This window comes from Scyliorhinus torazame, chromosome 5 (assembly GCF_047496885.1).
Source record: "Scyliorhinus torazame isolate Kashiwa2021f chromosome 5, sScyTor2.1, whole genome shotgun sequence".
Lineage (NCBI taxonomy): Eukaryota > Metazoa > Chordata > Chondrichthyes > Carcharhiniformes > Scyliorhinidae > Scyliorhinus > Scyliorhinus torazame.
In genome coordinates, this window is record NC_092711.1 from 259,720,657 (window position 1) to 259,864,835 (window position 144,179).

General features: G+C 46.9%; 2 protein-coding genes and 1 non-coding gene across 6 annotated transcripts; 1 reads left to right on the plus strand and 2 right to left on the minus strand.

Annotated features, from left to right (window-relative positions):
* Positions 1–346: 346 nt before the first annotated feature.
* Positions 347–62,918, minus strand: rbm41 (RNA binding motif protein 41). Of its 3 annotated transcripts, none has more exons than XM_072505433.1 (7): positions 62,887–62,918; positions 14,413–14,532; positions 11,778–11,970; positions 10,405–10,609; positions 7,804–8,225; positions 7,025–7,172; positions 347–2,438 (listed from the first exon to the last, which is right to left on the minus strand). In XM_072505433.1, exons 1-7 carry the CDS (start codon positions 62,901–62,903, stop codon positions 2,338–2,340), a joined length of 1,206 nt encoding a protein of 401 aa, XP_072361534.1. In that variant the 5' UTR covers positions 62,904–62,918; the 3' UTR covers positions 347–2,337. The 3 variants fall into 3 exon arrangements, with proteins under 3 accessions (XP_072361534.1, XP_072361535.1, XP_072361533.1); XM_072505434.1 differs by lacking the exon at positions 62,887–62,918 and adding an exon at positions 32,920–33,066; XM_072505432.1 differs by lacking the exon at positions 62,887–62,918 and adding an exon at positions 26,257–26,821.
* On the plus strand, positions 33,070–60,940 carry cox11 (cytochrome c oxidase assembly homolog 11 (yeast)). 2 transcript variants are annotated; one of them, XM_072505435.1, is made up of 5 exons: positions 33,070–33,193; positions 36,075–36,474; positions 38,444–38,599; positions 42,916–43,041; positions 59,879–60,940. In XM_072505435.1, exons 2-5 carry the CDS (start codon positions 36,160–36,162, stop codon positions 60,059–60,061), a joined length of 780 nt encoding a protein of 259 aa, XP_072361536.1. In that variant the 5' UTR covers positions 33,070–33,193; positions 36,075–36,159; the 3' UTR covers positions 60,062–60,940. The 2 variants fall into 2 exon arrangements, with proteins under 2 accessions (XP_072361536.1, XP_072361538.1); XM_072505437.1 differs by lacking the exon at positions 33,070–33,193 and adding an exon at positions 33,319–33,445.
* A 6,567-nt stretch (positions 62,919–69,485) lies between the features above and the next one.
* LOC140422849 (U2 spliceosomal RNA) lies at positions 69,486–69,672 on the minus strand. The gene has a single exon (XR_011947629.1). It is a non-coding gene; the product is annotated as a U2 spliceosomal RNA (small nuclear RNA).
* Between the last annotated feature and the right edge of the window lie 74,507 nt (positions 69,673–144,179).

Here is a 144,179-nt window from a genome sequence, read left to right on the forward strand (position 1 = left end):
CTGAAGGCTGGTATTCCGTGTTATTTGTACTTGAGCATTTGTCAATTGTTCGCCGAACAGCAAGAAGGGATTTAGAAAACTCTATGCAGTCTTTCCTCCAATACCACCAAATTGCAAATCATCTAGTCCTCCCTCGAGAGGATCCTTCCAAACCCTAAGGGAAAAACAACTTTATACAAAGCGCACGACTCATTTTAACAAATTCAAAATATCATAAAATATTTTGACTTGCAAATAGAACCAGTCAGTTAGCATTTTAAAATGGTTGTACACAATTTGTCTAACGAGCAGCATAAAAAAAGAAAATCACCAGGAACTATCAATATTAAAAATAAAACAAACAAAATTGGTGTCCATCATTGTTTTATTTGTCTACATAAAATAAACGACAGGTAACAATGAAAGGACAATATTCCTGGAAACTTTTCATGGGATTAAATTTGATGTGATTCTATTCAAACACCCAGTATACAAGCTCCATCCAAGTACTTTATCATCCATTTTCTTCTAACAATCACATAATAGTTTAATCATGACAGATAACAGCATGTGAAATAGCTGCAGCAAATTTAAATTTGGAAAAACATTTTAATCCCAATTAACATAAGGGCATGAATACTCAACATCTACAATGTCTACTTAGGTTTAAAGATGAAGACTGGTTAATCTAAGAGCTATATAAATACAACTTGCAGGAATGAAAGAATTTTAAAACTTTACTTCTTGAAAAACATTTTATTTTGACATTCCTTAGTTACTTGCAACCAAAGTCCTCTCCCTAGCTGAATGTGTGGGAAATCAGTTATCTCTGGATCACTGCCTAGACTGACAAACAGCATTGAAAAAAAAATCAGTCAGCTGAGTTTTGATCTCATGGCAGGACACTATGCTGCCCCTTCAAACAATTATATCTCAATGCCTAACGACCTCAGCCACAGGGTTGGTTTAGCACACTGGGCTAAATCGCTGGCTTTTAAAACAGATCAAGGCAGGTCAGCAGCACGGTTCAATTCCCGTACCAGCCTCCCCGAATAGGCGCTGGAATGTGGCGACTAGGGGCTTTTCACAGTAACTTCATTTGAAGCCTACTTGTGACAATAAGCGATTTTCATTTCATTTTTTTCACAGCAAACTCAAAATCACCACCATAACGCATCAGAATTGTGTTCACGATTACTACTGCTATATTGAATTCATCAAGAAAGCTTACCTTGTTTGGATGTGAATTCTATTTTCTAAATCTCAATAATAAACACAAATATAATCCACAATTATGCCCAAATTTACATATTTGATGCGGAATGGATGTGTTTTTCCACATTTTTGTCCTTGGTAAACAGTAAATTCCTTTGGATGATAGGGACATAACAAGTGATGAAGTTAGATTTGTTAAGTAATTTAATACTGCAAGGAGCTTTGGCCGAGCCACTTTCCAGGTTTGGCAAGACTGAAAAACTTCAAGAAGCACAGTTCTATTTCTTCACTCTGGGTCTGCTCTTCTTTAAGCTCTTTACAATTAACTAGCGACTCCTTCATATGTAGCCAAATCTTTAGTTAAATGAACTTCATCGGAGGAAATAAATTCTAATATGGACATAAGTCAACTCTGAACTTTTTTTTAAAAAAAGCACTTAAAACATCTCTTGGCGCGAGTGTGAATGTGGTTATGAAGCAGTGTGGGAATAAATGAGCTGTTTGTGTAGTTTAATTATTAAGAGGTAAATTTTGCTAAAATAATGCAACACCCTTTTTTAAAAAATGCCATGGTTTTCTTCCACTCCTGCCTTGAAACGGTGACTGTTATCAGAGTTTTGTTAAGTCAGCAGCTGCTGGAACCTTGCATCAAAACCATTCATCATTTATGAGCCTAGAAAGTCAATGTTGTCAAATCTTCCAGAAATGGGGAGCCTTAACTGAAACCACTTCATCCAAGAGGCACTACATAGTGGACCCAGAGTCTGAAACTTGAAATAATCCATTTCTCATCCCTAGCAAAGGGACAGTGCAATCAGTTGCTGCACTCAAGATGCAACCTTCACTGAAAAAGGCTGAGCACTAAGGACTAAACCTGGAACTTTCCTCATATTCAATAAGGTTCAGTACATCATGTGGTGCATTTACCATTGGGAAGCCCAAAGGTGTTTTTTTTCTAAAAGAAACACAAAGTGAGGGTATGGGTTATGTACAGATGAGGATCATTTCCATACACTGTAGTAATTAATCTTCACTGCAGATAACTGAACACTCTCTACTACTCCATTGTGCCAGTGGTCCCAGTGACTAGCAATCTCACCGCACTGAAACTTCTTTCATTGGCCACATTCTGCAAGCACAACGTCAGTGGTCCAATCGATTCTGTCCATACTCTATGATTATTGGTTTGCCCATCAGATTGTAGCCATTCACCATGTTCAGTGCTTCCATTGCCATCTCCACACCTAAAAAGAATGTGGTAACTAAAGATTAAGCTGAAAAAACACACTCAGGATATTTGGGAATTGTAGATTCCACATCCAACAGAAATAAAAATGTCACCATAGTCCTACCATTCAGTGGACGCACAATATTGGGAAAGCAGAGGGGTTCCTTTTCATGGGACACTGGCATCAGTTTTGGGACAGGGGGGACCTATACCGTTGGGATGGTCTCCACCTGAACCGAGCTGGGACCAGTGTTCTGGTGAAAAGAGTAAATAGGGTGGTCAATAGGACTTTAAACTAAAGATTGGGGGGGGAAGGGAACGTCAGGGAACCAAGAGGTGAAGTAATCAGCGGGGAGCGTAGCTGCTTAGGAATACAAAAAAACACGAACAGACAAAACTCAAGAGTGGTTACGATTGTCCCCATCCCACAAAATATGACATTGTATGGAAAGGCTCAGTAAACCAAGGTCCACCACACTAAGAAAACAAAAAGGGACGGTCAATAGAGAATTAAAGGTGCTATATTTAAATGCGTGCAGTGTACGGAACAAGGTAGATGAGCTTGTGGCCCAGATTGTGACTGGCAGGTATGATGTGGTAGGCATTACAGAGACATGGTTGCAGGGGGTTCAGGACTGGCATTTAAACATCCAGGGATTCACAACCTATCGAAAAGACAGGGAGGTGGGCAGAGGGGGCGGGGTTGCCTTGTTAATTAGGAATGAAATTAAATCAATAGCACTAAACGACATAGGGTCAGATGATGTGGAGTCTGTGTGGGTAGAGTTGAGGAACCACAAAGGCAAAAAAACCATAATGGGAGTTATGTACAGGCCTCCAAACAGTGGTCAGGACCAGGGGCACAAAATGCACCACGAAATAGAAAGTGCATGTCAGAAAGGCAAGGTCACAGTGATCATGGGGGACTTTAATATGCAGGTGGACTGGGTAAATAATACTGCCCGTGGACCCAAGGAAAGGAAATTAATTGAATGTTTACAGGAGGGCTTTTTGGAACAGCTTGTGATGGAGCCCACGAGGGAACAGGCCATTCTGGACTTAGTGTTATGTAATGAGCCAGACTTGATTAAAGATCTTAAAGTAAGGGAGCACTTAGGAGGCAGTGATCATAATATGGTAGAATTCAATCTCCAATTTGAAAGAAAGAAGGTAGAATCAGATGTAAAGGTGTTACAGTTAAATAAAGGTAACTACAGGGGCATGAGGGAGGAACTGACGAAAATCGACTGGGAGCAGAGCCTAGTGGGAAAGACAGTAGAACAGCAATGGCAGGAGTTTCTTGGAGTAATTGAGGACACAGTACAGAGGTTCATCCCAAAGAAAAGAAAGGTTATCAGAGGGGGGATTAGGCAGCCATGGCTGACAAAGGAAGTTAGGGAATGCATCAAAGCAAAAGAGAAAGCCTATAATGTGGCAAAGAGTAGTGGGAAGTCAGAAGATTGGGAAGGCTACAAAAACAAACAGAGGATAACAAAGAGAGAGATAAGGAAAGAGAGGATCAAATTTGAAGGTAGGCTAACCAGTAGCATTAGGAATGATAGTAAAAGTTTCTTTAAATACATTAAAAACAAACGGGAGGCAAAAGTTGACATTGGGCCGCTCCAAAATGACGCTGGTAATTTTGTGATGGGAGACAAGGAAATAGCTGAGGAACTAAATAAGTACTTTGCGTCAGTCTTCACAGTAGAAGACATGAGTAATAGCCCAACAATTCCGGAGAGTCAGGGGGCAGAGTTGAATATGGTAGCCATCACAAAGGAGAAAGTGCTAGAGAAACTAAGAGGTCTAAAAATTTATAAATCTCCGGGCCCAGATGGGCTACATCCTAGAGTTCTAAAGGAGATAGCTGAAGAAATAGTGGAGGTGTTAGTTATGATCTTTCAAAAGTCACTGGAGTCAGGGAAAGTCCCAGAGGATTGGAAAATCGCTGTTGTAACTCAAGAAGGGAACAAGGAAAAAGATGGAAAATTATAGGCCAATTAGCCTAACCTCGGTTGTTGGCAAGATTCTAGAATCCATTGTTAAGGATGAGATTTCTAAATTCTTGGAAGTGCAGGGTCGGATTAGGACAAGTCAGCATGGATTTAGTAAGGGGAGGTCGTGCCTGACAAACCTGTTAGAGTTCTTTGAAGAGATAACAAATAGGTTAGACCAAGGAGAGCCAATGAATGTTATCTATCTTGACTTCCAAAAGGCCTTTGATAAGGTGCCTCACGGGAGACTGCTGAGTAAAATAAGGGCCCATGGTATTCGAGGCAAGGTACTAACATGGATTGACGATTGGCTGTCAGGCAGAAGGCAGAGAGTTGGGATAAAAGGTTCTTTTTCGGAATGGCAACCGGTGACGAGTGGTGTCCCGCAGGATTCAGTGTTGGGGCCACAGCTGTTCTCTTTATATATTAACGATCTAGATGACGGGACTGAGGGCATTCTGGCTAAGTTTGCCAATGATACAAAGATAGGTGGAGGGGCAGGTAGTATGGAGGAGGTGGGGAGGCTGCAGAAAGATTTAGACAGTTTAGGAGAGTGGTCCAAGAAATGGCTGATGAAATTCAACGTGGGCAAGTGCGAGGTCTTGCACCTTGGAAAAAAGAATAGAGGCGTGGGCTATTTTCTAAACGGTGACAAAATTCATAATGCTGAAGTGCAAAGGGACTTGGGAGTCCTAGTCCAGGATTCTCTAAAGGTAAACTTGCAGGTTGAGTCCGTAATTAAGAAAGCAAATGCAATGTTGTCATTCATCTCAAGAGGCTTGGAATATAAAAGCAGGGATGTACTTCTGAAGCTTTATAAAGCATTAGTTAGGCCCCATTTAGAATACTGTGAGCAATTTTGGGCCCCACACCTCAGGAAGGACATACTGGCACTGGAGCGGGTCCAGCGGAGATTCACACGGATGATCCCAGGAATGGTAGGCCTAACATACGATGAACGTCTGAGGATCCTGGGATTATATTCATTGGAGTTTAGGAGGTTGAGGGGAGATCTAATAGAAACTTACAAGATAATGAATGGCTTTAGATAGGGTGGATGTAGGGAAGTTGTTTCCATTAGCAGGGGAGACTAGGACCTGGGGGCACAGCCTTAGAATAAAAGGGAGTCACTTTAGAACAGAGATGAGGAGAAATTTCTTCAGCCAGAGAGTGGTGGGTCTGTGGAATTCATTGCCACAGAGGGCGGTGGAGGCCGGGACGTTGAGTGTCTTTAAGACAGAAGTTGATAAATTCTTGATTTCTCGAGGAATTAAGGGCTATGGAGAGAGAGAGTGGGTAAATGGAGTTGAAATCAGCCATGATTGAATGGTGGAGTGGACTCGATGGGCCGAATGGCCTTACTTCCGCTCCTATGTCTTATGGTCTTATATCCACGTATAAAGACTGCAATATTATCGGTTTGTTTGGAACCTAAGATCCAATGCCTAAAAGCAATATGCAAAACCAAATATTACACTTATGTATGCACAACTGTTATGGATTTTTAAAAATATAAATTTAGAATAGCCAATTATTTTTCTTTTCAATTAAGGGGCAATTTAGTGTGGCCAACCCAGCTAACCAGCACATCTTTGGGTTGTGGGGCTGAAACCCACACAGACATGGGGAGAATGTGCAAACTCCACACAACAGACAGTGATCCAGGGCTGGGATGCGAACCTGTGTCCTCAGCGCCGCAATCCCAGTGCTAACCACTGCGCCGCATGCCGCCAGCTCAGTTAGGGAAACTAATGCAGGTGTTCATGTTGTTCAAGCTGGGTGCAAGATATTCTTATATGTAGCTAACCTTGCTTCACCAAACCCCACTGCAGCCTTGCAATGTTTTCTCTCCCTTTCCTGAAGAAACTGACTGTCATTTAGGTACAGTCCCACAGGTATATTCATGTATGAGCTGAGACAGTGAGTGTTGGCAGGCTACTTGACCCTGTAGAAAATCACAGCCAAGCCTCATCCAGGACTTCATGTCAACACATACAGAATCTCTAGTAAGAGTGACTGGATCACAGGAGTAAGAACTTCTATCTTAATTTCCTGCTCTCAGTCTAGGTGGTAGCCAGATATTGGTCTCAGCACAAACCAAAAATTGAGACTATGACTTAACACTACATAGGACAGTCCCTCTAAGTATTTGACTGGGGAGGGGGAGGAGTCTTTACACTGAAGGTATGGTTGATTAACATACTTTCTATTATATATGCAATTTAGAAAATACATTGTCCTCCTCTAGCATTTGAAACTCAATACAAAAAACTGCCTGAACTATCAATGGCACTTCAAAATTTACAATTATAAATGCAGTTTTTCATTAAGTGCAACCAATAACGGCCATGCAGTTCTGCTGTTAGCTGTATTTGTAAATATAAACAAGCTGATCCTTCATTCAAACAACAGAGGAAAATGGTTTACAATAGGCAATCAATCCAATATCACCTGTTTTATACCCCTGATTAAGAATGAAAGTTCCAGCCAATCTGCTTTCATCCCCTGGATTACTGATGGTTGAAACTGATTTTCTGAAACATATTTTCTCTCTTTCAGTCAAATAAACTCTTGGGAACCAGCTACCTAATCATGTGGCAATACATACTTGGGAAGGTGATGAATGCTTGTCCCTTCATTCGGCCTGTCAATAACCGGAAAAGGAGCTGAGGGCCATCTTTTTGTTGGAAAGAAACAAATAAGGAAAATAGATCCTCCAGCGTAGCTTTTGGATTTAGATTTTTCAAGTACAGAACCTGAGAGGAGGTGGTGAAAGGGAAGAAAAAGAGCACTGAAGTATATGCAACTGCAAATTTGAATCACACAGCAGCACGGTATCACATCACTTTACTACTGTCACATTTGCAAGTGATCGGAGTGAATTTTGTTACAATCCTCACAATCAGCAGTCACAATACAACTCCACTTTCCCATTAACAATAGTTTTCTCCAACTGAATTGAGATTGATCCCTGGCAGATACCAACTCAGCAAATATTAGGCATGTCAGCAGCAGGACTCTTTTGAATTAACTGGCCACAGTCCTGTGTGTGCCCATGCCATATTTGACACAGGAAAGTTAAATCTTATACTTGGTCCCCAAAATAAAAATAACCATTGCCCAGCAATCAGCAACATAATTTATATTGATGACAATTATTTTAAAAAGGATAAATACTGCTGGTTTATTTCAATTTTTTTGGTCACTGGACATTGGAGTTGGTTGTAGTACGTTTTGAACCATACTACAGGACATCAATGTGACCTCCCTTAAGGTTTCACTTCATCATGGATGTTAAATTCCTGAAAATAAGAACATTTTAATTCCTCATGGAAGTGACATTCATTAATAATACTTTTCTAGCTAATAAATAATATTTAATCATACCCTGCTTGGTTGTCCTGGTTTATAGTTTGAAAACCTGGGAATCATTCGGATTTCCTCCTGTGAAAGCTTGTTCTTCCAAATCTCTTCTTTGGGAACAGCTTCCACTTGCTGGGTAATTTTCTGAGGACCATGAGTGCCAGTGCTGGGTAGGGTTCGGATAGGAACATTTACGGAAAGCCCCTTGATGCTCTGATTTTCATATAGATTTGCAGCACAGATTTGCTGACTTTGTGGTTGAATAAAGAGACCAGTCATTTCCTTAAAGGTACTTTCTTCACTTGTTGCTGTGGAAGGTATTTCCAGAGAAGGTCCCGTTATGGGTTTTGGAGTGTCTCCCATTCCGACTGAATCATTTTTGAATTTTAGTAACATCATTTCTAATTGATTGATAGGGTCATTCTGGTCCTTTACAGACTTTTCATCTAAAGTGGAAACAAAACGAGTTATATTTACATACGGCAAAACCAGAGAAAAGCAGAACTAAATGATGTCAAAGAAGGTACTTGGATCAGGACGTTTTACCATTCCTTTGCCACCACCTCCCTATCCCCTTGGGGCTGAGATGTTTCGATCTATTCCTAGACACTCGAATATCCAAGAGTTCTAAAAGGGAAAAAAGCATATGGCCCGAGCCCAAGGATGATTCTCCCTCCCCTCAATACAGCTGAAACCCAAAGGAAACCTGAGAATCCAACTACTGTGGTGCCACATATAGGCAAAGCTTTCAACAAGAAATGGAATTTAATAAAACACCAGTAAAAGTAGATAGTTTCAATTCTTTGTACCACAGCTCATTTAGCACGTTGGTTGAGTGACTAAATAGCTTCTAATTACTTTGCTGCATTCAGGTGAAATTGACAGTGGCAAAGGAATATGTTCATAAAGATAAGTAAAAGTTTTTAATTTCTGCATGTATGTTAACACATTGAAGTTAATAAAAATACGTTATACTGCACTGGCAAACATGCATAATTCATAAATATATTTCTCCACTTTTGAAAATATGAATAGAGCCAAAATAACAACAATTGGATAAATCTAAAAGAATAAAATTCAAAACATTTTAAAAATCAGATGCTCAAAAGGGTGATAAATGTTCCAAATTTAAGTATGTTTGTGTTGTCAAAAACACTAGGGGAGTTCAAAATCTAGTCGGATGCTGGGTAAAGTCGAGTCAGACCACAAGAATGGTGGGTGAAATTCCCTTAACTTTTCTTATGGTTGAGTCAGGACCCACACAACTCAGCCAATGGAGTTTTTGCTTTAATATCAATTGCACACAATTGGACAGGGAATCTACAAGGAGCAGTATTCAATAGGACAGCAAAACAATAATGAGCTAGAAGATGGTGGTGAGGAGAGATGGTTGAAGGTGAGGAAGTCATCAGAAGCTAACACTATCTGGCCTGTTTGAGGAACAGCCAACCAGGCAATTCTTCCCACACCATTTTGCAAGCTATTTTGGCCATTAGTTTCAGTCCTTTACACCACTCCCCAATCAGGAGTTTGGCCAGTCAACCTGTTCCAAGGTCTCCGCCCAAGCCATTCTAAAACCAGCGGCTGAGAGTTACACCTGTGACTGACGCTCCAATTTGCTTTTCCTCCTGCTGGAGTCACGCCTCACCTCTGTTCACATCCTAACTGAGATAGGAGCATGCCATGAGGATATTGAAAACAAGCAACCAAATGATTTAGCGTCGCAGTGTACTGTGCTATAAAATGTGGGACACAGGTTCATGCCCTAAATTCCCAAGATGGTGGATTTCAAATCTGAATGCTGCTGTCGTGAAAGTAGAAACTAGAGAAGGAAGAAGAAATCAGAAGTCAGTTCTGCACACATCCAGTTATGGATTGAGTTTGGCAGAGCACTTGGATCAGATCTCCAGGCCGTGCTTTTAGCTGGGGCAGGTGCGCGATGTTGAGGAAATTTCAGGGAGCAAAAATTGGGAAAAAACAAGAAAACTTACAAACAAAAAATATAATTAACCGACAGCATTCAGACGATGACTGCCACAGGTCATACAGTACCATGTTCTGTGTCCACTACTCTGGAATTTGCCAGTTATTTGCCACAAATATTCTGCAAGGGTACAGAACAATAATATTACAAAGCAGAATCACAGAAACATACAAATTCATAGAACAGGTCTTTGTTAGTATTTTTTTTTTAAAGCATGGACAAGAAATCATTAATTTGACCACAAAACTGACTAGAGTCAAAGAACAACATTGACTGACTCAGCTTTCTGATCTCCAAACTGAAGCAAGGTATTCAAATTATCTGTGTAACTAAAGATGATACTGTTGGGTCTTTGTCTCGAGTGCCCCAAATCCCTGCTCTAGTGTATTCAGACACGAGTTAGCACACAAGATCTCCCACATGGCAAATTCCACACCTCACCCATATCATTAAGAAGCCAACCATTTCCTTCACTTCAAGGAAAATCAAATTACAAGGAAGTAATACTAGGCTATTCTTACTTATCTCCCTGAGCAGAAGCTTGGGAACAGGTTGCATCTTTCCTTTCTTGTCTAGGGAATGATTCAATGAAAGCAAGAGAGGGAGAAAAACTAAACATAGTTAACAACAGAAAGCTATACCTTGGTAATAAAGAGCTTTCAAAAAGGTATAACGGTCAGTTCCCTGGAACATGGCATTTTCAATCTCCATCTCCCTCCTGTTCAGCTGTTTACTTCCTGCAAACCTCTGCGGCAGTGACAGAAGTCGCTGTCGTTCTTCAATTTTCTCTTCAATGGCACGGAGTCTTTGTTGCACTGCTGCTGGATCTGCTCCCAGCCCTGAGAACTTTAAACACAAACTGAATTGGCTTTTGAAGTGTGGAGCCGGTCTCCAATCCTCTACTGTCAGTTTTCAATTTTTGTGCAACAGGGAGGCACAAAAAAGAAAGCAGGCCACAACAAGGATAAACCAAAAAGTTGTACTTATGTACTTTCTCATGATATGTTTGATAGCAGATTAACACTGTTGTGCACACTCTCAGTCAAGAATTGCACACAGAAAATTAAGAAACAAGAATGAAAAAGTAATCGATTAAATATTTAAAACTGAGCGATTACAACATACCAATGTTATTGTGCCTGTAGGTGGCTGTGACGCTAATACGTGGCCCTATGTTACTGCAACAGCACCACTATGATCACCCCCAACTTATCCCCTCCCCCACTGATTCAATCTAGAAGTAATTTTTAGTATTCCCTGTTTAAAAAATACTTATACTGATTATCTGTGTTGTTCCTTAACCTTTTTGAATTTATAACATCCCAAAAGCTAATGCACTCTCCAAATTACTGAGAAAATCTTTGTCATATGGATTATGCCCCAATATTACTAGCACAAATTGTTAAGGATCCAGTACTGGAGAGTGACACATTTTCAAAGTCCAAGATCACATTAATGTGAATCCCTCGGATAAGTACTGAAATGCTGTTATGCAGATAGTTTACTTTTAATGGTCTGTAGATGCTTCATATTTGGATGTGATTCCCAGTGTCCACCTTCCTTTTCAAATTGACATCATAAATTTTTATGATGTGTAGTTTTCTTGCATAGGCTTCCAAACATGACCATGACTATTCTCTTTGTTATCCACCAGCATTTGTAGCAAATCAAAGGCCACATCATCTCCCTAATCAGCTGTTTAACATTCCAACTTCCACACAATAAACCTGCAAAGTGGTTTGTATCTTCCAGATTTACAGTACTGAAGAAATGTTGAACAAATCACAAATTTGTCCATGGTTTCAGAGATACGGAAAATCTGTACTCCATAACATTAAGAATAAATATACAATAGGGTGATCTTAAATTCCTGAGACTGCTACGTACAAAATAGAACTAACCCTTTTAAATGGGCTAATACCATATATGGACATGCTACGTGCTTGGTTGCCAATATTGCATGCTGTTACTTAGCCCAGTATGAGTTTGCATAAATATTCCAATCTTACTTTACCTTGACCAGAGATTCCCTATCTCGCCAGAGTTGGATTTCCCTGTCAGTAAGTCCCAGTTCTCGCAGAGCAGCAATCTCCCCTTCTCCATCCTGCAGAGTTTGAAACTGTGACAGGCTCAGCACTCCTGCTGCCTGCTCCCCAAATGGCTTGTATAAAGCACTCGGGGCAAAGCATTTCTTCTTAGCAATGCATCTGTCAAAAGAGAAACTTCAGTTAAGGAAAAACAACAATAAGTCAACACATAGAGCAACTGAGAACTCAAGGAATCGCAGTTATAGGACCTTACCCTCCTCCCCAGTATCACAGCTTCCAATTTTAAGCCAACTCTATTCACTCCATGTGATAGCAAAAAACAGCCGAAGGCACTTAATACTTAAAAGGCTATGGCCCAACAATATTCCTGCAACAGTACTGAAGATTTGTGCTCCAGAACATGCCATGCCATGCCCCTAGCCAGGTATAGCTACAACACTGGCATCTACCCATAAATGTGGAAAATTGCCCAGGTGTGTCATATAAACAAAGAGCTGGATAAATTCTACCCAGCCATTTACCATCCCATCAGCCAATTCTCGATCAGTAAAGCAATGGGAGAGATCATCAACAGTGCATCGAAGCAGCACTTGCTTAGCAATAACTTGCTCACTGACGTTCAGTTTGGGTTCCACCAGGTTCACTCAGTTCCTGACCTGATTACAGCCTTGGTTCAAAAGAGCTGAACTCGAGGTGAGCCCTAACAAAACGAGTCAATGGGAATCATGGGGAAAATTCTCTGCTGGTTGGAGTCATACCTGGCACAAAGCAAGATGGTTGTGGTTGTTGAAGGTCAGTCATCTTAGTTCCAGGACATCACTGCAGGAGTTCCTTAGAGTAATGTCCGAGGCCCAACCATTTTCAGTTGCTTCAACAATGACCTTCCTTCCATCACAAGGTCAGAAGTGGGGATGTGGCTGATGATTGTACAATGTTCAACACCATTTGCGACTTCGCAGGTTCTGAAGTAGTCCATGTCGATATACAGCAAAACCAGGACAATATGCTGGCTTGGGCTGACAAGTGGCAAGGAGTATTCACACCACACAAGGCCCTGACCATATCCAACAAGGCAGGATCTATCCATCGCCAATTGACACTCAATGGCATTACCATTGCCTCATCCCCACTATTAACATCCTGGGGGTTACCATTGACCAGAAACTGAACTGGACCAGTCATATAAATACTGTGGCTAGAAGAGAGTCAGAGGCTAGGAATCCTGTGTCAAGTAACTCTCCTCCTGATATCCTTAAAACCTGTCTGCAATTCACAAGGCACAAGTCAGGAGTGTGATGGAATGCCTAGATGAGTGTCCCTCCAACAACACTCAAGAAGCTTAACACCATCCAGGATAAAGAGGCTTGATTGACTGGCACCCTATCCACAAACATTCACTCCCTGCACCACCAAAGCATAGTGGCAGCAGTATGTACCATCTACAAGATGCATTATAGTAACTCACCAAGGCTCCTTAGACCTTCCAAAACCATGACTACTACCATCTAGGACAAGGACAGCAGGCACATGGGAACACCACCACCTGCACATACCCCCTCCAAGCCACTCACCATCCTGACTTTGAAATATATCATTCTTTCATTGGATCAAAATCCTTCAACTCCTTCCCTAACAGCACTATGGGTGTACCGACACCATATGGACTGCAGTGGTTCAAGAAGGCAACTCACCACCACCTTATCAAAGGCAATTAGGAATGGGCAATAAATGCTGGCCTCGCCAGCGAAGCTGACATCCCTTTAATGAATTTTCTCATCTCAGGCCCAGTTCTTTTTCTTCTGAAGTAAATGTTGGTGCTCATCAAATAATGTTGAGCCTCATAACAATTGACCCGAATTCATACCTGTTCCTGAGCTTGAAGCTGCTTCGATCAACTCAAACTAATGTCAATGGAATGGAAAGTGTTGGTGAGATGCTCTGTTCACCGAATGTCAACATTTTTACCGGAGGTGGGTGTTTGATATGCTCACACTTCGTGAGCCAATACTCATTCAGCTTCATCAAAACAAGTGTGAAGTAATCTTATGATCATTCTCTTTCACTGATTACTTTTCAGCAACCTCAGGGTTTCTGTGCGAAACTGAACAGCAACATCCAAATCTGAAACAACTGAGCTCATGTGTCATAAATGCTCACTTTTTCAGTATGCATCTCCAGCAATATTGAGCAGCAAAAAACTGGACATACAATAAAATGAGGGACAAAGACCTCAGGGAGATATCAATGATAATGAATGAATAAATGGTTCAAGCATCACAGGCACTACCATTCAGAATTATTTGATGCAGATTTTTGGGCAAGACTTAAAAAATAGAGATAAAAACTAAAATAAAAACAAGCATCATTGGGAATCCAAAATTAAACAAAAAAATGCTAGAAATCACAAGCAATTCCATCAGTACGGTTTCCTCAAGAAACATTAACATATCTTCTCTCCAGATGCTGACGGACCTGGATATTTCCAGCATTTTCCTACTTTTATTTCAGAATTTTATTACAAAAATGTACACAATCATTAATAATTTCTTACTTCATGCCATTCATGCAGAAGTTATTCCACTAAAATCTTAGTATACTCACTCTTCAAGTGTTACTGTTGTGTCCAGCTGGTGCTTCAAGAGGTTTTGTAACTGCCTCTCTCCTTCAGTTTCCAGCTCCTCTGGTTCAACATCGTCATCGCCACAAATACGACTGTTAACCCTAAACGATGATGAACAAAGAAAGGGGTACTGCTCACATTACACCAGAATAAAATACCACAAAGTCACATCTAATATTTTGTAATTCGACACAGGCTTATAACCATGACAACCTAAACAGCAAGTTCCTCATGTCTGCTATGATATTAGGAAGGTAAAGTTAAAAACCACATTACATACTTCTGCTGATGAAAATTAACAAAAAGGTTTAATTAATTTTTTCCATTTATAGCAGAACAATATTTTCTGTTTAAAAATAGACTTGTATGTCACGAACAAGAGATGCTAAATCTACTCCCACTTCAATTTGTGAGACTGACATTAATTAACTTGTGATTTTTCCATTCTTAACATGAATAGTCTAATCATCTCAGTGTCTAAAATAGATCATTTGAATTTTGAGTTTAGGTTCAAATATAAGTTTGGTTCGGAGTTAATACTACTATAACAGCAGCACGGTAGCACAGTGGTTAGTTTCACAGTTGCTTCACAGCTCCAGGGTCCCAGGTTCGATTCCCAGCTTGGTCTGCGTGGAGTCTGCACGTTCTCCCCATGTCTGAGTGGGTTTCCTCCGGGTGCGCCGGTTTCTTCCCACAGTCCAAAGATGTGCAGGGTAGGTGGATTGGCCATGATAAAATTGCCCTTGGTTTCCAAAAAAGATTAGGTTGGGTTACGTGGATGGGGTGGAGGCGTGGGCTTGACTGGGGTGCTCTTTCCAAGGGCTGGTGCAGACTCAATGGGCCAAGTGACCTCCTTCTGCACGGTAAATTCTATGAACAGAGTATCGTTGCACAGTTTGCTTCAGTATTGCTTATTTAAAAAGGCAGGCATTTGGAAGAAATCAGTTTAATGGGCACCACCTCTGCATTAAATTATTTGATTTGTGAGTTTTGCAAACACAAAATTACACATATTTAGCACATCATTTTCTGCATGATTATAACCATGGTGTAAATAATACTGTGTGCATCAACGCCCAGCAGAAACAGCATTGAAAGGAAAATCACGCATGGCAGTTTTTCCTCTCTCCCGCTGAATAAGCTACCTGGCCCTTGAGGCAGGCAAGTGAATGCTAAACTCTCAAATAGTGATACCAGAATAGGTCCACAAGATGAGCAATATTTACTTTGGATATTCAATCATAAAAATGAAAACAAAACAAGTATCAATAATTAACTTGGTCATAGGTTTCTTTGCTTTTACTCTCAATAATTCGGTCTCTGCAGTATTCCTGCGAACCATTAAGCATTAAAACTGTGGTAGTCTACGAATCAATATCAACAGTATTGTAGATATTATCTTCCTCTTTTCCAAGAGCAAACCTATTACCAGAAGAGCAGCACCATTAACAGAACTAAAAAAACAGGTTTTACTAGAGTGATCCTTCCCTATCAATCGAGCAAAGGTTTTTTTCCAACCACATTAGTAATTTGTCCCAATCTGCTTTTTCTTCTATGGTCATTGATTCATACAGGGGTATAGCACGACAGGCAACTAGTCTTCAGCTATTCATAATCTTCTCCTTCCAAAAGCAGACTGCACAAAAGTACTCACATTCTAAACTTCTTAAACTATATACGCAAGTTACTAAACATAGAGCACATGAGAGCGAAGTCAATCCCGTCCTCACCAAGTATCCATACAATAAACACATGCCCAGCAGGGATCACTGTAGAAATCAGGAGTCAGAGCCCTGGTTGATATTTGTCTCCCTCGTCCAGAGGTACAGAGGCTTACTGTAGCATTCTTAACAGCCCAAGTCCCTGGGACTTTTATTCCCTATAAAATGTAATGGGTGGCATTTTCCACTCCTACCAGTGGCAGGAATCGTGGTGGGTGGCGGCACGAATTTGGCATTAAGGAAGAAGTCAGTTTCCCGCTGGTGGGAAATTAGTTTGGAATTTTGTTCTCCCAACGTAGATAGCAAATTAAAGGTCGGTGAAGTTTCCCACTGATCCATGTCAGAAACCTCATTTGTATCTCGTGATTGCTCATTAAAAGGCCAACTTACCGGAATTACGTTCCCCCTCTAAATTAAGCATCCTACCAGTAGATTATTAGAACATGCTGTTTTCCGACTGTATATTAGGTGGTTTGCACTTGGCGAGCTTTTCATCAAGGACTTTGAGATACATAGATACTATTTTCACCTTTAAGAGCATTGCTGCAGGATTCTGGCTGCTTGTTTCACAAGCTGTTGCAAGGCTGGGTACAGGAGGCAATACCAGACGAGAAGGGGAAGACAGAAACAGGACTGAAGGGGGATGGTGGTCAGAGTGGAGCACTGGAAAAAGGCCTGGTCATGAGTTATAAGACTGGCCAAGGAGGAATCGGAGACTGTCCTGGCGCTGAGGCCACGCTGTCAGGGTCGTATTGAACAGACTGTCCTGGGGCTGTGGGGGCCAAATTAGAGTTCTGCGTGGCACGCAGGTCTTAGTCCCAGTCTTGGGTTGGGGGAAGGTCTCTCTGGACAGTGATGGTTATGCACAGCATGATGTGCAAGGCATGGTTAGTCACCGAAGGAATTTGGTCCAGATGGTTAGAGACATGGTACTGATCCAGATAGCACAGTCATGGTCAGGGGAGGCATCTACATCGTGTATGTGGGTAGCTGAAAATTTATGGGTGTTTTGGGATGGTCTCATGGTGGGGGGGGTTCCCAGAAGGCCAGGGTTCCATGAGGCCTTGAGAAGGTGAGGGGCCAGATCTACGAAGAGTATTACCATTCAGGAAGGTGGACAGGAGCATCAACATGAACAATAATGGGGTCAAGGGTAACAGGGCAGTTGGATATTGACAGGAGGAATGGGAATTAAGATGAGGTGGCTATAGAAGAGGATGGGAGGAACTTGGTGGATGATAGGGGGTTGGAAGCTGGTTGCAGTCAGGAACATAATCAAAGGGTAGCATGGTGGCGCAATGGTTAGCATTGCTGTCTCACGGCGCCGAGATCCCGGCTTTGGGTCACTGTCCGTGTAGAGTTTGCACATTCTCCCAGTGTTTGCATGATTTTCGTCCACACAATCCAAAGATGTGCAGGGTAGGTGGATTGGCCACACTAAATTGCCCCTTAATTGGGAAAAAATGAATTGGATACTCTTAAAAAAAAAAAAAAAATTATTTTTTAAAAGGAACGTAATCAGCACCATGTCCGCCTTCAGTGATCAGTGACACACTTGAAAAAGTGAGCTTGAAAAAAAAACGATGAGAGTGGTCTCAAGGCGTGTCAGATGAGTTGTGTACAACTATTTTGGCCTGATTCAAGGGGCACCCTATAACTGTCATGCTCACACCATGGAGAATATGGCTCCGTTGAGTTCTGGACTCAAGGGTCTCATGCACAATGACTGAGCTTGGCTCATTTTCTAGAGACCATAAGATAATGGCCCATTGAGTCTGCTCTGCCATTCGATCATGGTGCGTATTCAGTTTACAATCCATTAAGTTTAGGTGCTGTGCTGCATTTTGGCATCTGAACCTTACAAAGGCATGGCAGAATGGACGCAGGATCAATGAATCAAGGGTGATGTCTGCTGACAGAGGCAGGACAGGCCCTACAAGCCTCCAGTGCACAGGTCATGGCATTTAAGTCATCATGCTTGCAGTCAGGACAATAGTGCAACGACTGAGTATCCATAGTAGTTGTAAAGGCCACTGAAGGACAACCAACACAAAGCTGACTGTGGATCCCAGGACTTGGCTCTTTCGACTCGAAAGAACGCTCTAATTTAAAATGCGCATTCACATCGGAGGAGAAAGATCAGCCACCAGCATACCATCCTGCAAAGGATTGCCTTGATATGCCATGTGCGGACAAAGGGAAAGTCAAGCACTGGAGAATGCATAGCTGCCTTGTATATGGAGGAAGACAAATCAACAAGAACTAATATTGATTGCTCAATTGTATAACTGTATCAATTCACAAAAAACAGGCTCCCAGGCTGCCTTCTTGATAGCTTTGATGTGAATGAGAAGAAGGGTAATTTGGCACAGCTAGGGAACACCATGGCTCTGGGGAAGAAGACCCAGATGCTGACGAGAAGGGATCAAATCCAAAGACACTTTACACACCAAGGGGCTACAGTAGATGCAGCTCATACATGGTGACGCCTTTGCTGGTCTACAAATGTGGTAAGTCATATTTGCCACACTCTTATGAGGATCACTTGCCGCAACGACTGGCAGGGCATCCATTGCTGGCTTTTCTTAAGGTTACCATCACACTCAAACTTTTTTCCCTCCAGATCGTTCCAGGATGCCACTGTGGTCCTTTGCGAAATCTCAAGATGCGTAAGGGTGGTGTCTAATGCCCTTTTCATTAAAGCTGGTCATTACGTACAGTTCTGCATGGACGAAGCAAGCTGTGGGATTCATGGCGATCTAGGGGTGCCCGCAATTGCACAGTGCCATCGAACAGGACACATATGGCCTTGAGAGCTCCCTGGCAGCAGCCTCTGAGATTCATTAATGGAAGTATTGCCACTCTCCAGTTTATCTGTGATCATAGAGAAATCATGCATGTCTATGCTATATCCCCACAGAACTCTCATACCTCTCACAGATGCTACAGATCTTTGAGGGCCCTTAGTGCACACAGATTTGGCTTCTTGGTGATAAGGGAATCCCCGAAGGATGTGGTTAATGACACACGTTCAACATCCACTGGTTGCATCGGAGGAGAGATACAATGCTGCATGTTCAGCCACAAGGTCCTAAACAGAGCAACTATTGGCCTTAGTAGATGTGTTTCAATGTTTTGACTGATGAAGTGGGAGTCTCCAATACTCACCATAGAGGATGTCCCACATCATTGTTTGCTACACCCTGCACAACCTAGCATTGCAAAAGGTTGAATGTTTTGCCAAAGAAAGACATGGAGGAGCTACACATCTCGGACGAGGAGGAAGAAGTTAAAGGTAAAATTAAGAGGGCAAGGATTCAGACGAGCCACATGAGGACGCCATTGTATGGGCATGACACAGAAGACATGTTTGTGACAAACTCACAGCTACAAGATTCCAGGAAGAAAAAGGTGAAGATAAGCTGATAGGAGTGCAGTTCCCCTCATACTTCAATGCAGCATAAACTGTCATCTTCAACATTGCACAGAAGGTCAATCTCAAAATAATAAGCTTAACAATTAAGACATCCTTGGAGAGCATAGTAGCCAAGGGAGCTTGTGGTTGCTGTATAATGAGACAACCACTCCATTAGCACTTATCCTTAAGCAACTGCCACATAATGCAGCCCTTTCAACCAGGGCGTGAAAACGTCAGTGGTCATGGTAGCCTTCAAAAGGCATAAACACCATTGCACATATCGATACGCTCATGTCAGTGTAACAGCAGCATAGTAAGGTGGCTCATCCGTCAATGGTTATCACTTGACCATCAATGGTTATCACTTGGCCATCTGAAGACAGAGCTACACCTGGACAGCACCATATCTCCAACAACAGCTCTCGTGTATGATTAATGCAGAGGCCACATCTTGATACTGGGCCCCAGGCGGCCATCAGACATCGAGACGCTATGATAATAATAATCTTTATTATTGTCACAAGTAAGCTAACATTTACACTGCAATGAAGTTACTGTGAAAATCCCCTGTCAGGGGATCTGTCAAACGACAGCATGGACAGAAATCTAATGTGGTGAATGTATTCACCTATTGCATGCATGATACTGTAACCTATGACCTGGAGGTGGTAATATGAACTGCTTCCAGGTACTGTAACCCCGGTGGCCGGGGCCATATATAGACCGGCCGCCTGTGGGGGGCATTCATCTGTACAACCGACTCTGGCTAGGCAAGTTCATGACTAATAAAGCCTAATGTTCACTCGCTCTCTCTGCCTCTCGGTGAATTGAAGGTATATCAATTTATCAGTCATAGACAGCACTATGGACGCCGCTCTAAAGCCAGACAGGCTCGAACTCGACGCCCGCGCGTCGGAAGCCAAGGAGATATTCGAACATTGGCTTCGATGCTTCAAGGCCTACCTCGACTCCTCCACAACGCCTCCCACAGAGACCCTCAAGCTGCGACTCCTCCATGCTCGGGTGAGCCATCGAATCTCAGTAAAGATTGAGAAAGCGGCCACGTACGAGGTGGCGGTCGCAACCCTCAAGGCACACTTTGTGAAGCCCGTAAATGAGGTGTTCGCCACACACCTCCTCCTACTCGCCGTCAACGTGCCGGAGAATCGCTGGACAAGTATCTGGAAACCCTGACTCTACTCGCAAGGAACTGCAGCTATCGAGATATGACGGCGGAGGAACACATGAACTCACAGATCCGGGACACCAACGTGGCGGAGGTCCGCTTGAACTACATCAGGCAGCACCTATTGGAAAACGGGACCTCCGACCTGTGGGACACAGTAAAGCTAGCTACCTCGCTAAAGTTGGCCTACCAGAACCCAAGTGCGTTCCCCGCGGGCCTAGCGAACCCCTTGTGGACACCCTCGTCGCGGCCCCCGTTGCACCAGACTACGTCACAGGCCTGCGCCGCGCGGCTGCCAGCCCAGCCCAGGGACTGCAGTGCTACTTCTGCGTCCAGGGCCAACACCCCCGGCAGCGTTGCCCAGCCCGCACAGCAACGTGCAGGCACTGTGGGAAAAAGGGGCACTTCGTTAAGAGTCTGTCTGGGCCGACCCAAGGCTCAGAATTCGAAAAAGCACCAGGCCCGAACCATGGACTCGCAGCCCCACAGACCCCACAATGTGGCTGCGTGCCTGCCCGGAATGCCCCTGTCAGATGCGTCATCAGCATCATGCGACTCGTGGGGGCCGCCATCTTGGTCGCCGGCCCCAACACCGACCAACACGTGCGACCGATGGGGGCGGCCATCTTAGTCGCCATCTTCGCCCCAGCCCGACACGTGCGACTCATGAGGGCCGCCATCTTGTGATTCCACCGACCACACAGGCTACCCACAGCTGGGCGCAGTCACTCTCGACCAGTCGCAGCCGAAACAGCTGAAGAACTCCATGGTGGTCGTCCGGGTCAACGGGCACGAGATCCCCTGTCTTTTCGATTCCGGGAGCACGGAGAGCTTTGTCCACCCCGACACGGTAAAGCGCTGCTCTCTCCACACCTACCCAGCATCCCAAACAATCTCCCTAGTCTCCGGGTCCCATTCGGTTCAGATCCGGGGATACTGTATCGCCAATCTCGTGATGCAGGGTGCAGAGTACACTCGTTTTAAGCTCTACGTCCTCCCCCACCTCTGCACCCCCTACTGCTCAGATTGGACTTTCAATGTAATCACCGAAGCCTGACCTTACAGTTCGGCGGACTCTTGCCCCCCTCACGGTGTGCAGCCTCGCGACCCTCAAGGTTTGCCCCCCCCTTCACTCTTTGCGGACCTCACTCCTGACTGTAAGCCCATCACCACCAGGAGCAGGCGGTACAGTTCGCTAGACATGACGTTTATCAAGTCGGAGGTCCAGCGACTGTTGAGTGAAGGGATCATCGATGCCAGCAACAGCCCCTGGAGTGCGCAAGTGGTGGTCGTCCAGACAGGGGGAAAGAATCAGATGGTTGTGGACTACAGCCAATTAACCGGTTCACGCAACTGGATGCGTACCCCCTACCCCGTATAGCGGAGATGATCAACCAGATCGCGCAGTACCGTGTGTTCTAACGGTCGATCTGAAGTCGGCCTACCACCAGCTCCCGATCCGCCCGGAAGAGCGCCACGACACTGCCTTTGAAGCAGCTGGCCGACTCTTCCACTTCCTCAGAGTCCCCTTCAGCGTCACTAAAAGGGTCTCGGTCTTTCAGAGAACGATGGACCGAATGGTGGATCAGTACAGTTTGCGGGCTACATACCCGTACTTGGACAATGTGACCATCTGCGGCCATGATCAGCAGGACCATGGCGCCAACCTTCAGAGGTTCCTCCAGGCCGCCCAATCCCTCAAACATACATACAACAAAGAAAAGTGCGTCTTCCGCACTACCCGACTGGCCATCCTCGGCTACGTCGTGGAGAACGGAGTCCTAGGGCCCGACCCCGACCGTATGCGCCCCCTCACAGAACTCCCCCCTCTCCACAGCTTCATGGCCCTAAAACGATGCCTGGGATTGTTCTCATACTACGCCCAGTGGGTCCCCAACTATGTGGACAAAGCCCGCCCACTTATTCAAACCACCAGTTTTCCCCTGACGGATGAGGCCCGCTCGGCCTTCAGCAGCATCAAGGCCGACATCACCAAGGCCGCAATGCACGTGGTGGGCGTGTCCATCCCCTTTCAGGTAGAGAGTGATGCGTCAGAAGTCGCACTGGCCGCCACACTCAACCTTCTTCTCTAGGACCCTCCACTCTTCCGAAATTCGACACCCCTCGGTCGAGAAGGAAGCACAAGCCATAGTGGAAGCCATGCGGCACTGGAGGCACTACCTAGCCAGTAGGAGGTTCACCCTCGTCACCGACCAGCGGTCGGTCGCCTTCATGTTTGACAACGCACAACGGGGCAAAATAAAAAATGGCAAAATCTTGAGATGGAGGATCGAACTCTCCACCTACAATTACGATATCAAATATCATCCTGGGAAGCACAACGAGCCCCCAGATGCCCTGTCCCGCGGCACATGCGCCAGATGACCGACTTTGGGCTATCCACAATGACCTCTGTCACCCAGGGGTCACCCGGCTTACCGACTTCATTAAGGCCCGCAATCTGCCCTTCTCCACCGAGGAGGTCAAGGCAATGACCAGGGACTGCCAAGTCTGCGCGGAGTGCAAACCGCACTTCTACCGGCCAGACAAGGCCCGCCTGGTAAAGGCCTCCCGGCCCTTTGAGCACCTAAGCATTGACTTCAAAGGGCCCGTCCCCTCCACCAATCGTAATATATACTTCCTCACCGTCATCGATGAGTACTTCTCTACTATGGCTTGTGCTTCCTTCTCGACCGAGGGGTGTCGGATTTCGGAAGCGTCGAGGGTCCTAGAGAAGAATGCTTCCCCTTCGCTGTCTCCTGCCCCTACATGACCTCAGCCACTGTAGTAAAGGCACTGCACAGCATCTTCACACTGTTCGGTTTCCCTGCCTACGTCCACAGTGACCGGGACACATCGTTCATGAGCGATGAGCTTCGTCAGTACCTGCTCAGCAAAGGCATCGCCTCGAGCAGGACTGCGAGCTATAACCCGCAGGTGGAGAGGTAGAACGCGACAGTATGGAAGGCCGTTCTTCTGGCCCCAGGTCTAGAAGTCTCCCGATCCCTCGCTGGCAGGTCCTCCCTGATGTCCTCCACTCCATCTGATCACTCCTCTGCACAGCCACGTACGAGACCCCTCACGATCGTTTGTTTATCTTCCCCAGGAAGCCCATCTCCGGGGTCTCACTTCCATCTTGGCTGACAACTCCGGGACCAGTCCTTCTTCGGAGGCACATGAGGAGCCATAAGACCGACCCCCTGGTCGAAAGGATCCAGCTGCTCCACGCCAACCCCCAGTACACCTACATCGCACACCAGGACGGACGGCAAGATAGTCTCCCTACGGGACCTGGCACCAGCTGGTTCCACTACCAACGCGCCCCCCTCCCCGCTGCCACCCCCAGCGCCCTGTACGCTCCCCTGGGTCTCCTGTATTGTCCCGCACCGACACTGCCGCCTCCCATAACCCCCCTGCCTACCCCCACATCCCAACCGTCTCCGAAACGCCGGACTGAGGCTCAAGCTCCAGACACAACTCCCCTGGAGTCACCACCTGCAACAACCGTGCCCGCCGCACCGCCAGAGCTGAGGAAGTCGAAGAGAACGATCTGGCCTCCAGATAGACTGAATATGTAATGACCCCAAGTCACCCCCGCTGGACTTGATTTTTTAACAGGGGATGAATGTGGTGAATATATTCACCTATTGCATGCATGATACTGTAACCTATGACCTGGAAGTGGTAATACGAGCTGCTTCCAGGTACTGTACTGTAACTCCGGTGGGCTCTGCCTCTGGCTCCGCCCTCACCGGGGCCATATATAGACCGGCCGCCTGTGGGCGGCATTCATCTGTCCAACCGCTTTGGCTAGGCAAGTTCATAACTAATAAAGCCTAATGTTCACTCGCTCTCTCTGCCTCTAGGTGAATTGAAGGTATATCATCTATACATTAAGATCCCAATGTCCTCACAGAGTGGTTCAGCAGAACCATTGTGTGACTATTAACAAGCAGTCAGTACCTTGCATTCGGCTGAAGCCTGCCAATGTTATGCCCTTCATTGCCTTGGCAAGACATACATGGGAGAGACATGGCCCTGTCAAATGTTGGCACAGCAGTCAGTGATAACCTATTCTCTTCATAGATACTGATGAGCAGATGTGCAGCAGCATCAATTTCATAGCATTATAGTCCGCAACATTTTCCATCTGATAAAGGTCAATCCTTTCTATGAACCCTAAGGTACTGATTGTACAGTCATATAGTGAAATCCATATTGATTGGTGTTCTTTGACCCCACAAAGGGGTTCCAAGAAAAGCTAGGAGGCCGTTCATGAGTAAAGTAAGATCCTCACAGTAACTGAATGGTTTCATCAGCATAAGCACATACCTCTGACGTCACACATTCATACCCACAGTAAACTTTTAAAATGTTACTGGGAGGAACCAATCTCCATTGCTCAGCATCATCCATGGGGAGAGTGGGACCAAATAAAAGAGTAACGTTCAGTCTTAAAGGTGGGACAAAATAACGCTCCAGGGAGACATAAAAGGCTATGGTGCTCAACGATGAATAATACTTTAACCAAAACCTCAATCATAAAATAAAGGCCATTGCAAAGTGCACTAGGGTGAATTAAATACTTATAACATCCACAAGGAAAAGGCTTCAGTGTGACTAATCACTAATCTTCCATGAACAATTCTCAAGAGGTTTTACACGCGTCCATTGTCCAGCCATCATTTTTCTATAGGAAGTTCCTTTGCCATGTCACTCACGTGGAGCCAAAGGCGACCGACTATGATGACATTAAGTGAGATTTCAGAGTGAAGACTAGATATGAGATCGTTGGGACAGGTCAGTGGGGGCATTTGATAACATTGAATGACTGCGGGATAGTGCATCACATCAATGTGCCATCGAATACCTGAGACCTGGGCGGCATAGTGGTTAGCACTGCTGCCTCACCTTGCCAGGGACCCGGCTTCAATTCCAACCTTGGGTGACTGTGTGGGGCTTGCACAGGTTCTCTCCGGGTGCTCCAGTTTTCCTCCCACAGTCCAAAGATGTGCAGTTCAGGTGGATTGGCCATGCCTGTTTTTGTCCAAAGAGGTGTAAGTTGGGTTCCAGGGATAGGTTGGGGGAGTGGGCTTAGGTAGACCAGTGCAGACCCAATGGGCCAAATTGCCTCCTTCTGCTCTGTAGGGATTCTATGGATTTACTTGGAGAGGATAAAAGCAAAATATATTTACAAAAGTGAAAAGTATATGCAGTGATTGAAAACCTGTGCTACCATCGTGTATTCACAACTTTTTAATTTGGTTACTCTACCGCTATGCGTAGGTGCGACCCCAACAACTGCAGCAGAGGTGGAAGCGTACTGACTGCTACACCCTCTTGTCTGAGGTTACTTTGGCAGATGTCCTCTGGAGGCCCAAGGCGTGGACCGTCCAGAACTGCTAAGGTTCTCCTGCTCAAGGTCAGGTGAACTTCTCTTGGTCTGACCTGCTGGAGTTGAGGGGGGTGAAGGCAGAGGGGATTTTGAGTGGCACGGCACCTTTGAAGACTTCTGGCGGATGCCTCAGGATGACTGGCTGGCATTCCTCCTCCCTTTGGGTGCCCGAGGGTCACTTCCCGACTCCTCGAGGAAGATCTGCACTCCATTTCACAGGTCTGAGTGCAAATCTGTCAGAAACTGTGCATTCTTCTGGACCTGGGATTGCAAGGTGTCTGTCACCCTTCCCATAAAGACTTTGATGTGATTAACCACGCAATCAGACAAAATGTGAATGGACTCTTCCTCCTCTGACAATCCTGCTTGTCTTTGCATCTCCAATGATTCACTAAGGCCAGATGCATTGGCTCGTCATCTGACTCTGCAAGGCCCTGATCTCCAGCAGTCCTCTGAACGTTAAAGACCTTGGCTGCCACCGCTTCCACCTGTGTCTGAGGGGATCATCAGGTTGTGAACCCATGCCTACTCTGGAATTAGTTCCCAGAGGTATGAGTATTAAACACGAGGATGGTCCTTCATCAAATGGGATGTCTACTTCTTCATGTGAGGCGGCCTGGGAGCTGGGATGAATCGTCCGGAGGAGGACATACTTCGCTTTTTCTTGCTGGAATAGACAAAAGAAATTATCAGTGATTGATTAGACAGGCCCCTGTATATGTTACTCAGTCATTGTCCACATGTATACTGGATGCACCCGCACTGGTGATCTCGCCTTCCGCGCAGCAACGATCTCTAACCAGCCTGCTCTGCAGCTTGCTCCTCGTACGGGGAAATGTCCTCAACTCTGGAGTACATCCTCTGGTCTTAGCTCTTTCCCTTTAGTTACGGGAAATCTTGGCATACATATGGAGGTGGATTGCTTGTGAGCACTTTGGATGAAAGAGCAATTCAGAAGCATACATGCTTGCTGTGTATGCTGAGCCTGCCCCAGTAAATGGGGAAGATACCTTTTGTATAGGATCTTACATGAGATAGTGATATTAAAATGCCTGGCAATCAGTGCTGGTGGCCCATCTGCTGGGAGTGCAATATCCCTGTGGAATCTAACCCTTAGATTGTCAGATGCCCTTATGTGTGCAAGAGTTTGGAGTGAGGAGAAGATTCACTTACCCTGGATCAGATGATTCATCTTTCTCCTCCACTGAAGGGCAGTCACTTTTTGTTCCCCACGGGCGTTGACCTAGCTGGCAACCTCCTCCCAGGTTGACGTGGTCAGGTTGGGGGGCCTCCTGCTCCCATCCCAAGAAACAAAGAGCTCCTGTCTTACCTGGAGAAGATTCTCCATGGAGGCCTCACTGAACTGTGGAGGACTTTGGGCTTCTTTGAGAGCCATGTCACTAAACGTTCAGCCCACACCTGGCACTTCAGTGCATGTGCTTGTGGGTTCTGTTTAAATATTGTGCCAGGATTTCGACTCCTTGTGGTAACGGCATGGTGGATGCATCACTGCCAGTCCCACCACAGGTTTCCATGCGATCCTCGCTAATGCATAATTAATGAGGTGAAAAGTGCAAGATGTCACAAAAATCTACCCCGCCACCCAGTGGAATCACACGGATTTTCCAACCCACCACCACACTTGGTTTCTAGAATGGAAAATTTTGCACAATATATGGTGTATAGTACTGACTTTATCCTTACTTTTAAAGACAATAATAACATTCTTTATTCATTCATGTGTGCTCTGTCCATAGCAGGACCGTGGCTCTTTGTCAGCTGATGCTTCGTCAGTTTTCACAATTTGCTTGGCTCTTTTTGTTCGTAAGAGTTTGCCATTGCCTTCCTCTCTCTGGGCAAGGCGAGGAGACAGGGCTCCAACTCAGCCAGAACGGGAAGCGAACCCACCTTGTTGGTGTTATTCTGAACTAAATGGTACCCAACTAGCCACCTTCTTTACCAGGCCTAAAATATTGGAACTGCATCAAAGAACATAGCCCTTCGGCCCACAATGTTGTGCCGACCATTTATCCTAATCTAAGATCAACGTAACCTACACCCCTTCAATTTACTGCTGTCCATGTGCCTGTCTAAAAGTCACTTAAATGTCCCTAATGACTCTGACTCCACCACCTCTCCTGGCAGTGCATTCCACGCACCCACCACTCTGTGTAAAGAACCAACCTCTGACATCTCCCCTATACCTTCCTCCAATCACCTTAAAATTATGTCCCCTCGTGATAGCCATTTCCACCCTGGGGAAAAGTCTCTGGCTATCCATGCCTCTCATCACCTCTATCAAGTCATCTCTCTTCCTTCTTCGCTCCAGTGAGAAAAGCCCGAGCTCCCTCAACCTTTCTTCATTAGACATGCCCTCCAGTCCAGGCAGCATCCTGGTAAATCTCCTCTGTACCGACTCCAAAGCATCCACATCCTTCCTATAATGAGGCGACGAGAACTGGACACAATATTCCAAGTGTGATCTAACTAGGGTTTTATAAAGCTGCAGCAAAACCTCGTGGCTCTTAAACTCAATCCCCCTGTTAATGAAAGCCAACACACCATACGCCTTCTTAACAACCCTATCAACCTGGGTGGCAACTTTGAGGGATCTGTTCCTCCACACTTCCAAGAATCCTGCCTTTAACCCTGTATTCAGCATTCAAATTCGATCTTCCAAAATGAATCTCTTCATTTATCAAGGTTGTACTCCATCTGCCACTTCTCAGCCCAGCTCTGCATCCTATCAATGTCCTGTTGTAACCTACAACAGCCCTCAACACTATCTACTACAACTCCCCCAACTTTTGTGTCTTCGGCAAACTTACTAACCCACCCTTCCACTTCCTCATCCAAGTCATTTATAAAAACCACAAAGAGCAGAGGTCCCAGAACAGATCTCTGCGGCACACCACTGGTCACTGACCTCCAGGCGGAATACTTTCCATCCACTATCCCTCGCTGTCTTCTTTCGGCCAGCCAATTCTGTAACCAGACAGCCAAATTTCCCTGTACCCCATGCCCCCTAACTTTCTGAATGAGCTTACTATGGGGAACCTTATCAAATACCTTACTGAAATCCAGATACACCACATCCACTGCCCGACCTTCATCAATGTATCTCGTCACATCCTCAAAGAATTCAATGAGGCTTGTGAGGCATGACCGGCCCCTCACAAAGCCATGCTGACTATCTTTAATCAAACTATGTTTTTTCTAAATAATCATAAATCCTATCTCTCAGAAACCTTTCCAATATTTTGCTCACCACAGGCGGAAGACTGATGGGTCTGTACTTCCCAGCGATTTTCCAATTCCCTTTCTTGAACAGGGGAATAACATTCACTTCCGTCCAATCATCCGGTACTACTCCAGTGGTGAGTGAGGATGCAAAGATCATCGCCAATGGCGCAGCAATCTCCTCCCTCGCTTCCCGTAGTAACCTTGGGTATATCCCGTCAGGCCCAGGGGACTTATCTATCCTGATGCTTTTCAAAATTTCCAGCACATCCTCCTTCTTAATATTAACCTGTTTGAGTCTATTAACCTGGTTCATACTGTTCTCATGAGCAACAAGGTGAATACTGAAACAAAATATTCATTTAGGGCCTCTCCCATCTCCTCAGACTCTAGGCACAAGTTCCCTCCACTATCCTTGATCGGCCCTACTCTCACTCTGATCATCCTCTTATTTCTCACACAAGTGTAGAACGCCTTGGGGTTTTCCCTAATCCTACCCGCCAAGGCTTTTTCATGCCCCCTCCTATCTCTCCTCAGTCCATTTTTGAGTTCCTTCCTGGCTACCTTGTAACCCTCTAGAGCCAAGTCAGATCCTTGCTTCCTCAACCTTACGTAATGGGCAGCATGGTGGCACAGTGGGTTAGCCCTGCAACCTCACGGCACCGAGGTCCCAGGTTCGATCCCGGCTCTGGGCCACTGTCCGTGTGGAGTTTGCACATTCTCCCCGTGTTTGCGTGGGTTTCGCCCCCACAACCCAAAGATGTGTAGGCTAAGTGGATTGCCCCTATTTGCCATGCCAAATTGCCCCTTAATTGCATCAAATTAATTGGGTACACCTTACGTAAGCTTCCTTCTGCCTCTTGACTAGAAGCTCCACTTCTCTTGTCATCCAAGGCTCCTTCACCTTATCATTCCTTCCTCATCTCAGTGGGACTAAACTATTCCGCACTCACAGCAAGTGCTCCTTAAACAACCCCCACATTACTGTTGTGCATTTCCCCAAGAACAATTGTTCCCACTTTATGCTCCTCAGCTCCTGTGTAATAGTATAATTTCACCTTCCCCAATTAAATACCTTCCCATACTGTTTGTTCTTATCCCTCTCCATGACTATGGTAAAGGTCAAGGAGATGTGGTCATTGTCACCGAAATGCTCTCCCACCGAGACATCTGACACCTGGCCTGATTCATTGCCAAGTACCAAGTCTAATATGGCCTCCCCCCTAGTCGGCCTACCTACATATTGAGTCAGGAATCCTTCCTGTTCACACCTGACAAAATCTGCTCCATCCAAACTATTTGCAGTAAGGAGGTTCCAGTCAATATTAGAGAAGTTGAAGTCACCCATGACAACAACTCGGTTACTTCTGCACGTTTCCAAGATCTGCTGCCCAATCTGTTCCTCTCTCTGCTACTATTGGGAGGGTCTATAGAAAACTCCCAATAAAGTGACTGCTCCTTCCTTGTTTCTGACTTCCACCCATAATGACTCAGTAGACAAACCCTCCTCAACTTCCTCCTTTTCTGCAGTTGTGATGCACTCCCTAATTAACAGAGCCACTCCCCTCCTCTTTTACCTCCCTCCCCATTCATCTGAAAACATCTAAACCCCGGAAAATCTAACAACCATTCCTGCCCCTGTGAAATCCATGTCTCCGTAATGGCCACAACATCATAGTTCCAAGTACTGATCCATGCTCGAAGTTCAACTCCCTTATTTCTGACACTCCTTGCATTGAAACAGACACACTTTAATCCATTCCACTGAGTGCAACTTTGCCCTATCAACTGTCTATCCTTCCTCGCAGACTCACTGCATACTATTTCTGCCTGTTCAACAGCTACCCTATCTTCTGATCCATAGCTACCCTATCCTCTGATCCATAGCTCTGGTTCCCCCCCGCCCCCCCCCCCCTGCCAAACTAGTTTAAACCCTCCCGAAGAGCTCTAGCAGACCTCCCACCCAGGATATTGGTGCCCCTCCAGTTTAAGTGCAATCCATCCTTCATGTACAGGTCCCACCTTCGCCAGAAGATATCCCAATGATCCACATATCTGAAGCCTTTGCTTCTGCACCAGCCCTGTAGCCATGTGTTCAGCTGCACTCGCTCTCTGTTCCTTGCCTCACTACCACCGGTAGCAATCCTGAGATCACTACTCTGCTTGTCCTGCTCTTTAGCTTCCAACCTAACTCCCTATGTGCACCACGACTTCTGGTCGCTCCCCCTCCCCCTTAAGAATCCTGTAGACTTGATCCGAGACATCCCTGGCCCTTGCACACAGGAGGCAACATACATTCCAGAAGTCTCATTCGCGACAACAGAATCTCCTATCCGTTCCCCTAACCATTGAGTCTCCTATCAATATTGCTTTTCTGTTCTCCCCCTTCCCTTCTGAGCCACAGAACCAGGCTCAGTGCCAGAGAACTGGCCACTAGGGCCTACCCCCGGTAGGTCACCCCCCCCAACAGCATCCAAAACGGTATACTTGTTTTGAAGGGGAACAGCCACGAGAGATCCTGGCACTGTCTGCCCATTCATCCGAAGTTCATCCAGCTCCAGTTCCCTAACGCGGTCTCCAAGGAGCTGGATGCACTTCCTGCAGGTGTAGTCAGCGGGGACACCAGTGGTATCCCTCACCACCCACATTCTACAGGAGGAGCATCAACTGCCCTAGCCTCCATCCCCTCTGATCTGAATTCCCAAAGAGATTTAAAGGGGAAAATAAAGATTAAATACCTGTTAGGCCCTTTAAAAATATATATATTCTGTTGCTACTCTCCCAAGTGAACCCTCTAAAATTGATGATTCTGTTAAATGATACAATGATGGCATGCTGCCCCCAAAAAACAAAACAAAGAAAGCTCAAAGCTGCACACTGCTGTACACCTGATAAACATAAACACAACAGATTGCCAATTACATTACTTAATCTTCATTTCCAGGTTGCAAGAGGCTGACAGGAACTATTTTAAGATGCCCAACCTGAAAAGTGATTTCATCCTTTTGAACAGAATGGCCAGGGTCAATTGGAGATAACAAAATGCTTTGATGAGAAAATTGTGACAATCATTGAACAATTTAACACGAATTATGGCTGGGAATAGGCAAGACTCGGTACTTTAATCTGTATATATCGTACACACACATATTTTATATATATACTATAATTACACCAGACATCTTCCGAGGAAACAATGCCTTGGGGCAGGTTTTATTGTATTAAATACGTATGCAGGTTCCATGTAACCAGGTTACATATGAATGATGTGAGTGTGAGCAGCTCTGTGAACAGCAGTGTTTTGTTTTATTGCTGCTCTTTAGCTACCCACAAGCCTCTCTCTCCAGGCAGCCATCTCCCTCTGTATCCTCTGTTCCAGGACAGCTCCCAGTGATGATAAATCTTCCGCGGGCGGGAGCGGAATTAATAACCTGCTTTGACCCTGCGGAGACCCTGCCCCATTACCGATCCGCCTGTGATGGATAAAATCCACTGATACCCTCCACCCGCTCGATCTTCATGCCTTACCTGCGCATCTTCACTCCGCTCCTCCTCAACCAAACAATGGCAGCCGGCTCCGCGCATGTGCCGGACTGCCGTGAGGCGCCCCTGGGAACTGGAGTTTCCCCCGGCCTCCCACGCCGCCTCACGTGACTGCGTGCTGGCTGTGCGCGTGCGCCTGGCACCAACGGCCTGCTGGGTAATGTAGTGCTGCGCGGCTCCAGGGACCGTGTGAGTGATTAGATTATAAAGAGTTCACCTTGGACGGAGTTTACCTGCCGGGGGAGGTTACTTGTTTCCGGTATGTATTTCTACCCCACAGACTTGAAACGGGTTACATGTTCAATTCAGAGAGCCGGGGCCTTGGAGATGCGTGGGCTGCACACTTGCTGCAGGGCCTTGTTTCCAGTGACCTTCGTCTGAGTAACGTGGAGAAGCACTGGTTGTGATACCGAGTGAAAGGACGTGGCAGCTGGGACTCTGTGCTGGATACTGGCACCCCAGCGAAATGGACAGGGGCTGAAATATTCACAATGCGGCCAGCAGAGCTGTAGTAAGTTGGGTTTTTGCAGTCCATTCGCAGCACCCGTTTGGCGCTTTAAGAAGGCAGCTCGCCGGCCACCACCTTCTCCAGGGCAATAATCAGGGGTGGGCAATAAATGCTGGCCTATAGCCGGCGACGCCCACATCCCTTGAATGCATTAGAACAAAATCGGAAATTAAATCTTGAACTTTGGAAGTGGTAGAGAAATAGTGTCTCTTTCTCGTTCCAATGTTGGGTTAGACAGACCCGCGTCCAGATTGGTGTCTTAACAGCAATTTTTTTTTGGATGAGACGTTAAATGGAGGTACCTGCTGCCATTTCAGGTGGATGTAAAAAATCCCAGCGCACTATTTTGAAGAACAGCAAGGTTGTTCAACTACTGGTCTGGTCAATATTTGGGCTGGTTTAGCACAGTTGGGCTAAACAGCTGGCTTGTAATGCAGAATAATTCCCGTACCTGCCTCTCCAAAAAGGTGCCAGAATGTGGCGACTAGGGGCTTTTCACAGTAGCTTCATTGAAGCCTACTTGTGACAATAAGCGATTATTGTAATATTTACCCCACAATCAACATCACAAAAATAGATCCTCAAGTCATTATTGCATTGCTGTGGGAACTTGCTTACATTACACCAGTGACTAGACTTCAAATGCACTTCATTTGAATGAAATTACCACCACATTAGTCTACTCTTGATCATCAGTAAAGTGATGGAATGGAAGGGATCATTATCAATGCTATCGAGCAGCACTTACTCAGCTATAATCTGCTCATTGAGGCTCCGTTTGGTTCCGTCAGGGCCATGCAGCCCCTGACCTCATTACAGTCTTGATTCAACATGGACAAAAGAGTTGAATTCCAGAGCTGGAGGTGAGAGTGGCTGCCCTTGACATCAAGGCAACATTTGACCTAGTGTAGCATTAAGGAGCCTTGGCAAAACGAGTCAAAGGGAATCAGGGGGGGAAAGCTCTGCTGGTTAGAAATATTCCTGGCACAAAGGAAGATGATTTTGGTTGTTGAAGGTCAATCATCTCATTCTCTGTACATCACTGCAGGAGTTCCTGGGGCAAGTGTCCTAGGCCTAACCATCTTCAGCTGCTTCATTAATTAGCTTCCCTCCATCATAAGGTCAGAAGTGGGGATGTTCACTGATGACTGCATAACATTCAGCACCATTTGTGACTCCTCACCAGCTGATGCAGTCCATATCCAAATGCAACAAGACCTGGACAACATTCAGGCTTAGGCTGATAAGTGGCAAGTAATATTTCACTGCATAAGTGCCAAGCAATCACCATCTCCAATAAGAGAGGGTGGCATGGTAGCAGTGGTTAGCACTGTTGCTTCACAGTGCCAGGATCCCAGATTCGGTTCCCGGCTTGGGTCACTGGAATCTGCACGTTCTCCCTGTGTCAACGTGGGTTTCCTCCCACAAGTTCCAAAAGACGTGCTGTTAGGTAATTTTGACATTCTGAATTCTCCCTCCATGTACCCGAACAGGTGCTGGAATGTGGCGACTAGGGGCTTTTCACAGTAACTTCATTGCAGTGTTAATGTAAACCTACTTGTGACAATAAAGATTATTATTATTAGAGAGGATGCAAGCATCTCTTGACATTCAATGGCATTGCTGAATGCCCCACTATCAACATCCTGGGGGGTTACCATTGACCAGAAACGTGCCTTGCCATATAAATACTGTGGCTGCAAGAGCAGGTCAGAGTCTGGGAATTCTGCAGAGTGTAACTCGCCTGCTGACTCAAGTCTGTCTACCATCTACAAGGCATAAGTCAGGAGTGTGAGGGAATACTCTCCACTTGCCAGGCTGAGTGCAACTCCAACACTCAAGATACTCAACACCATCCATGGTAAAGCAACCACTAATTGGCACCCCATCCACCACCATAAACATTCACTCCATTCATCAGTGGCAGCAGTATGTACCGTCTACAAGGTTCATTGCAGCAACTCACCAAAGCACTTCCAACCACCACTATCTAGAAAGACAAAGCAGCAGATGCATGTGAACAACACCACTTGCAAGTTCTCTTCCAAGTCATTCAACATTCTGACTTGGAACTATATCACCATTCCTTCACTGTCATTGGGTCAAATGTTTGGAACTCTCTCCCTAACAGCACTATGGGTATCTGTGCATCATGTGTACTGCAGCAGTTCAAGAAGGTGGCTCACCACAACCTTCTCAATGGAAATTAGGGAAAGGCAATTAAAAATACTGGCCCAGCCAACAAGGCCCATGTTCCATGAAAAAAAAAGAAAATAGCTGTAGAGTGCTTTGGAGTGACCTGGGGCTTTCAAAGGTGCTATATAAATACAGTGCTGTCCAGTATATTAACCACTAGACTCGTGGCTGATTGGAAATCCAATTATGGCAAACTACATTTTTAGCAATAAAAACAAGACACTTGTTGGGCATGTGGTAAGTCAAGTTTCCACTTGTTTCTGCCAGATTTATACCATTCAAAATATTATTTAAATCCATTTAAGAATACTTTGTTAATACTGAATTGCATCTCAATTTGCAAACATTGTAGGATTACTATAAATTATGATTGACTTGTGTAATGCACCCACCAAGACAAGGGGAAAAAATGTAATATTTTGGCATTGATTTTCAGATGTTGCAGGAAGACTACTGTTTGTTATTTACACCGAAGGAAGAAGACATTACTTATTAGCACCGTGGTCTGGCTAACCATCAGCATGCTTTGGGCCTGTTGGGCAAACACCTCAAAACTGTACATGGTGACTTCCTGTAATGCCTGTGCACGAAGACTGCAACAATTTAGTTTACCAAGACTGATTTCAGCATTTAATCGGTTTACTCCTAAGAAACTGAATAATTTGACTTCTCAGCAGCCATTGCGGGGCATGAAACGCCATAATCCATTCACCCGGAACCAGGAGGAAGCATGGAGAAAGAAGAATAAAACTGTGCTCACGTATATAGCGGCAACAGCAATTGGCATGATTGGCATGTCGTATGCTGCTGTACCGCTTTACAGGCTTTATTGCCAGGTCAGGAAAACCTTGGGCGGAATTTCCCCCCCCCCCCCCCATGCCGGGTGGGAGAATCGCCCGGGCACCACGCGAGTCCCGCCCCGATGCCCGCACACGACTTCGCCCCCCTTCCCAAACCGGCGCGGCGAGAATCACGGGCTGGCCGCTGGGAGAATCGCTGCTTGCCGTTGGTAACGGGCGAGCGGCGATTCTCCGGCCCGGATGGGACGAGCGGCCTGCCCAACACGACAGGTTCCCACACCTGGTTGCTGCCGGCGGGAACAGCGCGGGAGCGCTGGGGTGTGCCGCCTGTGGTGGGATTGGGAGGGGGGTTCAAAAGAGGTCTGGCCTGCGATCGGTGCCCACCGATCGGCGGGCCGGCTTCTCTGAAGGAGGACCTCCTTTCCTCCGCCGCCCTGCAAGATCCATCCGACATCTTCTTGCGGGACGGCCGCGGGGAGGACGGCAACCGCGCATGGGTTGGTGCCGGCCAACCCGCGCATGCGCGGGTGATGTCATTTACGCGGCGCCGGTCGTGTCATTTACGCGGCGCCGCTTTCACACGGCAGCAAGGCCTGGCATGCGTAAATGAAGCGGCGCCGCTCCTAGCCCACCGGGGGCAGGAGAATAGGGGGCTGGGAGCGGGTTCCGACGCCGGAGTGAAACACTCCGGTTTTCACTCCAGCGTCGGGACTTAGTCTCCCGATGGGAGAATTGCGCCCCTTGTGTTTGTGCCTGGTTACCAAGTTGACAAATAAGCCAACATTAACAAATGTCAAAAGAAATCTACTTTACGGAGCCAAAAGTAACCATTTGCAAATCACCAGTGCAAATCCTGCCCCGACCCAAATAAGTCAAACAGCACGTGTAATTGCGAAGTCACATATTCCAGGTCTTAGATTCTTGAGAACCAACAGAAACTAATCCACAATTGTACAAATTACCAGTTGCCGAGTTGGGAGGGGGAGAATGTAGCTGCATGTACATTTTCAAAAAAATTGTGAAAACCAATTATGTGCGCCTTCCATGTCCACCTTCATCTAAAGACAAAAAAAGTAAAAGCTAAGTGGTGAAAAATACCAAGGAAAATGAGTATATTTTTGACAAGAAAACAACAAGATCTAAATCTGATTCTAAGGCAGCAATTTGTCTGGAGACCTGGTCAGCATTCTTCCCACAGCCAAGACCAATTGGCATCTCATCGCTAATCATGCGATACAGTGCATTCTATTCTAGTGGTAATGTACTGTCCGAAACACTTTGAGATGTTTTGGTGATGCGAGATGCTGCATAAATGCATGTCTTAAGTACCCAGTTTAAATTTTTTTTCCAATTAAGGGGCAATTTAGCATGACCAATCCACCTAGTCTGCACATCTTTGGGTTGTGGGGGCGAAACCCACGTAAACACGGGCAGAATGTGCAAACTCCACACGGACAGTGACCCAGAGCCGGGATTAAACCCGGGACCTCGGCGCCGTGAGGCAGCAGGGCTAACCCACTGCGCTACCATGCTGCCCTATAAATACATCTCTTCTAACAAAATGTTTTTCTTGGGAATTCTGAAAGTTAAAGTAGTACAAACCATTTATGCCTTGATCTGACCAGAGTTAAGTAGAATTTATAATGCTGGTTAAAGTAAGCTTAAATTTAAGTAAGGTTAAGTAAGTAGGAACCATGGTTTGAGGTAGTAACTCATAATAATAGTGGTCCAGATTATCAGAGACTGGATGTAACCCCCCTAGATGCGCTTCGGGACCCTACAGGAGTCCCAACACAATGATTCCATGGGAATTTCCTGGTAGTTTTAAAGGTTGCAATGGATGTATGTTCATTTTGGTTGCTGAAACAAAAAAATGTTAGCCTTCATGTTTTAGAAAGGATCATGGCAGAGCAACCATGTGGCATAAAACATTAAGTGTCATGTTGTCCAGGACTTATCAAGTACACTTCTAGTCTCACATTCAGTATTGATTGTCTTCTTTCAGGCTACAGGACTCGGAGGGACTGCCGTAGCTGGTCATAATGTAGATCAGGTAGAGACCATGCAGCCTGTGAAGGATCGAATCATTAAAGTAACTTTCAATGCTGACGTCCATGCCAGTCTGCAGTGGAACTTCAGACCTCAGCAAACTGAAATCTATGTAAGTGAAAGCAGGCAATATACTTGTGCGTGGGAAATCAATGCGACAAGCAGCACGACAGAATACATTAAATCATAAATCACTTAAACTTGACTCTTGAAGCATAATTTTAGCCAGAGGATTATTCTACCTGTGCAATGAGTATGCTGTTAAATAGTTTCTATTGCGGCAGCATGGAAGCCCACTGCACTGGAGATTAGTTAATTGAACCTTCAAGTGTTCGGGCATAGTTACTCTGTTAGAGCTCAGGCCAGGCCATTTTTCTATACTGTGGATGTTGGAACCTGAAACAAAAACCAAGGAGGTTGGAAAAACTCAACATGCCTGCCAGGATCTACCAGGAGAGAAACATAACATTTCAAGTCCATAGACTGCATCAGAAATGAAAGAGAGAGAGTGTAGAAACTGCACCAATAAGAAGCAACTTTAAGAACAAAAGACAGATGGCCTGGTGTGAGAGAGAGGGGGGGAGTTTTGCACTGAGACAATATCACCGATTCCCTACAGTGCAGAAGGAGGCCAGCTATTCGGCCCATCGGCCGCATCGAAGCTCCAAAAGAACACCCTACCTTTGCCCACGCCCGCACCCTCTACCCACCTAACCTTTTGAACACATTTAGCATGGTCAATCCACCTAACCTGCACATCTTTGCACTGTCGTAGGAAACACGGAGCACCTCGAGGAAACCCATACAGACACTGGGAGAATGTGCAAACTCCATACAGTCACCCAAGGCTGGAATTGAACCCAGGTCCCTAGGGCTGCGACAGCAGTGCTAACCACTGTGCCACCATGCCACCCTACATGTATGAAACTTTTTTTTTAAAGGAAAGGGGGGTTTAAGATGGAGGAGAAAGGTCAAAATCTAAAATTGCCAAACTAAACATTGAGTCCTGAGGGCTGCAATGTGCCCAAACAGAAGATGAGATACTGCTCTTCCAGCTTGCAGTGGGCTTCACTGGAGCATCGCAGAAGGACACATGGGCATGAGAGCAAGATGCTGAGCAAAAATGCACATTTTATCTATAAGTCAAATCCCTCTCCAACTAATTTTCGGTACCCCTCTAAAATTCCTCTTTTTTTAAGCAACTAACTACTTTTATACAGATTCAAAAGTAGTTTGTAGCAATGAATTCTACATTCTCATTATTCATGTGTGTAAAGAAGTCTTTTTGTGGCATCCTCGTTCTCATTCGTGGACTCTGTAGTTTTCCTGTCCCTTGGCAGTCATATGCCTTGGACTTCAATCTGAAGAATAGGACATAAGCTTGCAACCAAAGGGCTACTAGCTGGAAAACCACTAGGCCAATAGAGAATTTTTGGAGTTGGTGGGGATGCAAAGGAATTGCACACAACATTCTTTTACCCTCCTCTTTCATCTTTGAGCTGATCCCGAACCCATACTGATGTCAACCATCAAGCTCCTGTTATAAACCTTTGCACCAGGTTTCTCTTGTGCCCCAGCACAGAGGCAATCAACATACATCCTGAAAGGAAGCTTAAGTTGGAGGACAACTTTTACCAACTTATTTATATCTTAAAACTTGCCCTGCAACAATTCTGAGTGAAGGTCCTCAGGATATCACATGGCAGCACCATGGTGGTATAGGCTTGGTAGATCAGGATATTACTCTTATTTTCCCTTCATTAAATCTGAAGAATGCCTATTTTCTGAGGTGAAAAGAGGAAAATCCACCCTCCAGTAGATAGCCTGAATTTTTCAAAATGTGGAGTTTCCCATCCTGTTTTCCAAAGGGTTGGTGTGGAATATATTCCCACAGACCCTGAGTGCCCCACAGCCATTTCACATTTGAATGAGTGTCAGTTCGCTGTAGGGGGCACATCTGCCCCTCACTGGGGAGGAAGTCCTGCCTTTGAGAGCTACCAGCCAATCTGGTTGGCCAGCAGCTCTCATCCCTGCAGGAACAAGAGCTACAATGGACAAAAGAGGAATATGTGTTCGCCTAATTCCTGGGACCAGGCGGCAAAGCAAGTTTAAGGGGTCCCTGGGAGGGTGGGGAGAGTGGACCCATCGGATGTGAGGCTGACGGCAGGGGAGGGACTAAGGTCAGTCCAGCGGCTACTGGATCTTAAGTGGGGGGGGGCACTGAAAGTTAGAAGGGGCTTCTGACGGAGGCCCCAGCCGAGGAACAAGCCTATTCATTTTCCTCACACCAGGTAAATCCTCCAGCCAGCCTAAAAATTGAGGGTAGGCAGCCTTTACGTGAGATGGGGAACAGATGGCCGAGATTTGACCACTTAAGGGCCTCCATTTGGACAAGGGTGGGCGGTCCATCTGAGGCCTTGCAACCTCAGTGTAAAATTGCTGCAAGGTTGGGGCAAATGGAAACCCAGGGAGAATCCAGTTCCTTCACTGTCACACATGCACCCCCTCAACCCATCTAAAAACCCGCCAGCAGGGGAGTGTGAATTCAGGCCATAAGATGTCATATCTTTGTTTACAAATAATTAATAAAAATGTTATTCAACATTTCGGAATGTGGGTTTCAAATCTACACTACCCAAATATGTCAATATGTTGGGCAACTTAAAATACTGCTCGAATAGCTCTAGGCTGAATAGAGGACTGTGAAGCTGAATGTGGATTTCAAGTCGTGAAATACGCAAGGGAGCACATAATAATAATCTTTGTTATTGTCACAAGTAGGCTTACATTAACACTGCAATGAAGTTACTGTGAAAATCCCCTAGTCGCCTCATTCCGGTGCCTGTTCGGGTACACAGAGGGAGAATTCCGAATGTCCAATTCACCTAACAAGCACGTCTTTTGGAATTGCGGGAGGAAACCGATGCACCCGGAGGAAACGCAAGCAGACATGGGGAGAACGTGCAGATTCCACACAGACAGTGACCCAAGCGGGAATCGAACCAGTGACCCAAGCGGGAATCGAACCTGGGACCCTGGCGCTGTGAAGCAACAGTGCATGGGAAGGGCACCTCCATAAATAAGGGAACTTTATTATCTGAAAGTATTGCTGAGATTTCCTGGTCCCACCCGCGGTGGAAATGGTTGCTGGTGGGATAGAAAATTTTACATAGTAGCCAGAAGTCCATTGACTTTGGGCTGGAATTTCCAGTCCTGTGGCATGCGATGTCTTTAATGGTTTAATATTAAGTTTATCTGATTACTGGCATGAGCAGAAATACTGAGCTAATTAAGCCAATCCTGTGGTGATGGGATGATTGAAAGGGATTGCGAACGAGAGAGAATTTTTAACTTTTTGTTTAACAACAATTTATTAGTTGTACAGTGTATCTTGGTTTCATTTATCTTGTTTTTACTAAAACTCTATTGACACTGTCTGCTCTAGTTTTTTTTAAAAATCCTATAAAGGGGAAATTTAGAGTGTCCAATCCACCTACCCTACACATCTTTGGATTGTGGGGGTGAGACCCATGCAGACACAGGGAGAATGTGCAAACTCCACACAGACAGTGACCCGGGTCTGGGATCGAATCCGGGCCCTCGGTGCAGTGAGGCAGCAGTGATAACCACTACGCCACCATGCGCAGTGGATTGTGGTTAGGTGGATTGGCCATGATAAATTGCTCTTAATGTACAAAAAGGTTAGGTGGGGTTACGGGGATAGGGTGGTGGCCTGAGCTTAAGTGGGGTGTTCTTTCCAAGGGCCGGTGCAGACTTGATGGGCTGAATGGCCTCCTTTTACACTGTAAATTTCATAAATAAGTTCTATAAATGCTGCCCTGTCTGCTCTATGTTTTACTATGAATTTGTTTAAATGCTATGCATTTTCATTCCACTTAACTTCACTACAATTAATTAAATACACTCACTTGCATGTATCTTTTGCTTCACCATGATTTATTGATAAAATCCATGAGATGTAATAATCAAAGGTAAATGGTTTGAAGTGTGAACAAGTTGCCATTCATGGGCATTCATGCTACAATTGTGAAATACATATATAGAGAACATTGGTGTTTAATGTAACAAGGCAAATTAGATCAAGAAAGCAATCCGATGCTGCTGTCTTACATGACCAGCCCACTTAATCAAACATTACCAAACTGATAAATCCATGAAGGGATCTTAGCGCACTTGGGGATCTTGTGCAAATGTTTTACAATGTGTCATTAGCACTATATGCGGAGCAGAAAAAAATAAATATGTTTTGAATTCCTACTTGAGGTAGCAGCGTTGTATAAAATTGTTCAAGAGCTTTAGTTAGAGTCTGGTAGGTTTCTTACTATTAATGATGGTACATTGACCACGGTCAATGGTACTAATGAGTAAGAAATTAAATCTGTCATCTTTGTTTTAATCTCACTCCAGGTTGTTCCTGGAGAAACGGCTTTGGCATTCTATAAAGCGAAAAATCCTACTGACAAACCAGTCATTGGAATTTCTACTTACAATGTAGTACCATTTGATGCAGGACAGTACTTCAACAAAATTCAGGTATTGACAAAATAATAATAATTGAAAAAGATTTTATGAGGAAAAGATTCTTTTAAATACTTTTATTTCGCCTTATGATTTAGTCTGACATGGTTACATGGTTTTATTTCCTCATGAAGTGCTTTGTAAGCCTTCCAGTGGATTGAGTTTCCACATACTTCAGGAGCCTCTGCAAATACTGGCACACATCCAGGAGCATCCTGTTTGTATTGGAACAGTTTTTATATTGCAGGCACTATAGAAATGCAAAGAGTTCTTGTGATTTGTGGATTTTGTTACATATCTGGTATTCTCAGTTCCAGAATTACAAGTTCAGTCCATTATTTCAACAAGATGTGGCATCTTAAAGGAAAGAGAAAACCTGTGGGAACACATTATATTAAAAGCTTACTTCTCATTTTGAAAGGTATTCTTGCCTCCACTGATTTCAACTGTGGCTATAGCTATGTTTTGGCCTGGGAGCCATTCTGCAGCTGTCAGGCCCTGTAAGTTATATTACTAGCTAGCTATTTTGTAAACCCACCTAGTAGGATGTTTTCCCCAGGGCCAAGTAGTTCTTGACAAGTTCCCAGTCACTGGAGTTCTCCCAGTGAGCCAGAGAAGACACAGCCAGAGTGAGACAGCAAAGAGTGAGTTTGGGAATTTGAATCTAGGTGGGAATTCAAAGTTGGGTGGGGAGGAGGTGCCTTTTGTCCCTGGTAAGTGACTGGTAAGTAGTTTTTCTGTTTTCTTTTTCTTTCCATTGGTATATTTATTTATTTTTTCTTCGTTATTTTTTTGGGGGGAAATTGTAATTGTTGAAGTTAACCGAAGGTTTAAGACATGGCAGGAGATCTCAGACCCGTGTCATGCTCCTCATGTGCGATGTGGGAGCTCAGGGACACGTTCACTGTCCCTGGCTCCTTCACGTGCAAGAAGTGTATCCAGTTGCAGCTCCTGTTAGACCGCTTGACGGCTCTGGAGCTGCGGGTGGACTCACTTTGGAGCATCTGCGATGCTGAGGACGTCGTGGATAGCACGTTTCGCGAGTTGGTGACACCGCAGGTGAAAGGTACTGAGGGAGATAGAAAATGGGCGACCAAAAGACAGAGCAATAGTAGGAAGGCAGAACAGGTGTCCCCTGCGGTCATCTCCCTGCAAAACAGATATACCACTTTGGATACTGTTGAGGGAGATGGCTCACCAGGGGAAGGCAGCAGCAGCCAGGTTCATGGCACCGTGGCTGGCTCTGCTGCGCAGCTGGGCAGGAAGAAGAATGGCAGGGCTATAGTGATAGGGGATTCAATCGTAAGGGGAATAGACAGGCGGTTCTGCGGACGCAATCAAGACTCCAGGATGGTATGTTGCCTCCCTGGTGCAAGGGTTAAGGATGTCTTGGAGCGGCTGCAAGACATTCTGGGGGGGGGGGGGGGGGGAGAGGGTGAACAGCCAGCTGTCGTGGTGCACATAGGCACCAACGATATAGGTACAAAATAGGACGAGGTCCTACAAGCTGAATTCAGGGAGTTAGGAGTTAAACTAAAAAGTAGGACCTCAAAGGTAGTAATCTCAGGATTGCTACCAATGCCACGAGCTAGTCAGAGTAGAAATGGCAGGATAGATAGGATGAATGCGTGGCTCAAGAGATGGTGCAAGAGGGAGGGATTCAAATTCCTGGGGCATTGGAACCGGTTCTGGGGGAGGTGGGACCAGTACAAACCAGACGGTCTGCACCTGGGCAGGACTGGAACCGATGTCCTAGGGGGGAGTGTTTGCTAGAGCTGTTGGGGAGAGTTTAAACTAATGTGGCAGGGGGATGGGAACCGATGCAGGAAGTTGGAAGGTAGTAAAACAGGGACAGAAACAAAAGGCAGTAAGGGGGAAAGTGTAAGGCAGAGAAGCCATAGTCAAAAATCTAAAACGGCGACAGTACAAGGTACAGTGACTGAGGGGAGCTCAGTGAATAGGACCAGGAATACTAAAAGGAATAAAACGGGAAGTAAAAACATTAATGGTAAGCGACGTGGCAGGTTGTTACATGAAGATATGGGTTCAACGACAAGGAAAATTAGTAGAAAAGTTAACAGGAAATATAACTTAGGAGAGGTTACTGATCGAGGTGTTAAGATTCAGAACAGAGGTAAAAAAAGCCAACATAAGTGGACTTTACCTGAATGCTCGTAGTATTCGGAATAAGGTAAATGAGTTGATGGCGCAAATCATCGTGAATGACTATGATTTAGTGGCCATTACTGAAACATGGTTAAAGGATGGTCACGACTGGGAGTTAAATATCCAAGGGTATGACTTCCGGGTGCGGCGATGACCAGCTGAGTCGCACGTTTCGGCAGCTCCCGGTGGAACGGACTTTTGGGCTCTTAATAAGAGCCCCAACGGCAATTTTAACGGCTAAAAGTACTGTGCGGTGAACCAGAAGGGAATCCCCCCTGGATACGGATGAAAAAAGGAGAGGAAGGTGGCCGGATTGCGGTGGATCCTTTAGAGCAGCGGCAAGGAAGGCAAGCAAAAACCAAGATGGCGTCGGAAGGTGGCAGTTTAATATGGGGCCCTGAACAACATGAGTTTTTGAAACGCTGCGTGGAAGAACTCAAAAAGGAATTGAAGAAGGAGCTGTTGGCCCCGATATTACAGGCGATCGAAGGGCTAAAGGAGGAGCAAAAGACCCAGGAGCGGGAGCTTCGGGTCGTGAAGGCAAAGGCAGCCGAGAATGAGGACGACATACAGGGCCTGGTGGTGAAGACGGAGATGCACGAGGCACACCATAAACGATGTGTGGAAAGGCTGGAGGCGCTGGAGAACAACGCGAGGAGGAACAACCTAAGGATTCTTGGTCTTCCTGAAGGTGCGGAGGGAGCGGACGTCGGGGCATATGTGAGCACGATGCTGCACTCGTTAATGGGAGCGGAGGCCCCGGCGGGTCCGCTGGAGGTGGAGGGAGCATACCGAGTGATGGCGCGAGGACCGAGAGCAGGAGAAATTCTTAGAGCCATAGTGGTGAGATTCCTCCGTTTCAAGGACAGAGAGATGGTCCTGAGATGGGCAAAGAAAACTCGGAGCAGTAAGTGGGAGAACGCGGTGATCCGCGTATACCAAGACTGGAGTGCGGAGGTGGCGAGAAGGAGGGCGAGCTTTAATCGGGCCAAGGCGGTGCTTCACAAAAAGAAGATAAAATTCGGAATGCTGCAGCCGGCAAGACTGTGGGTCACATATCAAGGGAGGCACCACTACTTTGAGACGGCGGATGAGGCGTGGACTTTTATCGTGGAAGAAAAATTGGAATGAGCGGGTTATTAAAAAAAAGAACGTTTGAAACAAAGTGGTGGGGCGAGTATGGGGGGCGAAGAGGGGGGGAAAGAGGAGTTTTATGTTATTAATCCTGCGATGTGGTAACTTTTCTCTCTTCCACAGGTGGTGGGGGAGGAAAGGAGGTGGAAGAGATGGGGCGTTGGCCATTGGGGGCGGGGCCAAGGGGGAAGCGTGGGCTCGGCTCCCGCGCTATGATAATCATGGCGGGAATAGGGAAGCAGGAAGGAGGGGGCGTCGCACGGTGCGAGCCGAGGTCACGGGGGGAAGCCGAGGTCGGCCAGAGTTTGCTGACTTCTGGGAGCAACATGGGGGGTGTAACTACGCTAGTGGGGAATCTAGCGGGGGAGTGGGAGGGGGGAATTATTGGGCTGCTGCTGCTGGGGAGGGGGGGGAGCTGGTATGGGGTGGGATGGGTGGGGGGGCACCACCTGGGGGACACACAGCTGCGTGGGAACCGGGTGAGGAGCTGGAAAAAGGGGATGGCTAATCGACAAGGGGGGGGGGTAAAAAGCCCCCCAACCCGGCTGATCACTTGGAACGTGAGAGGGCTGAACGGGCCGATAAAGAGGGCACGGGTACTCGCACACCTTAAGAAACCTAAGGCAGACGTGGTAATGTTACAGGAAACGCACTTGAAACTGATAGACCAGGTGAGACTACGCAAAGGTTGGGTGGGGCAGGTGTTCCATTCGGGGCTAGATGCGAAAAACAGGGGGGTGGCTATATTAGTGGGGAAGCGGGTAATGTTTGAGGCAAAGACTATAGTGGCGGATAGCGGGGGCAGATACGTGATGGTGAGTGGCAAACTACAGGGGGAGACGGTGGTTTTGGTAAACGTATATGCCCCGAACTGGGATGATGCCAATTTTATGAGGCGTATGCTAGGACGCATCCCGGACCTAGAGGTGGGAAAGTTGGTAATGGGGTGAGATTTCAATACGGTGTTGGAACCAGGGCTGGACAGGTCGAGGTCCAGGACTGGAAGGAGGCCGGCAGCAGCCAAGGTGCTTAAAGATTTTATGGAGCAGATGGGAGGAGTAGACCCGTGGAGATTTAGCAGACCTAGGAGTAAGGAGTTTTCGTTTTTCTCCTATGTCCACAAAGTCTATTCGCGAATAGACTTTTTTGTTTTGGGAAGGGCGTTGATCCCGAAGGTGAGGGGAACGGAGTATACGGCTATAGCCATTTCGGATCACGCTCCACATTGGGTGGACTTGGAGATAGGGGAGGAAACAGAAGGGCGCCCACCCTGGAGAATGGACATGGGACTAATGGCAGATGAGGGTGTGTGTCTAAGGGTGAGGGGGTGCATTGAAAAGTACCTGGAACTCAATGATAATGGGGAGGTCCAGGTGGGAGTGGTCTGGGAGGTGCTGAAGGCAGTGGTTAGAGGGGAGCTGATATCAATAAGGGCACATAAAGGAAAGCAGGAGAGTAGGGAACGGGAGCGGTTGCTGCAAGAACTTCTGAGGGTGGACAGGCAATATGCGGAGGCACCGGAGGAGGGACTGTACAGGGAAAGGCAAAGGCTACACGTAGAATTTGACTTGCTGACAACGGGTACTGCAGAGACACAGTGGAGGAAGGCACAGGGTGTACAGTACGAATATGGGGAGAAGGCGAGCAGGTTGTTGGCCCATCAATTGAGGAAGAGGGGAGCAGCGAGGGAAATAGGGGGAGTGAGGGATGAGGAAGGAGAGATGGAGCGGGGAGCGGAGAGAGTGAATGGAGTGTTCAAGACATTTTCTAAAAAATTATACGACGCTCAACCCCCGGATGGGAGGGAGAGAATGATGGGCTTTATGGACCGGCTGGAATTTCCCAAGGTGGAGGAGCAGGAAAGGGTGGGACTGGGAGCACAGATTGAAATAGAGGAAGTAGTGAAAGGAATTAGGAGCATGCAGGCGGGGAAGGCTCCGGGACCGGATGGATTCCCAGTTGAATTTTACAGGAAATATGTGGACTTGCTCGCCCCGCTACTGATGAGGACCTTTAATGAGGCAAAGGAAAGGGGACAGCTGCCCCCGACTATGTCTGAGGCAACAATATCGCTTCTCCTAAAGAAGGAAAAGGACCCGCTGCAATGCGGGTCCAAAAACCTATTTCCCTCCTAAATGTAGACGCTAAGATTCTGGCCAAGGTAATGGCAATGAGGATAGAGGATTGTGTCCCGAGGGTGGTCCATGAGGACCAAACCGGGTTTGTGAAGGGGAGACAGCTGAATACGAATATACGGAGGTTGCTAGGGGTAATGATGATGCCCCCACCAGAGGGGGAAGCGGAGATAGTGGTGGCGATGGATGCCGAGAAGGCATTTGATAGAGTGGAGTGGGATTATTTGTGGGAGGTGCTGAGGAGATTTGGTTTTGGGGATGAGTATGTTGGATGGGTGCAGCTGTTGTATAGGGCCCCAGTGGCGAGTGTGGTCACGAATGGACGGGGATCTGCATACTTTCGGCTCCATAGAGGGACAAGGCACGGATGCCCTCTGTCCCCATTACTGTTTGCACTGGCGATTGAGCCCCTGGCAATAGCATTGAGGGGTTCCAAGAAGTGGAGGGGAATACTTAGAGGAGGAGAAGAACACCGGGTATCTCTGTATTCGGATGATTTGTTGTTATATGTAGCGGACCCGGTGGAGGGGATGCCAGAGATAATGCGGACACTTCGGGAGTTTGGAGAATTCTCAGGATATAAACTGAACATGGGGAAAAGTGAGTTGTTTGTGGTGCATCCAGGGGAGCAGAGCAGAGAAATAGAGGACTTTCCGCTGAGGAAGGTAACAAGGGACTTTCGTTACTTGGGGATCCAGATAGCTAAGAATTGGGGTACATTGCATAGGTTAAATTTAACGCGATTGGTGGAACAAATGGAGGAGGACTTCAAGAGATGGGACATGGTATCCCTGTCACTGGCAGGGAGGGTGCAGGCGGTTAAAATGGTAGTCCTCCCGAGATTCCTCTTTGTGTTTCAGTGCCTCCCGGTGGTGATCACAAAGGCTTTTTTCAAAAGGATCGAAAAGAGTATCATGAGTTTTGTGTGGGCCGGGAAGACCCCGAGAGTGAGGAAGGGATTCTTACAGCGTAGTAGGGATAGGGGGGTGCTGGCACTACCGAGCCTAAGTGAGTACTACTGGGCCGCCAATATCTCAATGGTGAGTAAGTGGATGGGAGAAGAGGAGGGAGCGGCGTGGAAGAGATTGGAGAGGGCGTCCTGTAGGGGGACTAGCCTACAAGTTATGGTGACGGCCCCATTGCTGTTCTCACCGAAGAAATACACCACAAGCCTGGTGGTGGTGGTGACTTTGAAAATTTGGGGACAGTGGAGACGGCATAGGGGAAAGACGGGAGCCTTGGTGGGGTCCCCGATAAGAAATAGCCACAGGTTTGCCCCGGGGAGAATGGATGGGGGATTTGGAATATGGCAAAGAGCAGGAGTAACGCAACTGCAAGATCTGTTTGTAGATGGGAAATTCGCAAGTCTGGGAGCGCTGACCGAGAAATATGGGTTGCCCCAAGGGAATGCATTCCGATATATGCAACTGAGGGCTTTTGCGAGGCAGCAGGTGAGGGAATTCCCGCAGCTCCCGACGCATGAGGTGCAGGACAGAGTAATCTCAAAGACATGGGTGGGGGACGGTAAGGTGTCAGATATATATAGGGAAATGAGGGACGAGGGGGAGATTATGGTAGATGAGCAGAAAGGGAAATGGGAAGAAGAGCTGGGGGAGGAGATTGAGGAGGGGCTGTGGGCGGATGCCCTAAGTAGGGTAAACTCATCGTCCTCGTGTGCCAGGCTAAGCCTGATTCAATTTAAGGTGTTACACAGGGCGCATATGACTGGAGCACGGCTCAGTAAATTCTTTGGGGTAGAGGATAGGTGTGCGAGATGCTCGAGAAGCCCAGCGAATCACACCCACATGTTCTGGTCGTGTCCGGCACTACAGGGGTTCTGGGTGGGGGTGACAAAGGTGCTTTTGAAAGTAGTGGGGTTCCAGGTCGAACCAAGCTGGGGGTTGGCTATATTTGGGGTTGCACAAGAGCCGGTGGTGCAGGAGGCGAGAGAGGCCGATGTTTTGGCCTTTGCGTCCCTAGTAGCCCGGCGCAGGATACTGTTGATGTGGAAGGAAGCCAAGCCCCCGGGGGTGGAGACCTGGATAAATGACATGGCAGGGTTTATAAAGCTGGAACGGATTAAGTTCGTCCTAAGGGGATCGGCTCAAGGGTTCACCAGGCGGTGGCAACCGTTCGTCGAATACCTCACAGAAAGATAGAGGGAATGGAAAAGAAGAAGGCAGCAGCAGCAGCCCGGGGCCGGGGGGGGGGGGGGAGGGGGGGAGAGGAACCTAAAGGAGTCTCAGGGTTATTAATATATATGTAGAATATGTATAGGTCGTTGCTATAAATAATTGTATATTGGACTGTTAAATCATATTTTTGGAGAGTGTTTATCTGAGACAAGGCAGTTGCCATTTAGTTTTAGTTTTAGTTTTTGTTATATATTATTTATTCTTTGTTTATAAAACAGGTCATTGTTATTTATACTGTTATATTATTGTGTGAAGGATACACAATGTACTGTGATGGTTGACCAAAAATTTTCAATAAAATATATTTTTTTTTAAATTTAAAAATATCCAAGGGTATCAAACTATTCAGAAGGACAGAATGGATGGTAAGGGAGGTGATGTAGCTCTGTTATTTAAGGATGACATCCGGGCAATAGTAAGGGATGACATCGGTGCTATGGAGGATAAGGTTGAATCCATTTGGGTGGAAATCAGGAATAGTAAGGCGAAAAAGCCACTGATAGGAGTAGTCTATAGGCCACCAACTAGTAACATTATGGTGGGGCAGGCAATAAACTAAGAAATAATTGATGCATGTAGAAATGGTACAGCAGTTATCATGGGGGATTTTAATCTACATGTCGATTGGTTTAACCAGGTTAGTCAAGGCAGCCTTGAGAAGGAGTTTATAGAATGTATCCGCGATAGTTTCCTAGAACAGTATGTAATGGAACCTATGAGGGAACAAGCGGTCCTAGATCTGGTCCTGTGTAATGAGACAGGATTGATTCAGGATCTCATAGTTAGGGATCCTCCCAGAAGGAGCGATCACAATATGGTGGAATTTAATATAAGATGGAGGGTGAGAAGGTAAAATCAAACACTAGTGTTTTGTGCTTAAACAAAGGAGATTACAATGGGATGAGAGAATAACAAGCTATGGTAGACTGGGAGCAAAGACTTGATGGTGAAACAGTTGAGGAACAGTGGAGAACATTCTAAGCGATTTTTCACAGTGCTCAGCAAAGGTTTATACCAACAAAAAGGAAGGACGGTAGAAAGAGGGAAAATCGACCGTGGATATCTAAGGAAATAAGGGAGAGTATCAAATTGAAGGAAAAAGCATACAAAGTAGCAAAGATTAGTGGGAGACTAGAGGACTGGGAAATCTTTAGGGGGCAACAGAAAGCTATGAAAAAAGCTATAAAGAAGAGTAAGATAGATTATGAGAGTAAACTTGCTCAGAATATAAAAACAGATAGTAAAGGTTTCTACAAATATATGAAACAAAAAAGAGTGGCTAAGGTAAATATTGGTCCTTTAGAGGATGAGAAGGGAGATTTAATAATGGGATATGAGGAAATGGTTGAGGAACTGCACAGGTTTTTTGGGTCGATCTTCACAGTGGAAGACACAAATAACATGCCAGTGACTGATAGAAATGAAGCTATGACAGGTGAGGACCTTGAGAGGATTGTTATCACTAAGGAAGTAGTGATGGGCAAGCTAATGGGGCTAAAGGTAGACCAGTCTCCTGGCCCTGATGGAATGCATCCCAGAGTGCTAAAAGAAATGGCTAGGGAAATTGCAAATGCACTAGTGATAATTTACCAAAATTCACTAGACTCTGGGGTGGGCCCGGCGGATTGGAAATTAGCAAACGTGACACCACTGTTTAAAAAAAGGAGGTAGGCAGAAAGTGGGTAATTATAGGCCAGTGAGCTTAACTTCGGTAGTAGGGAAGATGCTGGAATCTATCATCAAGGACGAAATAGCGAGGCATCTGGATGGCAATTGTCCCATTGGACAGACGCAGCATGGGTTCATAAAGGGCAGGTCGTGCCTAACTAATTTAGTGGAATTTTTTGAGGACATTACCAGTGCGGTAGACAACGGGGAGCCAATGGATGTGGTATATCTGGATTTCCAGAAAGCCTTTGACAAGGTGTCACACAAAAGGTTGCTGCATAAGATAAATGGCATTAAGGGGAAAGTAGTAGCATGGATAGAGGATTGGTTAATTAATAGAAAGCAAAGAGTGGGGATTAATGGGTGTTTCTCTGGTTGGCAATCAGTAGCTAGTGGTGTCCCTCCGGGATCAGTGTTGGGCCTACAATTGTTCACAATTTACATAGATGATTTGGAGTTGGGGACCAAGGGCAATGTGTCCAAGTTTGCAGATGACACTAAGATGGGTGGTAAAGCAAAAAGTGCAGAGGATACTGGAAGTCTGCAGAGGGATTTGGATAGGCTAAGTGAATGGGCTCGGGTCTGACAGATGGAAGACAATGTTGAAAAATGTGAGGTTATCCATTTTGGTAGGAATAACAGCAAAAGGGATTATTATTTAAATGATAAAATATTAAAACATGCTGCTGTGCAGAGAGACCTGGGTGTGCTAGTGCATGAGTCGCAAAAAGTTGGTTTACAGGTGCAACAGGTGATTAAGAAGGCAAATGGAATTTTGTCCTTCATTGCTGGAGGGATGGAGGTTAAGACTAGGGAGGTTATGCTGCAATTGTCTACGGTGTTAGTGAGGCCACACCTGGAGTATTGTGTTCAGTTTTGGTCTCCTTACTTGAGAAAGGACACTGGCACTGGAGGGTGTGCAGAGGAGATTCACTAGGTTAATCCCAGAGTTGAAGGGGTTGGATTACGAGGAGAGGTTGAGTAGACTGGGACTGTCCTCGTTGGAATTTAGAAGGATGAGGGGGGAATCTTATAGAAACATAAATTATGAAGGAAACATATAGGATAGATGCTGGCAGGTTGTTTCCTAGGGGGCAGAACTAGGGGGCATGGCCTCAAAATAAGGGGAAATAGATTGAGAACTGAGTTTAGGAGGAACTTCTTCACCCAAAGGGTTGTGAATCTATGGACTTCCTTGCCCAGCGAAGCAGTAGAGGCTCCTTCATTAAATGTTTTTAAGATAAAGATAGATAGTTTTTTGAAGAATAAAAGGATTAAGGGTTATGGTGTTCGGGCCGGAAAGTGGAGCTGAGTCCACAAAAGATCAGCCATGATCTCATTGAATGGTGGAGCAGGCTCGAGGGGCCAGATGGCCTACTCCTGCTCCTAGTTCTTATGTTCTTATATCCATTGTAATCAATTTTGTCCGAGGCAGACTCCTAATCAATAACTTCATCGGAACAGACAAGAAGTGAGGACACCAAGATGATGGGTCCCCATTTTTTTCAGAAATGTGGTTTTTCAAAAAGTGCTTCTTAATTCACTATGGGTGGCACAGTGGTTAGCACTGGTGCATCACAACACCAGGGGCCCAGGTTCGATTCCGACCTCGGTGACTCTGTGGAGTTTGTACATTCTCAGTCCAAAGATGTGCAGGTTAGGTGGATTGCTAAATTGCCCCGAAGTGTCCAAAGCTTAGGTAGGGTTATGGGGATTGGGCCTAGGTTGGGTGCTCCCTCGGAGGGTTGGTGCAGACCCAATGGGCCAAATGGCCACCTCCTGCACTGTCGGGGTTCTTTCGTTCTAATTAAATGCTTTGCATATCATGCACTAAATGGAATGGTACAATCAATGTCTCTCGCACAAAAATGAACCTTCTGATACACAATACTAAACAGGAACAATAGAGTACTCTTGTACTCAATGTCCCATTAATAAGAAGTCTTACAACACCAGGTTAAAGTCCAACAGGTTTGTTTCGATGTCACTAGCTTTCGGAGCGCTGCTCCTTCCTCAGGTGAATGAAGAGGTATGCTCCAGAAACATATATATATAGACCGATTCAAAGATGCCAGACAATGCTAGGAATGCGAGCATTAGCAGGTGATTAAATCTTTACAGATCCAGAGATGGGGTAACCCCAGGTTAAAGAGGTGTGAATTGTGTCAAGCCAGGACAGTTGGTAGGATTTTGCAGGCCAGATGGTGGGGGATGAATGTAATGCGACATGAATCCCAGGTCCCGGTTGAGGCCGCACCCATGTGTGCGGAACTTGGCTATAAGCTTCTGCTCGGCGATTCTGCGTTGTTGCGCGGCCTGAAGGCCGCCTTGGAGAATGCTTACCTCCGGAGATCAGAGGCTGAATGCCCTTGACTGCTGAAGTGTTCCCCGACTGGAAGGGAACATACCTGCCTGGGGATTGTCGCGTGATGTCCGTTCATTCGTTGTTGCAGCGTCTGCATGGTCTCGCCAATATACCACGCTTCATACCCTTTCCTGCAGCGTATGAGGTAGACAACATTGGCCGAGTCGCACGAGTATGTACCGCGTACCTGGTGGGTGGTGTTCTCACGTGTAATGGTGGTATCCATGTCGATGATCTGGCACGTCTTGCAGAGATTGCCATGGCAGGGTTGTGTGGTGTCGTGGTCACTGTTCTGAAGGCTGGGTAGTTTGCTGCAAACAATGGTTTGTTTGAGGTTGCGCGGTTGTCTGAAGGCAAGTAGTGGGGGTGTGGGGATGACCATGGCAAGATGTTCATCTTCATCGATGACGTGTTGAAGGCTGTGAAGAAGATGTCGTAGTTTCTCTGCTCCGGGAAAGTACTGGACGACGAAGGGTATTCTGTCGGTTATGTCCCATGTTTGTCTTCTGAGGAGGTCGGTGTGGTTTTTTGCTCTGGCGCGTTGGAACTGTCGATCGATGAGTCGAGCGCCATATCCCGTTCGTACGAGGGTATCTTTCAACATCTGTAGATGTCTGTTACGCTCCTCCTCGTCTGAGCAGATCCTGTGTATACGGAACGCTTGTCCATAGGGGATGGCTTCTTTAATGTGTTTAGGGTGGAAGCTGGAGAAGTGGAGCATTGTGAGGTTATCCGTGGGTTTGCGGTAAAGCGAAGTACTGAGGTGACCGTCCTTGATGGAGACGAGTGTGTCCAAGAATGCAACTGATTTTGGAGAGTAGTCTATGGTGAGTCTGATGGTTGGATGGAACCTATTGATGTCATTGTGTAGATGTTTCAGTGATTCTTCGCCGTGGGTCCAAAGGAAAAAAATGTCATCGATGTATCTGATGTATAATGTCGGTTGAAGGTCCAGTGCGGTGAGTCGGTCTTGTTCAAACTTGTGCATGAAGATGTTGGCGTATTGGGATGCGAATTTGGTCCCCATGGCTGTTCCGTGCGTCTGGATGAAGAACTTGTTGTCGAAGGTGAAGACGTTGTGATCCAGAATGAAGCGGATGAGTTGCAGAATTGTATCTGGAGATTGGCAGTTGTCGGTGTTGAGTACTGAGGCAGTTGCAGCAATGCCGTCGTCATGGGGTATGCTGGTATAGAGTGCCGAGACGTCCATTGTGACGAGGAATGTTCCTAGTTCAACTGGTCCATGGGTGCTGAGTTTCTGTAGGAAGTCCGTTGTGTCGCGACAGAAGCTGGGCGTACCTTGTACGATGGGTTTCAAGATGCCCTCGATGTAGCCAGAGAGGTTCTCACACAGGGTCCCATTGCCTGAAACGATAGGACGGCCTGCTATGTTGGCCTTGTGTATTTTCGGGAGCAGTAGAGATCTCCAATGCGGGGAGTAGGTGGGATGAGAGCACGTACGGTGCTCTGAAGACCTGGATCCAAGGTCTTAATCAGTCTGTTTAGTTGGCGGATGTGTTCCTTGGTCGGATCTGCGGGTAACTGTCTGTAGTGTTCTTGGTTGTTCAGTTGTCGGTATACTTCTTTGCAGTCGTCCGTTCTGTTCAGTATGACAGTGGCCCCTCCTTTGTCTGCTGGTTTGATGACGATGCTGCGGTTGGTCTTGAGACCGCGGATGGCATTGCGTTGTGCTTGGGTGACGTTCGGGGCTGTCTTGTGAATGCGACTGATGAATCTGGCATTGACGTGACTCCTGACGGCTTGAGCGAACATGTCGAGTCTAGGGCAGCGGCCTTCCGGAGGGGTCCAATTCGACTCTTTCCTCTTCGGTTGCCGTACCGCAGATCTCTCGGTCTGCTGTTCCGGTTCATTGATAGTCTGCTTGGGTTCGCTGTTGGCCTCTTGGGGTCTGTGGAAGAATTCCCGGAGCCTCATTCGCCTGATGAATTCCTCCGTGTCTGCCATGAGACTGATGGGGTCCATTCTGGTGGTGGTGCAGAAATTGAGCCCTCTGCTGAGGACTTCGATTTCGTCTGGTTGAAGGGTGTAGTCTGACAAGTTGACAATAGATTTCCCTGTATTGTTTTCTACTGTGGTACCGGGGTGGCTTGGTTGCTGCTGGTGGTGATGCCGAGTTTCTCAAGCTTCCTGTTCTTGGTATGCATATAGGTGGCATAGTATTGTTGTCTCATCTGTTTGGCGGTGTTCCACAGCTGGTCTGCTGCGTCCTGAGCGCAAGTTGAGAATATGGACTCTATCTTGGTTTCCAGGTTGCGTCGTCTGCTGTAGAGCTGGCGTACGAGGTGGTTGAGGAGTGTGAGAGAGGCTCTCTTTTTTCCTTTGGACCCACGGCGAAGAATCACTGAAACGACTACACGATGACATCAATAAGTTCCATCCAACCATCAGACTCACCATGGACTACTCTCCAAAATCAGTTGCATTCTTGGACACACTCGTCTCCATCAAGGACGGTCACCTCAGCACTTCGCTTTACCGCAAACCCACGGATAACCTCACAATGCTCCACTTCTCCAGCTTCCACCCTAAACACATTAAAGAAGCCATCCCCTATGGACAAGCTCTCCGTATACACAGGATCTGCTCAGACGAGGAGGAGCATAACAGACATCTACAGACGTTGAAAGATGCCCTCGTACGAACGTGATATGGCGCTTGACTCATCGATCGACAGTTCCAACGCGCCACAGCAAAAAACCGCACCGACCTCCTCAGAAGACAAACATGGGACACAACCGACAGAATACCCTTCGTCGTCCAGTACTTTCCCGGAGCGGAGAAACTACGACATTTTCTTCACAGCCTTCAACATGTCATCGATGAAGATGAACATCTTGCCAAGGTCATCCCCACACCCCCACTACTTGCCTTCAAACAACCGCGCAACCTCAAACAAACCATTGTTTGCAGCAAACTATCCAGCCTTCAGAACAGTGACCACGACACCACACAACCCTGCCATGGCAATCTCTGCAAGACGTGCCAGGTCATCGACATGGATACCACCATTACACGTGAGAACACCACCCACCAGGTACGCGGTACATACTCGTGCGACTCGGCCAATGTTGTCTACCTTATATGCTGCAGGAAAGGGTGTCCTGAAGCGTGGTACATTGGCGAGACCATGCAGACGCTGCGACAACGAATGAACGGACATCGCGCGACAATCACCAGGCAGGAATGTTCCCTTCCAGTCGGGGAACACTTCAGCAGTCAAGGGCATTCAGCCTCTGATCTACGGGTAAGCGTTCTCCAAGGCGGCCTTCAGGCCGCGCAACAACGCAGAATCGCCGAGCAGAAGCTTATAGCCAAGTTCCGCACACATGGGTGCGGCCTCAACCGGGACCTGGGATTCATGTCGCATTACATTTATCCCCCACCATCTGGCCTACGAAATCCTACCAACTGTCCTGGCTTGACACAATTCACACCTCTTTAACCTGGGGTTACCCCATCTCTGGATCTGTAAAGATTTAATCACCTGCTAATGCTCGCATTCCTAGCATTGTCTAGCATCTTTGCATCTATCTATATATATGTTTCTGGAACATACCTCTTCATTCACCTGAGGAAGGAGCAGCGCTCCGAAAGCTAGTGACATCGAAACAAACCTGTTGGACTTTAACCTGGTGTTGTAAGACTTCTTACTGTGCTCACCCCAGTCCAACGCCGGCATCTCCACATCATGGCTCCCATTAATAACGCCTAGGATACCATATACTTTATTAACTGCTCTCAACCTGTCCTGCCACATTCTATGACCTGTATACATATACACCAAGGCCCCTATGTTCCTGTACCTCATTTAGAGTGTCTCCCTTTATTTTGTCTCTCCACATTGTCTCTCCACTTAGGGCAGCACGGTAGCCTTGTGGATAGCACAATTGCTTCACAGCTCCAGGGTCCCAGGTTCAATTCCGGCTTGGGTCACTGTCTGTGCGGAGTCTGCACATCCTCCCCGTGTGTGCGTGGGTTTCCTCCGGGTGCTCCGGTTTCCTCCCACAGTCCAAAGATGTGCAGGTTAGGTGGATTGGCCATGATAAATTGCCCTTAGTGTCCAAAATTGCCATTAGTGTTGGGTGGGGTTACTGGGTTATGGGGATAGGGTAGAGGTGTGGACCTCGGATAGGGTGCTCTTTCCAAGAGCCGGCGCAGACTCGATGGGCCGAATGGCCTCCTTCTGCACTGTAAATTCTATGAAATCTATGAAATCTATTCTTCCTGCCAAAGTAAATTACCCCACATTTCTCTGCGTTGAACTTCATCTGCCACTTGTCTGCTTAATCCACCAATATGTCTGTCCTTTTGAAAGTCAAGACTATCCTCATCGCAGTTAACAATGCTTCCAATCTTTGTATCATGCCCTGCACACCACAGTTTACGTCATTAATATGCATCAGGAAGAACTCGGGTCCCAACACTGACCCCTGGGAAATTCACTACAAACCTTCCTTCAATCTGAAAAACAACTATTTATCACCCTTCTGTTTTCTGTCACTCGGCCAATTTCTTATCCAATTGCCTATTTTTACTTTTCCCCATGAGCTAGAATTTTGCTCACAAGATTATTGTGTGGCAATGTATCAAATGCCTTTGAAAATCCATATGCACCACATAACCATCATTGCCCTTCTCAACGTTCTCTGTTACCACTTCAAAAAAACTGCAACAAGTATTGTTATGGATTTACTTTTGATCCTATCAAGGTCCCTGCTCAGTTACTTCCTAGCAAGGCCAAAAAGCTTAAATTTCTTCTGTTTGTATTTATAATTTAGTCCTCAGGCTAAATCAGGATTGTATCTCTTTGCCTGTCCTCAAGCTTGAAGACCTCCCTGTTTCTATGATTCCAAACTGGGCTCAATGATCAAGCTTTGGTTTGATCAGGGAAATGTACACAAACAGTTGCTATCTTTCACATGATTCACCAAGCAGCGTCCATTATAACAATTGGGATAACAAATTGCTATTTTGCAATACGTGATATTTTTGAGTTCCCTGTTTCAGAGACCAAAGCAGAAATTAGATTTGATTGTGGATGAAGATGTGAACTTAAGAGGTGGAGCAACTTGTGTTAGAAACATTTGTTTCTGCTGTTTATTTTATATATGTATGTGTGTGTATATGCAGGTAGTAACAATTCTCTCTACTCTGCCTCGTTCTTTCAGTGTTTTTGTTTTGAAGAACAACGGCTGAATCCCCATGAGGAAGTGGACATGCCAGTGTTTTTTTATATCGACCCCGAGTTTGCAGAAGATCCAGGAATGGCGCGAGTAGATACAATCACTCTCTCCTACACCTTCTTTGAGGCAAAGGATGGTCAAAAGCTACCTTTACCTGGATATAATTAACATACAATTACTGCAAATGTCAAACTCATTCAGAGTGTTATGGTGATTGACAGTATAACTGACAGTTTCAGCAATAATACTTAAAGTTGGGATTTCCAAAACGATTGTCAGCAAAATAATTTAACACAGTCAATTCATATGCCTGCAGAGCAGTATGGATGTAAATTGAAATGAAGTGCCAGATAAATGAACAGTTTGAAAAGTCCTTAGCAAAGCTTGATACTCAAAAGGAATTTCACATTGCTTTTCAAGACAGCAACAGTTCATCATGCAACTAACTTGGTAGGTTTTCTGATCTAGCTTTGCAATCAAGCATTAATAGTTTTCATTTCAATTCAAAAGTAATGAAAATTTCTGCTGTTTTCAATTCATCACTAAAATGGCAAGGGAGAGTTCTGCCACTGGGTATGTTTGATCAATCTACTTTCCAACAAAAAAAATTCCAACGGTTAGAAATGAAGGGATTTGACGTGACAGCCATTACTGGGATGTGCTTACAAACGTGCCAGGTTGGGAACTAAATAGACCAGAAGAGATGACTTTTGAATGAGTTTGGCAAAATAGAAAAGTGAGCAGGTTAGCCCTAAAAATTGAGGGGTTAAATGCAGTAGCGAGAAAGGATCTTAACACGTATAAAAAGAAGATTTAGAATCAGGATTTACCTTTTCCTAACTAACCTGAAGACCTTTTCAAGACTGATAGGAGTAGAGAGAGATAAATTATTTCTGCAGGTTCAGGTATTTTCCTGGTTCTGAGGTTACAGGAAAACATGGTAAAATCCCATACTATCCCAAGTAAACCGTTTACTGTAATTATTAGACCTGGGCTGTGTCAACCCATGAATGATATTGAATAAAAATGCACTTTTAAATCTATAAATGGAGCATTTAGTTTAATGGAGCATTTAGTCTATTATTATCTTGTCATTTGTGCAAGTAAGTCTGTTGAAAGAAGACCAAAACATGTTAAGCTCATCTCACAACATCCAGCAATAAGTCAAAATAATTATAGTTTGTATTGTTAAAAACTTAAAGTGTCATTTGAAGACATTGAGTGTTTTCTACTTTTCTCATGTTATTTAAAATGTGATAGAAAAATTATTTCTACTTTTCCTACTTTATGTAACCATAAAGTAGAGTGAAAGCAACCAATAGGTTTATTATGAATAAAACTTTTAAATGCTTTGGTGCAACCTAATGTTGTGAAAAGCAATACATGAATGCACATTTTTTTCTTTAAATAAGACGTGAATTTGTGACATTAAGATTCTTTAATCTATGTTCAGTTAGGTAAGATACAGAGCAGTTGATTTAAAAGTTAACTTGAATTGGTACACTTAATGGGAAATAACATGCACCTGTTAATTAAGCCATGATAAAACCGATTTGAACAGTTTTTCCAAGTTGAACAGAATTTGTTATTCTAAATGTTTTAAAGTTTCCTGAAAATGTAGGCTGACCTCAGAGGAAAGGGTGGATACTAATGAATACACAAACACGGAGAGGCAGGGGTGTAGTGGTATTGTCACTGGACTAGTAATCCAGAGACCCAAGGTAATGATCTGGGGACCCGGGTTCAAATCACGCCATGGCAAGTAGCGAAATTTGAATTCAATACAAAATCTGGAATTAAAAGTCTAAAGGTGACCATGAAACCACTGTCAATTGTCATAAAAACCTATCTGGTTCACTAATGTCCTTTAGAACATACAGTGCAGAAGGAGGCCATTCGGCCCATCGAGTCTGCACCGACCCACTTAAGTCCTCACTTCCACCCTAACCCAATAACCCTTCTTAACCTTTTTGGACACGAAGGGCAATTTATCATGGCCAACCCACCTAACCTGCACGTCTTTGGACTGTGGGAGGAAACCAGAGCACCCGGAGGAAACCCACGCAGACACGGGGAGAACGTGCAGAATCCGCACAGACAGTGACCCAGCGGGGAATCGAACCTGGGACCCTGGCGCTGTGAAGCCACAGTGCTATCCACTTGTGCTACCGTGCTGCCCCAAATCTTCCTGATCCATGTTAAATGCACTCAGGCAATAAATGCTGGCCCAGCCAAAGATGCCTACATCTCTTGAATGAATAAAAATCTGCTTGGTTAGCATATTTGTAGGTAGCACAAAACAGTAACAGGAATTGGCAGTATATCATTGTGTAACTTATGGTGTGAGCTAAGACAGCTGTTATTTACAATATATATATCTTCATGGCTAATTTATAATTTTAAAAACCAAGACTTCAAAATGAAGCCACAGAACAAAACTCAAACTAAAGGAACTTTCTGGCGTTCGGAGAAACTGTCATCTCATTATGTCTGAAGACATGTGAACGACCCGATGAACTGCAGGAAATTATATAGAGGCCATTTTCATATCTTAGACCCGGATTGGTCAATGGAGACCACCAATCTGATCGGACAAAGGACCCCGAAACCTCTTTTGAAATATTAACAATTTCAATTCAGACTACGTCCTTTGTCAAAGCCGAAGTGGAGAGTAAGATGCCCCCCCGCCCTGTCCCCAGGCTGCTGGAACCTGTAATAATGCTTCATAAAGCTGTAAAGCTCAGTCTGTCATCTTCCATCAACCAAGTTGCAACTTTGAAAAAGGGCTCTGTCCAGGTGTGAATGCCTAGCTGCATCTACCCCATTATTGAATAGCGCCCCCAACGGGAATGAGAATTGGAAGCTATTCAGTCCCGGCGGAAACATTTAGGGCTGTATTCTCCCAAAATGTGTCTATGTCCTCACGCCAGCGGGAAAACACTGGCGTTGCACTCCCCCAGTTTCCTGTAAACAATAAAGGTCGATTCACTTACCTTCTGGGGGCTAGCATGGACCCGGAGAAGTTCACGCAGCTTTGGCTGCAGATACGGGCCCCCGCACTTCCGGTTCCGAGTCCCCGCTCGGCGGGGGCTTCCAGCAGCCACGCCGAGCGCCATGGTGGACTCAGACCGCGGACCAACACGAACAATCTAGGCCCCCCGATCGGACTGGCCCGATCACTGCCCCGACCGCCCATAAGGCCCCCCCCCCACAGGTGCTCAAACCCCCCGCCCCCCACCAGCACGGCCGTGGACTCAGTCCGCAGCCACCGCACGGGAATCCCGACCGGCCATACCACATTAGTTCCACGGCATCGGGAACTCGGCTGGTTGGGAGCGGAGTATTGCTGGGAGGGCCTCTGGCAATGGCCCCCCCCCCCAGCCGCACGGCATAATTCGCGGATGAGTTCCCGATGCTTCGATTCTCCGCCCCTGCGCCAAACGGGATTTCGATGCGGGGCTGTGGAGAATCCAGTCCTTAGTCTCCCAAACAGAGAATTCCAGCCATTGTTTCAAGAAACTATCCCAAATGCACTCAAATTCACTCTCTTCACTGCCATTTCCAATTTGATTCGTCCAATCTATGAAAATTAATGTCGCCCATGATTAATGCAGTGCTCAATTCCCGTACCAGCCTCCCCGAACAGGCGCCAGATGTGGCGACTAGGGACTTTTCACAGTAACTTCATTGAAGCCTACTTGTGACAATAAGCGATTTTCATTTCATTTTCATCGCATTTCTTTTTACATGCACTTGTTATTTCTTGATTTAAACTCTTTCCTACAATGTGGCTACTTTTTGGGGTGCCAATGCAATAGTCCTACCACTCAATTCCTTCCTTTGTCATTTGTCAATCCCACCCAAATCGACTCCACATCCTCTGAACCTAGATTGTCCTTCAGAACTGTACTTATTTCTTCTCTTATTAGCAGAACTACCCCACCGCCTTTTCCTTCCTAAAAGTCAAATAACCTTGAATATTGATTTTCCAACTGTGATTTTCTTAGAACCATATCTCAGTAATGGCTACGAGATTATATCTGGCCAGGCACCAGTTGATTATGGGAGGAGATTTTAATTGTGTCCTAGAGTCGAGGGTAAATAGATCGAGCCCCAGGTCAATGGGTAAGTTACGAATGGCAAAGGAGCTGGGTGGGTTTATGGAAAAGATGGATATGGTAGGCCCATGGCGCTTCAAGAACCCAGGGGGTGGGAGTATTCCTTTTTCTCATGCTAATTGGATGTATTCAAAAATCGTTTTTTTTTGTGGTGAGCCTGGAGATTGTGGTCAGGGTGGAGGGGGCAGAGTATGTGGGGATAGTAATCTCAGACCATGGCTGAAGATTCGGCTTAGATTGGGACATGAGCAGAGGCCGGGGTGGAGGCTAGATTTGGGGTTGTTGGCAGGGAGAAGGTTTTGTGATAAATTGAGGGCTGTGATTAAAGATTCTGTAGAATTGGACCAAACCGGGGAGGTGTTGGCAGCCACATTTTGGGAAGCACAAAAAGCGGTGGTCCGAGGGGAGATTATCTCGTTCAAGGCACATGCGGATAGGGAACGAAGGGAGGAAAATAAAAGGTTTTTGATCAAGATAGTTGAGGTAGATAGGGAATACTCGAGGGCGCCCATCACAGAGGGATTGGCATGGAGGAAAAAGTTGCAAGGGTAATTCGATAGATTGACGAGGTGGAGGGCTGTACAACAGCTGCGTGGAGCAAAGAGGGTGCAGTACGAATACGGGGAGAAGGCAAGTCAAATGTCGGCACATCAGCTACGGAGGCAGGCTGCGTCCAGGGAAAGATTGAAGGTATGGACTGAGGCAGGGAATGTGATGTCGGAGCCGGGGAAGATAAATTAGGCATTTAGGGATTATCATAAGGAGCTGCATAGGGTGGACCTAGTTGGTGGGGGGGGGGGGGGGGGGGGGGGGACATGGGACGGTATTTCGATGAACTGGAGTTCCCACAGTTGTAGGAAGAGAAGATGCAGGCACTAGAGGAGCCCTTGGGGCTGAGGGAGGTATTCAACAGTATATGGTCTTTGAAGTCGGGGAAGGCTCCGGGGCCCGATGGTTACACATGGAATTCTATAAGGAGTTTACAACAGACCTTGCACCACATCTCTTGGGGACGTTTAATGAGGCCCTGGAGAAGGGGAAGCTGCCGGAGACAATGATGCAGGCAACAATTACATTGATACCAAAGAAGGGGAAGAATCCATTGGAATGTGCATCATATAGGCCCACATCGTTGTTAAATACAGATATGAAAGTGTTGGCTAAGTTGGTGGTGGGAAGGATGGAATGTTGTGTCCCGGGGTGGTTGCGGAGGATCAAACAAGTTTGGTAAGGGACAAGCAGCTTTCCAATAATATAAGGAGGCTATTAAATGTGATAATTACCTGTCGGGAGACCAGGTACAGGAGGTAGTGGTGTCCATGAATGCGGAGAAGGCATTTGACCGGGTGGAGTTGCGGTACCCTTTTGAGGTCCTGGGAAGGGTTCGTGTTTGGGCTGAAGGTTGTGGCATAGGTGCGCCTGTTTTATGCGGCATAGGTGGTGAGTGTACGGACCAACGATATGGGCTCATAAAACGTTGAACTGCACAGGGGAACAAGGCAGGGGTGCCCTCTGTCACCGTTGTTGTTTGCGCCAGCGATAGAGCCTCTGCAATGGCTCTTAGGGAGTCGACTGGGTGGTTTAGGATTATGAGGGGACGAAGGGAGCATCGGGTGTCGCTGTACGCGGACGAACTACTATTGTATGTTTCGGAACCGCTGGAAAGCATGGAGAGGATCATGGGCCTGTTGGGGAAGTTCGGGGCGTTCTCGGGATATTTTATTGGAGTGGCAGTCAGCAATGCCACCGAGGGTAGCGGCCTGGCGGTGATATATATGACTTTTTTCGCCTGGAAAAGATCAAATACGATTTAAGAGGTTCAGTGGAGGGGTTCAAGGCAAGGTGGGGGGTGTTCGTGGCTGTGTTTGAGGAGTAGTTTGTCACGTGGGGAGGGGAGGGGTGAAAAGGGGGGGAAACTTGTACAAGCTGGATAGTTTTGTGTTGTGGAGGTTACTCCCCAAATTGTTTATGTTTTGTAACCTTTTATATAAGTTTGGAATAAATAACATTTTTTTTAAAGTATTGCATAGGGAGTGACTGCCTATATTTCTGTGCTGAAGTCTCTGGAGTGGGACTTACGTTCACAACCTTCTACCAACTGAACTACAACTAACTTACCAACGTGCATGCACCATATCCCATCATATTATCCAAAACTAATTATCTTTTTTACAATGCAATGAATCAACACTTTCAACTTCCCCTGTCTCTGTAGTTTCATTTTGAATTTATACTCCTTTAAGCAATGTTCGCTGGTTTCACTGCTCTGGATAAGAATAAACAGATTTTTATGGTCTACATCAATTATAGAATTGTTTCAAGAAGATTTGCATCATATTGCTAATGCCAACAAAACAAGATTGGTTTGTTGTAAATTTAAGCTAAATCTTGTGCATCATTTAGCACGATTGTATCATATTCAGACCATCTATCCTTTCGAAGGTATCTTTCATTTCCTGCGGCAGTTTACCTTGTCATTTCACAGCAGGCATTCGTTTCTGGCTGTATAAGCATTATTGTCTAAGGACATTTAGTACTCATGTATCTTAAAACTCCATGGTATGTATTTTTGCAAAGTCATAAACGGATGATTGCTATTGTTTTGCAATGCACATGTTTTACATTTAGCTGCGGTCTCCACATTCTCCAGAACTCCTAACCAAAGACGTAGGTAGTTTCACCAAGTTCAAAGTATTTAGGCGCTTACACTTTATTAAAAATTCATTTAGGGGATGTGGACATCACTGGTTAAGCCAGCATTTATTGCCCATCCCTAGTTGCCCTTCAGAAGGTGTTGGTGAGTTGCCTTCTTGAACTGCTGCAGTCCTCGAGGTGTAGATCACCCATTATGCTGCTAGGGAGGGGGTTCCAGGATGTTATCCCAGTGACAGTGAAGGGACGGCAATATATTTCCGGTCAGGGTGGTGAGTGACTTGGAGGGGAACGTCCAGGTGGTGGGGTTCCCAGACAAGTATGAATCTGTGTGCAGAATGTTATAAGTTTGTGATCCTGCTATAATTTAAATAGGTGTAGGGTTCTTGGGTTATAATCAAGACAAATTATTTACAATTTTCATGAAAAGGCCACAAAGTCATGAATATGATCTTGCAGATAGTGATGTAAATGCTAGGACATTTTATAGTTCCATTTAAAATGTGATATATTCTTGTCACCAGTGGAGTATAATCATAGAATTTACAGTGCAGAAGGAGGCCATTCAGCCCATCGAGTCTACACCGGCCCTTGGAAAGAGCCCCCTACTTAAGCCCACGCCTCCACCCTATCCTCGTAATCCACTAACCCCACCTAACTCTTTGGACACCAAGGGGCAATTTAGTATGGCTAATTCACCTAATCTGCACATGTTTGGACTGTGGGAGGAAACCGGAACACCCAGAGGAAACCCACACAGACACGGGGAGAAGTTACCCAAAGCTGGAATTGAACCCAGGACCCTGGAGTTGTGAGGCAGCAGTGCTAACCACTGTATAGTTAGATTCATGCAGGACAAAGGACTTTGTGTGCGTGGGGAGTAGAGGTAGTTTCAGTTACAACTGGGGTGCTATTGGGATAGGGAGAGCTAAGGCATGAAGAATAAATATAGTTGCTTAGAGGCTATGGTATAAAAAAAAGCTTCCTGTTCTTTCATTTTAGCTGGAAGCTACAGCAGTTGGAGTTAGGCAGCTCGAGAGTGAACATCTCACTTAGCTTTGCTAGAAGAAAAGCCATACAATGGAGTAATGTTTTAAAAAGTCAGTGCCAGAAACCTAAAGAACAGCTACTTAAGGAAACTGGAGAAATGAAGGAGTTTCCAGGGAGCCTGAAGTTAAAGGAACAAACAGAAACTGGGAGCAAAACAAGGTACTGTTCATTTCAAGTCACAGAACTTTAAAGGAACTAGTTAGTGTGAAGTCAGAAATATATCTGAATGGTTCTGAGGTTTGCGATATCTTACTACAGTTAATGAGACATTAATTGAAATAATTGTGCAGTAATCGGTGGCTGGATATCGGAATTTGTGTGTGAAAGCAGTCAAATAAAAGCAGTCAAGGCACAGAAATCCGAAAAGGGGTTGGTGTAAAACCTGGAGTGAATTCGCTGGTAGAGGTGGAGTGGAAGCACAGTTCAAAAGAATCCTTTGGGAAACATAGCGTGAATTTCAGAATGCAAAGTATTAATGGAAAGCATAATTTTGAGAAATTATGGGGGTGTTGGGGTGGGGGGGCAGTGGGTAGTGTAGGGATGGTGGAGTGGTGTGGGGTTGGTGCCACGCATGCCTTTGGGACACCGCAACTCAGCAGGGGCTCACATGGTTCCCTCCGCTTTGGCGACTGCCCATTCTCCAGGCCCACCTACCAAGGTGAGGGGCCGCAGGTCCAACGGGCCCACTCCAGCCTGCTCTCTCTCCGTACTGTTGTGCACCGCCTTCTCCTGGAAGGGGGGACTGAAAATGCACAGTGTGAGGCAGTCAGATGCGGTCTGCACAGGGGTGGGTAGCTCGTGGCCTGTGTGTGCAGGGCACCCGGCTAGGTGGGGGGTATGGGTGTTGGCAGGGTGGGGTGTGAGCAGACTGACAGCAAGTGGGGTTCAGTCATCCTCTGGGCAGGGTATATGGGATGGGGGTTGATGCCAGGGGAACGGTGTTGATTACCTACCCTGGCCACCGTGAGGAAGTCATGCAGCTCTTTAAGGCATTGCTGGCCGGTCCTGGCGGTGGGGCCAACGGCGCTCACAGCTTTTGCAACCTATGCCTAGGCCCGGTGTATGGCTGAAGGTGGCAGCCTCCTTCCCAACCCGGTGTACATGGTGCCCCGCCGCTCCTCTATGGCATCCAGCAGGGTCTTGAGCTCCACATCCAAATAAAAGCAGTCAAGGCACAGAAATCCGAAAAGGGGTTGGTGTAACACCCTTCGGGGTGCCATCTTCTTGGCTCGAATGAGTGTGTGTGGGGAGTGGAGTGCTTATATGTGGCTGCACTTTATCAGCCTCACGAGTGCCAATCCCAACCCGGCGTTTTGCATTGGAATTACAATAGTTTCACGTTTTGCTGGTGCTAGCTCATTAACAGATCCTGAATTTCTCTGGTACGAGCGCCACCTTCGGGGTCGTAGAAAACCACCGTATCAGTTCCAGCGTCAGCACTTAGTCTCTGAAATGGAGAATCAGGCCTATTGCCTTTTGAGCCAAGGGTTCCATGCTGGGTTCTTTCTGTCCATCAACTGAGATCATAAAACATAATGGCTCTTGCAGGATTTCAAAATGTGGACATAGGGTTATTGGATGCCGGCGACGCCCATGTCCCATGAACAAATTTTTAAAAATCTGTTGGGAAATTTTGAACCATGGAAAGAAAGTCACTCACTGGATGCTGAACAGTAAAACATGGTCCTGGATTTATTGTTAAATGGTGGGATCTTTGAATGTTTAAAAAATAATAAGAGGGATATTGGACAAAAGAATTTAAGTTTTTTAAAAACTTTTTCTGAGTTACAAAGCCCGGGCTCAGAGTGTGGGTCAGGGGCGAACCCCTAATCCAGCTCCTCGCCTGCTCCAAAAACCAATTCAAATTGAATCCAATTCATGGTCCCCACAAGAGAGACATACCAGATCAGAGCCAAAAGGCTCCTACACTTGATCTTAGCCAAAAGGCCGAGAAGAATTTAAGTTACTGTGACATATGTTGTACAGGTTGGAATCCAAAATGGCATTGGAAATTGTGGTTGTTTGCCCTTTTAAGGGGCGAATTCTCAGAGAGTCATGTGACCCTTTCAATCAATCGGGGTGGAGCGCAAATCCTGGGGCTGAACACAGGTTTTCCTTGCCAGTTTTGGAGTCTGGAGTCGTGGAGTATGGTAACCTTTATTTAACTTTCTGTAAACAGTTAGTTAGTTAAATAAACCATTTATTCAATAATCTACTTGGTGATCGCCAGTTTTACAGGATATTACATTTGGCGACGAGGATCAATCAGAGTGCCTTCATATTGCGACAAAATTCAGGACAGCAGACCTCATGTGGAAGTCTTTATTGAAGAAACCTTGTCTTGCAGTCCATATGTGTCAAAATGCCCCTTTTTGGGAAACCTGAGCCACTCGACCATAACACGGAGCACTGCCTGTGCTCTTTTTTAAGGCCAATGAAATTCGGGGGGGGGGGGCAGTGTGTGGTGGAGGGGGTGCGGGGGGGGGGGGGGAAGAGATGCAGTGGGTAATCCTATTAACAGTCTTTTAACCTCTAACCTGACAAGGAGTCTGACGTCTCCAGATGCCTCTGACTCCAAAACCTTTGAGGAGCTCATGAAATTAATCAAAGGACATTATCACCTGAAGTCCTCGATGATAATGCAATGATACAAATTTAACTTGATGACAAGAGCCCCAGGCATGCCGAAGACAAATGGTTGAATAGTGCGAGTTTGGGTTTGCACCAATGACATGTTGACAGGCAGGCTAATCTTGCTGTTAACAACAGGGCCATACAAACAAAATTACTAGCCGGGGCAAAGATTACCTGAAAGAAGGCATTAGAGATCACCCAGGTTATGGACAGTGCTGATAGGGGCGATGGAACTGCAAAACCTGCAAGCAGGTGAAGTCCACCAAGTTTGGGTGGAAGCCGCTGGCAGTTGTGGCACCAGAGTTATGGGCACAAAAATTAAAGAGCAAAGAGGCTCGGAGAAAAAGAGAGTGCAGAGGTAGGAGGAATTTGGTCCATGGACCAAAGCAACGGATAATGCTACCTGCGGGGGCGATCACCCCCAGGGGAGATGTCAATTCAGGGAAGCTGGATGTTATTCCTTCAATAGGAGGGGCATACCAGGAGCAAGTGCAAGACTAAGCAGAGCCTATCGGGGCCAACAAATAAAACATTCCAAGTCCAGTACACAGTGTTGAGTATAACCCTGAAAACATTTCTGATGTATACATGTTAAATAACATTACGGTAGGGCAGCACGGTGGCACAGTGGGTTAACCCTGTTGCCTAATGTCGGCGAGGTCCCAGGTTCGATCCCGGCTCTGGGTCACTGTCTGTGTGGAGTTTGCACATTCTCCCCGTGTTTGCGTGGGTTTCACCCCCACAGCCCAAAAGATGTGCAGGCTAGGTGGATTGGCCATGCTAAATTGACCCTTAATTGGAAAAAATGAATTGGGTACTCTAAATTTATATTTAAAAAAGTAACATTAAAGTGGGCAAGATGGCTCCAAACACGATTGTATAGATGGTAAGCAGTCGGCCACTCTGAATGGAGGTGAACACGAGTGCCTCCGCTACAAATGATAGGGAGAACAAACATATCATTATTTGCATTATCCAGACCCTGAAGTTAAGGAGTATGGTGGTCAGGCTAGCCACATACAGTGGGGAAGCTTTAAGGATCCTAGGATAAACAATGCTTGTAATCTACTGGCAACAGACAGCTTAACTGCCTATAATAATGAGGGGGAGTGAGGGGGGGGGGGGGGCAAGAGCCAGGTTTGATGGGTTGAGATTTGCTTCGCCTAATTGTGGTGTTGGGTGTTCTGACACACAGATGAGCCAACACAGTTGCATATGGCACAACGCTTCTTTATTTAAACTTACTATTTACAGTTTGGTCTTTGCACTCTGCACATGGGGGGTTCCCTGCTTGTGGTGTTTTAACAGCTCTTTCTTGTTCCCTTCTCCCCAGACCTACTGACCACCAGGTGTCGTGCTCGTGCTTTTTATGTGGTTGGTGTTCTTGTCTGTGATTGGTTGTGGTGTTGTGTACTCTGATTTGCCTGTTAGTGTGTCCATCATGATGTGTGTGTTTGAATATCATGACATCCCCCCTTTTTACAAAGATATGTGCCTACGTGGTGATAAATATGATCGTGTCGTGAGTGCATCTAGGAGTGTGTGTGTGTCGTGTGCAGCATGTGCATATGACGGAACTATGTACATGGGGCGATGTCGGGTGCGTCACATGAACCAAGTTGTACCATAACATAACATAAATGCGAACGAGAGAAGAAGAAAAAAAAAACTTGAACAGTTGTCCAGTCAGACGACATCTGGAACGATAAACAACAACAGGTTATCATGTAAAATTGTGCAACTTGTTAAACATATGAACGGTATTATAAGTCCAGTCTAATGGGCTTGCGACGAGTTCGGGTTGACCGTCAGGGTGGCACACCACTCATCGGCTGGGTTGATGGCATTGACCTTGTTGACATCAATGACGGAAACTCGGAAGGCATCCTGGTCATCTGCATCACTTAACTGGAAGTCTTGATGCGTGGGCTGGACGGTCCTGACTCGTCTGCGAGGTTGTCGAGGATGCGCCGGATCCATGGGTTGAGCCGAACGACAGTGGGCTGCGTAGTGGCCCATCATGCCACATCTGTGGCACTGTCGGTTTTTTGCAGGACATTGCCCTTTTAAATGTAGAGCTCCACAATTGCCGCACGTCATGACGTCACGGCGTTCGTTGCGCCACTGCGCATGCGCAGTGCGATCTTGCGGTGGGCGCGCCTGCGCAGTGCGTCCCTCGTTGTGGCCGTTATTTTTGGCGCGCACCTGCGCGGGAGACCGCGAAAAGCGCGGGAAGCGGCCGCTGTCGTCCGGGCCGTGGGTCGGGAAGTAATCGACGGCCTGGATGCGTTCGACGTCGTGGGCGGCCTGGCTTGCCGATTCGACGGCTGGGGACCCCCTCCGCGCCAACTCGGACGCCTGAAATCGGGCAAACCGGCAGGTAGCATTTTCATGGAGGACACAGGCTTCCACAGCAGACGCTAAGGTGAGGCTTTTCATTTTAAGAAGCTGCTGGCGTAGGCCACTAGAGGCAACGCCAAAAACAATCTGGTCCCTGATCATGGACTCTGTGGTGGTGCCGTAACCGCAGGACTGCGCTAGAATCCGGAGGTGCGTCAAAAAGGGTTGAAAAAGCTCCTTACCTTGCAGGCGTTGCTGAAAGAGGTATCTTTCAAAACTTTCATTTACTTCAACTTGAAAGTGCTGGTCCAGTTTGAGGATGACCGTGTCATATTTGGCTTGGTTTTCGCCTTCTTCGAACACCAGTGAGTTGAAGACGTCGGTTGCGTGCGGACCTGCGTAGAAGAGGAGCATTGCAATCTTCGAGTCATCCGAGACATTCTGTTTTTCGGTGGCACGGATGTACAGGTCAAATCGCTGCCTGTAGAGCTTCCAGTTGGTACCTAGGTTCCCCGTGACTTGCATCGGCTGCGGTTTGCCGGTGTGGTCCATGTCCAGAATGGCAGGTTAGTAGGCAGGTATCGATCCACTCCTGTACCATGTGGTGTTGGGTGTTCTGACACACAGATGAGCCAACACAGTTGCATATGGTACAACGCTTCTTTATTTAAACTTACTATTTACAGTTTGGTCTTTGCACTCTGCACGTGGGGGGTTCCCTGCTTGTGGTGTTTTAACAGCTCTTTCTTGTTCCCTTCTCCCCAGACCTACTGACCACCAGGTGTCGTGCTCGTGCTTTTTATGTGGTTGGTGTTCTTGTCTGTGATTGGTTGTGGTGTTGTGTACTCTGATTTGCCTGTTAGTGTGTCCATCATGATGTGTGTGTTTGAATATCATGACACTAATTAGATTACATTTACTAAAAATCTTCAAAAAGAATGGAGGAGATTTGCATGACATCTTAAAAAATACCAGGAGGTGTTCCAAGACGGGTTAGGCAAGGCACATGGGGTAAACGCAAAAACAATTTATGTGGTTCCTGTGGCCAAGCCTAAGTTTAACAGAGCCCTGTGCCCTATGCCTTACAGGAAAAGGTTGAGTCTGAACTCAAGTGGTTGGAAGAAGTAGACATCATCAAGGCTGCCCAGTTTTCGGAGTGGAATTATCAGGAGGTTTAAATAACACTAAACTTGATATGAGCCATGCATACTAACAATTAGAATTAGATGAGGCATCTAACAAATTTGTTATTGGAAAACACACAAAGGCTTGTACCATCTCCGGCTACCTTTCAGCGTCTCATTGGCATGTGCAATTTTCAATACACGATAGAAAGCTTACTACAGGACCTACCTAAGGCATTTGACTATCTAGATGAGGTACTGATTACAGGAGTGTCTGAAGACAGATAACCTTGCAAATTTTAGGAAGACTTAAGAAGGCCGGACCAAGGTTTAAAAGGGAAAAGTGTATGTTCCAGGCTCATGAAGTGACATATTTGAGGTTGAGCATCATAGAATTCCTACAGTGCAGAAGGAGGCTATTCGGCCCATCGAGTCTGCACTGCACTTACCTCATTGAGTTTGAATGACCGCACTACCTAGGCCAATTCCCCCATCCTATTCCTGCAACCCCACCCTAAGGAGCAATTTTGCATCCACCTTAACCTGCACATCTTTGGATTATGGGAGGAAACCGGAGCACCTGGAGGAAACCCACGCAGACGAGGGGAGAATGCGAAAACTCCACACAGTTACCCAAGGTCGGAATCAAACCTGGGTTCCTGGTGCTGTGAGGCAGCAGTGCTAACCATTGTGCCACCGAGTAAATGCCCAAGGGCTGCACCCTATGAAGGTGAAGATAAAAGTAATTAAGGAAGCACCAGTCCCAAAATGTGTCAGAATTTAAATCTTTGTGAATGGTGAATTATTGCGGAAGGTTTATGCCTAATCTTTCTACAATGTTGACACCCCCACACACACTGCTCAAGAAGCACCTGCGGTGGTATTGGAGAGAGCATCAGAAAGAAGCCACTGAACAGGTTTAACTCGCTTTACAATCATCCGGTCTCTTCATTCATTTTGACTCCTCAAAAAAGATCATTCTTACCTGCAGCATGTTTCCTTCAGAATCGGAGTGGTTTTATTGCATAAGGTGGAAGATGGTGCAGAAAGGTCTATTACCTGTGCCTTTAAGATTCTGACTGAAAAAGCGTATTCTCAAACTGAAAAAGAGGGATTAGCCATAATCTTTGGAGTGAAGAAGTTTCATCAATATGTTTATGAACAGTACGTCATAGTAGTTACTACTATTAAACCCTTGTTAAGCTTATTTAGGAAGGATAATGCCATCCTGGCCCCTCCCCATAGCTTCAGTTAAGGTCCAACACTGGCTCTATTATTAGCAGCCTAATAGGCCAGAAGCATACAGAGCAAATGCCGATGCTTGAAGCCGCCTTCCCCTGCCAGAAAATATACCGCCTCTGCCAGTTCCACATGAAATTGTTCTTGTTCTAAACTTTCTCCATTACCAGCGACAGATCACGTTTTGGAACCATTATCGAGAGTTAAGCATATGGTCCTCCACGGCTGACATTACAATAACGAATCTGAATAATTAAGGCGCTTTCAGATAAGAAAAGACAAGTTATGATGTGAAGATGGTATATTATTAATTCGGATAGAGAGTTAGTATTTTTTTTAAATATATTTTATTGAAAATTTTTTCTAAACAACATTTTTCCCTCTTACAAAGCAAACAAAACAATAACAAAGCAGAAATTTTTAACAATACACAGGTAACAAAACCCCATTATCCATTGACCTAAACTAAACTAAACCCCCTCCCCTCCCCCCTCCCCCCCCCCTCCCCCCTGGGTTGCTGCTCCTGGTCATCTATCTCCCCTCTAACGTTCCCCTAGGTAGAGGAGAAATGGCTGCCACCGCCTGGTGAACCCTTGAGCCGATCCTCTCAGGTCAAACTTTATCTGCTCCAGTTTAATAAACCCCGCCATATCATTTACCCAGGCCTCCAGTCCGGGGGGTTTCGCCTCCTTCCACATGAGTAGGATCCTGCGCCGGGCTACTAGGGACGCAAAGGCCACAACATCGGCCTCTTTCGCCTCTTGCACTCCCGGCTCTTCCGCAACTCCAAATAGAGCTAACCCCCAGCCTGGTTTGACCCGGGCCTTCACCACTTGCGAAATCACTCCCGTCACTCCCTTCCAATACCCTTCCAGTGCCGGGCATGCCTAAAACATATGTGCGTGGTTTGCCGGGCTCCCGCCACACCTCCCGCATTTGTCCTCCACTCCAAAGAACCTGCTCAATCTTGCCCCCGTTATGTGTGCTCTATGTAGCACCTTAAATTGAATCAGGCTAAGTCTGGCGCATGAGGAAGAGGAATTTACCCTGCTTAGGGCATCCGCCCACATACCCTCCTCTATCTCCTCCCCTAATTCTTCTTCCCACTTTCCCTTTAGCTCACCCACCGACTCCCCCTTTTCCCTCATCTCTTTGTAAATCTCTGACACCTTGCCCTCTCCGACCCACACCCCTGAAAGCACCCTGTCCTGTATCCCCTGTGTCGGGAGCAACGGAAATTCCCTCACCTGTTGTCTAGTAAACGCCCTCACCTGCATATATCTCAAAAAAATTCCCCAGGGCAACTTATACTTTTCCTCCAATGCTCCCAAACTCGCAAAAGTCCCATCTATAAATAAATCTCCCACCTTCCTAATTCCCGACTGGTACCAGCTCTGAAATCCTCCATCCATTCTTCCTGGGGTGAACCTATGGTTGTTCCTGATAGGGGACCCCACCAGGGCTCCCCGCACCCCTCTCTGTCGCCTCCACTGTCCCCATATGTTCAGTGTTGCCGCCACCACCGGGTTCGTGGTATACTTTTTAGGTGAGAACGGTAGCGGTGCCGTCACCAGCGCCTCTAAACTCGTCCCTTTACAGGACTTTCTCTCCAGTCTTTTCCACGCTGCTCCCTCACCCTCCATCATCCATCTACGTATCATTGCCACATTGGCGGCCCAATAGTAATCACCCAAGTTCGGTAGTGCCAGTCCTCCTCTGTCCCTACTACGCTGAAGGAACCCCCTCCTTACTCTCGGAACTTTCCCTGCCCACACGAAGCTCGTGATGCTCCTATCTATTTTATTAAAAAAGGTCCTGGTGATTAATATAGGGAGACATTGAAATACAAATAAGAACCTCGGGAGGACCATCATCTTAATTGCCTGCACCCTGCCCGCCAGCGACAGAGGCTGCATGTCCCACCTCTTGAAGTCCTCCTCCATTTGTTCTACCAGCCGTGTCAGATTAAGTCTGTGCAAGGTTCCCCAGCTCCTAGCGATCTGAATCCCCAGGTATCGGAAGTTTCTTTCCACTTTCCTTAGCGGCAAGCCTTCTATCTCTCTACTCTGGTCCCCTGGATGTATCACAAATAATTCACTCTTCCCCATGTTTAGCCTATACCCCGAGAATTCCCCGAACCTCCTCAGAATTCTCATAACCTCGATCATCCCCCCCGCTGGGTCCGACACGTATAACAATAGGTCACCTGCGTATAACGAGACTCGGTGTTCTTCTCCCCCTCTAATCACCCCTCTCCATTTCCTGGAGTCTCTCAACGCCATGGCCAGAGGTTCAATTGCCAACGCAAACAACAATGGAGACAGCGGGCATCCCTGCCTTGTTCCCCTATATAATCGGAAATACTCCGATCTATGTCGACCTGTAACTACGCTTGCCGTTGGTGCCCCATAAAGAAGTCTAACCCAGCTAATAAACCCGTTCCCAAACCCAAACCTCCTTAACACTTCCCATAAATACTCCCACTCCACCCTATCAAATGCCTTCTCTGCGTCCATTGCCGCCACTATCTCTGCCTCCCCCTCCACTGGGGGCATCATTATCACCCCTAATAGTCATCGCACGTTAACATTCAGTTGTCTCCCTTTTACGAACCCTGTCTGGTCTTCGTGCACCACCCCCGGGACACAGTCCTCTATCCTCGATGCCAGTACCTTTGCCAGCAATTTGGTAGTGAAATAGGTCTATAGGACCCGCACTGCAACGGATCTTTGTCCCTCTTCAAAATTAGCGATATCATCGCCTCCGACATCGTCGGGGGTAGAGTCCCCCCCTTCCCTAGCCTCATTGAACGCCCTCGCCATTAACGGGGCCAACAAGTCCACATATTTTCTGTAATATTCCACCAGGAACCCGTCTGGCCCCGGGGCCTTCCCTGCTTGCATGCTTCCCAGTCCCTTAATAACCTCGTCCACCTCAATCGGTGCCCCCAGGCCTGCCACCTCCTGCTCCTCCACTTCCGGGAACCTCAATTGGTCCAGGAACTGCCTCATCCCCGCCTCTCCCTCTGGGGGTTGAGACCTATACAGTTCCTCATAGAAGGTCTTGAACACCTCATTTATCTTTCCTGCCCTTCGCACCGTGACTCCCCTTTCGTCTCTAATTCCTCCTATCTCCCTCGCTGCTGCCCTCTTTCGCAATTGGTGCACCAATAGGCGACTAGCCTTTTCCCCATATTCATACCTCCTCCCCTGTGCCTTCCTCCACAGTACCTCCGCCTTTCTGGTGGTCAGAAGGTCAAACTCCGTCTGGAGTCGTCTCCTTTCCCTGTACAACTCCTCCTCCGGGGTCTCTGCAAATTCCCTGTCCACCCTTAAAATCTCCCCCAGTAATCTTTCCCTTTCCTTGACCTCTGTTTTCCTTTTGTGGGCCCCAATTGAGATCAGCTCTCCTCTGACCACCGCTTTTAATGCTTCCCAGACCACTCCCAAAGGGACCTCGCCGTCGTCATTGACCTCCAGGTATCTCTCAATACACCCCCGCACTCTTGCACACACTCCCTCATCCGCCATCAGTCCCACATCTAATCGCCAGAGTGTTCTCTGTTCCCTGTCTTCACCTACTTCCAGGTCCACACAATGTGGGGCATGATCCGAAACCGCTATGGCTGAGTACTCAGCTTCTTCCACCCTAGAGATCAGCGACCTTCCCAAATCAAAAAAATCTATCCGGAAGTACACTTTATGGACATGGGAGAAGGAAGAAGGAAAACTCCCTAGCCCTAGGTCTAAGGAATCGCCATGGATCCACTCCCCCCGTTTGGTCCATAAACCCCTTAAGTACCTTGGCCGCTGCCGACCTTCTTCCGGTCCTTGAGCTGGATCTATCTAGCCCCGGGTGCAGCACCGTATTAAAGTCCCCTCCTAAAATCAAGTTTCCTGCCTCCAGGTCCGGAATACGCCCCAGCATCCGTCTCATGAATCCCGCATCGTCCCAATTTGGGGCCTACACATTAACCAACACGACCTCCATTCCCTCCAGCCTACCACTCACCATTACATATCTACCTCCGCTATCTGCTACAATGTTCTTTGCTTCAAATGCTACCCGTTTCCCCACCAAAAGGGCCACCCCCCTGTTCTTTGCGTCCAGTCCTGAGTGGAACACCTGTCCCACCCATCCTTTCCTTAGCCTATCTTGGTCCGCCACCTTTAGGTGCGTTTCTTGGAGCATAGCCACGTCTGCCCTTAGTCCTTTCAAATGCGCGAGCGCTCGGGCCCTTTTTATCGGTCCGTTCAGGCCTCTCACGTTCCACGTTATCAGCCTCACTAGGGGGCTACCTGCCCCCCTCCCGTGTCGACTAGCCATTACCTTCTCTAGGCCAGGCCCATATCCCGCCTCCGCGCTCCCGCTCGCTCCCCCAGCGTCGCACACCATCCCCGCTCACCCCCTCTTTAGCCATTTCCTTTTTGATTTCCGCAGCAGCAACCCAGTTGTCCCCCTCCCCCCCCCCCCCCCCCCCCCCCCCCCCCCGCTAGATCCCTATCTAGCTTGATTGCTCCCCCCATATCACTTCCGTAAGTCAGCTGACTTCAACTGACCCCGGCTACTCCTGCTCACTCCTCGACCGCCCCCCGTGTGGGGGAACTCCCATCCGCCTTGCGCCTGTCTTCCCGCCTTATTCTTTCTGGCGCAGGAACATTCCTTTACCTGACCCGCCTCTTATGGCGCAGCTCCCTTTCCCCTCCCCCTCCCATTCCCCATTCTCCGACTATGTCCCGTCTTTCCCCCCTCACCGGCGCCCACATTTCCCCAATGTCTCCCCCCTTCCCTGTTTCAATTAACTTCCACCATAACATTAACAAAAACAATAACAATAACAATTCCCTGCAGCATCAGTCCCTCAGTTCCGGTCCAATTTCTCTTCTTTGATGAAGGACCATGCTTCCTCCGCCGTCTCGAAATAATAGTGTCTCTCCTGATACGTGACCCATAGACTTGCCGGCTGCAGCATCCCAAACTTCACCTTCCTTTTATGCAACACCTCTTTGGCTCGGTTGAAGCTCGCCCTCCTTCTCGCCACCTCCGCACTCCAATCCTGGTATATCCGTACCACAGCATTCTCCCATATGCTACTCCGCACCTTTTTAGCCCATCTCAGGACCTCTTGTCTGACCTTAAGGCGGTAAAATCGCACGATTATCGCCCTCGGTGGTTCTCCCGCTTTTGGTCTTCTCGCCGGAATCCGATTTGCCCACTCCACCTCCATGGGGCCCGCAGGGGCCTCTGCTCCCATCAGTGAGCTCAGCATCTTACTCGCGTGCGCTCCACAGTCCACTCCTTCCACACCCTCAGGGAGACCTTGTATCCTAAGGTTCTTCCTTCGCGCTCCGTTTTCTAGGGCCTCGATCCTTTCCGCACACTTTTTATGAAGTGCCTCGTGCGTCTGAGTCTTAACCGCCAGGCCCAGGATCTCGTCCTCAACATCTGTCACCTTCTGCTCCACCACGCGGAGCTCAGTTTCCTGGGTCTTTAATGTCTCCTTGAGCCCCTCAATTGCCTGTAGCATTGGGGTCAGCACCTCCCTCTTCAGCAGCTCCACGCACCGTCTCACGATTTCGTCCTGCTCAGGCCCCCATGCCGACTGCGCTTTCTCCGCCGCCATTTTGTTTTTCTCTCCCTCTGACCTTTTGGTTGATGATTCCTCCGGCTGCAGCCGCCGCCGCCGATTTTTTCCTTCTTCGTTCGGGGGGGACTCCCTTCCCACACACCCCACACCGGGTCGCGTAGTCGAAAAATTCCCCGTTGGGGCTCTTAAAAGAGCCCGAAGGTCCGTCGGAGCTGGAGCCGCCGAAACGTGCGGCTAGCTCGGCATCACCGCAACCCAGAGTTAGTATTTATAAGAGTAACATTGTGTCCATCCTGGGATGACAAAGATGATGATGCTCACATGCTTCTATGAGTGGTGACCAGGGATGGATACTGACATAGAGAATCTGGTCAAACAATGTGATCAATGTCAATTACAGCATAATTGCTGTTTGTGGCCCTAATGCACTCTTGGGAGTGACCAGGTCAACAATGGGTGGGACTACACCTCGGATTTGTGAGTGCCATTCATGGACACCGTGTTCCTGCTCATAATAGATGCGCACTCCAAGTGGTTGGAGATACACAAAATGAAATCAAGACCTCATCAGCAAAGTTTGAGAAAATGCAATAGACATTCGCCATCCATGGGTTGCCCGAGTCTCAGATAATAGGCCTGTTTTCACTCGTGAATAGTTCCAGCATTCCATAAGAGCCAAAGGCATTCAACATCTTTGAACTGCTCCGTACCACCCTGATTCAAATGGACGGGTTGAAATAACCATCCAAACATTCAAAGCCACCATGAAGAAACAGTCATCAGCCTCTCTCCAAAGCAAACTGGTCTGTTTCCTGATCGCCTATAGAACAACACCTTTTTTCGAATGAATTTAGAGTACCCAATTCATTTTTTCCAATTAAGGGGCAATTTAGCATGGCCAATCCACCTACCCTGCACATCTTTGGGTGGTGGAGGCAAAACCCATGCAAACACGGGGAGAATGTGCAAACTCCACGTGGACATTGACCCAGAGGCGGGATCGCACCTGGGACCTCAGCGCCGTGAGTCAGCAGTGCTAACCACTGTGCCACTGTGCCATCATGAACAACACCTCATGTCACCACAGGTGTTACACCTGCGGAGTTACTAATGGGCATTCGTATTAGAATAAGGTTGGATCTGATATTTCCGAATTTGGCGGGGACGGTGGAGGCAAAACAAAACGCATATAAGAGACATCACGACACGGCAAAAAACTGAGAGAACATTTGAGATGGATGATTTGGTATATGTAAAGAATTTTGGTGCTGGTCCAAACTAGATCCTTGGAATGTTTATGGCCAGAGCAGGGCCTGTGTCATATGAAATAAATGTCCAAGGAGAAAGGGTGAAGAAACACCTGGACTATTGAGAAGAAGAGAATCACACGCAGAGTCAGTGGGACAGTCTGTCCCTCATATGCCTGTCAGTGATATTGCTATAGATTAAAGCAAGCTACCCCGAGGAAGAGCCAAGTAATGTTCCAGTGCGAACTGGAGAGGTCTACACTGACGCACCCTTGCAAGTCATTGAGGTTCAAACCAAAGTGTCCTCTACACCGGAGCATCCACTAATAAATTCTGGCGTTCCCAAAGGATTAGGAAGTCTCAGGACCGACTTACCGAATAAAGGACAGTGTTGAGTTCCATTTGTTGCATAATATTGTAAATAGTTCCATTGTTCCATTGTTATTGAAATGTGTTAATCAGGAACTTAAAGGTGGAGGAATGTGGTACTGTGCCCCCTTTAAGGTGCGAGTTCTCTGAGGGTCAGGTGACCTGTCCTGCCAATTGGGCTGGAAGTGCGAATCTTGGGGCTGAGCCCAGGATTTCCTTGCCAGTTTTGGAGTCTGATGTCGTGGAGTATGGTCGTCTTTATCCCACTTTGTAAAAATGTACTTACCTTAATAAATAGTTTATTCATTGATCAGGGGCTGGTTTAGCACAATACTAAATCGCTGGCTTTGAAAGCAGACCAAGGCAGGCCAGCAGCACGGTTCAATTCCCGTACCAGCCTCCCCGAACAGGTGCTGGAATGTTGCGACTAGGGGCTTTTCACAGTAACTTCATTTGAAGCCTACTTGTGACAATAAGTGATTTTCATTTTTCATTTCATCTACTTGGGTGTCACCAGTCTTATAGGATACTACAGAAACTGCTAAGACTTTCCTAAAGATGGAATATGTAATTTTAAATGGTTTACAGAAAGTAGCCAAAAGTTAGTTAAGTGAATTGGCAAATGAATTAGATATAGGGGGTAAGGAAAGCTGATATTGTTGAAAGCATATTGAAACATTTAAAATTGCAAGGTTTGTCTGATCGACCAAGTTGTCTGAAAAGTGAGCAAATTGACCTCGCTAAAAATAGAACTGAAGAAGTTAGAAATGGAGGAAAAAGAAAGCTTTTCAAAAGGAAATGGAAATGAGGAAACTTGACGTGGAAATGGAGGAGATAGCAATGGCAGAAAGAGAAAAGGATAACGAGAGAGAATTTAAATTTAAATTGTGGACAGTTAAACAAGATACACTGAAGCAGATTGAAGAAGGAAATATTTCTTGACATGAACCTAGTGGGGAAATGTTTAGATTTATACAATTTCTTCCAAACTTTGAGGAAAAGGATGTGAAAACATTCTTTATTTCTTTTGAAAAGGTAGCTAAACAGATGAAATGATGAAAATAAATTTGGACATTACTTTTACAAAGCAGACTATTGGGTAGAGCAAGTGAGATGTATGCATCATTGTTGAAAGAGGTATATTTAGATTATGATGTAATAAAGAAAGTTATCCTTAGTGCATATGAGTTGGTTCCTGAGGCATACAGGCAGAAATTTTGAAACACAAGAAAACAGCCTGGACAAAGACATATTGAATTTGAGAGGGTGAAGCAAATTAATTTTGATCATTGGATACAGGCATAGATTGTAGACTTTGAGAGTTGATTCTATCAGAAGAATTTAAAGATTCACTTCCTTTGGCTATTCGGATACACTCTGAGGAACCATGGGCGGAATTCTCCGACCCCCCCGCTGGGTCGGACAATCGGCGCGGCGCCGCGTGAATCGCGCCCCGCGCCGGGACGCAATTCTCCGCAATGTGGCCAGTTGGCGCTGGCTCAACTGCACATGCGTGGACCCCGTGGCGCCGGGTTCAGGCCGGGATCAGCAGCGGGGGCGGCAGAGGCCACTCAAGCGCCGTCCTAGCCCCCTGTGGGCCGCAGAATGGGGTACCGGAACGGGCGCCGAAGCCAGAGTAAATCACTCCCGTTTTTACTCCGGCGTCGACACTGAGCCGCCCGTTGGGAGAACCCCGCCCAAAAAGTTTAAACTGCTTGATAGACAGGAGAGCTAGCTGATGATTATGGATTCGTCCATTGAACCAAAACTTTTTTTCCATCATCCTTTTAAACATGAAAAGGAGAGAAAGTGGAAAGGAGAAGAGAAAACAAATAGTCAAGAAAGAAATATAACAGTTGAGAATGGTTAGGAAATATCACCTCAGATCAAAAAGGAAAGTGCTGAGGGTAGAAGTGGCACTCGGAGGCCGAAGTGTTTCCATTGTAACGAAGTGAGACATATTAGGGCAAAATGTTGGAAATTAAATGGAAGATGAGTTGCAGTGGTAGGAAACAAAGTATCCGAAAAATAAATTGCTGTTAAAACTATAGCTGTGGTACAGATGAAATATACTCTTTCAGAATCAATGAGAAAGGGGATAGATATAAAGATAGTTCATAGAATTATCTGATTACTAGTGAAGTAAGTCAGGCTATTGGGGGTTCTGGATATTTTGTTTCAAAGGGAGAGGTTTTCCCTTACTCCTCAAACAAATTAATAATTTAAGAGATAAAGGAACAGATCAATCATTGACGCTTCAGGAAGCGAAGTATCATACACACCCCTGTCTGCATCAACGGGACAGAGGTGGAAATGGTTGACAGCTTCAAATTCCTAGGTGTACACATCAACAAAACTCTGTCCTGGTCCACTCTCGTCGGACAACAGTCGCTAGTTGCAAAATTCTGAGGGTGACGGGTTGACCAACTGAAACCTCTGGAGAAGAGGAGTGGTCTCCACAATTTCAGTGAGTGAGAAACATGCTAATAATTGGGAAACTCAATTTGTTTGACCAGTAGGCCGAAGCCTGGGGCCAATGCATTGAGAGGCTTCGATCCTTCTTCACAGCTAATGAAATCATTGCAGAAGACAAGCAAAAGGTCGTCTTACATTGGAAACTTAACATCTCCAGAGGCCCCAGATATGGATTGGTCACTTTAGTGAAACAGCATTATAACCTCAGACCCTCCACCATACTGCAACGGTATAAATTTAAGTCGGCCATCAGGGACCCCAGAGGGAACAATTTCTACATTTGGAGCCAGGCTTCATCAAATGACTGAACACTGCAAATTAGGCTAACCATTAAATGACATGTTACACGATCATTTTGTTTGTGGCACCAACAATCTCAACATCCCAAGAAAGTTATTGGCCGAAACTAACACTTCCCTGGATAAAGCAATAAAGATACATCAAGCCACCGAATGTGCCAAAAATGGCTTCAGAGTTACAATGCATGCAGGAAGGCGAGGTGAATCAGCTTTGGATTGGAACGTTTGTTAGACGAGGACCCAGAGTGGTGGGTACAGAGGATGCTGAAGTGAGACCAGAGGGACAGGTTCGTGGACAGAAGCAAAGAAGAATTTTGATGAGCGTTACAGATGTGGGGGACACTTCCCTCAAAAGGTGGGCCATTGCAAAGATTTTGTTTGCTTCAATTGCAACAGGAAGGCCCATATTGCAGCACGGTGTCGTGCCAGGTAGGGCATACCCGGTATTAAATAAAACACACCTTGACTCCAGTACATAAGGTGAAAAATAATCCTGAAGAAGAATCTGAAATTTACAAGTTGAACATGGTGAAAGTGAGCAAGACGCCTCCCATTAAGATAGTACTCATGGTTAATGGGCGACCTTTGAGCATGGAGGTCAACACAGGCTCTTCAGCTCTGGTGGTGGGTGAGCATTACTTCAATTATTTGTGAAGTGGAGTCCAACCTCTGAGATTAAGCAGCAATTTACACAGAGAAACCTGAAATACTTTTGGCCCCACAGCTGCACGGCTACCGTATCAACACCAGTCCGCTTAATTACCCATGGTCGTTATGGAAGGTCAGGGGCCAAGCCTCATGGGGCAGGACTGGCTTGAAATTTTTAAAATATTAGATAGTGTTTTCTAAGAGATGTGTAAGTACAAAGACATTTTTCAAAATGAGCTGAGCTGAATACAAGGGATTAAGGCCAATTCTACACCAAAATTCTTCAGAACTTGACCTGTCCAATATGCTCTGCATCAGAAAGTTGAGGCTGAGTTAAAACATCTGAAGGAATTATGGATCATAAGACCAGTACAGTTCTCCAAGTGGGTAGTCCCTATCGTTCCTGTCCTAAATCCTGACCATACTGTCAGAATCTGTGCCAATTACAAACTTACCATAAATCAAGCAGCCGAAGTCAACAAGTGTCTGATTTCCAGTAAACAAGATTGCTTTTTGGCATATTGTCCGCTTGTGCAATTTTTCAATGGATGAAGGAGACCTTTCTCCATAGAATTCCAAAAGTTTGGTGTACTTAGACAACATTTTGATGATAGGGATCTCCCTAACATTAACCAAGGCAGAAAGAAGATATTCACAGATTGGGAAGGAGGGTTTGGCAATGATATAGAGCGTGAAGAAGTTTAATCAATATGTTTATGGTTGCACTTTTACCTTCATAACCGATCACAAGCTGCTATTGGGTTTACTCCATGAGGATCGACCCATTCTACACATTGCCTTGGCTAGGGTGCAGCGGTGGGCTCTGCTTTTGTCTGCTCATCCTTATGTTTCCAACATTGACCAGAAACTCAGATCTCCAATGCTGATGCTCTGGGTCAACCCCCATTCCCTCAGAGTGTGACTTCACCGCCGGTGCCACAGGGAATCGCTCTGGCTTTGAATTCCTTGGACACCTCGCCTCTCTCAGCAACTCACATCAGGGACTGGAGTCAGAGGGACATGGTCCTCTCAAAAGTGAAGAGGATGGTTTTAGATGCCTGGCACTATGAAATCTCCGAGCAGCTCAGACCCTACCAACCGAGGAAAGGCAAACTCTAATGCAAAGATATTACTTTGGGCTTCTCAATTGGTAGTATCACGTCAGTGAGAGAGCCACTACTGCAAGAACTTCATAGCACGCACCTTGGTCAAACCAAAATGATAATGTTGGCCAGGAACTACATATGGTGGCCGGGCATTGACAAAGACATTGAGCATCTGGAAGTGTGCCGGCTGACAGTCACCGCAGATCCTGCGGCTCAACATCATCCTTGGGAATGGCCAGGTCGGCCTTGGACCAGATTACATGTAGGCTTTGCCGGCACTTTCTTAAGTAAAATGTTCTTGGCACTGGTAGTGCCCACTCCAAGTGGTTGGGCACCCAAGAAATGAGTACGACCACTTCTGCAGCCACCAATGAAACTTTAAGATGGATTTTTGCGATTCATGGTCTTCCAGAAGTTATCATTTCAGAAAATGGTGGAGAAATTCCAGTGTTTCGTCCAGACTAACGGTATACAACACGTCTGTACAGGCTTTATCACCAGGCCCCGAATGACCTGGTGGAAAGAGTGGTACAAACTTTTGAATCCGGAATAAAGAAGCAGCCAGACAGGCTATTGCATCTCAAGATCGCCAATTTTCTCCTTTCATACAACACCACCTTCCACATTGCAACCGGAGTCACAGTAACAGAACTCTAATGGGCCATCTTCCCCATACTCGGCTGGATCTGGTGCTCTCCAGTTTAGCGTGAGGGTGGAGGTGAGGCACGCTAACCAAAATAAATACCATAACTCAGCCAAAGGCCTCGAAAGCAGATGATCCAGTTCTTGTCAGAAATTTCAGCAAAGTTAGCGGGAGAAAAGTAATTGGGCCTGTACCTTATTTGGTGAACCTACAGGGGAGGTAGGTGCAAAAGCATTTGGAACACATCAGCAGAGATATTGCAGCCCTGAGCAAAGCAAGCGGATCTAGTGGGCAACTGTATTTCACAAGAAGCCTCTCCAGCCACTCCTGAGAAAAAATGACACCAACACACACTCCGAGAGTTTATGACAATCACCTGTTGCTGATAACATTACTACCCCAATAATGGGTGAACCTGCCACAGCGCTGACATATTCCAACAGTATTAGACAGGGTAGATTCAGTAAGAATGTTCCCGATGGCGCGAGTGTCCAGAACTAGGGGTCATAGTTTGAGGATAAGGGGTAAACCTTTTAAGACTGAGGTGAGGAGAAATTTCTTCACTCAGAGAGTGGTGAATCTGTGGAATTCATTACCACAGAAAGTAGTTAAGGCCAAAACGTTGTATAATTTCAAGAAGGAATTATAGAAAGCTCTTGGGACTAAAAGGATGAAGGTATATGAGGGGAAGACGGGATCAGGGTATTGAACTTGATGATCAGCCATAATCCTAATGAATGCCGAGGAGGCTCGAAGTTCAAATGGCCTCCTCCTGCTTCTATTTTCTATGTTTTCAGAAGTCACCTGATAGACTGACCTTATGAGGACTGTGCTTTATCATCCCCTTCTGTGTTTCCTGCCTTTGTAACTCGTTCTCTGCCATTATCTTGTAATGTATGTGGTATTGAGGACACCGAGGGGGCTGTGATGTTGCAGAGCAGCCTCTTTAAGGGCCAATCATTCGTGGGCACATGACCTGCCTGGGGCCTATCATGCGGGAGTGTACCAACACCAGCCAATGGGCACATTGCGCTGACCCCGCTTCCAGCCGATGTGGACCCAGGAGTCAAGGAGCAAACACCTGTTTTTCAACTGCTCTTCCTGTACAATAATTATTTTTATTTGTTTGTAATATTCATAATTGTATGCAACCACCATGTTCATGTAAGAAAGTGCCTCTAGAGGAGGGAATGAGTGGACTTGCAAGGTGTGTTGGTATGAAAAGTTTTGTGCAGGAGAAGGCTAAGGAAATAAGAATGGGGAGGTTGGCACTCGGATGTTGCATGTCACTCACCACTCCTACCTTGATGAGGTAATTGTACTTCGCACAGTACTGTATGTATGATTGAGGTACCACAATCCTATTGCTCAGCTGCTCAACCACTTCCAACAATGGAGGAGCTGGCCTCATCCTCCATTTGTTTGGAACAATATATCTCTTCAGATCTTTACAGCCAGCAACATGATCTCCAAGAATACCTGAATAAACCAGCAATTGACCAGCCTACATTGAAACTCCATCAGTAGAGTTGCTATCTCTCTCCTGACAATTGTAGATTGGTTTCAATATGCTTTAACAGGGTCCCTTTAAATACTGAGGCTTGAACAATCAGGTGCAGTTTGTGATCATGCCTACCCTCTCAAGTTGATCAGGAAACCTGGAAGCAAGATGCCAATGCTTTAGCTAAATTAAAGAGCTGTGGCAAAACACAATTTAGGTATTTTCGGAGCCCTGACTTGCTGCTAGTTTCCCTCACTGTGTGCAGTTCGGAAAGTTAAAATGGAGCCCATTTAACCAACAGTGAAGCAATAAAGGAGTTGTATCATCTTTGCCAGGCCACCATACTGGTGGCACTGTTTATGACAGTTAAGCTCAGAAAACCACACTAATATAACATTTGGACAACACAATAATGCAGAAGTAATGCTCTACCACTAGCAGTCATCAGCGCATTTATACAGCAGTTTTACTATCACCAAATATATCAAAAGAGTACATATGTCAGGTGGATAATATAAATAGAATCAGGCTCAATATGGGGGATGGGGATAAGATTGCAATACAATAATAAATGCAAAGAAAAAATAAAGGGAATTCAAATATATTTTATAGGAATATAAAAGTAAAAATGATAAAATGAGTGGAGCCAATTATAGACTTAAAGGGGGGTTTATTTATGGAAACGGAGCATATCTGAGGTACTAAGCTAATACCTTGCATCTGTCTTTACCAAGGGAGAAGATGCTGCCCATGTAATGGTGAAAGAAGAAGTAGCTGAGACACTTAATGAGTTTACAATTGATGAAGAGACGGTATTCAAATAGCCTAGTTGTACTTAAGGTTGGAAAGTCACCAGGACCGCATGACATGCATCCAAGGATACTAAGGGTGGAAATTGCAGAGGAACTGGCCACAATTTACCAATCCTCCTTGGACAAGTGGTATCAGAGGACAAATGTTACTCCCTTGTACAAAAAGCATGTAATGATAAGCCCAGCAACTGCTGAACAGTCAGGTTAACCTTGGTTGCAGGAGAGTTTTTAGAAATGATAACTTGAGACACTTTAGCAAAAGTGGGTTAATTAAGGAAAGCCAACATGGATTCATTCAACTTGCTTCAGATTGCGATGAGGTAACAGAAAGGAGAGATGAGGGTATTGTAGCTGATTTGGTACACTTTGGGCGGGATGCTCCAAGGCAGAGAACCAGCACAGACAGAATGATCTACTTCTGTGTGGTAATTATTCTATGTTTCTATTCTATTTTCAAAGTAATAGAACAAACTGAATTGTTGCAGAAGAATTAAGTGGTGACAAGCGTAAGGGTCTTGAGGAGGATTCTAATGATGGAAATGTTTTGGAAAGGAGATCTAGGGGATAAAAGTTCTGAACCAAATGAGGATCGCAAGGAAAGGAGATTCACAGAAGGCCAGAGTCAGTGAAAGTTTCTCATATCCACTGTTTTTAAAAAAAAATAGTACCCAATTAATATTTTCCAACTAAGGGGCAATTTAGCGTGGCCAAGCCACCTACCCTTTGGGTTGTGGGAGCGATACCCACGCAAACACGGGAGAATGTGCAAACTCCACACTCCAGACCCAGGATCGAACCTGGGACCTTGGCACCGTGAGACAGCAGTGCTAACCACTGTGCCACCATGCTGCCCATATCCACTGTTTTAAGGTACCATTTACAGAAAATATATTGGTTGCTGTATTTCTGTCATTAACAATTTATTTGAATGCAATAACTAGAATGTGGACGGGGCATTTAGTGTCTGCAAGGCCAGGGCACAGGTATTGGGGTTATCGGATCTCACATTTAAACATGTAAGAGAACAAACATGAACAAAAATGTGTCAAGTTGAAAAAAACAGAACGTAGAACATACAGTGCAGAAGGAGGCCATTCGGCCCATCGAGTCTGCACCGACCCACTTAAGCCCTCACTTCCACCCTATCCCCGTAACCCAATAGCCCCTCCTAACCTTTTTGGACACAAAGGGCAATTTATCATTGCCAATCCACCTAACCTGCACGTCTTTGGACTGTGGGAGGAAACCGGAGCACCAGGAGGAAACCCACGCAGACACGGGGAGAACGTGCAGACTCCGCACAGACAGTGACCCAGCGGGGAATCGAACCTGGGACCCTGGCGCTGTGAAGCCACAGTGCTATCCACTTGTGCTACTGTTCTGCCCACGGTATTAATATATAAAAATATTGATGGCAGTGATAAATGTTTGCCAATGAAGGGCACTCATCCTGTAGGGAGCTATCTATTCCAGATATAAATAATCTTCCCTATATTCACCCTAAAAGTCAAAAGATCAATTTGTCTAATTTAAAGCATACATGTCTGAGGTCGATGTATTGGTTAAAGCCGTCCACTCCACATCATGGTCAGAAACCTATTGCAGAACATTGCAAGCATAGGACAAATGTAAGCTAGAAAGTCAACAGCCTATAATATCTTGGAGAAAAGGAAATCTTATTATTTGGAAGATTATATTGAATGATGTTTAAAGCAGTGGAAATAGTTGCTACTGACTTGAAATCCACTTTCATGTTTGTGATTTTTTTTAAATTTAAAAAACGTTCATTCGGACAGATTGAAGAAGTGCATGTGTGAAAGACACAAGTATCCAGTTCTGATCACAAGGGGATGCTATTGCTACGTCCCTATGCAGATAGATACAGGCCAGTATGTGTGTGTGTGTCAATTCCTAACAAAATAATATGTTCAGGCTATTTAAGGGAGGAAAATGTTTACGTATATATATATATATATATACCCAGGCATGAATAATATTCCTGAATAAAACAGCACTGCCTAACTCTTCCTGGAGTGCAACATTTGCTGCATTGATTTTCTTTGAATTCTCTACTTTTATTTTTTTTGCCTCACATCTGCCCAACTACTGCCTGAAACCTGAACTGCATCAAACTCTTTCGTAAAATTATCACGAGGGATATTTTGATCTACCCGTTCTTCATTGGTAACTTTGTTTACTTTTCAGTTTCCAACCTTCCATTCTCTTTATTCTCCTCAAGATCAGCTTAGCAAATGTTTGCTCACTGCTTTATTTCAAACCAGTCAGGACTTTTGCCTGATTAGCCAATCATGAGTCTCAACTTTATAATTTGCCTGGAGACAACAGCTGTATCAAAACCCATGGGTTTTAAATTTTCCATGATGTTTTTTGATCAAATGCCTTTTGCCTGCTATTTCAGCGGATTTTGTGGAGAGTGGTGAAGCAACGGTCCTCAGTGTTCAGCTTACTGACAGCTGCCCACAGATAACTGAGCAGTTTTACAGAGTGGCAAAGTCCAGCCAAATGACTGTTCCAGTATGGCATCCTCTGCAGCTTGGCAAAAGTAGACGAGACAAGTAACTGTGAGAGCCTTCAACCAATCAGATAGAAGAATCATCACTGAGAAGCAGATTCAAAATCAGGAAGTGTAAAGCAGAAATGATAAATTAAACACAAATCATGCAGAGAATTATAAATTAAACACAAATAATGCAGCACGGTAGCATTGTGGATAGCACAATTGCTTCACAGCTCCAGGGTCCCAGGTTCGATTCCGGCTTGGGTCACTGTCTGTGCGGAGTCTGCACATCCTCCCCGTGTGTGCGTGGGTTTCCTCCGGGTGCTCCGGTTTCCTCCCACAGTCCAAAGATGTGCAGGTTAGGTGGATTGGCCTTGATAAATTGACCTTAGTGTCCAAAATTGTCCTTAGTGTTGGGTGGGGTTGCTGGGTTATGGGGATAGGGTGGAGGTGTTGACCTTGGGTAGGGTGCTCTTTCCAAGAGCCGGTGCAGACTCGATGGGCCGAATGGTCTCCTGCACTGTAAATTCTATGATGAGTACAAAATAAAGATTGCGAAAGATTAAAATCATTAATCGAGAGAGATGAAAGAGACAAACAGGAAAGTTTTTTAAAAATCTGCAACATTATTTTCTTTGGTATAAAATTACTTTTTCGGGATGAGAGAAGTTGTCCAGTTGAAATTATCATCTGTTGCGCTGTTATAAATTCACTGGCTTCTGGATAGATTGACCCTAACTTTTTAATCTATTTTTAGTATGAAGATCATGGGCAAATACCCTAAATTTGCCCCATTACAGTGTTTGTAGCCCTGATTCTATGAACAAGGACTGCAAGTGTGCCATTTGGAGGACCAGTGTAACTCTGACACAATGGATAGAATATAATGCCCCCACTCCCTGACGTGTTTAGAGGTAGGGGGAAGCTATGTGAGAGAGTGCAGGATGGAGAGTGGCAGCGGGAGACCAGTAGCAGTGGGGGACTAATCATCCAGGGAGGCCACACAGCAAACCCTATTGAGTTCGTCAGCAGTCTACCGGGATGGGGTTTCCTCATTCACGGGCCCCCTGTGCCAGATTAATCCATTACAGGTCAAGGTTGTCATTAAAAAAGCTGGCAGGAATGTCGTAAGAACATACTAAATTAATATTCACCTTGTTTAATTTCAAGGCCTGAATTAATTTAAATCCCAGTCTGTTTTAGGTATAGATGAATATTCAATTAGAACTGCTGTATTTCTTACATCTTTGTAAGCATACAGTATTTTCTAATCCATATTAATAATTCAGTAATACACAATCCCTAGCTCTCTCTAATGACATCTGTTTCACAGTGTTCAAAGGAATATTGAATAAACATGAAACATTTCTCCATCTTAAAAAAAAAACCTGTTTGAAATATTTATTGTGTGATAAAGGAAGACTTGTGTAGTGATATCATGGTTGTGTTGTAATTCACCGACTGACCACTAGCACTAGGAGCCTCATTAGTATATAAGTGAATGTTAGAGGCAGGTGACCCCTCAGACTGGCTGGAGGAAGCTGGAGAGGTTGCTTGTGCTTGATCTTACTGTTATTTATCTGTTGTTTTGTATATAGTTTACCCACAGTTAATGTTAATAAATTGTTTATAGATTTAGCTACAAGAGTTCTTATAATATAAATCAGGCCATCCGACAAGATCATTACAACTTGTATAGGACCAGCCAGGATCCCCTCCCTTTCATGTAGAGAGAGGTTGAGTGCCTGGTGACATCAGGAGACACAGAATAGTGACCTAGTAACAATAATGCATACGCATGTTTCTGAGGAATAATTCACAGTCTCTGCTGACATCTTCCCAGCTGACACAATTTATCAAAATATACCAATCAGCTAAATTATACTCCGAGGGTTTGAAAGAAGAATGTTCCAAAACTCCTGGAAAACCTGGAGCTTTTCTTTCCATAGTGGTCTGGGATTGTTTTTTTTCTCACATTGCATTTGCTTCTTTGGCAAATTACTTTGAAACTGCGCACTTTTGTTCTTGATCCTTCTAGGAGTGGAAATAGTTTCTCCCTATCTATTCTGTCTAGCTGCCTCATGATTTTGAACATCTCGATCAAAGAGAACAGTCCTCTTGACGTTCAATGGCATTACCACCCCTGAATCCCGAACTATCAACACCCTGGGGTTACCATTGACCAGAAACTGAACGAGCCATATAAATACTTTGGTTACTAGAGCAGGTCAAAGGCTCGCAGCCTTTCTCATGACTCCCCAAATCCTGTCCACCATCTACAAGGCACAAGTCAGGAGTATAATGGAATATACCTGTGATGACATGCCTGTAGGCAATATCATAGATGGATGGTGTGCGACTTCCAACCGGTAGGTGGCGATGCAGACACACCATGTGATCTCAAGACCGTGGAGATATAAATGGACAATCTCCGTTTCTGAGACTAAGTGTTGATGCCGGCGCAGAATTCGCGGAGTTCGACGATAGCAATACTGGCGCTAAACCTGGACTGATTCAGCGACTGTGGAAGCGCTAGCACCGGTGCCACATGGAACACAATCAATTCCAATGAAAAACGGTGTGGGATTCGCCGAGTCCGTGAATGACACTCGGGAAGCTGACAAGCTGCAGCCACATATACACATTACACTCCCCACACACACTCATCCCAGCCAACAAGATGGCACTGGTCGTGCTGGAGCGTGCCCATACAGGTGATGGGTCGGCTGGGGTCAGAGGGCACCCAGGGGACACCTATATGACCCGTGGCCCTAGGTTCACAGTGGGCAGTCAGCGGCTTGTGCAGCTGCATGGCTGCCTTGCCGGCTGCAGCAATGGTGTTCCGTGCCCGACCACCCCAACTCCTCGGCCCACCTCCTGGCCACACTCCACTACTCCCACTGGCCCTGTCAGAAGTCCCCCAGTCAGCGGCACAACTGTCAACAAACTATGGGATGTAGGACACTTTCCGTACCCCCTCTCTCGCCCTCATCAGCCATGACGCCAGTTTCATGACTATTTAAAAGCACAACTGAACCACGCCGTCGGGAATTGGGACCATCGGGGGCAGAGAATACAGGGTCAGGTCCATTAATGATATGCAAACGGTTTACTGTACGTGCTTTCCGGACTGCATTGATGCCGCTGCCGAGGTGACGGAGAATTGAGATTTGGCGTCAAATTAGCATCTGCCGCGATTGTGGTGTCGGGACCTATTCTCCACCAAATCGCATTTTCCAATTTTGGCGTCGGCCAATGGAGAATCCCACCCCACATATTTGGACTGTGGGGGGAAACTGGAGCACCCGGAGGAAATCTGCGCAGACACGGGGAGAAAGTGGAAGGTCCACACAGACAGTCACCCGAGGTTGGAATCAAACCTGGGTCCCTGGAGCTGTGAGGCAACAGTGCTAACCACTGTGCCACCCATTCGTTCTAGCTTTGACAAAGAGTCAACCAGACTCAAAACATTAGCTCCCTTCTCTCTCCATAGATAGCTGTCAGATCTACTGAGATGGTCCAATATTTAATCTTTTTGTTTCAGATTCCAGCGTCCGCCGTAAATTACTTTTATCTAATGACAAGGAGAGCAGCAGGCTCAGGACTACTTTGCAGACCTTGGACACCACCTTGCCAAATTGGACCATTGCTTTAGCATGTTCCAGGCCAGCAGGAGTGCTCTTTGAAATCTACAGCATAGATAATGGAAGCATGCGACAATGGTTAACAAATGCTACATTTTACCCATTTGCAACTGCTTATCTTTAAGTGGACACATGCCATTGCTTTTCAAGAGCAGTGTTTTAAAGTCTGCATGTTCCTAATTCATTGAGTCTTCTATCCTAAAAGCTTTCTGTGCAAGGCACAATCTGTAAGTATGAAAGATACTTGAATCATCCGACCATATTGTTATGCTTCAACTGCCCTGGAATGAGGAGATGATGTGAAGTTGTGCTGAACTCTGACCGGCTGATAAGCCCATGTGATCTGGTTGCCATGGGCACAGGAGCCTGTCATGATATCTACATTAGCATATCTTGGTGCAATCACACACACACTGATGGACAGGTAGTTGGACCAACCAACACACACACACAACATCGCAGCCAATCACCAGTGAGAGCACACGCACTATAAAACAGGGAACACCACAGTTCCCGCTCATTCTACCAGGAGATAGCTCAGAGCACAGAGCTCACAGCGTGCCACTCAGACATACACCATGTGCTGAGTGCCTCACCAAGATAGTGAAAGGGCTGGGTCCACAGGTTAGCTGGTGAAGCACGAACCTCAGCCAGAAGTTAGTAGTTGTTATTGTTTAAGACAATAAAACAGAGTTGTACCATCTACAACCGTGTTGGATCATTTGTGTATCGGAACACCCAACACAACATGATACCAGTAGTGGAAGCTAGCCAGCGACTGTGAGACCTACCTGCACCCATTCAGAAATCCGCCATCCTGCTCCATGGAGAACATCAGCCCGCCGCAGACGCTCCAAATCGCTGGAAATCTTGGCGTCAACTGGAAGCTGTTTAAACAGCGCTTCTAGCTCTTCCTAGAAGCCACAGACAGGGAGAATGCCAGGAAGATCGCCCTCCTCCTCTCCACGGCGGGGCAACACGCCATCCACATCTACAACTCCCTGGCATTCGCGGAAAGCAAGGACAAGACAAAATACAAGACGGTGTTTCTAAAGTTCGAGGAACACTTCAGCGTGGAAGTTAATGAGAGCTTCGAGAGGTACCTCTTCCAGCAGCGCCTGCAGGGTAAGGATAAGCCTTTTCAATCTTATTTAACACACCTCTATATCCTCGCGCAGTCCTGCGGCTATGAGGCCACCTCCGACTCCATGATTCGGGATCAGATAGTTTTTGGGGTCACCTCGGACACCCTACGCCAGCAGCTCCTCAAAATAAAGCGCCTCACCCTAGCGACTGCCATCGAGACCTGCGTCCTCCACGAGAACGCGACCAGCCGGCACTCCCAAATCCATGCGGCCGAATCGGCACGGCAGGGGTCCTACGAGGCGGAGCAGGTCCAGTCGATCGAGTTCCTCCCGATGAGGGCGGCCATTTCGCACGCTTTCCGAGGCCTCCCGTACTTGTACGCGCCAAAAGAGGGGACGTCGACGCAGAGGGATGGGATGCGCAGGTGCGCTCTACGCAGGACCGCACCGCGCATGCGCGGTGGTGCAACGAACGCCATGGCATCACGACGTGCGGCAACTGTGGCTCCGCCCACTTAAAGCGGCAATTTCCAGCCAAAGCGCGACAATGCCTCCGCTGTGGCAGGGTGGGCCACTACGCTGCCTGCTGTCCAGCAGCTCAACCTGCCGACTCTCAACAATTCCGCCAGCCTCGCAGGGACGTGCGGGCAATTCAGCCTCCATACACTGAGTCATATCCTGACAACATGCAGACCAGTGATACCAAAGACAGGGAACCCTTCCGCATTGCGGTAATAAACAAGAACTGGATGTCCCCAAGTCGTAAACACAAGCCGTTGCCAGTGCACAGCATTGATCCGGGCGATGAGTGGTGTGCCACCCTAATGGTCAACCGATCACTGATCACATTTCCCTTGGACGCTGGTGCCTCCGCCAATCTCCTTGCATGGTCAGCCTTCCAGATCTTGAAGGTTAAACCACTGATTCTGCCATCCCACTGTCAGCTGGTTGACTATAACGGAAACGTCATCCCAGCCACGGGGTCCTGCCAGCCCGAGGTTACACACAACTCACATAAAGCCACATTGTCTTTTGAAATAGTTGGATCTTTGAAGGACTCGTTCAGCGGGTACACACTCTGTCTCTAGAAGGCACGTCCGACTTCCCGGATACAGACTTTAGGGCGCAGCTCCACTCACTTCTTGCGCACAACCAGGAGGTTTTCGAGGGCATGGGCACACTGCCCTACACTTACAGAATACAGCTCAAACCGGACGCCACCCCGGTCATTCACGCACCTCGTAGAGTCCCAGCACCACTCAAGGACCGCCTCAAGCAGCAGCTGCAGGACAAAGGCGTGCTTTCCCGGGTCACAGAGCCAACGCCATGGGTCAGCTCCATGGTGTGCGTCAAGAAGCCCTCCGGCGAGCTCCGGATCTGCATCGACCCAAAAGATCTGAACAACAACATTATGAGGGAACACTACCCCATACCCAAACGAGAAGAAATCACGAGCGAAATGGCCCAAGCAAAAATATTCACCAAGCTGGGTGCCTCAAAGGGTTTTTGGCAGATTCAACTGGATCAGTCCAGCAGGAAGCTGTGCACTTTCAACACTCCATTTGGCAGATACTGCTACAATAGAATGCCGTTCGGCATCATCTCGGCCTCCGAGGTGTTCCATGGCATCACGGAACAGATGATGGAGGGCATCGAAGGGGTACGCGTCTATGTAGACGATGTTATCATCTGGTCCACACACCACAGGAGCACATCAGTCGTCTCCAGCGTGTCTTGGCACGGATACGAGATCAGGGCCTGCGCCTCAACCGAGCCAAGTGCTCTTTTGGCCAGACTGAGCTAAAGTTTTTTGGGGGCCACATCTCCCGGTCAGGGGTGCGGCCTGATGCCGACAAAATGGCAGCCATTGCAGCCATGCAGCAGCCGGCAGACAAGAAGGTAGTGCTGCGCTTTCTCGGGATGGTCAACTTCCTGGGGAAGTTTATTCCTAACCTTGCCTCGCACACAACGGCTCTTCGCCACCTGGTCAAAAAGACAACAGAATTCCAGTGGCTGCCCACACACCAGAGTGAATGGGAGGAGCTCAAGGTCAAGCTCACCACCGCCCCGGTGCTGGCGTTTTTCGATACCACTCGGGATACAAAGATCTCAACTGACGCCAGCCAGTCCGGCATTGGGGCGGTACTCCTGCAACGGGACGACATCGCATCATGGGCCCCGGTCGTCTATGCGTCGTGGGCCATGACCCCCACAGAACAGCACTATGCGCAGATTGAAGAGGAGTGCCTAGGCTTGTTGACCGGCATCGACAAATTCCACGATTATGTATATGGTCTTCCGCAGTTCACTGTGGAGACCGACCATCGCCCCCTGGTCGGCATCATTCAGAAGGACCTCAACGATATGACCCCTCGTCTCCAGCGCATTCTGCTCAAGCTCCGGAGGTATGACTTCCAACTTGTCTACACCCCAGGGAAGGACCTCATCATCGCAGATGCTCTGTCCAGGGCGGTGAACACACCGCCCGAATCGGAGGGGTTCGTTTGTCAGGTCGACGCACAAGTAGCCTTCAGATCGGCCAATCTGCCGGCCACTGACGCACGTCTGGCCCACATTCGCCGTGAGACTGCGGCTGACCCCCTTCTACAGCGTGTCATGCGCCACATGATGGAAGGGTGGCTCAAGGGGCAGTGCCCACAATTCAACAATGTCCGGGACGACTTGGCCGTCATTGATGGTGTCCTCCTAAAGTTGGACCGGGTTGTGATTTCACACAGCATGCACCGGCTTGTCCTCGAACAACTGCACGAAGGCCATCTCGGAGTTGAAAAGTGCAGGCGGAGGGCCCGAGAAGCTGTGTACTAGCCGGGCATCAGCAACGACATCGCCAACATGGTGCTCAACTGCCCCACCTGCCAAAGGTTTCAGCCTGCGCAACCCCCTGAGACACTTCAGCCCCATGAGTTGGTCACGTCCCCCTGGGCGAAGGTGGGCGTGGACCTCTTTCATGCGCTCGGCAGGGACTACATCATTCTGATTGACTATTTTTCAAATTATCCGGAGGTCATACGCCTGCACGACATGACATCGTCAGCTGCCATCCGGGCATGCAAAGAAACCTTCGCTCGCCATGGAATTCCGCTCACCGTCATGTCTGACAACGGGCCTTCCTTTGCGAGCCAAGAATGGTCTTCCTTTGCCACTTCATACAACTTCACGCACGTGACGTCCAGTCCCTTGCATCCCCAGTCGAATGGCAAAGCGGAAAAGGGCGTCGACATGGTGAAGCGGCTCCTCTGCAAGGCTGCTGATGCCGGATCTGACTTCTGTTTAGCCCTGCTGGCCTATCGCTCGGCCCCACTGTCCACGGACCTCTTGCCAGCCCAGCTGTTTATGGGTCACACCCTCAGGACCACTGTGTCGTCCATCCATGTTCCTGAACCTGACTATGCTCCAGTAATGCAAAGGATGCAACAACAGCGTGCTCAGCAGAAGGTGGCACATGACGCTCGGGCAACTGATCTTCCTGTCCTGGCGCCTGGAGACAACGTCCGCATACACCTACCGGAGGGTGGCTGGTCGGCAACCGCCGAGGTTCTCCGCCGCATGGCTCCCCGCTCATTCCTGGTTCGCATGCCTGATGGTGACGAATGTGATATAAAATAGTTACTTTAGAGATATTAGTTACTGTAATGTAAACATAGGCCGGTCTGATTCTGTTAGTTCACAGACAAAGGATTTCAGAACGCATGGCAAAGCAAGGGGCAGGGGTGTCCAGATAAGGAGGAGAAAAGGATGCTGGGTAATAGGAGGCCAGAGGAAGGGATGAGAAGTGAGCCAATCAGGATGTATGGCCAGGTCAGGAGGGGTATAGGATGACCTATGGGAATCGTGTATGTGAAACTTGATGCCATTTGAATGTATTTGCAGAAATCCCTTTGTCTCCTTCTTCATTCGTTTCCCGGGGTCTAGGAGACTAGCTGTGTCCTGTGCCTGTGTGAAATGAATCAGGCTTGCAAGTCAAATAAAATAACTAATGCTGTACCTGCAAATCCATCTCGACTTTTACTGAGGCCAGACTGACGGGTAAAGAAATTGTGATTTGTCATTTGGTGCCCGAAACTCGGGATTTCTCAAGACGGTTCTGACCAACCACGAAATCAGAATTAGACTGATTATGAACAGGGAGAGTGGGAAGAAGGGGCCCACAATGTATAGCTGGAAAATGACCGCGCATTGCTTTTTCCCCTCTTCTTATCGTCTGATTAGTCTGGTCACTCGCAGTTGGTATGGAAAGATCGTCTCGACGAAATCAAAGGTCAGTCTGGGGATTAGAAATTTAATTGATGGGATTTCATATTGTTGATTCGGCTTGGGTTAGGTTATGGGTTGATGCAACATCTAAACAAAGATGGTTCAATTCCATGTGTGAGTTCTGATTCGGCTTGGGTTAGGTTATGGGTTGATGCAACATCTAAACAAAGATGGTTCAATTCCATGTGTGAGTTCTGATTCGGCTTGTGTTAGGTTTTGGGTTGATACAACATCTAAAAAGATGGTTCAATTCCATGTGTGAGTTCTGATTCGGCTTGGGTTAGGTTTTGGGTTGATGCAACATCTAAAACAGATGATTCAATTCCATGTGTGAGTGTTTTAAATCTATAGTTGATTAAGCTAAAATTGTACCCTTGGACTGTAGTGGCGAAAAACGAAGTTCTGAGGACTAGTTAAGATTATGGGGAATTGCTTGGATAAATTTCAAAACAAAGAACATCCATAGAACTGGATGCTGCATGTTAGTTAAAGCAGAAGTCTCTCAAAGGGTTAACAGCAGCAGCCAAAGTTAAAGACTACAGACAGTGCTTCTCACACAGGCCTTGAGATAACAGCAGCAGCCTGTGGTGTAATCGGATACCTTTCCTTTGAGTCAGTGAACTCCAGCAAAGTTACGTTTTGAATTAATTAAAGGAAACCAGTGGGTTTCTCCACCTCTTTGATAAAAGTTATTATTTTCGAAAGCAATTGATTGAAATTTCCAGAATCTTAAGTTTTACTTACTTGAAATAATGTCTATCTCATTTTATTTGTGAATTAATAGAAACTTCAAGAAACTCACTGACACCATTTTAAAAAGTGTAAATCTGGAGATGACAGTTGACTTTGCTCTGGTATACATCACCGCAGCTAACTGCTCCCTCATTGATAGCAGCCAACATTTTTGAGAATGTGAGAAAAACTTGTTAAAAAAAAATTGTTAAGGTAAAGAATTAATTAAGTTGTAAATGTTATACAAGTTTGTGTTAAGCAAATCGTAAATTTAGTTCTGAGTTGAGATCAGAGCTAAGCTTGCAAGTTGCAGTAATTCAATTTGAATTTTCAAACATTTTAAGTTTTTAAAAAATACTGTTAGAACCTTTTCAATTATTTTGCCAAGGAGCAAAAAATTGCCATTGGTTATAAATAAGCAAATAAAAAAAAATATATCATAATAATAAAAAAGAAAGAGCCAAAGTATGAAAGCTAAAGAGTTAATTAGATTATGGAGACAATATTGTCAACATGAGAGGGATAAGATCATGTTATTAAGTTGGCAAGAAAATGCCCTTAAAATGGGGATTCCAATTAGTGAAGAAAAAAAAACAATGGGCTACGTAGTTCAATGGCTGGCCTTGCATTGACAGAGGCAGAAGATGAAGATTAAGACAATTTGACCAGGTCGGCTAGGATTTCGACTGCACCTGTAGCATTGTCTGCACTAATTCCAGAACCACCAGAGTATAATAATTTATATCCAGTCACTGCTCCCCAGATTCCAATCATGCCAGTCACTCCAGCCCTTTTGGTTGATAGCGTGGGTCCTAATTTACCATCTTCACGATCTAAGAGGGAAGAGGAGCTCTGTTCCACAAGCCCAGTTAGCTCTAGGACCCGATCTCGGACAGCGATAGAAGGGCCTGATCCTAATCAGAAACAATCAAGCATACCACCTAAATCCCTTCAGACCAAGGGGAAACAGCAAACTTCAAGAACAAATGGGGAGGAAAGGGATGGTTCTGAAGAGAAAGAGCTCCCTCTAGTGACGGGGAGGGACGTCGAAGTCTTGGAAGAACCAGAGGAAATAGCTAGAATGCCCCCTGGTGAGACTCGGAGACAGTTGCCGATTAGGAAGATACCAAACCTTGACGCAGTGACCGCCGGGGCCCAGCCCATGATAGACGTTTATTTCCCATGGACACCCAGTGAGATGATGGCTATTATGGCTACAATCACAGATAGAAAAAAATCTTCTGCTGCTTTCGTGGATTCCCTGAGAACTACCATCTCAATTTATCAAGCAGATTCTAGGGACCTCTGGGCCCTCGTCCAGCAGGTTTTAACCCCAGCAGAGTACCGCAATCATCTTAATCACTTGAATTATGCTAGCCACGCCGCACTTCAGCAAGCCCATGCGTTGGACGACGATAGACGCACATAAATCCTGAATGCGTTGAATAGCACATTTCAAAAGCCCATAAATATTTCTGCTATCTTAGACCTCAAACCTAAAAAGATTGAAGAGCCAGAGGAATTTCTGGAACGTTTTAATGAAATCTACCGTGGGCAGTCAAGCGACTTGCCATATCAAAATGGTCAGAATTCCCCTCAATATTGTGCTATGTTAATGCATTGCCTACCACCTTCCGTGGCTACTGCTGTGAAATGTAATAACATGAATTGGACAGAGAACGACCCTTCCCAGATGGCAAGGGCAGTCAGATTTTATTGGAAGGAGGGTGTAGGACAGGAAGGAGGCTTAGTTACAAAGGTTAAGACTGAGTATGTAATGAAAAAGGATGATCTGAGACCCCAACAAGCGGCAGAAACGGTAGCTTACCAGCTGGAACCCCAATATTGTGACTTTGGGTGGGTGGATCAGCGAGGGGGAGGATATCAAACCCACCCAAAGGGACCCTCAGCTCCTTTTTATGGCCCACCGTATGCACCAACAGCTTTACAACCGCCGCCCCCTCTGATGGGCCATTGGTCTACTGGGAGAAGAGGACGGGGCAGATACAGAGGGAACAATTCATGTTTTAATTGCTGCCGTGCAGATCACTGGCAACAGGAATGCCCCTTTAAAAGACAGGCAGCAGAAGGAGACTACCAGACCCAAAGGAGCGGGTACCCACCAAGGGGAGGACAGATGAGATACACGGACTTCTCCCAGGCAAACCCTTTCCCAACACAGGATTGACTAGCTAATTTAGTCATAAGGACTCTCCAATCGGACAGGAAACCTATTATCTCTCTGCAGATAGGAGATCAACACCACTCATTTGTAATCGACACTGGAGCAGCCATGTCTTCTGTGCAATCAGAACTTCGCCTACCACTATCTGACCAGACCCAGCATTTGTCGGGGTTCCAGGGACAGGTGTGTGAGTATCCTATTTCTGAACCTGTGACAGTCACTTACGAGAATAAGTCTGCAGATCATCAGTTTGTAGTGACTACTGGATTGGACTGTAACTTGTTGGCCCGAGATTTACTGTGTATCTTCCAGCTACAGCTAGAGTGCGGAGACAAAGGGGTAACGGTTCAATCATGGAGGATGAGACAACAGTGCTATATTTCTATCACCCCCCAGTGGTGGACGTTAGGTATTGAACATTCACTGCATCACGTTACCCTGGCCTATGACAGAACTGGACAAAACAGGGAGTTGGAGGACAAATACCGGCCATTAATTGGGACCGAATGGCCAGTCAAAGTTACAGCCACAGTCACGGGAAAAGAAGGTACAGCCGATTTTGTTACAATACCACCACATTTATGGCCACAGTCAGCTTCGGTAAGCCCTCATATTACACACCAGGTCCACGGCCAGTACCATGCCAGGGATCTGGGGCCTATGGTAAGGAGGACAGTGGATCATTCAGATCCAACAGAGTACGCACTTCAAGTCACGCCAGACGGCACTGCCATAAAATATTTTGAGGTCCCTGAAACGATTAACACTCGACTGCAGCCCCGCCTATAGACAAATTAATCCGAGAGCTGTTGCAACAGGGTATTTTGGTCCTTTCCAATCAGAATGTAACACCCCCATACTTGCTGTGCCTAAACCAGCCAAGCCAGACCAGTACCGATTAGTACAGGATTTACATTCAATCAATGCCATCGCACAGCCGTTACATGCTCTCACTCTCCAACAGGATATTACGGTGTATAGCTCCTACTCGGTCATCGCACTACTGAGGCAACTGCAGACTCAGCATCTTACCGCAGCTCGTCAAAATCGGTATGAGATATACCTTTTGAACAATCCTCGTCAGACATTTAAACACTGTACCACTATCAATCCAGCCTGTTTTCTTAGTGGTCCCCCTGTCCATGAAGACGCACCTGGCCAAGACTGTTTAGCCTTGATTCAGGAAACTACCACAATAAGGGACGATTTGAGTGATATTTCGTCAGAACAACCTGACATGATTATGGGTGGTCAAATATCCCACCGGGGACTAGTTAATGCCTACTACAGGCCCTCCTTATGCCCGCGCAGATTTCCGTCATTAAATGCGCTGCCCACACAAACGGTAAGACCCCAGTCGACGTTGGTAATGAACAAGCAGATTGTGCAGCGCGGACAGCCGTGCAAATGCAGCAAGTGATGGTGCCTAAAATGTTAAGTCAGACTAAACGTTCTGCAATAAATAGGTCTGCCTCTGACAAGCCAATGCCAACCATCCAAGACGTCATAAGGTTACAGGAGGACGCTCCTGAGAGTGATAAACAAATGTGGAAACGGTTAGGTCGTACATATGAATCTGTTTCCTCTTTATGGACCATGCCAGCACATCAGACTTGTATGTCTGATGTACTGGCTTTATGGGTCACTGAATGTGTACACTTTGCAACTCATTGTGGGGCTCGGGGGACTAGTGATTTGTTGCTGGACACTTGGTGGCACCCTAAAATGCAGGGGTTGGCTCAGAGTATCAGCACTCAGTGTTTGATTTGTCAACAATATAACACCGGCAAAGGTATCCCTTGTGGTATGGGGCAAACCCCGTTGCCCAGTGGTCCCTTTGAGACGCTCCAAATGGATTACATTGAGTTGGAAAGATGTCAATGTTATAAATATGTTTTGGTCATTGTGGATGTGTTCAGCAGATGAGTTGAGGCGTATCTGACTATCGATAATAAAGCTGCTACTGTGGTTAAAGTTCTGATGCAGGAAATCATTCCCCGGTATAGAATACCAGCTCAGTTGAGTTCTGATAACGGGCCTCATTTTCTTGGACAGATTAACCTGCCTCCCTTCCCCAGTGCTATTTTACAGGTGTGGAGCATGATGGGGTGGCTACGCACCGCCTGTGTGATCTTCGGCCTCACCTCGCTTGGAGTGACATCGGGGACGGACATGGAAAAGGGAAATATTATCTGCATTTGTAACCCCAACCAAACTACAAGGACATTTTGTTTCTGCAGAGGTGATGTTCTTCGCTGCCCCCATATACGAGGACATGGTATCGACTCATGGAAGGTCATCAGGTTGAGGGAAAATGCAGGACTCATGAAGCAATTGCACCGGTCCCAGTGATGGGAAGGGAACATTACATGGACATTGCCTTGTTTTTGGAGTACATGTAAATTTGATTTTGGATGTGTTAAGATTGGTGCGATAAAGGTAACATCAGACCGTCAGGAGAGGGTAGGAAGAGGTTGTGAGAGAGAGAGGGGGACTAGAGAGAGGATGGGGCGTGTAAGGAGGGGAGTACAACTAGAACGTAGGTTATCAGGAGATACACTTAATTTAGTTAAAGGCCAAACTGAGGAAAACCCGGGTCGTATGAATCTCTTCTACCAGATTTACCACCGCTTGTATGGCCACGGACGGGTTGTCTGCTACCCGAACCCCGCAGCAGTGTCTAGGTTATTTTCTGTTTCACCGCTTTGGAGCACTCCCCAAACGGTGGTTCATTGTCAGCATTCCGAGCCACCGCCGGAGCAAGTCACTCTTCCTTACGATCCGGGTTCAGCACCACCGGCTATTTGCCTTCCCCTGCCTCGGGATAATTCCCACTCACAGTATAATAGGCTGCAACGGTGGAGGGCGTACATACCTAGCCACTTCACTCCCAATAGGGATTCCCGGTCGTACGAGAATTGTTTCAGCAGTGAAGGATACGGCTGTTTGCTGGTAGAGGTGGAAACGAATATAACATGTCTGTTCCCCACCTGTACGGACAGGAGGTGCCATATCACCCAGGCGTCTGGCCAATGCGTTTGTTATAACACCACCTGCGTTCCATTGAACGCCGGCCTCCAGCTCCTTTGTGGCTGGGCGAATGTCTCTCATATCACTGTTGGGACTAGGGCTTTCCGCATTGCTAGGCGGCCCGAATGGGCATTTCAAAGCTGGATAAACTGGGCTACTGGGGGATCCCAAGACAAGTGAATCTTTTCAGCCCTGAGAAGGCAACTTAGGAGGCGGGACCAGGAGAAAAAGCAGAAAGGGGTCACCAGACTAGCTACCCAACAGTTCCCAGCTTGCCATGGTGTTAATCAATTAGGCCCATTATTGGGCTAATTCAGGGAGAGATGTTGTCACCACTGGGATTTTCCCAACTGTGAATGGGCCAAATTGCTTCCTTATGTGCTGTGGCTATCCTATGATAAAGCAGACCCCCGATTGTGCCTTATGTGGTCTAACCAAATCTGATGATTAATGACTAAATCAATTATCTGTCATAAATGTTTCTGTGGATGATTTCCATGGAGGCTTAACTACAACAGTGGAAATGGGGAGCTGCCTCTTATCTGGTTGATGATTTTCCACACAGTTCTTTCATCTAAATTGAAGGGTGCTGTTGTACTTCACAGTCAGAGTATCTGTCCTTAAACCATCCTCTTCCTTTAAAGAGAGAAATTAAATGACTCGAGGAGATGGGCAGATGGGAATTTAACTGTGCATGTTGACCCGATGCCCTATACGATGATAAAGTAGTCTGTTCCATGCCTGCTGCCATGCCTCATTAAAATAAGCATCACAGATCACCCCAGCCAGCTGCTGCAGGATGGACTCTGCTCCACCAGGACTGAAACACATAGAGTAGCTGAGTATAATGGACTGCTGAACTTTGATACTGAAGAATGTTAACTCAGTCAAAATAAAGCAAATAGACATTTAGTTTCCTTACAAGTATACATTTGCTTCATTTAAATGTACTTATTTCCCCCTTTATTTTAGCTACTCTTCAACATTCCATATATAACCGTGTGAACCGGCAAGCTGCTGAGGCTTCTGTTACATGCAAAGTCGCCTCTTGTTTGCATTTTGCTAGCCACATGAAGATGCATGAGCAGGAGCTGGTATAACTTGCGATCCAATTCTCTCATTCTTGTGAAGAAGTTCAGTTCCACACAGCAACCGATCCTCCGACTAATACAATTGAGAATGGATCCATTGTTAACATGTGGATTGTAGATTTTATCCCCTCAAGCTTTTCACCTCAGATAGCCTATACATGAGCAATTTTAAACTGCCAGACATATGTAAGAGCCCATTTCATGTCCATAGTCACATAACACAACGGGGAGAATTTATGACAAGGGTAGGTTTTGATGTGTAGTTATACGTAGATTCTGTTTTGAAGCAGGCTTAAAACTGATGCCTTTGAACATAAGAACATAAGAACTAGGAGCAGGAGTAGGCCATCTGGCCCCTCGAGCCTGCTCCGCCATTCAATGAGATCATGGCTGATCTTTTGTGGACTCAGCTCCACTTTCCGGCCCATAATCCCTTTATTCTTCAAAAAACTATCTATCTTTATCTTAAAAATATTTAATGAAGGAGCCTCTACTACTTCACTAGGCAAGGAATTCCATAGATTCACAACCCTTTGGGTGAAGAAGCTCAGTCCTAAATCTACTTCCCCTTATTTTGAGGCTATGCCCCCTAGTTCTGCTTTCACCCGCCAGTGGAAACAACCTGCCCGCATCTATCCTATCTATTCCTTTCATAATTTTATATGTTTCTATAAGATCCCCCTTCATCCTTCTAAATTCCAACGAGTACAGTCCAAGTCTACTCAATCTCTCCTCGTAATCCAACCCCTTCAGCTCTGGGATTAAACTAGTGAATCTCCTCTGCACATCCTCCAGTGCCAGTACATCCTTTCTCAAGTAAGGAGACCAAAACTGAACACAATACTCCAGGTGTGACCTCACTAACACCTTATACAATTGCAGCATAACCTCCCTAGTCTTAAACTCCATCCCTCTAGCAATGAAGGACAAAATTCCATTTGCCTTCTTAATCACCTGTTGCACCTGTAAACCAACTTTTTGCGACTCGTCCACAGGTGCATCAGGGCCGTGACCGACGCCTTGTACGCCATCGCGGACAGGTACATTAAATTCCCCGAGGACCGAGCACAGCAGGAAGCACGGGCACATGGATTCGCCAAAGTGGCCGGGATACCGATGGTCCAGGGTGTCATCGATGGTGTGCACGTCCCCATGCGCCCACCTGCAGACAACAGGGAAGTGTTCATGAACAGGAAGGGCGCATGCTGTATGAACATTCAGGTGGTGTGCGACCCCCACATGAAGATCATGCACGTGTGTGCAAGGTACCCCGGGAGTGTGCATAATGCCTTCATTCTGGCACAGTCATTCATCCCCGCAATGTTCGATGGATGCCCCCCCCCGGCTGAGGGGCTGGTTGCTGGGTGACAGGGGCTATCTGTTGAGGTCATGGCTGATGACGCCAATACGGAGGCCTCAGACCAACGCGGAGAGCCTATACAACGAGGCACATGCAGCAACCAGGGGTGTGGTGGAGCGGTGCTTTGGGCTGCTGAAGTTGCAATTCATGATGCTTGGACCGCTCCGGAGGGGCCCTGCAGTACCGGCCCGACAGGGTCGGTTGCATTGTTGTGGTCTGCTGTGCGCTGCACAACATTGCCATGCAGAGGGGAGATGCCCTGGTGGAGGAGTCGGAGGCAGGACCCGACAGCACCGGAGCTAACGCAAACGAGGGGGATGGGGAAGAGGAGGATGCGGAGGAGGAGGATGATGGCGTGCATCAGGGTGGGTGGAGGGGCGCAGGACACAGACACTGCCCGAGTGCTGGTTACGTCCAGGAGGCTGCACGACGACACCGTCGAGGACAGCAGGCACGCGACGCGTTGGTGGCCGCACGGTTCACGCACTGTGGGGGAGGGATTCGCTGAACACTGCCACTTGCACCGTCACTCCTGCACACGTGCACCACACAGCAACCCCCCCCCCCCCCGGCACCCCTGCACCACCGCACCACGTTCACGGCACCAATTCCACATCACCTTACCACTGCGGCACTACGGGATTGCACAACATTGATGATTGTGTAAGCGGTTGTGATCAGTGCCGTGTTGAATGATGACAGCCCGCTCTGCGATGAGCTGTGAGCTCAGATTCGCCAGCCAAGGTCTGACTCATGGCTGTAGCTGAACCATACACTCCGGTGGTCACAGCCTTCATAACGGACATTTCATCACATGCCCGTGTGGGGTAGCTGGCGTCGGAGTGCCGAGGACTACGGTGTCCGATTTTGGGAGGCATGGGGGAAAGGGACAGCACATCCGGCACTGACGCTGAACTGCTTGTTAACCACAGCGCCACTCGGTCACCCTCACGAGCCCCCTGGCATCGGACATAGCACAGAGTGCAACAGTGAGTTTAATTGTGACATTCACATACAGATGCACTACCCCCTACAACTAAACTGTGCCCTGCACCCGTGCCAACTTATTATGTTCGTAACTTCTTTGCCTTACGGGCCCTACCACTACGTTTAGGTGTCTCCCCAGATGGTACAGCAGGAGTGGAGGCGGACTGCTGAGAATCACGCCCTGAGACATGGCTCCCCATTGGCATGCGTTTCCTGGGGCGGCCCGGCTTCGATGGGCCAGGCTGCTCGGCGGGCAGGCTGGATGGCGTGGTGCCACCCTGTCCTGCCCGCTGCCCACCAGATGCGCCAGGGACGGAACGGGGGAAGGCTGAGTGTGCCAGGACGTCCCTTGCTGGAGGTACCGGGACGCGCCCCAGAACCTCCTCCTCCCTCGGAGAGCCCGGTGGCCCCCAGGCCTCACTGTGGGATGGAGGTGCGATCGGAGACCTGCCCCATCGCATCACCGACACCTGGCGCTGCCAGTCCTGGAGGCCTGCAGCGGTATCGACCATGGTCCGAATGTTCGCAGAGACGGGGCCCAGGGAGTGCGACATTCCTGCCAGGGACTGTGCTATCTCAATCTGTGAGTGCGCTACGCCATCCATCACGTGTGCCAGGTGGTCTATGCTCTCCGCGACTGACTGCTGGGACTGTGCCATCGCCTGATGGGACCGGGCCATGGCATGGTGAGACTCGGCCAGGGCCCGGCGAGCGGCGGCAATGTCGTGTTAGCTCTGGCGCATGGCTAACCTGTGAGAGGGCTGCCCTCTCCTGGGCCATGGATGACGCGTGCACGTGAAGCCCAACGCCTTGCAGAATCTGACCAATGGCCAAAACCGTTTCACCCATTGCCTCCACTGCGGACGCCACCCGTGCGGTGTCGGCCTGGGTGGCTGCGATGAGCGGCACCATTCCCTGCTCCTGGATGCGAATGGACTCCTCCAACTGCGTGTGCAGATCCTGGAAGATGGCCCTCATCCTGTTATTCAATCCCTGGGTGTCCACATGCATTGGTTGTCCGGGTGGGTCAAGTACATCCAGGAACCCGGGAACCGTCTGGGCGGCAGCTGTTTGCTGGGCCTGGGCTGCCCTCCGACCGTCCAGCCCCTCAGCTGCTCCAAACTCCATCTGCTATACCAGCTCGGCTGTGTGGTGCGCACCAGACGTGACCTGGGAGCCTCATCACTTATCTGCCCAACCGAGGTGAGTGTCTCTGCGATGGTGGATGGTGTGGGAGACAGCAGTGCCGCTAGCTCAAGGTCATCATCCGTTAGGAAGTCTGGTGTGTACTGGTCCCCCTCATGGCCCGGCGCAATGTGCATGCAGCCCATGTCATGTTGCCCTCCAGGTGATTCCGTGGACAGCTCTTTCCCCTTTATTTAGTACGAAGTCTTACAACACCAGGTTAAAGTCCAACAGGTTTGTTTCGATGTCACTAGCTTTCGGAGCGCTGCTCCTTCCTCAGGTGAATGAAGAGGTCTGTTCCAGAAACACATACATAGACAAATTCAAAGATGCCAAACAATGCTAGGAATGCAAGCATTAGCAGGTGATTAAATCTTTACAGATCCAGAGATGGGGTAACCCCAGGTTAAAGAGGTGTGAATTGTACCAAGCCAGGACAGTTGGTAGGATTTTGCAGGCCAGATGGTGGGGGATGAATGTAATGCGACATGAATCCCAGGTCCCGGTTGAGGCCGCACTCATGTGTGCGGAACTTGGCTATAAGTTTCTGCTCGGCGATTCTGCGTTGTCGCGGGTCCTGAAGGCCGCCTTGGAGAACGCTTACCCGGAGATCAGAGGCTGAATGCCCTTGACTGCTGAAGTGTTCCCCGACTGGAAGGGAACATTCCTGCCTGGTGATTGTTGCGCGATGTCCGTTCATTTAGACCAGATTAGACCAGATTAGACCAGTCCCTTTATTTAGACCAGATATCTGTTTATAAAGGAGCTTTGAAGACACTTTGTTTAATTGGGAAGAGTTATTGGCCCTTGGTTGCAATCCAAGTGCCTAATTGTTTTACAAATGCTTAACTCTGTTTATACGGCTCTTTGAAGAGTCATTTTGTTTACTCGGGGAGAGTTCTGGGCTATTAAACAGCTTCCAGCTGTTATAATAGGACTTGTGAGTCCTTTGCATGAAATATATGGAGCACAATTTACCAGCCGCTTCCCGACGGAATTACATAGATTACATAGAACATACAGTGCAGAAGGACATTATCATATTAGGGCACACTTACAATGCTGTAAAATATACTTTACCATTTTGTGAACTTCTTGAAATCATATTGACTTTTTACTAGTTGGCATAGTAAGTGGGCGCAAGAGCAATGAGAGAGACATCACCTGAGTGAGACACAGTCCAAGTGAATATATCTGGGAATTTGGATCAAAGTGGGAATTTGTTGCACAGGGGAAAGAGGTGCTTTTTGCTCTCTAACTTTTTTCGCACTTCAAAAAGTGGTCTTGCCCTGCTGCAGGAGTAGAAGCTAGTTATTTGGTAAGTATCTCAGCTGCTGCGGTGGAGCATTGGGGAAAGAAACATTACGTGATATCACAGGAAACTGGTAATGGGTTGGCCTGTAAGTGTTCAGTGTAAGGAGCAGTGTGTGAAAAACTGAAATAAGGGAAAGTGAGGATCTACATAATTAGGTGATACAAATAATCCAATTAGAATAGAGTTAATGCGAGTGAAGTAAAGTCTCGGGATTGTGTTCAGGAAAGTTTTCGACACCAGCATTTGTCCAATCCAGCAAGAAAGGATGCAATGTTGGACCTGGTTCTTGGAAATGAGGTGGGCCAAGTATACCAAGCATCAGTGGGGAGACATTTAGGAGACCGTGACCACAGTATTGTAAGGTTTAGGATGATGATGATAGAAAAGGAATAGAGACAATCCACAGTAAAAAAAAAACTTAACTGGGGGAAAGCTGACTTCAGAGGGGCAAGAATAGAGCTAGGTTGGATAGACTGGAATGAAAGGTAGGCAGGAAAAACTGTAGCTGAACAATGGGCTACCTTCAAGACAGCTCTAGGCTCAAACCACTCGTGTGAAAAAGTAATTTCTCACATAACATCTGCCTCTTTTAAAAATCATCTTAAATCTGTGTCTTCTCTTCTTGATCCTTTTATGAGGGGGAACTATTTCTCCCTATCTACTCTGTCCAGACCCTCATGATTTTGAACATCTCTATCAAATCTCCTCTCTGCCACCTTCTCTCCAAGGCGAACATCCCAACCTCTCCAATTTATCCTCATAACTGAAGTTTCTCATCCCTGGAACCATTCTTGTAAACCACTTCTGCACTCTTTCCAATGTGTTCACATCCTTCCAATAGTGTGACGCTCAGAACTGTACACAATACTCCAAGCTGAGGTCTAACTGCTGCCTCGTATAAGTTCAGCACAACTTCCTTGCTCTTGTACTCTATGTCCCTATTAATAAAGCTCAGAATACTATATGCTTTATTAACTGCTTTCTTCACCTGTCCTGCCACCTTCAATGACCTATGCACAAAAACACCCAGGTTCCTCTGCCCCTGAACCCCTTTTAGAATTTTACCTCTTATTTTACATTGTCACTCCATGTTCGTCCTACTAAAATGTATCACCTCACAGTTCTCCACATTGAACTTCACCTGACACCTATCTGCCCACTCCAACAACATGCTTATGTCCTTTTGAAGTTCTACACTGCCCTCTTCACATTTACCCTATTTCCAAGTTTTGTATCATTGGCAAACTTTGAAACTTCCCCCTGCACACTAAGATCTAGGTCATTCATATACATCATGAAAAGTAAGGGTTCCAATACCAACACCTGGGGAACTCCTGGGGAACAAACCTTTCTCAAGCCCGAAAAATATCCATTGACCATTACTCTCTGCTTCCTATTATTGAGCCAATTTTGAATCCACGTTGCTACTGTCCCTTTTATTTCATGAGCTATAACTTTTCTCACGTTATGCCTTTGTTCAAATATGGTTGTAAGGAAGCTTCAGTAATTACAGGTCAGTTAGTGGGCAAACTTCTAGAAACAATTATTCCGGATAGAATTAGTAGTCACATAAGAACATGTACGTTGATTAGGAAGAGCCAACATGGATTTCTAAAGGGGAAACTAACTTGGGATATTTCGAGGAAGTAACAGAGGGCCGATGAGGATAATGCTGTTGATGTGGTGTATTTGATATTTCAGAATTTCATTTAATACAGTTTCACACAACAGACTTAACATTTGCAATTATCCAATCCTCCAGTACCTCCCCGGAGTCTGGAGAAAATTGGAAGATTAAGGCTAGTGCCCTTGCAATTTCCGCACTCATTTCCTCCAATATCCTTGCATGCATCTCATCCAATGTCTTGTTAACTTTCAGGACTGACAGTGTGGTGGTTCTAAAATTATGTCTTCAGGCTTTGAAGATTCAACCAAGTGAAGAGCTTTATTAAGAAGATGTTAACACTGCAGACTGTTATGTTACACTGCCCATTTGCCTGCACAAATGGCCAATGACAACATCCGATGACGTCACATGATCGATCTCCTAAAGTGTCCTATTCCACTACAAGGCTGTTCATGAGAAAACACTAGAAATACCATCAATGCACAACAAACAGTCTGTTCTACAATTCCTCCTTATCAATTTTGATCCCATCTAGGTACAGCATTCCCTCTACTGTCAGCACCTCCTGGGCAGCATCTGTCTACTTGGAAAAGACTTATGTGAAGTATTGATTTAATGAATCAGCCATGCCCTCAGCCTCCATGCGTAAATTCCCTTTTAATTCCCTAATCGGCCCTACTCCTTTTTCCACAGTTTTACTATTTGTAATAATAATAATATTCGCTTATTGTCACAAGTAGGCTTCAATGGAGTTACTGTGAAAAGCCCCTAGTCGCCACATTCCGGCGCCTTTTCGGGGAGGCCGGTACCCGCGCATCTGGCATTGTTCTGCATTACAAGCCAGCTGTTTAGCCCACTGTGCTAATCCAGCCCCTGATGCCTTTAATGCTGACTGCCAGTCTTTTCTCATTAAACCTCTTTGCTTCTTAATGTGCTTTTTCACCTCCCCGCTGAACTTTCTGCATTCCTCTTGGTTCTCCAATGTATTTCCCACCAGGCACCTGTCATAAGCATATTTTTTTTCTTCCTTATCTTAATTTCTTTCTCCATTTTCATCCAGGGAGCTCTGGATTTATTTGCCCTACCTTTCGCTTTCAAGGGGATAGACCTTGACTGTGTCCAGACTATTTTCCCGTACCGGCCTCCCCGAACAGGCGCCGGAATGTGGCGACTAGGGGCTTTTCACAGTAACTTCATTGAAGCCTACTTATGACAATAAGCGATTATTATTATTTTTGTCTTGAAGGTAGCCCATTGTTCAGCTACAGTTTTTCCTGCCTACCTTTCATTCCAGTCTATCCAACCCAGCTCTATTCTTGCCCCTCTGAAGTCAGCTTTCCCCCAGTTAAGTTTTTTTTTTTACTGTGGATTGTCTCTATTCCTTTTCTATCATCATCATCCTAAACCTTACAATACTGTGGTCACGGTCTCCTAAATATCTCCCCACTGATGCTTGGTATACTTGGCCCACCTCATTTCCAAGAACCAGGTCCAACATTGCATCCTTTCTTGCTGGATTGGACAAATGCTGGTGTCGAAAACTTTCCTGAACACAATCCCGAGACTTTACTTCACTCGCATTAACTCTATTCTAATTGGATTATTTGTATCACCTAATTATGTAGATCCTCACTTTCCCTTATTTCAGTTTTTCACACACTGCTCCTTACACTGAACACTTACAGGCCAACCCATTACCAGTTTCCTGTGATATCACGTAATGTTTCTTTCCCCAATGCTCCACCGCAGCAGCTGAGATACTTACCAAATAACTAGCTTCTACTCCTGCAGCAGGGCAAGATCACTTTTTGAAGTGCGAAAAAAGTTAGAGAGCAAAAAGCACCTCTTTCCCCTGTGCAACAAATTCCCACTTTGATCCAAATTCCCAGATATATTCACTTGGACTGTGTCTCACTCAGGTGATGTCTCTCTCATTGCTCTTGCGCCCACTTACTATGCCAACTAGTAAAAAGTCAATATGATTTCAAGAAGTTCACAAAATGGTAAAGTATATTTTACAGCATTGTAAGTGTGCCCTAATATGATAATGTCTAATTGTTTAACTCTTTCCCATTTATTTTGTGTATTTAGGCCAGATATCTGTTGATAAAGGAGCTTTGAAGTCATTTTGTTCAATTGGGAAGAGTTATTGGCCCTTGGTTGCAATCCAAGTGCCTAATTGTTTTACAAATGCTTAACTCTGTTTATACGGCTCTTTGAAGAGTCATTTTGTTTACTCGGGGCTATTAAACAGCTTCCAACTGTTATAATAGGACTTGTGAGTCCTTTGCATGAAATATATGGAGCACAATTTACCAGCCGCTTCCCACCAGAATTACATAGTTTACATAGAACATATAATGCAGAAGCAGGCCATTCGGCCCATCGAGTCTGCACTGACCCACTTAAGCCCTCACTTCCACCCTATACCCATAACCCCTCCTAAACTTTTTGGATACTAAGGGCAATTTAGCATGGCCAAATCGTTTAACCTGCACGTCTTTGGACTGTGGGAGGCAACCGGAGCACCCTGAGGAAACCCACGCAGACACGTAGAGAACGTGCAGACTCCGCACAGACAGTGACCCAGCGGGGAATCGAACCTGGGACCCTGGCACTGTGAAGCCACAATGCTATCCACTGTGCTACCATGCTGCCCACAATTGGGGTGGGACGCGATCTGTAGACCCAGTTAGAAGCCTCTTCCGGGGTTCTTGACAGTCGTTACCCCTTGTGAGATCTCATTAGATCTTGCGAGAAGTCGCAACCTGGATCCCACCCACAATAGGCGGAATGCAAACTAGCATAGTTCAGTGAGGTTACTTGGGTGGTATGGTAGCACAGTGGTTAGCACTGTTGCTTCACAGCGCCAGAGTCCCAGGTTCGATTCCCGGATTGGGTCACTGTCTGTGCGGAGTTTGCATGTTCTCCCTGTGTCTGCGTGAGATTCCTCGGGGTGCTCTGGCTTCCTCCCGCAAGTCCCGAAAGACGAGCTTGTTAGGTGAATTGGACATACTGAATTCTCCCTCAGTCTACCCGAATAGGCTAGGGGCTTTTCACAGTAACTTCATTGCAGTGTTAATGTAAGCCTACTTGTAACAATAAAGATTTTTTTTTTTTTAATTAACTCTGCCGACGCTGGATCTAGCCAACCTTGCTGAGGAGACCCCAGCCAGTTGCCATATAATATTGGTCCCCACAAAGAGGGACCAGGTAGAATGGCACTTGGGGGAGTTATCTCAGGCGATCTGTGGCCTCTGGGTAGTTGGTATCTGGGCACCATTGGACCTCATATGCCATGCAGGCACCTTGGCACTGCCATCCTGGCACCCTGGCAATACCACCCATGTGCCAACCTAGCACTGCCTGGGTGCCCAGGTGGCACTGCAAGGTTTGCAGGGGCACTGCTAGGGTACCAGGTTGGCAATGCCAAAGTGCTCAGGTGGCATTTTGCCCAAGCCGGAGTTCGGGGGTGCCCTACCTGTATGAGGTGGGGTGCGGGGGGGGGGGAGGGGGGCAAGTACCTCCATCAGGTGGGTTGGGGCATTGGTGGGGTTCGCGGGTCATGTCAGTGGAGCTCCTCATTTCAGTAAATGCGACTGAGTGTGGCCTCGGTGGGACATTCCCTGCTGAGGCCCGAAACAATATGTGCCATTAGATAATCCTGCCCAGAATGGACTCTCTTTTTTTTTGTTGCATTGTGCCCATAATAACCTTTATTAATAATAATCTTTATTAGTGCAACAAGTAGGCTTACATTAAACTGCAATGAAGTTACTGTGAAAATCCCCCAGTCGTCACACTCCGCCGCCTGTTGGGGTACACGGAAGGAGGGAGAATTCAGAATGTCCAAACTACAGCACGTCTTTCGGGACTTGTGGGAGGAAACCGAAGCACCTGGAGGAAACCCCGCAGACATGGGGAAACGTGCAGACTCAGCACCGACTGTGACCCAAGCCGGGAATCGAACCTGGGACTTGGCGCTGTGAAGCAACAGTGCGAACCACCGTGCTACCGTGCCACCCAACTGTTGATGAGGATACCAAATGGATGAGGGGCTGAGGAAGAAGGGTGAGGTTGGTGCAAAGTGGTCAGAGGTTTAAACAATGTACAATGAGCTGCTGAATGCCTCAGAGGAACTGGACCAAGCTCTTTTGTAAATGAAGGCAGGCATTCTAACCTGGCTGATGTGGACTTTGCTTGCCTCCATATCCATCTGATTTTCTCTTGTTCCGGAATTCCCAGATAGGAAAAAACACCTGATGATTAAGGGAAGTCATGGCAGACGGGACACAGACAGGAAGGTAGAGTTGTGGTTAAAGATCAGCCAATATCTCCTTGGTTGTTGTAGCTGCTTATTGGGGATGCACTGTCTACTCCAGTACCTATTTCTTATGTTCGCAGTATCTACCAGTCAAGTCTCTTCAGAATTTTATACAGTATTTTTATTCTTTGAAACTTCAGAGAATATAGGCCCATTCTACTTAACTGCTAATCATAGGACAACTCTCTCATCCTAGGAAACAATTTCGTGAATGTAATTGTGAAAATAAATATACCATGACTACTGTTTGGACAGTGGCCATTGACATTGATTATTTTACAGAAGTTGACACCCATCCGATCGGCTAAAAAGTCTTTGCCGTTCGTGAGTGGAAAATCGAAGTATTGTCTGTCGGAACATGTAAAATAATATGCATGCCATTAATAACACCTTGAAATTAGGAAAATCCAGCAATTTCAATAGAGCTTATAGCTTTGCCTTGTTCTCTGCTGTTCAGGATGTTGTAAATAATGAATCAATCACTTGCCTTCTACACCAATTAGCTGCAGAATAATTGACATCACTAATGTGCCCATGGTCTTCCTGGAAAGTGTCAGAGACAAAACAATATAATGCAAGTGTCAGCTTTTCTGAAATTGGCACATTGTTCCTGCCCCAGAGTTTGTATACAGATCCTCAATAACATGTTACTTCACTATCATATTCTCTCTGCTCAACTGCAGCCTCAGAAAGAATTGCTTCCCTGTATGTGCCAGAAAATTCAGTTTGTGTTGATATTTACATTTGGTAGGGAAGTGAAAGTATGAACCCCTTCTTTATTGATGCTTCATGACACTTGCTTCTAGCAGCTCCTCCTTGTCCCCCTGCTCTTTATCATAATCAGAAATACACATTGAAAATTGAAGCAGGAGGAGGCCATTCTACCCCTCAAGCCTGCTCCGCCAATCAGTTCAGGTGAAGGCTTTCCCAACAGAACAGCTTTCTCCAGTTCTCCAATAACCAAAAATTATTTCTACTGCTCAAATATTTGAACCACATATTCAACTCCCTGATCTTATTTACCCAACACCAATTTGCTTGTGGCTCATGTATCAAGCAAGAGACTATGGGTGCTATTCTCCCCCCGCCACGCCGGGTGGGAGAATCGCCGGGGCGCCGCATGAATCGCGCCACGCCGCCCTGACCCCCTCACGCGATTCTCCCACCCCTCGGAAACCAGCGCCACGTGATTCGCACCAGGCCGCTCGGAGAACCAACGAGTGGCGATTCTCCGGTCGGATGGGCCGAGCGGCCGCTGTGACACGAAAGGTTCCCGCCGGCGCCGTCCACCCCTGGTCACTGTCGGCGGGAACTCTGCAGGAATGCTGGAGGGGGCGGCCTGTGGGGGGGGGGGGGGGGGTGCTCCTTCACCGGGGTGGCCTCCGATGGGGGTCTGGCCCACCAATCGGCGGGCCGGCCTCTCCCTCCCCTGGCCTACCTCCTTCCACGCGCGGCCCCACAACACCGGCTCCATGTTGGTGAGGGGCCAGTGTGCATAAGACGTTCCCCGCGCATGCGCAGGATGGCGCGGCCCAACTGCACATGCGCAGGATTGGGCTGCCCCAACTGCGCATGCGCGGGTTGCCGCGGCGCCCATTTGGCACCGCGTAAGGACACTGGAGCGGCTCACGCCGCTCCAGTGCCGTGCTGGGCCCCTGTGGGGGCCAGAATAGGTTGTGTCCGGGCCCTGTTTGCGCCATCGTGAAACGCGACGGTGTTCACGACGGCGCAAACACTTGGCCTCAATATCGGAGAATCGCCCCCTATTACTATTGTGGTTCTACTTTTTAAATTTAGCCCCTAACTGCTCATACCCCCTTAGCAGAACCTCTTTCTTAGTTTTACCTATTGTATGGGTGCCAACATGATTCAGAACAACTGGATCCTTGCATTGTCACATGAAATTCCTCACCGTCATGTTCTTAACCCTAGCACCGCACAGGCAAAACAACCTTTGAGACACATGCTCTTGGCTGCAGAGAATAATATAAAAACCCCGACCTTTTCTGTCCATTACTACTACTGAGGCAATTTTTACTCCCCAAAGTTGAATGGCTTTGAATCTATCGGGCAAGTGTAAGAGCTGCAGTTCCTGCCGTTCTATCTCCTGGATCCCCATGCTTGACTCACTCAGTCACACTCTCTTCTCCCTGACCATAGGCCAAATATGAAGGACCTGACCTAAAGGGTATGGCTGCCCCTGGAACAATGTGTCCAGGTAACATTCTCTCTCCTTGATACATCGCAATACCCGAAGTTTCGATTCCAACTCAACTACTTTGAGCTGAAGTTCCTCGAGCTCTAGACACTGACTGCAGATATGGTTGCTCCCACATGCTATTGTTGCAAAACATCGCCTACCCTGACATCTTTCATATTTTGCTTAACTAATTAAGGTTTCAAGTTTAGCAATATAACTCAATGCTAATTTTCAATTAAATTAAGTAGTTTAACTGATTAAGCTAAAAGTTTAATACAGTACTTATGTCTCTCCAGTACCAGTTTAAACACCTCTCCCAATTTAGACTAAAAGGAAACTTAAAACTCACCAGCTAATCAGGTACCCGCTGACCTCATTGATACCTGTGGACTTCAGCTCTCAGGCTTCATTGTCTCTCCATCCATCTCTTGGACCATTGGCTGTTTTGTAAAAGGCTCTTCTCTCACTGTACTAAATTCTCTCACTCCCCAAATTCCCGAGTTCAGTGCTCTGGCAAAGTTGCACTCCATCAAGCTGGCCACTATGCATTGAGCAAAAACTTCCCAAAATCATACTAATTGAAATTCCAAAGACCTCAGTCAAGCCTTGCTGATTAGGAAACCAATTCTAACTAGCCACCTAATTAACTAACTGGCATTGGCAGGCAGCTTATTTACCCAGGCTACGACCAAAAGAAAGTACACGTTAATGGTGAAGTTAAATTAAATGCTAAATGCAACACTTGATTAGATTTTAAAAAGAGATGAACCCTGAAAAAACTTAGGATTCCCATCACTCACTAAATTCCTGAGTTCAGTACCCTGTCGAAGCTGTATTCCATTGAATTGGTCTCCATATTACAAATATAATGCTAATATTTTGGCAAGTTATACTCCCATTAGCATGACTGTCCCGTCTTTCTTCCTCAGTTCAAACCATATGGCTTCATTTGATGCTCATTCTAGAATATCACCCCTTCTATCAGCTGTTCCTTTAACAAATATTACAATCACATTGCCTTTTTAAAATCTGCCTCTTTATTCCGCCTGGTTTGCTGAACTGCCAATCCTACCCTTCGTTAGGGCATGTTTTATATTAGCTTTGATATCTGTGCTGTCAGCTCATCTGTCTTATTCCCGAGACACCTTGCATTGAAGCGCACACCACTAATCTCCAAACAGCTCCTTTGATATCTCATTTCTAGCCTTTGTTTCCTCACCCTTTTACATTCACTTGTATACAATCATAGAATCCCTACAGTATAGAAGGAGGCTGTTGTGTTTAGTGTTCGATGTTTAGCAAGGAATTTACCAAACGACTTGTGACTTGTCCAAACCAGGATCTTTATTGAATCACACGTGGTAGATACAATCTTGCACTCCTCTGGAACTACCCTATGCTTGACTGTCCATTTGGACATCTTATAACCCTCTGCTGATGACCGGATGTGCCCCCAATTATATTGGAGTGCCTTGTCACATGACTACTGTCTTGAGAAAGCATGGTGTGTCTATAACGCCACTGGTTGGAGGTCGCAGGCATCTATGCTTACAGGCATATCACCACAACTGGGACTTTCTTCCCACCGAGTCTGCAGTGACCATCAGAAAAAGCACGTTACCTAGGCCCACGTCCCCACCCTATCCAGGTGACCCCAGCTAACCTGCATACCGTTGGACAATAATGGACAATTTAGGATGGCCAATCCACCTACCATCCACACCTGTGAACTGTGGAATGAAACCAGAGCTCCTTCAGGAAACCCATGCAGACATGGGGAGAATGTGCAAACTACACACAGTCGCCCAAGGTTAGAATCTAACCCGGGTCCCTGGTGCTGTGAGGCAGCAATGCCACTGTGCCACCCAAAAAGCCATACACTGTGTGCTGTAGCATGAGCTGCACTTCACTCATTTATACATCCAATGGAAAAGGCTTTGCAAAGCATTTCAGCACTGTTCTTCAGATGGATATAATTTCTCCTCATGGAATTTAATCTTGGGAACTAGAATTTGGCTCAGATCCAGAAAACATGGATAAGGCACTTTAATGACAAATGCAATTCACCAGCATATTTTTTTGAATTGGCCTACAGTGGTCTTACCTAAACAAGACAAATCATCATCTAGCAAAATCCTTGTAACCAGTGGCATAGATCTACAAACTGAAGGCAGCTCCATATGTTCAGTAGTACAAAAGCCAAATACTGTGAATGCTCACAACCTGAAGTAAAAGCAGAAACTATTGAAAATACTTGGCTGTTCTGGCAGCGTCTATAGAGAGGGAAATATTTCAGGTCATTGACCTTTCTTCACAACTTCCCACTGTCATTTTCACGGGCCCACTAACACAATTAATAACAGGGCTTCTATTGAATACAGTCTTTCATGGCCGAGGTAATGATGAAAGACAAAAGACAAATGCTAGGGAGATCAGCAGCGGGATTCTCTGACCCCCCCCCCCCCGGCCTGGTTGGAGAATCCAAGGCGGGGCGGCGCGAATCCCACCCCGCCGCCGGCTTCTGTATTCTCCGGCGACGTTTTTTGGGCAGGGGCGGGGTTCAAGTGACGCATGTCGGGGGCCATTGGCAGTGGCCCCCCCGGCAATTCTCCGTGCCCCGATGGGCCGAGCGGCCGTCCGTTTCTGGCCAGTCCCGCCGGCGTGGGTTAGACATGGTCCCACATGGCGGGACCTGGCAGGTAAGTCAGCTGGGGCGGTCCTTGGGAGGGTGCGGGGGGATCCGACCCTGAGGGGCCCCCCACGGTGGCCTGGCCCGCGATCGGGGCCCACCGATCTGCAGGCGAGCCTGAGCCATGGGAGCACTCCTTCCTTCCGCGCATGCCCCTGTAGGACTCCGCGATGGCTGGCGCGGAGAAGTCTACCACATGCGCGTGCACCAGAATACGCCGGCAGTTCCGCGTAGGTGCGAGATCACGCCGGCCCTTCGGCGCATGCGCTAACTCGCGCAGTCCCTTCGCCGTCGGCTGGCGCAGCGCCAACTCCTCCGGAGTCCACCTAGCTCCCGGAAGTGCGGAGAATTCCGCACTTTCGGGGGCTGTTGACGCCGGAGTTGGTCGCGCCGCTTTTCCCGCTGGCGTGGGGACTTAGTCCCCGGAAAGGAGAAACCCGTCCCAGAAGTCAGAGCTGGAGTGACCACACATACTGTTACGCCACCAAACATATGCCTTGCTGCAATAATTACCAATGATCATTGAAACTGGCCATGGGGATGTGAATTCAGAATACAGATTAGTACCATATGTTATAAATAACCTACAGTCAATATGCACAATTGGCATGATATCACAAGTGGAAGTCAAGGTAATTCCATCCCTCAAATTATTTTCTTTGCACATTTTTCTGGGCTAGCATAGAGATCATCTGTAGTTTCGGCAAGTGGACTCCTTACATACGTATCAAACAGCTAATAGGGCCTTGTACAACTTCCCACTCCCTCCTTTAGTACACCCTCTACAGCTGGAACAAATTAGTCCAAGAGCTCCGCATGGTTAATTCAGTAGGGCTGAATACTTTTTTTTTAATGTGTGCAGAGAAGTAGGACTATTTGGATTTCTCATTCAGAAAGCAGACAAAGGATGGATGAATTGTCTACTCCTACACATTAAAATTCTATAATTCTTTATGGAGGGAGGTAAAGTAATGCTATATTTGTAAAGCAAGATGTAGGATAAAAATACTAGAAGGTAAGAAGATTAATTTGACTACAGCTAATTTTCTCATCCAATTATTTAGGTTGAACAATCTATAATACATGTGGATATTATTAAAGCATTTATTATGAAAAATTTCAAGGAATTAATTCTACACCGAGAGGTTCAACCACATGACATTCATCCTAAATTTCTTGCGGAATTGAGAGAGAAAATATGCAGAGGGTCCCTCTGCTATGTAGACCTGGAGTACACAAAAATAGTACCTTCATACAGGATTTAGAATAAAAGATTTTTTTCCCCACAGAATCATGGCTATGTGCAACAGATAGCCAAATGATGGATTTATTAACAGCTTCGAAAGCAGCTGGATGGGTGGCCAGTTAGGAACTACACAGGATTATAAGGATAAGGCGATACAGAAATAATAATCTATTGTGTGGTACAGGATGGTTCATCAACTGGAACACTGAAAAGCTTTGGTAAGGCTGGCAAATCACCTGGAAAAATAATTTATTATGCAAAGATAGGTGGATATTTTGCACTGAGATTGAATTTGTGTGAGAGCTTTAGAGCCACCAGGAAGGGAATTGTTGTCTCATCAGCCTGGGTTAGTTCCAGAAATGAAAGGACAGTATGCTACTCCACTGCTTTGTACAAATTTGTGAGAGGAATTTAAAAACATAGAAAAGCCTTTATTATAAATACAAATATGTTAATTTTTTAAAATATCAGAAGTTGAGGTATGCTACTAATTCCACCGATTTGTTCCCAATTATCCTTCTATGCCAGTTTACAGGTGGAAGACTATTTCCAAAACTACCATCAGCACATATACTAGGCACTTTAAATCAAATACCAACTTAATTAATACTTGCTGAATTTTGAAATTATAATTCAATATACTAAGCATCAACATATCAGGAGTTCCTAAGGTAGCATTTCAGAACTCATGCGCATGAGTTGCTGGGTCTCGTTCAACATTATTTCAAGAGCTTTTTGGGTTGAAGTGTTCTTGATTGTAAATGTTAAGAGTTTGTGGAACGGGGAAGGTGTTTACTGATGAACGAGAAACATCACATCTGAATGATTCCCTGTTGGCTTGAGCTGGTAATTGGATTGATAAAGGGGAAGGGTGTTTACTTTGATGACTAAAACAAGGGGGAGAAAAGTCCAATTATTCCTTCCATCCCACAAGCGAGAGTTATACAATATTTCAATTGTTTTAATTGCACAATTCCTGTCGAATGCTTTTTGATTTTGTGCCAGTTTTTTGAACAAGACTTTGTGCGAATCTAAATTATTTTTCATGGAAAGTGTTATGTATTATAGACAGAAAAATAGAGAGTAGAACATTTAAAAACAATATTTGGATCGAACCAGTGGCAAGCTGCATGGCCTTGTAAAGTGTCAGAGCCTGGGTTGATCTGAGCCTGACTATGCTTGGTTTAATTTATTTTAAAAAAATAGATGGTATATGTCTGAGATAAAGTATTGATTAAAAAAAGATTGATGAAGCCATTTTAAGATGAAGCCATTTTAAAATGGAGCTTGTGAGCAATGTCATTTGGGTATTAAGGATTGCTGTGCCAGGACTGCAAAAGAAGGGAATATGATTGGAACAAAAAAAATAAGGATCAATGAGAAAATCAATGATCCTGGAAATGTAAGAAATGATATTAAATTAATTGGGTTGCGAAAGTATCTGGAACAAAATGAATTCAAGGAATTTACTGTTAACTTGTCCTGAAAATGGACGTGAGCTGCTGAATTTAATCTTTCAGGCACTGCAAGTGAGTTTCTCATCTGGTCATTGTCAGGCTACAGGACCATTTGACAAAATGGTTTTAGAATATCAGCAGATCTCGGTTTGGATGTGATTGTTTTGTCAAAGGTTGACCAGGCCTGCGGTGCAGCCAGATCAATCTTTGGACTTTTTGTCACCAATCCACTCTTAAAGCTGCTTCCAGCTGATAAAAAAAAACAACCAGCCCGTATTTCTGACCCCCACGATGGTTGAAAAGGGGAAAGAAGGCAGAAAGTTAACAGTAAGATGAGCATTTTAAACTTGAAAGCTATATGGGCAGAGAGCAGAAATTTTTTTTAAACGGTTAATTTTAAAAATATGTTTATTCAAATTTTTCCAACAACATTTTTTAACAAACAAACCCCCCATAACAAAAAGAAGAAAGAACACAAACACCACAATCAAAAATAATATACTCCTTATACATTGGGTTTCTCCCGCATATATTAACTCCTCCATATGACATTCAAGAGTACCCTTGGGGACCCCCCCCCCCTCCACCCGCCCAAATACCCCCCCGAAAGAGACCCCCCCCCGCCCCCCCCGGTTGCTGCTGCTGCTGACCTCCTCCTCGCGCTCCGCGAGATAGTCTCGGAACGGTTGCCACCGCCTGAAGAACCCCTGCACAGACCCTCGTAAGGCAAACTTTATCCTCTCCAACTTAATGAACTCTGCCATATCATTTATCCAGGCTTCCACACTGGGGAGCTTCGCGTCCTTCCATAATAACAAGATCCTCCGCCGGGCTACCAGGGACGCAAAGGCCAGGATACCGGCCTCTTTCGCCTCCTGCACTCCCGGCTCGTCCGTTACCCCATATAATGCCAACCCCCAACTCGGCTTGACCTGGACTTTCACCACCTTGGACATAGTCCTCGCAAGACTCCTCCAAAACCCATCCATTGTCGGGCACGACCAGAACATGTGGACGTGATTTGCCGGACTCTCCGAGCACCTCCCACATCTGTCCTCCACCCCAAAGAACCTACTCATCCTCGCCCTTGTCATATGCGCTCTGTGAACAACCTTGAATTGTATTAGGCTGAGCCTGGTGCAAGAGGAGGAAGAATTAACCCTACTCAGGGCATCAGCCCACAGACCCTCATCAATCTCCTCCCCAAGCTCCTCCTCCCACTTGCCCTTTAGCTCCTCTACCGAAACCTCCTCTTCTTCTTTCATCTCTTGATAGATCGCCGAAACCTTGCCCTCTCCGACCCATACACCCAAAATTACCCTGTCCTGAATCCTCTGTGCCGAGAGCAACGGGAATTCCCTCACCTGCCGCCTCACAAACGCCCTCACTTGCATATACCTGAACGCATTTCCCGGGGGTAACCCAAACTTCTCCTCCAGCGCCCCTAGGCTCGCAAACGTCCCATCTACAAACAGGTCCCCCATTCTTCTGATCCCTGCCCGATGCCAGCTCCGAAACCCCCCCATCTATCCTTCCCGGGATGAACAATGGTTCTCCCGAATCGGGGACCAAACCGAGGCTCCCATCTCGCCCCTATGCTGTCTCCACTGCCCCCAGATCTTCAACGTTGCCGCCACCACCGGACTCGTGGTGTACCTTGTCGGCGAGAGCGGCAGCGGTGCCGTCACCAACGCCCTCAGGCTCGTGCCCCTGCAGGACGCCATCTCCAACCTCTTCCACACCGCCCCCTCTCCCTCCATTACCCACTTACGGATCATCGCCACGTTGGCTGCCCAATAGTAGCCGCACAGATTCGGCTACTACTGTCCTTGCTACGCTCCAGAAACACCCTCTTTACCTTCGGGGTCTTATTTGCCCACACGAAACCCATGATGCTCCTACCTACCCATTTAAAAAAGGCCTTGGTGATCACAATGGGAAGGCACCGGAACACAAAGAGAAACCTCGGGAGGACCATCATTTTAACCGACTGTACCCTGCCCGCTAGCGAGAGTGGCAGCACATCCCATCTTTTGAAATCCTCCTCCATCTGCTCCACCAACCGCATCAATTTGAGCTTGTGCAGGGCCCCCCAGTTCCCAGCCACCTGGATCCCCAAGTACCAAAATTTCCTGTCTGCCCTCTTCAATGGTAGGTCATCTATCCCCCTTCCCTGATCCCCTGGATGCACCACAAAGAGCTCACTTTTCCCTACGTTGAGCTTATAGCCCGAGAAGTCCCCAAACTCCCTTAGGATCCGCATGACCTCCACCATCCCCTCCACTGGATCTGCCACATACAGCAACAGGTCGTCCGCATACAGCGACACCCGATGTTCCTCTCCCCCTCGGACCAAGCCCCTCCATTTCCTGGACTCCCTTAGTGCCATGGCCAAAGGCTCAATTGCCAATGCAAACAACAAGGGGGACAAGGGGCACCCCTGCCTCGTCCCTCGGTACAGCCGAAAGTGCTCCGACCTCCGCCGATTCGTAGCCACACTCGCCACCGGGGCTCGATATAGGATAAACCCCTCCCCGAACCCAAACCTCCGCAGCACTTCCCAAAGATACTCCCACTCCCCCGGGAAATGCCTTTAGATATATGCAGGTGAGGGCTTTTGTGCGGCGACAGGTGAGGGAATTCCCGTTGTTCCCGGCACAAGAAGTTCAAGATAGGGTGATCTCGGGTGTATGGGTCGGGGAGGGCAAGGTGTCGGAAATACACCAGGAGTTGAAAGAAGAGGGGGAAGCGCTGGTAGAAGAGTTGAAGGGTAAATGGGAGGAGGAGCTGGGGGAGGAGATCGAGGAAGGTCTGTGGGCTGATGCCCTAGGTCGGGCTTATTCCTCCTCCTCGTGTGTCAGGCTCAGCCTGATACAATTTAAGGTGGTCCACAGAGCGCACTTGATGGGGGCGAGGTTGAGTAGGTTCTTTGGGGTAGAGGACAGATGTGAAAGGTGCTCAGGGAGCCCGGCGAACCATGTCCATATGTTTTGGTCATGCCCGCCACTGGAGGGGTTCTGGAGAGGAGTGGCGGGAGCAATATCTCAGGTGGTGAAAGTCCGGGTCAAGCCAAGCTGGGGGCTAGCAATATTTGGAGTAGTGGGCGAGCCGGGAATGCAGGAGGCGAAAGAGGCCGGCATTCTGGCCTTTGCGTCCCTAGTAGCCCGGCGAAGGATCTTGCTAATGTGGAAGAAGGCGAAGCCCCCAGCCTGGAGGCCTGGATAAATGATATGGCTGGGTTCATAAAGTTGGAGAGGATTAAGTTCGCCTTGAGAGGGTCTGCGCAGGGGTTCTACAGGCGGTGGCAACCGTTCCTAGACTATCTCGCGGAGCGTTAGAGGAAGGTCGGTCAGCAGCAGCAGCAACCTTGGGGGGGGCGGTGGAGGGGACGTCCTGGGAGGGGGGGGAAAGGGGGGACTGCCTGGGAGGGTGGATGAGCAAGAGATAACATGAAGGATTGGGGAAACTGGCACGTACGGGTGAGGGCCAGTGTACAAAGCTGTGTAAATATATCATTTTGCCATGTATATATCTTGCTCTGCGCGATTTTTCTTTTTTTTTATTTTGCGAGGCGGGGGGGGGGGGCGTTATTGTTTGTAAGGGAGAAAAATTGTGTTAAAAAACGTTAATAAATATATTTTTTAAAAAAAGATACTCCCACTCCACCCGGTCGAAGGCCATGTCCATAGCTGCCTCTCCCTCCACCAATGGCATCATAATCACGTTGAGGAGCCTCCGCACATTAGTGTTTAGCTGCCTGCCCTTTACAAATCCCGTCTGGTCCTCATGAATCACCCCCGAGACACAGTCCTCAATTCTCGTAGCCAGCACTTTTGCCAGCAACTTAGCATCCACATTGAGGAGCGAGATCGGTCTATACGACCCACATTGCAGCGGGTCCTTCTCCCGCTTCAGAATCAGCAAGATCAGCGACCCGGACATTGTCGGGGGCAGGGTCCCCCCCCCCCCCCCCCCCCCCTCCTCCCTTGCCTCATTGAAAGTTCTCACTAACAACGGGCCTAACAGGTCCACATATTTCCTATAAAACTCGACCGGGAACCCATCTGGCCCCGGGGCCTTCCTCGCCTGCATGTTCCCCAATCCTTTAACCAGCTCCTCCAACCCAATTGGCGCCCCTAAACCAGCCACCCCCTGCTCCTCCACCCTCGGGAACCTCAGTCGTGCCAAAAATCGTTGCATCCCCTCTTCCCCCGCTGGGGCTCAGATCTGTACAGCTCCTCATAGAAGTCCTTAAATACCTCATTTACTCTCACCGCACTCCGCACCGTATTCCCCCTGCTATCCTTCACTCCACCTATCTCCCTCGCTGCCACCCTCTTACGGAGCGGGTGTGTCAGCATCCGGCTCGTCTTCTCCCCATACTCGTACGTCGCCCCCTGTGATTTCCTCCACTGTGCCTCTGCTTTCCCTGTGGTCAACAGGTCAAACTCCACCTGGAGGCTTCGCCGCTCCCTAAGTAGTCCCTCCTCGGGGGCTCCAACCTCTCCCTCTCCCTGCCCTCTCTCTTCTCCCTGTGGGCCCTAATGGAGATTAACTCTCCCCTGACCACCGCCTTCAACGCCTCCCAGACTACCCCCACCTGCACCTCTCCATTGTCATTGGCCTCCAAATATCTCTCAATGCACCCCCGCGCCCTCCCGCACACCTCCTCATCCGCCAGTAATCCCACATCAAGATGACACAGCGGGTGCTGGTCCCTTTCCTCTCCTAATTCCAGCTCCACCCAGTGCGGGGCGTGGTCTGAGATGGCTATGGCCGAATACTCCGTTCCTTCTACTTTCGGGATTAGCGCCCTACTCAAAACAAAAAAATCTACCCGGGAGTAGGCTCTATGTACATGGGAAAAGAATGAGAATTCCCTGGCCAGGGGCCTAGCAAACCTCCACGGATCCACTCCCCCCATCTGGTCCATAAACCCCCTAAGCACCTTGGCCGCAGCCGGCCTCTTCCCCGTCTTGGATATGGAGCGATCTAATGCTGGATCCAGCACCGTGTTGAAATCCCCACCCATTATCAAGCTCCCTGCCTCCAGGTCCGGAATCCGACCCAGCATGCGCTTCATAAATCCGGCATCATCCCAGTTCGGGGCGTATACGTTTACCAATACCACCCGCACCCCCTACAACCTACCGCTCACCATCACATATCGACCTCCATTATCCACAATATTCAGTGCCTCGAACGACACCCGCTTCCCCACCAGTACTGCAACCCCTCTGTTCTTCGCATCCAGCCCTGAATGGAATAACTGTCCTACCCATCCCTTTCTCAACCTGACCTGGTCTACCACCTTCAAATGAGTCTCTTGAAGCATGACCACGTCTGCCTTCAATCACTTTAAGTGCGCGAACACTCGGGCCCTCTTAACCGGCCCATTCAGGCTCCTCACATTCCAAGTTATCAGCCGGATTGGGGGGTTTCTCACCCTCCCCCCCCTGCCGACTAGCCATCTCCTTTTCTAGGCCAGTCACGTGCCCGCGCCTCCCGCACCCACCAGTCCCCCAGACGGCAGACCCCCACCCCGACCACCTGTCCTATTTCCAGTTCCCCATTGGCCAATGCAGCAGCAACCCTATACCCCCCCTCCCACCGCTAGATCCATATCTAGCTCTTTTGCTCCCTCCATAACACTCCCGTAAGTCAGCTGACTCCTGCTGACCCCGGCCTCTTCCACCTTCCCATCGACCGCCCCAGTGTGGGAATCCCCCCTCCCCCTCCTCCCTAGCAGTCAGTGTGCGCTCCTCCGACCCCCACCACCGTCCTTCCCTAGTGCGGGAAAAAGCCCGTGCTTTCCTGAGCCGGGCCCGCCCCCTCTGGCGCAGCTCCTTTTGCGGCCTTATCTCAATTCCCCCATCCCCGGGCCTCTCCTCCCTCCAACACTGGCGCCCACACTCTCCCACAGTCTCCCCATCAAATCCCTTCATCCATCCCCATCCAGCACCCAACCAAGGGAACATTCCCTACACATAGTTAAAACCATATATACAGCAAACATCCCCCCCACAACAAACCCTCAATTTGAGTCCAACTTTTCAGTCTGTATAAAGCTCCAAGCCTCCTCAGGCGTTTCGAAATAGTGGTGCCGATCTTGGAATGTGACCCACAATCGCGCTGGCTGCAGCATACCGAACTTCACCCCCTTCCGATGGAGCACCGACTTGGCCCGATTAAAGCCAGCTCTCTTCTTGGCCACCTCTGCACTCCAGTCCTGGTAGATTTGGATCTCCGTGTTCTCCCACCTGCTGCTCCGCTCTTTCTTGGCCCATCTCAGGACGCACTCTCTATCCATAAAGCGGTGAAACCTCACCACTACAGACCTTGGCGGCTCGTTGGCCTTGGGTTTCCTTGCCAGGACCCGATGAGCCCCATCTTGCTCCAGGAGGCTCGGGAAAGCTCCCGCGCCCATCAGCGAATTGAGCATCGTGCTCACATATGCCCCGGTATCGGGCCCCTCAACTCCTTCAGGGAGACCCAGAATCCGAAGATTCTTCCTTCTCGACCTATTCTCCAGGTCCTCAAATCTTTCCGCCCACCTCTTATGCAGCGCCTCGTGTGCCTCCACCTTCACCGCCAGGCCCAAGATCTCATCCTCTTTCTCCGAGGCTTTCTGCCGCACCTCCCGGATCGCCGCCCCCTGGGCCCTCTGGGTCTCCACTAGCTTCTCAATCGCCGCCTTCATTGGCGCCAGCATTTCTGTCTTCAGCTCCTCAAAGCAGCGTTTAAGAAACTCCTCCTGCTCCTGCGACCACTGCGCCCATGCTGCTTGGTCACCACCCGCCGCCATCTTGCTTTTTCTCCCTCTCACTTTTTGCTGCTCCAAGATCTCTTTTTTCACCGCTCCACTCCTGGTCCAATCCATATACTGTCGGGGGGACCTTGCTGTCACCTTCCCACACTGGAAGCCGTCGAACAAGTGCCGTTGGGGCTCCTCTAGAGAGCCCTAAAGTCCGTTATCGGTGGGAGCTGCCGAACGTGCGACCTATTCAGGCATGGCCGCAACCGGAAGCTTTAAACAGTTAATTAAGACACAGATTGAGAAGAAAGGAATAATGAGAGGAATAGGAATGACAAGGAATACATATATACATACATAGAAGATAGGAGCAGGAGGAGGCCTTATGGCCCTTCGAGCCTGCTCCGCCATTCATTACGATCATGGTTGGTCATCCAACTCAGTAGCCTAATCCTGCTTTCTTCCCATAGCCTTTGATCCCATTCTCCCCAAGTGCTTTCTATAGCCGCCTCTTGAATGTATTCAAAGTTTTAGCATCAACTACTTCCTGTGGTAATGAATTCCACGGGCTCACCTCTCTTTGTGTGAAGAAATGTCTCCTTATATCTGTCCAAAATGGTTCACCCTGAATCCTCAGACTGTGGCCCCTGGTCCTGGACACACCCATCATTGGTAACATCTTCCCTGCATCTACCCTGTCTAGTCCCGTTAAAATTTTGTAAGTCTCTATGAGATCCCCCCTCATTCTTCTGAACTCCAGTGAGAACTATCCCAACCTAGTCAATCTCTCCTCATATGACAGTCCCGCCATCCCTGTAATTAGTCTGGTAAACCTTCACTGCACTCCCTCGAGAGCGAAAACATCTTTCCTCAGAGAAAGAGACAAAAACTGCACACAATACTCCAGGTGTGGCCTCACCAAGGCCCTGTATAATTGCAGCAACACATCCCTGCTTCTATACTCGAAACCTCTCGCAATGAAGGCCAACATACCGTTAGCCTTCTTTACTGCTCCTGCATGCTTACCTTCAGTGACTAGTGCACAAGGACATCCAGCTCCCGCTGCACACTCTCCTCTCCTAATTTACAACCATTCAGGTAGTAATCTGCCTTTCTGTTTTTGCTTCTAAAATGAATAACTTCACACTTATCCAAAGTATACTGCACCTGCCATTGATTTACCCACTCGCCCAACCTGTCCAGACCATGCTGTAGGATCCCTACATCCTCGTCACAATTCACCCTCCCACCTAACTTGGTATCATCTGCAAACTTTGAGATGTTACATTTTGTTCCCTCATCCAAATTATTAATATATATTGTGAATAGCTGGGGTCCCAGCACCGATCCCTGTGGTACCCCACTAGTCACTGCCTGCCAATTTTATTGTTTTAATTTTATTTTTAAAACTTGTTTTGGTTGTGTACGAAACAATACGTTTAATATTCAAGTGACCTGTTTATTTACTGTAATATTAACTCACTGTTGAGTTTCTCAACTCCTGGGAAACTAGCAATAATAGATTTTAAATCAGTCTCCCAATGGCACTGTGAGAACCAGAGTTAAATATCTTTATTTTGTGTCCTGCCTCTCCATGGTGAGATTTTTTTCACTGTCATATTTTCAGCACTGCATTACCTAATTTACCCAATTGAACGTTTAAAGCTAATTTTACTACATTTGTTTTAACTCTGTGGATAATCGCGTGATCTCCAGATTCTGGACGTTCTAGCCTCAGGAGTGGGGTGTTAATTAGTTAAATATGAAATATGATTGCAGTGTTGTGAATGCAGCCTTTGTTTTGATGTGGTTATTGGGGTGTTGAAATGTTTCAACATGGAGAGCTGGATCACTTTATTAACATATTTAAATCTGCTCCCACAGTGCAAGTGAGGTGAGAGCTTTTGGTCCTTTCAGCATGTTTATGGGCTATGAGGACGGGGAGTGACTTCAAGCTTCACACAAAAATCTTTGGCTATCCTCCAGGCCAATCAAAGGCCTCTTAAACCTCCCTTTTACTGGAAACTGTCTCAAAGGCTCTGCACTGGTGTTCACTCACTGGTCAGTGTGCCGTGTGGGAAATGGGACTAAAATCGTGAGTGAGATTCTGCGTTTAAGATTAGCAGGACCGTTGTGACCTCAGCCTTGCTGGGTTCTTCAGCTGTTTTGGGCCTCACCACACCCAACTTTCATCTCTAATGTCAGTGTCTTTGACCTGTGAGGGCAACAGGCATCATCCTGGCAAAACCGGGGATTCTCTGATCATCCTGCAGATCCCAGACTCTTAACAAATTACAACTGCCCTCTAGTTGATGCATTTTCTGTTTCAATCACCACTCAATTTGATTAATTTTCACACTCGATTTCTTGCCATTTCTGTAGATGTGTCGAACTGAAATAAATATATATTTAATACATGTTTTTACATCTACAGCAAGTTCAACATAAAGTGATATGTGACCTAATCTTACATTTGCATAACCACGTTCAATGTGGAGCAATTTATTTCTATCATCCTCATAATATTATGAAAGCAGACACATAATTTAGGCATTTGCACCATTGAGGATGTTTGAAGAACCTTTAGCCAAAGAGTGACTGCAGCACCCAACTTGTCAGAAGATACAACAAAGTTTCAGTATCTCGCCATTTGTCCATCAGGGAGCACTTTGCCAAAATAATTAACAAATGAGAGCTGGAAAATGGCCAATTTGAAGCAAAATTGGCATAGTTGGTGACAATTGCATTGTGCAGGGACAGAAACTTCACAACCCGTAAATTAAATTGGAGCTAAGATTGTCTGCTGGGGACATTCTTCATTGGCTTTAAGCATAGCTAAATTGCATGGAATAGGAACAAGCCACCTTCAAAGTATTCGGCGCACAGTTATTGAGGAAAGCTTGGGTAGTGTGAGCTGAATGGGTATGATGAGGTTTAAACAAGCTGTCCCTCTGAGACCATGTAGAGGCAAATGAAGAGCATTGACCTTGCTGTGCAGTTTGAGTTCAGAGCTATCATTGCAATAATTAATCAATGTCTACCGCTTTCATTACAGCTCTATGTTCCTGGTCTGCTGAAGGAGTACAACTCAGACATATTTCCACTACTGTCACCAGACAGACCCAGCTATACATAGCAACAATGCAGGACAATAATGTGAGTAAAGCAATACCAATTGCAACAAATGTTTGATAGCAAGAACAGAGGACTATATGAGTTGTACGCCGTGGCATACAAGTAATCATTGTAACCAGAAATGCTTACCAGCATTGTTCTCGTCAGTTTACTGGTAAACAGATTCTGGACCACCTCTAAACAAGTTAAATGATGGAAATAGATCACCATCTTGCTTCAAGATAAATTCTCTTTTGTACCTTCATATGAAATTTTGAATATGCTAGTATTCATTTTAAATTAAACTGTAACCTGCTTTCTCAAAGGAATTGTTTTGTCTTTGGATGGGTGGTGGGGAGATGGAGGGGTAGTGGTATTTTGAAATGATTTAAAGCAATTGCTTGCATTTTATCTGGGATTATGTGCAAGCTTAGCCGGATTCCCAGAGGGAAATTGTTGCATGTTAATTGCACTGAAATTCTTTCCTGACTTTGAAATGTTGGATGCTTACAAATGCATAGTGGTTGTAAAGGATTATTCTCATGGCTAAACTATTTGTTATGTATGTAAGGCATCAACAGAAAACACAAAGCCCATTGCAGTCAGAAGACTGCAATTCAAGTCATCAAGCTAAAAAAAAAAATTTGATTCATCATGTTTGTATGCCAAGGGGAAAGGACTCCTTTGGCCTAAAGTGTTGAAAGCCTGATTGGAGAGGATAAGTACAATTGCTTTTCCCATTCTGTGAGTTCAAGCATTATCCATTTGTAATGATATAAAATTTGTGGACTAAAGCATCCTGTGTAACAATCTTCAAAACTATACAACAACAAAAATCAAAAATTGACTTTCTTTGTTTTTTTTTAAAGATAAGTTTAGAAGTAATGCTAATTGTTACATTCATGAAATGTTCTTCTGCTTCGATGTAATATTGCAAATATGTTTGACAAATTTGGACCTAAGTAACCCTCTTAAAGTGTGATGTTTTCTGCGCTTTTGTGGACGGAAGTGTGTATTGAAGGTGACATTTTTGCTGTGAAATACTCTGTACAAATCAGGCCTGAAATTCTCTGACTATGTCCCTTTATACTGTGCAGGAATAACCACAGTGATGCACTGTCTTGAATTTGTCTCCAAACCGATATGGTGGTCTAGTTTGGCTGAAATATTAGCACAATTCTCCAATTCATCATTTCTAAGTCGATGGAAGCTGAACTGTTAATCTAGTTTCCCTGAGCTGAACCTACTTCCTATAGTTCTGATCATCAGCTAGGCTATGTCCCTCCTCAGGAACAATCATGACATAGAGTCTTGAGCATGTTCGCGTAGTAACTGCAGCACTTGCATGATAAACCTTAATGAGGTGGTTCATCTCATTCTGTTCCTCCACTGTTGCATATGGACTTGCCTGGCGAGCCTGTAATTTGTTTCATTAGTTCTCAGAAGGAGAAAAAACATTTTGGACCAGTATTCTTATTTCCCCGTTTTACTGTTTTTCCTTCTGCGTTGTATGTTCAAGAAGGAAAATGATGTTCACATGTGAGGAACACAACTGATTATCTCTAAAGCCCTGGGGGTGCAATAGTACAGAAGTTGATTGGCGGATAATGACTGAGAGGGCAATCAACATTGAAATATATCTATAGTTACCTTGGTAAAGAGGGAATTTATGATTGGGATGATGCAAGTATGGACAATGAATTGACTTGGTCTTGTCTCGTGTAACTTCCTGGAGCTAACATTTTACATAAAATTTCCATATTTGTGAAATTTGCTACAATGAGATCTGTCTGCACTGTAACCTTATCAGAGGATCTTGCGGCTGCAGCAGCAGATAGATCGCTTGCAAAATCTTAATCTGTTGCAAAACCTCCTTAAAACACAGCTCAAGAGAAATCTTGTAAAGACTGTTTAGGTCAACACAATCTGCCAGGGTGATCTGGCTCACCTTCCCTGCTTGGGATGCTGAACTTTCTCACAATCTCCATGTGGTGGCTCAAGGCAATATCACATCGACAGTTGTAAGGAAAAACCAAGTATTTATTGGCAACTAACTAGGGTAACTTAGGTTACAGAGTACAGAGTCTCTATACAGCTGTTAACACTCTGGCCCCCAGGTTCAAACTGACCAGAACCCTTCTCCCTGGGCCCTGCACTTTTCCCTCATTGGTTAGGGTTCATCCCCTCCTGCACGATATGCCCCGAGCCAGTCATGTGGACCACGAGGGCACATCCATTAAAACGGCTGAGCTACCACACTCCATTTGTTTACCTCCAACATAGCCTTTAAGTGTTTGCTAAAGATGCCTTGGACAGTCCTCCCCGCCAGTAAGGGCGAGTTTAGAAAAAAATGACCATAAACCAGTTTAACTTTGAGTAATATTGACCGCTGTTGATTTGGAAGGTCAAAGTATTATTTTTATTTCTCCTTGTTCGAGTGGATATTGCTGAATTTATTTCTTTTACCATCTTGTTTATGTGCTCCACTTTATGCTCGCACTGTTATCTATTTCTTTTGCATTGAATGTTCACTTAATTTTTTAAATAAATTCCCTACAGTGCAGAAAGAGCCCATTCAGCCCATCAAATCTGCACCGACCCTCTGAAAGAGCACCCTACCTAGGCCCATTTCCCAGCTTTATCCCCGTAACCCCACCTAACCTACACATCCTTGGACACTAAGGGGCAATATAGCATGGCCAATCCACCTAACCTGCACATCTTTGGACTGTGGAAGGAAATCGGAGCACTTGGAGGAAACCCACGCAGACACAGGGAAAAACTGCAAACTCCACACAGTCACCCAAGGCTGGAATTGAACCTGGGTCCCTGGCGCTGTAAAGAAGCAGTGCTAACCATTGTGCCACTGTGCTGCCTCACATTTTCATAATTTAGAAATGGTTTGTGTGGAGAGGAAGAGCAAAGAACATTTGTGGGGGTATGGATGCAAGGCAAGTCAGAAGGTGGGGTTTGACACCTGAAAATTTTGTCCCACGCTCATGTGGCCCTCAGTCCTGCCAGTAGAGATTGCCAGGTTATAAAGTCTACACTTCTTCTGACTTCCTTGGAACTCTTGCATCCACTCCTGCTTAGTTGGAGAAGATGTCCTCTTCCTGCTATCCTTGGGATAGATCATTTCAGTGTGGTGAGATTTCTCATCACATGACTCCTAGGTAAGAGTAAGAGTCTGGGTACAGGGGTTGGCAGCAGTGGGAGGAGGTGTGTGGGGACACTGCCTTCCCAGATCTCTCTCTCCATTCTTGTAGTTGCTGCAGTCTCAGGAATTGAGCCTTTCTGACCCCTGCTAAGGTTCACTTAACCAGAAATCCTCCTTTTCACAAATTTGGACATTAGCCTGACCGCCCTCATTGATTGGGAAGTCTGGATGCTTACATGTTAAAGAATCTCGTCAAAGCCTACTCCTGCAGCAAACTGGTCGCTGACTCACTAAAAAGCACACTGTTTGGACACTTTAAAATTCCCGCCGAGATCCTCCTCCCATTTGAGTTTCAGTTCCTCCGTCTGGGACTCTTCCTCCTTCATGAGCACCTTGTAAATATCCGAGACTCTACCCTCTCCTCCTTCTCCTCTAGAGACTATTCTGTCCTGGATTTCTATTGGCGGGAGGCGTGGGAAGGATGGGATCTCTCTGCGTACAAAGTCCCACACCTGTAAGTACCTAAAGTCATTTTCCCTTTCCAGCCCAGCATGCTCCTCCAGATCCCTCAAACTCGCAAAGTTCCCCTCCAGGAACATATCACCCAACCTCCTCACCCCCGCCCGCCACCATGCTCGAAACCCTCCATCCATGTTCCCGGGGGCGAATCGATGGTTATCACAAATTGGAGCCCAGACCGACGCACCCACCTCCCCTGCATGCTTTCTCCACTGGCCCCAAATCCGCAGGGCCGCCCCCATTACCGGGCTGGTGGAGTACCTGGCCGGCGCAAGCGGGAGGGGAGCTGTGACCGGGGCTGCCAAACTGGAGCCCCTGCACGAAGCCGCTTCCACCCGCTCCCAGGTAGACCCCGTACCCACCATCCACTTGCTTATCATGGCTATGTTAGCCGCCCAGTAGTAGTTGATCAGACTCGGCAATGCCAGTCCCCCCTCGCTGCGGCTCCTTTCAAGCATCGCCTTCCTCCCCGCGGGGATTTTCCCGCCCAGACAAAGCTCATGATGATTTTGCTGGTCCTTTTGAAGAAGGACCGTGGGATGAAGATTGGGAGGTACTGGAAGATGAACAGGAATCTAGGGAGGATTGTCATCTTTACCGTCTGCACCCTCCCCGCAAGTGACAGCGGGAGTGCATCCCATCTCCGAAACTCCCTCTTCATTTGTTCCACCACTCTAGTCAAATTTAACTTATGTAACCTGCCCCAGTCTCGTGCCACCTGTATCCCCAAGTACTGGAAACTTTCCTCAACCAGCCTAAATGGCAGCTCCTTGTGATATTATCAGGTATTGCTGTACCTAAGAGGCTGTTGACCATTGGTTAAACCTAGGAGTTTACCATTGGCTGTTGATACGTAGCTCCGCCCTGACAGGCAGAGTATAAGAACCGGTGCCGTCCCAGCAGCCTTCACTTTCTGTACCGAAGCTGCTGGGGAACAAGTTCTAGTCGATTAAAGCCTTCAGTTATGAAATCACTTCGTCTTGAGTGTAATTGATCGTGCATCAATTTAATCGACTAGACTTAAGCTGGAAGGATGTATCTCCGAATCAAACCGGAGTGCCTACAACACAGCCCCCACGCATGCTAATGCCGCCGGGCCCCATTGTTTCTTCTGCGGGCAGGTAAATCATCCCGTCCGCGCTGTCCGGCCCGCACCGTCACCTGCAAAGGGTGCGACAAGAAGGGCCAATTTGTGGGGTCTGCCAGGCCCGCGCTGTGGCTGCGGTCTCCAGCGACTCCGGACCGCTGCGGCAACCCCAACCGGCCAGCGCTCATCGCCACCCCCCTATCCTAGGGCCACGTGGGACCCACGGGCGCGGCCATCTTGACCCCCGGACACCACGCTGGATGGGTGGGCGCTGCCATTTTGTCCATCCCCGCCGCCAGCTTGCCCATCCCCGGCCACCATGTGCGACCCATGGGAGACGCCATCTTGGATGGGGCCCCAGGCCCCCATCACGGCCGACTACACGCTGCCCAATCAGAACTCGCATCTGCTTCATCTGGCCTCGGTGACACTCAACCAAAGTCGACCTTGGACACTCGCAACAGCAACAAAGACGGTCTTCATCAACGGCCAGGAGACGTCTTGCCTGATTGACTCCGGGAGCACGGAAAGCTTTGTTCACCCCGACACGGTAAGGCGCTGTTCACTTGTTACCCACCCTGTAAGCCAAAGGATCTCCCTGGCCTCCGGGTCACACTCGGTGGAGATAAAGGGGTTCTGCCTAGCGAACCTCACTGTCAAAGGCAGGAGATTCAACAATTTCCGCCTTTATGGCCTGCCGCACCTCTGCGCGGCTACACTCCTGGGGTTGGACTTCCAATGTAACTTGCAAAGCCTGACCTTTAAATTCGGCGGCCCTATACCCCCCCTTACTGTCTGCGGCCTCGCGACACTTAAGGTCGACCCGCCTTCCCTGTTTGCGAACCTCACCCCGGATTGCAAACCCGTCGCCACCAGGAGCAGACGGTACAGTGCCCAGGACCGGACCTTCATCAGGTCAGAGGTCCAAAGGCTGCTGAGGGAAGGGGTCATCGAAGCAAGCAACAGTCCCTGGAGAGCTCAAGTAGTGGTGGTAAAGACCGGGGAGAAAAATAGGATGGTCATTGACTACAGTCAGACCATCAACAGGTTTACGCAGCTGGACGCGTACCCTCTCCCCCGTATAGCCGACCTGGTAAACAGGATCACGCAATACAAGGTCTTCTCCATCTAAAAGAAGTACCTAAGAGGCTGATGACCATTAGTTAAACATAGGAGTTTACCATTGATACGTAGCTCCGCCCTGACAGGCGGAGTATAAGAACCGGTGCTGTCCCAGCAGCCTTCACTTTCTGTACCAAAGCTGCTTGGGAACAAGTTCTCGTCGATTAAAACCTTCAGTTATGAAATCACTTCGTCTTGAGCGTAATTGATCGTGCATCACTCCTTCAGCCTATTCTCCTGGCCCCTTGCCTGCACTACAAAAATCTCACTCTTGGCCATATTTAATTTGTACCCTGAGAACCGGCCGAACATTCCTCAATGTTTCCAGTATATTTTCCATCCCGGCTAGTGGGTCCGACACGTACAGGAGCAGGTCATCCGCATAGAGAGAGACCCTGTCCCCAACCCCCCCCCCCCCCCCCCCCAGTCATTCCCTTCCACCCCTTTTCAGCTCTCAGCGCAATCGCCAACGGTTCTATGGCCAGCGTGAACAGCAACGGGGAGAGTGGGCATCCCTGCCTGGTCCCGCGATGTAGTCTGAAGTAATCTGACATTATCCTGTTCGTCCTTACGCTAGCTTTTGGGGCCTGGTACAATAGTCTGACCTAATTAACCAGTCCCTCCCCGAACCCAAACTGCCCGAGTACCTCCCACAAATAGTCCCACTCCACCCAGTCGATGGCCTTCTCAGCGTCCATTGCCACCACTACCTCCACCTCCTTGCCCATCGGGGGCATCATAATAACATTAAGCAATCTTCTCAAGTTGGCTGTCAGCTGCCTGCCTTTCACAAACCCTGTTTGGTCGTCCCCAATCACCTCCACTACGCAGTCCTCAATTCTAATCGCCAGGACCTTGGCCAGGAGCTTGGCGTCCACATTGATCAGGGAGATTGGCCTGTATGACCCGCAGGATTCCGGGTCCTTGTCCCGCTTTAATATCAGCGAGATGGTGGCTTGCGACATCATCGGAGGCAGGGTCCCTCTGTCCCTCGCCTCATTAAAAACCCAAGTCAGGACTGGTCCCACTATCTCCGAGAACCTTTTGTAAAACTCTATTGGGTATCCATCTGGTCCCGGGGCTTTCCCCGACTGCATGGCCTTTAGGCCCCCCAGTACCTCCTCCGCTCTAATCAGGGCCCCTAGCCCGTCCACTAGTCCCCCGCCTACATTTGGGAAGGTTAGTCCGTTCAGGAACCGTTTCATCTTCTCCGGGGTTCTGAAGTGTAAAGCTTACTATAAAAGTCCCGAAATACCTTATTCAGTCCTGACGGGTCCTCCACTCTGCTCCCCTTGCCGTCCACCACTCTACTTATTTCCCTGGCCGCCTCCCTCTTCCTGAGTTGCTGCGCGATCAATCTGCTGGCCTTCTCCCCATGCTTATACACCTTCCCCTTGCCTTCCTAAGCTGTCCACGGCCCTACTCGTGGATAGCACTCCCAGTTCCGCCTGCAGTCTCCGTCTTTCCTGTCATGATGTTCAAACATACATCATAACACATACATAATGATAGACAGACCAACGGACCAATTAGCACACATAACACGACAGCCAATCACAGACAAGAGCAGACACAGTATAAAACAAGAAACACAACACTTCCTTGGCAGTCCATCTGGAGGCGGCACAGGGCCAGGACCTCATAGCAAGACACTCACACAGTCACAACGTGCTGAGTACCAAGTCTGATGTATAAATAGTTTAATGGAATAAAACTGCGTTGTACCAATCGCAACCGTG

What these genes read in the sequence shown, in the direction of transcription:
- rbm41 (XM_072505432.1), bottom strand. Translation starts at nt 26,363, where the DNA reads ATGGAGTGCAGATCTTCCTCGAGGAGTCGGGAAGTGACCCTCGGGCAC. An exon ending in TCCGCCAGAAGTCTTCAAAG is followed by an intron (nt 14,533 to 26,256) that starts GTGCCGTGCCAC and finishes ATCATCGTTTAG; the next exon opens with GGTTAACAGTCGTATTTGTG. An exon ending in AACCAGGACAACCAAGCAGG is followed by an intron (nt 7,173 to 7,803) that starts GTATGATTAAAT and finishes ACCTCCTCTCAG; the next exon opens with GTTCTGTACTTGAAAAATCT.
- cox11 (XM_072505435.1), top strand. Translation starts at nt 36,160, where the DNA reads ATGCTTTGGGCCTGTTGGGCAAACACCTCAAAACTGTACATGGTGACT. An exon ending in CTCAGCAAACTGAAATCTAT is followed by an intron (nt 38,600 to 42,915) that starts GTAAGTGAAAGC and finishes ATCTCACTCCAG; the next exon opens with GTTGTTCCTGGAGAAACGGC. An exon ending in AGTACTTCAACAAAATTCAG is followed by an intron (nt 43,042 to 59,878) that starts GTATTGACAAAA and finishes TCGTTCTTTCAG; the next exon opens with TGTTTTTGTTTTGAAGAACA.